This window comes from Rattus rattus, chromosome 3, assembly GCF_011064425.1.
Source record: "Rattus rattus isolate New Zealand chromosome 3, Rrattus_CSIRO_v1, whole genome shotgun sequence".
Classification (NCBI taxonomy): Eukaryota; Metazoa; Chordata; class Mammalia; order Rodentia; family Muridae; genus Rattus; species Rattus rattus.
Genome location: NC_046156.1, coordinates 214,597,985 through 214,742,163, shown reverse-complemented (window position 1 = coordinate 214,742,163; position 144,179 = coordinate 214,597,985). Strand labels below are relative to the sequence as shown.

The 144,179-nt window shown below is 42.0% G+C and overlaps 3 protein-coding genes and 1 pseudogene across 3 annotated transcripts; 2 read left to right on the top strand and 2 right to left on the bottom strand.

Moving 5' to 3' along the window:
• Positions 1-12,185: 12,185 nt before the first annotated feature.
• On the bottom strand, positions 12,186-12,752 carry LOC116895708 (annotated as a pseudogene).
• Positions 12,753-26,267: 13,515 nt separating this feature from the next.
• Lysmd3 (LysM domain containing 3) lies at positions 26,268-32,430 on the top strand. The gene is made up of 3 exons (XM_032899090.1): positions 26,268-26,460; positions 29,807-30,071; positions 31,730-32,430. The coding sequence occupies exons 2-3, from the start codon at positions 29,817-29,819 to the stop codon at positions 32,375-32,377; spliced, it is 903 nt and encodes a 300-aa protein (XP_032754981.1). The 5' UTR covers positions 26,268-26,460; positions 29,807-29,816; the 3' UTR covers positions 32,378-32,430.
• A 5,435-nt stretch (positions 32,431-37,865) lies between these two features.
• Polr3g (RNA polymerase III subunit G) lies at positions 37,866-77,231 on the bottom strand. Its single transcript, XM_032899088.1, has 8 exons — positions 77,016-77,231; positions 67,091-67,240; positions 61,980-62,109; positions 56,061-56,120; positions 54,243-54,293; positions 49,725-49,807; positions 45,686-45,829; positions 37,866-40,133 (listed from the first exon to the last, which is right to left on the bottom strand). Exons 2-8 carry the CDS (start codon positions 67,205-67,207, stop codon positions 40,047-40,049), a joined length of 672 nt encoding a protein of 223 aa, XP_032754979.1. The 5' UTR covers positions 67,208-67,240; positions 77,016-77,231; the 3' UTR covers positions 37,866-40,046.
• A 394-nt stretch (positions 77,232-77,625) lies between these two features.
• Mblac2 (metallo-beta-lactamase domain containing 2) lies at positions 77,626-127,180 on the top strand. The gene is made up of 2 exons (XM_032899087.1): positions 77,626-78,115; positions 125,582-127,180. The coding sequence occupies exons 1-2, from the start codon at positions 77,662-77,664 to the stop codon at positions 125,965-125,967; spliced, it is 840 nt and encodes a 279-aa protein (XP_032754978.1). The 5' UTR covers positions 77,626-77,661; the 3' UTR covers positions 125,968-127,180.
• Positions 127,181-144,179: the final 16,999 nt, after the last annotated feature.

Below are 144,179 nucleotides of genomic sequence, written 5' to 3'. Positions count from 1 at the left end.
TGTAAACCCAAGTACTCGGTTGCATGTAACCAAATGGGTAGTTGAAATGCTAATTGCCTTTCAAGAAAACTAAAGACAGACAGGGGACCTTGTACTTCAGAGAATGAAATGCATTTCTGCTCCACGTCTGTACCCTTGGCTTGCTGAGAATTGTTTGAAATCTATTCATAAAAGGTAGTTCTTTACATAACCTTTAAGATGTGGGAAATTCACTTAGCCGCTCTCAGCACTTCAAATACGCTGATGTACCAAGATGTGAACAGACCATTGGCTCAAAGCCACGCTAAGCCCCTAATAAAGAAAACATGAAAAGACTCTATTCTCGACTATGTTATATAAACTGAGAAAATTCACCTAGGGAAAAGTTTTCAGCAACAAACTCATGAAATTAATAAAAAGAAAAAAGACACTCTTTAAAACACCATTTCAATGTAATTACACTCGTGTGTACATGGAAAAGTGTTCTCACTACCTCTCCTTAAAAGAATCCAGCTCCTTTTTATAACTTAATAATTCTGTATTGTGTCAAAGCTCATTTATGGGCAATTACTCTAACAGCCGATATTTCCCTACTATAGGAAGGGTTCCCTCTTGGCTTTAAAAAGCATTAATAGTGAGTGAGAAATAGCCTACCAGCACTCTGCCCTCCTTTGAGGGACAGCCAGACTTATGCCTGACTGCACAAGAAAAGGCCTGTGACCACCTGCCCAGCGGCTGGGGGAGGGACTTGGTCTAGTACATTCTAAAGTGGATAGTGTGTCACAGTGGAATCAGAAAACACAGCCTTTGTGCTACCACGTTTCCAAGGCTCCAGCTCCACCCTCTTCTGCTACACCACAATCAGTCCAACAGACCTGGGGTGCAGGGACTTCCTGTGTGGCCTGACAACCCAGCTTATGGGGAGCCCTCCCTATATACAAAGATTTTGCCTGTGCAAGCCGCTGGAGAAACCAATTTCTCATATTGCTCCATTTCGCATGATCTGCTAGTGATACGCTTATCTTCCTTATCAACAAACATTTTTATTGATCTATCTAACCTGTCCGGGAGTGACAGAGCACTCAAACAAAGCAGAACTTTAAAGCATAAACCGTTTCAACAAAGCACTGAGCTCTCAGCCCGACGCAACAGGAGCTACGGGGTGCAAAGCATCTCTCTGGGTGGGTTTCTCCACAGTGTTTGAATGAGGAAGGCTACGGTGACTTTTATTCATTGTACTGTTTGAACTTTCTACCTCATTTTACGTTATCTTGACTATTTCATAAACTAACAAAATTTCGTATGGACCTCGGTACATCTACAGGATCTGTGAGCCACTGGATCGCCCCTCCAGAAAGTAGCAATGGTGATCACACCATAAACATCTCATATATGCAACATTAATGTAATTAGTGGATGCAGATAAACAACAGGGCATTGATTCAACTGGTCAACAACTTAGCTACATCTGTAGGGAAAGACAACAGGTTCTGTCCTTAAAGGCTTTGCTCTCTAATTGGCCCAACCTTGACATTTTTTAAATGAAAGGGCATCAATCCAGCAAGAGCCTACGTGGAGTGGCATCTGTAAGTGACAATAAATTTATGAAGGGATTGCTCAGCTGGCCAAAATGGAAATAGAACAGGGGTTTGAACTGCTTCTCAACTTTTCTAAGTTCCGTGTTGTCACATACAAGTGAAAAGAAGTCAGTCCAGTTTGGCTGCAAGGCCTCTCTTGGTGCTTCAGGAGTTCATTCGTGTCCTCCACGTCGATGAAGAAAGTGTTTTAGAAGGTGGGGAAATTCTCCCAGGATGTAGATCTTTCTGCCTTAGTTTCTTCATATGGAAATCAAAATTACAGTCTGCGGCTAATTATAAAGTAGATCTGTGTAAAGGATTAGTCGGATTCCTGGCGTACTGTGTACACGAGGCGAAAGCAGCGAGTCATTGACATTCATGAGGATGTAAACAAAACCTCTGGTCACAGCTAACTGCTGGGAAGCCCCTTCTCCCACAGCACAGCGTCCCTCCTGGTCTTTGAACAGGGAAGACACAGCTGACATTCTTTGGTGTAGCCTGACCTATTGATCCTTCACACTATTTCTAACAATTGTTTTTATTTCTATAAGAACATTTGTGCCCCCAATAGTATCTCATATTATTATTCCATGACATCAAATACAATAGGAATTCAACAGCGTAAACTAAATTATTTTCTTAAATACTGTGCATGTTAACTAATTCTTTATTCCGATATCTGATGGCATCAAGACTTGATCTTCACACATAGTTAGCCTTTGTCTCACTGTGGGCACGGTATAGTCAGATTTCTTCAGTCTATAGGCAGATTAAGGTGGCGTTCCTAACTTCAGCATAATGGACGTCTGAGGAGCACTCCAAAAAGACCATTGATCAGGTCTTCATAACTGGGGGCTTAAAGCAGGAATCTTGAAAGTTCCCAGTCTCAGTGTCACTGTCTGGGAATTGGGATACTAATCTTCAGTTTATGACGGTGATCTGTCAAATAAGGTCTTTTTATAAAGGACTTCGAGGAGCTCACTATTAATGTCTGAATAAGGAATGAGCTGGACATATTCACCATGGAAATAAGATCATTCAATTGTTCAGTTTTTCTTGGATGTATTTAATATATCCATCGTTCTTTTTTAAAATGATACAATCTTGAATGATGCAATTTTAGCTGGACTAAATCTTTGCGTTTGTAGCACAAACGGCTTGATTTTATAAGTGAAGAAACCAAATCCTGAAGAACATTTCTCACGTCCAAAGAGATGTAATTCTCCATCACATGCAATCGCAGGCATTTATTGTAACAATTCAGGATGGATTTGTAACGGATAAGAGTTTACTACTTAGCCTAGGGAATCACCTGAAACTAAAGTCTGGTACCTGCATCCTGATTAAACATCTGCTGCCATCTTTAATGTCCCTTTTCTTCATCTCTTTGGACAGGTGACTCACAAAGAGGGAAACTTCTGTTGAGCAGTGGAAGGTGGTTGTAACTGTTAGTGCCAAATCACTTAAGGTAAGAGCTTTTCCTGTCAGGAATTAAAATTTTAATTCCAATTTCTAAAGATGTGCAGCTTACTTATAAACACATTATGTACATTTTTAAAGGCTATGGATTTTGTAAGGTGTTAGTTTATCCACGTTATATGCAACTTACTGTTGCACCTTAAAGTTATTTCCTTAGTGAAAAAATCCAAAATAGTTCGGGAAATGTAAAATACAAAAGATATACCTGTATATACATAAGGAATTTTTATGCTCTATGCTAATTTCAAACTCGTTGACAACAGTGTGTTTTACTGAAAATCCCTGATGCATTAGGTATCTGGAACATTATCAAGACTCCTTTAAAGTTACCTCGATAGTCCCAGAAAGAAGTTTTATCTGCTGACCGCCTGCAGTTCTTGCCCAATTATTTACGGGACAACTTTGAAACTAGAGCTTGGGTTTCAACTGGGCAGAAAGAGAAAAATGGGAACTTTTCGCTCTGCTCATTCCACTCTCACCTTCTCTGAGATGGCAGCTTTGGAAGCAGCTATGTAAAGCAGCAGCCCTGTGCAGGCGGCAGGCACCGGGCCGCTGTCCCGTTAGCTGCAGCCCGCCACCAGCTTGTCCCCGCCGCCGCCACCCTCCTGCCTCCCGCCTTCCGCGCCGCTCTGGCTCCAACCTCCTGCAACAGGTGCAGCGGCTGCTGCCCGGGAACCGCCAAAGGGATGCTGTCGCACTCCCCGACCCACTGGATTCCCAGCCCCAAGTCACATCTTACCTGGCTCTGAGGTCACCGACATCTGCGTGCCCTCCGGTCTCCGCCGGTGCCGGGCCTTCCTTTCACACCCAGCGCTGCCGCTACTGCAATGTCCCTGTCCTCCACCGCCGCTAATCCTTTCCCGCACTGTCCCTTCTAGCCTAAGACTCCATCCTCGCCCCTCCCCCTAGCGCTCCTCTGCTCCAATAGGACTCTGGCCCGGGGCTGGGCTCACCTGATCGGCGGAGAGGGGGCGACTGTCTTGGCAGCAAGCCGTCCTCTGCGCAGCGGGCCGCCAGGTCCGCACTCGGGCGTGATGAACTCCCCGCCTTGGCCATGACTAATGGACTCTTCCAGCGCCCAAGCTGACCTGCCCGAACGCAGGGCCCACAGTCCAGGGTACCACACAGGCGCCTTGCAGGTTCTCTTAGGTGCTAAACTTTGGAGCTGTGCCTGGGGCACTCCACGCTGCGGCTCCTCTGTAAGCTGCTCCCAGAGAGAATCAGGTTTGCCCATCCCACCAGGGTTTTTATTTTACCATCGATTGAAGCCTGTCTTCGAGTGTTCACTCTGAGCGTTCACTGATGAATTACTAGAAATGCACACTTGCAAGGCAAGGGTTAAGGTCAAAATCTGTGTCATCTCAGACTGTATTAATACCTAATTTATTACCTACTGTCATAATACCTAATCGCTTCAAGGATTAAGGCAATCAAGTTCTGTCTGATAGCACTCTCCGGCATGTGTATGTGAGGCAGGGAGGGGGTCGTCATTTTACCCTAGACTCAGACAGTGAAGGCCCCAGAGCAGCCCTGGGAGTTATAAGAACAATTGCAGCATCTTTCATTGGAAGCTCCAAACAAGGAAAAGGACTGAGATTTTTGATCCAACCCTCTGCCTCCACTTTCTGTGTTAATAATTGATTTAATTTTATGATACGTTCATAGGTGTGAGATTGGCAGATTTCCTGGAACTGAAGTTACAGACAGTTGTGAGCTGACATGTGGGTGCTGAGAATTGAACCCAGGTCCTCTAAAAGAGCATCGTCTCTCCAGACCCCGGCCTCCACTTTATAATGAGAAAAGCAAGGTTAAATTAAGAACAGATCCAGCGACTAAGTGAAATCGAAAAGCCAGTGGAGGATCCTAGGCCGGTTCCAAACTAATCATAATAGAAAACGCTTTAATAACAAACCGTGATCCAGGGGCACTTAATTAATATGAACTGTTGGAGAATGCCTCACCTCAAAATTGTAAGACTCACCAAACAGCTGGGTGTCAAAGGTAGCATTAAGCCAAATGGTTCGTGTACACAATTTGCATAGGGCTGTAAATGCCCGGGGCACTCCCTTCCAAAGGGAAGAGAAAGCTGCTGTGTCTAGAAGCGGGAAATGAAGTGGACACAAACAGGCATGAGCTCTCCATTCGGTAGCACGGCAGCCGGATTAAAGACAACGGAGGCTCCAAACAATGAACCAGATAATCATAATGCAAAACAAAAGATGGAAAAAACGAAAGGACATTTTGTTCCAGTTTGTTTTGCTATTTACAATGTCTCGAACTCCGTTGCTATTGTCAAACCTTCTTAGTCCTTCTTTCACCGAGTCTTATCCTCAAACTCAATTTTTTTTACAGCCAAACACAACATGCATGTTTGCTCTGAGTGTGACATTTTTCCTAGGCATTGAAATGAAAATTTATTCCCCTAACCTCTTTTCTTCAGGAAGGAGAGTAAATCACTAACAGTTATCATTGGGTGTTTAGGATACAGAAGAATAGGAAGGCACTGTGGGAAAAACAGCACTTAAAGACACGGTGCTGAATTTATTAAGCTTGCATTCTTTCTGGGGTGAAAGGTCAATCAACTCAATGTCAGAATATGAAAAAGAAAAACTTTCTGGCCCAGAAAGTTATAGAGACGCTACGCTGGTCATTGTTCACCATGGAAACAAAACACCTGAGCCAAACAGCTGATGAAGAGAAATGTTTTACCTTGGCTCATGGTTCTTTCGGGTTTCGTTCTGAGGTTCCCACCTATGATCTGTTGGACCATGGTTTTGCTTCTGAGTTGAGGCAGTGCACAGCATAAAATAAAAAGAAAAATCTTCAGCCCACCAAGAGAACAAAAGAGAAGGAGGAAAGGTCAGCTGGCTTACCCATAGGATACACTTGCAATGGCCTAAGAGTCTTCTACCTCTTGAAGATGCCCCTTCGGCAACCAAGCTGTTAACACATGGGCCTTAGAGGATCTGTTCTGAATGAAAAGAAGTATATTGGTTCCTCAAGAAGTGCCAAGGACTTGGAGAGGGGTTCTGAGAGAAGGAGTGTCTGGGAAAGGATGACTCAAAGTCAAATTGTGGGCCCAAGCCCCCCCACCTCTCTCTCGTGTGTGTGTGTGTGTGTGTGTGTGTGTGTGTGTGTGTGTGTGTGTGTGTCTATGTGTCTGTGTGTCTGTGTGTGTGTTTTCTGCTAGAGACAGCTTTCTCTTGCTATTCTAAAACCTGTCTGGATAATTCGTCTCTTACAGATCAAAAGTCCAGTTTTTTTACTTACATATCAATTCAGTCATTACCCCAGGTTCCCTTTAGATTATCCTATGAGTCAGCATTCTAAGACCCAGCCTCTGGATTCTTAGGAAGAGACAGCAAACACACATACACACATTTTTTTTTTAACATTTGCAAAAAAATTCAGAGATCTGCCTGTCTGTGTAAACTGAGTTGGGTGGGATCTTGCCCTGTGATCACCACTCCCTAAATCTCTTTATCTCCTTACCTCACATCTCTCTGACAAGCTGGCTCATAGTGCAGCTGCCTCTGTTCGGTTAGATCTGTGAAGCTCCTTCTACAATTCACATTGCATCCTCATATTTTTTGCATTGTTGGGAACAATATATTTTCAAACTCGTGTGTTCAGCATTCTCTCCCACAGCCTTAAGGGCTGTCCTAAGGTCACATCATTTTACCGTTTGACTGAGACACAGACAGATCTCCAGACTTAGGCTGCCTCTGATTATCAAGAGGACGTTCCTCAAAGAACGAAAGAAGGAATGTGAAATTATGTACAAACAAGCCTTACGCCCACAGCAATCATTAACACTTGTGGAGGCCCTGCTGGCTCTGTTTCATGGGCAGGAAATGATGTCATACTCTCTGTCACGTGTTTAGCACCCAGGCCGCTGTACCTCACTCAGACCACACTCCTGATAGAGACCCAAAGTTCCCACGTGCTTCTGCGTTTCTTTCCTCCAGCGCCACCACCTCCACCTCTGCCCGTTTCACAGTATTTCCAATGCACAGCACAATCACTGTCGCCTCAGAGCCCTTGGCTGAGTTCTCCCTCTGACACACTGCTCCTGGAGGCCTTTTGTGGTCGGCTCCCACCATCTAAACCTTTTACTAAGCCTTAAACACTATTTACAACTTAGAAAGGTTTTGTTCTTCAAGTCATGTGTTAACAAGGAAGGGAAGGAGAGAGGGAGGGAAGGACGAAAGGGGAGGGAGGCGAGGGGAGCAGAGGAGGAAAGGAAAGAGGACCAGAACTGATCTGAGGAAGGAAAAGGCTGGAAGAAAAGGTGAGGCATCTGAAGACAAAGCCTCAATTCCCAGTTCTGCTTCAACAGCCCTGAGAGAATAAGCCTTTCCCCCATCTTCGTCTTCATCAAACCAGTTCTGTAACAACTGATCTTTACAGCAATTGGTCTTCTTAAATTCAATAAAAAAAAAAATATTGGTGGTACAATTTTTTCCCTATGGCAACTTAATCTTGCCTAATAAATGACCCCTCTAATTCTCCTCAGTCAATCTTTTTAATCCCCCTGAAAAGGACAATGCTGTGGGGAAGGAGCAGTTCACAAGTACAAGACTGCACGGGCAACTTTTAGCACAGCAACTCAAACAACTTGGGCAGCATTTTTTAAACCTTCTTCTACCTCCCAAAAGCAGAACTAGATTATGGCTTCGAGCATGTCCAACTGTGCTAAATGCTTCTCAGCCAGGAAAAGGACTACCAAGAGCCTGCCCCAGCTGAGTCTCTTCCTTCTATTCTACCTTGCAGGCTTAGAACCTTCCCCCCATCTGGAACCTCAAAATGCAGCAGCTCTACATGTGTCCTCTTGTATGCTATGCAGTGAGGGTCTCATTAGGTTTTACTATTTACTGTGTTTGGGCTCCGAAATAAAAAAGGAATAGAGCTTAAGCCTAATTCCTCTTGCAGCCAGAGCACGGGGATACAGATCGAACATTTGTCATATCAGTTATATGACTGGGGAATCAACGATCATAAGCCCATAACTTCAGAATATTTTGTGTATTGTATGGATGCATCGCCTATTGATTAAAAAGCCTATGGCCTATAGGAAAGGGTAGAATAGAAGGCGGGACATCGGGTAGACAGAAAGAATTCTGGGATTAGCCCTGGGAAGATGTATCTTACCTGAGCAAAGGTAACCAGCTACATGGCAGAATGTAGATTAGAATAAGTAGGTTATTTAAGTTATGATCTAGTCAGAGAAGAGCATAGCTATATGGCCAGGGTATTTGCAAATGTATTTTGAGTCTGAGTCTTATTTGTGGGAGTGTGGGTCTGGGAGGTGGAACTAGACCTAACTTCTACACAACAATCTGCTCCAGGGACAAACGATATATATTCTTGAGTCCTCGGGCATTGCAAGGCCTCAGAAAGAGTGTCGTTTCACACAGAGTCATAGCTTCCTACCACCATTCAGTCTCACACTGCTCCAAGCCAGTTTTCAGTTCACCACTGCGGTGCTGACAAGCAGAGTCCTTCTGACGGACAGGCCCTGCTTGTCTCCTTCCTCTGCTGCAACAATCCAGTTCACTGCAGTGTATATTGTATTGAATGGTCACTTGTTCAGAAGCAGTAGTAGATATTAACAGATGGTACAGTCTCTTACCTTATATCATCCACGTTGTGTTGGAGAAATGACATAAGTCCAAAGCACAAGAAGGTCTATGTTGTCAAAGAGATGTAAAATAAGACGGCTGAGTTACAGAGGAAATTGCATGTTAGCTGGGCTCTAAGGATGCTCACACACCTGCCCTGTTTTGGTAGCCTGGATGGTGCTGTCTTTTAGACTAGAAGGTTGAGAAACCTTCCTAAGGCTGTGGCCCTTTAGTGCAGTTCCTCATGTTGCCAACCATAAAATCATTTCATTGTCACTTTGTAACTATAACTTTGCTACTGTTTTGAATCAAATGTAAATATCTGTGTTTTCTGCTGGTATGAGATGACTCCTGTGAAAGGGTCATTTGACCCACAGAAACAGCTCGCTTGATCACAGAAACTTCTTTCTTTTATCTATTCCTATTACAAAAAAATACAATGCTTTTACCAATGCTGTTTTTAAAGGCATTAGATTCTGTTGCAGATGCTCGAGCTGGATACCACATGTACATTTCTTCTCTGCATCTTGATCTGTCCGTTACAAGGGATGTTTCTTTCATGATTACTTGTGGGTATAAGTATAAATGTTAAGGATGTAGATAAATCACACCCAGGCAGCAACCACATGTGCACACAGCTGCATAGCAAATGCCTTAGAATCTATCACCTACACCAGTAGACTGATTACAAATTTCCTTTTATTTTACTATTTGCTATGTGTAAGGCTTTATTATCTTATTCACCAAAGAAGAAGTTGAACATAGTACTATGTCCTATTCGAAATATTATGAATCTTTACTTTCCCAAACAAAACACGCTTGTCCTTGAGAAGTTATTTTAGAAAGCATTTCCAGAAAATGCTGTTGGAGACTTTGAACCTCCCACCCCCAGTGTTTATTTCTTAGCTAGAAGCAGATTCAGGAAAGTTTTTCTTATATTTAAAAAGAAAATTCCTGCCAAGGCTGGACCCCACAGTGTAGGCAAATGTCAGGGAGGGGAGGCAGGAAGGTGGGAGGGTGGTTGGGAGGGGGAACACCTTATAGAAGAAGGGGGATGGGGATGGGATAGGGAGCTTATGGATGGGAAACTGGGAAAGGGGATAACATTTGAAATGTAAATAAAAAATATCCAATTAAAAAAAGTGAAAAAAGAAAATGACAACGAAAATAAACAAACAAACAAACAAATAGGAAATTCCCTATGAACTAGACAGACATGGGTGTGGAATCTTCAATCCCTCGAGCACAGCTGGGTTTCATTCCTTCTCCTTGCCTCTGGTTTAGGCTTGCTGGGTGGCAGGTCCCGGGGCTCACCACTTTGCTTTAGTGGCAGGCATGGGTAGGAAACCATCAAGGCTCACTAACCACACCGCATATCAACACATCACCATGGCAGCCTTTGTCTCTCTGTCACAGTCACTCTGCAGTGACTCAGCCATTCATTCCCCTGAATCAATATTGGAGCTCTTGAGATCTGTTCCTTGAGGTGTGTGCGTTTCGGGGAGGGGGCAACATAGGAGTGGGTGGGTGGGGATTACCAAATCCTTTACTCCAAACATCAAGTTATAGTAAGGCCATGGTTATGATTTCTGCTTGTGCTTCTCTTTGAGGACAGACTATAATGTTTTCACTCTGCATAATTACCTTGAAATAAGTCTGCATTTCCATTCTTGGCAATATAGTAAAAAGCAATTGCAGTTTCCAAAAGCCTTCCTTGTGCTGCAGTAAATTTATGAAGTGCTGAATTTAAATAGTTAATTTCTTTGGCAGTAGCTTGTATAGGAATGTGCAGGTGGAGTGGAGATATTACTATTTTAATAAATAATAAAAATCTCTAAAGGTTGGGTGTATGAATCTTTAAATTCCACTTTATATACATATTCCACCTTGAAATATGATTAGCAAGAGGCAGAATAAGCATGTTACACAGTATTTCCATCAGTCATTACCATCCAACACTATCGTTCCATTCAACAAATATAAAATTATGACGTCTACCTTCCTGTTTTAAAATGGTGTTTTCTTAAAAAATTTTTCTAATCATGGGTTTCTGATATGGCAGGTCACAAAAGGAGTCTAATTTTCAATCAAGCGCTTACTGAATACTTTTCAGTTCTCTTTGGAATAAGTTCAGAGCAGAGCACTCCCTACAGTGTGAAGACACTGTGAGTTAGGAGTAAGTGCACACCTGCCTGGTCTTGTTTCTGTATGGGGAGAGCCACACTGAGGAAAGGAGGACTTGCCTCATTCCATTCTTTCTCCGTTGCATCTCCTTCCAGAAATGAGCCAGCTCACGTGTCAAGACCAAGCTCAGGCCCATCTGATCTGCACAGGGCGCCGCTGTAATTAAACTGCCCTCAGCATGCTAACCAGATAACCCAATAAAGTCGTCAGGGCTGGGTACGAAAAGCTCTCCCAGGACCCCTGCTCTCTACCAAGGATTTCTCCAATCTGAGGTAATGTTTATTTTACCAGCGACTCAAAGCAAACAAAGCCCTTGGAAACAAGGATCCCACTGTCTGTTCCCACACGGGTGGGAAAACCAAGCCCCAAAGAAAGATTTGGCTGACGGGGTGTGGGCATCGTGCAGCGCTTTGCAAAGTTTGTATCTTGTGGGTACCTAGTTCATGTAGCACGGAGATGAGTTTGGGGTGTTCCGCTGTTCTATTCATATTGAAACACAGGAAAAACTGCTCAGTAAGCTCTGCTGTGCTGTCTGCAGATGTTAGACGTCAGATAGTATGAGGAAAGACACACTAGATTTGCCCTATTGTTTTCTTCTTAAAAAGTGTAAAGTTCCGAGAAGTAAGAGGATGATTAATGTTGTGCTCAAAGACTGCTGTGCAGACAAGCACAGCCTGGGCTTGCCCACAGCAATCCCGCGGAGTGGTCCCAAACAAATTGGAGCTCGCTCGTGCTCACCAACTGTCTATTCTCTTTCTCCTTCCATTTTACACTTTGTTCTTCCAAAGTGAGATAGCGAATTGTGAGTATTTCCTACAAGAAGTGCTGAAATAGCTAACTTCTGATAATTATAAAATCACTGGTGGCCGCTAGTTCAAAAGAAAATCTTTCCCAAATAAAACCAATTATGAGCAGACTTTCACTGTGTCCCTTCATCCACTGCCAAACGCAGTATCAATAGGAAGGAATGTGAAGGCTGCCGCTTTGAGGAATCTGAAAGGCATGAGAGTATTCATCGTTCTGTGGTGGCTCCGCCCCTTGTAGAATAAAAGAAAAGAAGGGGGAATTATACAGCATCAAGTTGAATTGTGCAAGCGGAGAGCAGGAAGGGCAAATTATAACCAGATGCATGTGTGGATTTTTTTTTTTTTTTCTATTTTCCAGTGAGCTCAACAAGACAATCTCGGCCCTCTACTGGCAGTGTGAAGTAACGGAAAACCGTGAGAAAGAAAAACAAATATATTAAAATGGAAAAGTATTACAGTAAGGAAATACTACCATAATAGTGACATTAAAACAACATTAGGCGGAGTCTTGAAACACATTTTTTTACTTTATCTCCACTTATTTATGCTGAATTTATTCCCGTGCCATGAGTTTTTGTTTCTTCAGTTTCTTCTGGGATATCTTTTTCTTCTGTGCAACCTCCTCTTCTGGCTTTGGAACAATGTGTTCCTTCTCAGTGAGGATCATCTCAATGGGGCAGGGGGAGCTCATGGATGGGTTAATCCGGCCATGTGATCTGTAAAGTCATCTGCGCATCTTAGGTGCCGTGTTCACCTGGATGTGTTCAATGACTAGAGAATCTACATCCACACCCTTCAGTTCAGCATTACTCTCTGCATTTCTAAGCATGTGCAGCAAAAGTTCAGCACTCTCTTGGCCACCGCCCCTGTGTCCAGCCCCACTGTTTGGCCTGGGCGCACCTACCGACTCCACCATTACACCTCAGGAATGGCACACACTGCTTCTTTAAAGTGACATCCTTCAGATACTCGGTGGCTTTGCGGATATGCATACCCTCGATGGCCTGGGCAGTTTCCCGGGTGTTCTTAAAGTGAACAGGAAGGTTTGAACCTCTTGATTTGCATGACTTTGTGGGTTTTTCTGGGTCAAGGGAGTAGCGAACCATCTTCACAGGTCGCCTGCACTTATAGGAAGAGCTTGAAACATATTTTACCATGATAAATAATTACAAAAATGTCAGAAATTGCTATCAATTTATAATTGATATAAAGTGACAGTCTGTTCTGTTCCTTGTCATTGTCACGCAGTAGGAAAAAGTATGTTTGATAAATTATTTTACTTACCTTAGTTTATTTAAATGATTCCAAAAACCAAGTAAATTACTTAATGTCCCTGCATTCCACTAGTTAAGGAAAACTTTTAGAGTTACGCGTACCCATAGTTTCCTCTTCACACAGTAGGGATGTGCTCTGCTCTGAATGTATTCCAAAGAGAACTGAAAGGTACTCAGTAAGTGCTTGGTTGAAAACTAGACTCATTTTGTGACTGGTCATATCAGAAACCCATGATTGTGAACATTCTTTTTTAAGAAAACGACATTTTAAATGCCCAGCCCTTGCCTAGGACTAAGCAAGCGTGCTAATCTTTACACACTTTATCTTTACATCTATAATCTTCATATCACGTACACCTTTCTGTACTTAAACAATGAGAGAAAAATACTCCTGTGTGTGGGAAGAAGCTGAGAAGTGTGCTTGCATCTCAAAATGGTGATGCCATGGAGCCCAAGGCAGGTATTTGGGGCACAGTGGGAGGGTGTGGGATCAAAGAACGGGATTAGCGGCTGCTGGAGCTGAACTGGATGGAGTGAGTACTGGAGCCTCTGGTCTCCAAAGTCCGATCAGAAACATCTAGTGTCCTCTGAGGACCCAGGGGAAAGCCCAGTGCTGCAAATAAAATGTAAAATCAATTAGAAGGTGGCCGATCATAGAAACTGTGGAAGGGAGAGAAGGCTGGAATGGGAGGATGGTCTAAATGTACTGATCTGACAGAGAAAAATAAATGTGGCACTGTTTCCTGTACAACCGTTCAACTGCCTGAGCTCTGGCTGCAATGCCCCATCTACATCTTTTCTTTCCATTTTGTTCTTTTTTTCTTTCTTCCTTTCCTTTCGTTCTTATTCTTCTTTTCTCCTTTTTTTTTTCTTTTAGTTTTTTGAGACAGGGTCTCTGTATGTATCCCTGGCTGTCCTGGAACTCACTGTGTAGACCACACTGGTCTTGAACTCACAGAGATTCACTTGCCTCCTCTCCAGGGTTCTGGAATAAAGATGTGTGCCTTCCACTCCCAACCCTTTGTTTTCTTTCCCCACATTCATTTTTCAAACATTAACATGCTGTTCCATTTCTCAGACAGTGAAAAGCAAAGCTTAACCTCCTCTTTAAGCTCCAAGAATTAATTACTTGCCTAGTTGGACATTTTCCAGGTTGTAAGCCGAAAAGGGGGGCAGAGACGGCGTTATTCTTTCTCAAACTCCACTTCCTCCTCTCTTACCTTCTTTCTGCTCTCTTCTCCACAGCAGGCCCCAGGCTTTGGAGGGAGATGTCCCATCTATGGTCGCGCATTCAGCGGTCACTTATTTTCGGCACCGGACCATCTTTAAATCTCCGCGCTCATCACTGCACACCAGAAACCTCCCTGAGCAAATGTGAGCCGAGGCAAGTCTATGCTCTGTGAAAGCTCCTCCTCCACCAGCCATGTGCTTCTGCTTGCAAGGCCACGTGTCCACAACCTTCCCGAACAGCGCCCCCAACTGGAGCTAAGTATTAAGAGACCCCAGCCTGTGGAAGAGATGTTTATTCAAACCACCACCCTCTGGTTTTCTTTTGTTCAGCCCTTACATTGTTCAATGTGATAGCCCCTCAGCGTACGTAGTTATTAGTCACTAGTATGATTGGTAGGACTTTTTCCTAATTATGATTTATGCTGCAACATTTATACTCACAACTGACTAATATTAGCAGAGAGCCTTCTGAACCCGAAGACCTCGATAGTGCCTTGGCTTGAATAGCACTCAGGTGGCACTTCACAGCAGGGTCCTCTTTGAGATGCCATTGTGTTCCTAAAACCCAAAGATGTAAGTCATATCCATCCATCCATTTATCTATCTATCTATCTATCTAATCATAAAACTTACAGTTTAGAGCATTTTCAAATACATATTTATTAACTAAAACACTCAGTTCACCTAAGGAGAAATGACATATTTTTAGAAAAATGCACTACTGAGGTGAAGATTTTTAGTGAAATCAGTGGCATCATTTGTTATTTTGAAAATCTCTTGAATATCTGTGTTATAGAAAATAGCTATATTTATTTTCCATTGTACTAACATACCTACCACCGAAAAGGTACCATTTCAAAATGTGCAGATTTAGTGACATGGACTGCGTTCACAATACTGTCCAGCCATCATAGCTCCTTCAGTGAGATAGGCAATGATAAGACTCCTGTCACTGACCTGTAAGCCACTCCCCAGCCATGTTCCTGTAAGCAACACCGATCAAGCTCAGTATCACACACACGCGCGCGCGCGCACACACACACACACACACACACACACACACACACTGTAAAAGTAGGAGGAGGTCTGATTGTGAGAAGGAAGGGCATTAGCATGAATGACGGGCAAGAAAGAGTAGTGGAGAGTGAATATAATCAAAAGAGATTATGTACACATGTGGGAGCATCATAGTGAGATCCATCTTTATGCAAAATTAATCAATGCTGATTAAAAAATAATCGTTTAACCATTTGTTACTGACAGACTCTTACATGGACAGATCACTGCTCTCAGTTGTATACCCACCAATAACCCCAGTTCGTAGGTCTCACAGATGGCTGTGATACAATGAAATTGGTCATAAGACGAACCCAAAAGTCAGAATTCTCAGAACGTGACCAGTAGGGATCATGGGTGTGGGACGGTAAGGGGATACACAAAGGTGTGAGGAGAGATGAATCAGAATACATTCTCATGCTCAATATTGTCAAATAACAAAACCGTTTAATTTTTAAAAATTAGCAAAAAAAAATGGAATCGACATCTTAACAAGGATCATATCGAATCAGCGTCTTTCAAAAGTAATGCCCGCGTCGTGATACGAAATCCTTGTCACTGACTGTGTCTTTCCTTCAGCATTATTTGTACTGTTTTAGTGCGCATGTCTTGAACGGACCATGCTGCTTCCTTGTTGTGACGCTATTGAAAGTAGAGGTGCGTTCCTAGTGTCTCCTAGGAATTTCTAAGGAAATACAGTGGCTCCTCTGTGTTAGTCAGCTTTATGTGCGTTATTGATACGTCAAGTTCACTCTGCATTCCTCTGGCCTCCTCTAATCTTGACTCAAACATATAAATTGAATCTGATTTCCCAAGAACTTATAGTTGGAATAGAGAAAGAGATGTAATAGGTTTTTTCCTATAACTTTGGCTTTCCTTTTTTGATACCATGCCAAAACTCAATAAATGGTAATTTTATAGAGGCCAGTTGTGATGGAGCACCTGAAGCCATACCAGCAAGCTTGCTTTGCTTAGCCATATCTGTCGTCATTTCCTATCTGTTGCTGTGACAAATTACCATGACCAGGCCAACTTATAAAATAGGCATTTTATTTGGCTTATGGCTCCAGAGGCTTAGCGAAGGCAGAGCACATGAAGAGTGACAGGAACATCCAGATCTGGAAGCAACAGGCAGAGAGCACACTATGGATAACAACCTTTGAACCCTCAAACCCCACCCCCAGTGATGCACCGCCTTCAACAAGACCATAGCTCCTAATGCTTCCCAAGCAGTTCCACCAACAGGGACCACGCGTTCAATCATACATCCCTGGCGGCCATTCTCATTCAAACTGCAATAGCGAAATACCTTGACCTTCCGGTTGGATGGAATCTCTTATCTGTGGACGATTTTGTAGTATCAATGCATTACCTGTTTGCAAATTATTGGCTCACTGGGTTGTACATATTTCCCACATGTTGACAAATTTCACGTTTTTCTCAAATATCTCACTGCTGTTATGAATGTCAATTTCCTCACAAAATTATTTTAGTTTTGAGAGCCTAACAACTTCACAAACAGTAAAAAGTTTTCTAAAATATGTTCTGCTTGAAAATGTGAATTCTATTAATGCTAGCAGGTATTGTCATATTCCATTTGACAGTAAGTAAATGGTTTATTATGTAAGTGTTTAGAAAGATCCACCCTACAGATACAGACACTACCCTCAGTTGCTGCAAGCTTTAGGATACCCCACCTTAGCTCTGCAAACTGGCTGCACTTCCATCCCCATGCAGCTTCCATTGAATCCACTGATAAAAGATACACAGTTGTTACTTTTCAACTCATCTTCTTGGTACAATTGCTGACTGCTACTATCTCCCTCCTGGGAAAGCTTTCCCTTAACAATATTCTTGTCTCGGCTCCTCTTACATGCCCTAAACTTTAGTTGCCATGACATTTCTAGTCCCTGCTAAACATCCCTGTCCACCTGCCTGTAGGAGCAGCCTGTGTCTCTGCTCCTCCCAAGAACGCACATGGCTGCTTGTTTCTTCTCTCTCCTAAGCATGACAAACTCCGCCTCCTTCCTCGCATCTCTCTTTTTCCTCCAGGGACCCTGCAATTGGCCCTTGACTTTTTTACTGACAGATCAAGAACCAATTGGAGAACAGTTCCTTAGCATCAGCACCACCCCAACACTCAGTTTTCTATTTTAAATTTTGAGATTATAATATAATTATATTTCTCTCTTCCTTTCCTTTCTGATCTCCAAATATCCCTCATGCTCTTCTTCAAATTTATGGCCTTTTTTTTTCCAATTACTGTTATTACATACATACATACATACATACATACATACATTCATACATACATACTACCTATTCAGTCCATATAATGTTTATATGTTTTCAGGGCCTTTGGGCACTGGACAAACAATTGGTTGCTCTCTCAGTTCTATTAAAAATAATAGTGTGTGATGAAGACTTTTTCCTCACGCTTGGCATGAATTGGTACCAGAGCTTTTTTCTGGTAACCACTATATTTTGATGCAAAACTGAAGGCTTTTGTGGATATTTACAATTTCATCTCAAAGAACAAAATTCCATGCATTCAGAGGTTGAGATCTAATAGATATTTTGAAAAGATTTATTGTATTAAAATTTATGTGTATGTGTGTTATGTATATGCATGTGTGTGCAGATGGCCTTGGAGGACAGAAGAGGGTATTAGGTTCCCAAAAGGTCGTGTGCCTCAGGATATAGGCTGAGGACCAAACTGATCTTGTGCAGAGTGAAAGTGCTCTGAACTGCTGGGCCACCTCTCCAGATCCTTAGTAGATTTTTAAAAACTGCTTAATCAAGGAACTTCAGAAGTATACATCAATTTTTAGAAGTTTTTTTATTTATATTTATATATACTCTACTGGTGCTAGAGATTAAAGCCAGGCTCTCAAGCATGTGTGGTCAGCATTTTACCATTGAGATATATCCAGAGAGCCCTTACTTATGTTTTATTGAGAAAAAGAGGAATGGAGAAGGCAGTGACCACTAAGAGACTTCGTTTATCCACCTTACTTTGTGCTAAGGGTTAACTATGAGAGTGACTGATATCAAGGTAGGGAATCCTGACAAGTCTTGAAAATAACTATGACAGTACTTGAGATTTCCAATATTTCATTAACAAACAAACAAACAAGGAAGACTTTCTCTTGTAGTAGTTCAGACCAAGAGTGAGCCCCAATTTGGACTCTCCGGTTCTCTCCCTGTACATCTGTGTTTAGTTTGTGGTGACTGGCCTGTCTGGTATCTGTTGTGGTGTCTGACCCGTCCCTGTTTCCTGTCTTTGTTACTTGTCCTATCAAAGGGCTTTGGTCGATAGTTATTAAACATCACGTAAGGCATGGTGTAGGGATGGAGCGAGGGATGTGTTTTCACAGATCTTTAACAGAATGTTACAAGGGAGGAAGTGACCTCACTGACCTCCAGCTGCACCCAGACTTTATCACTCTATCCCACGTTGCGTCCCACCTTCATGGGATTTGTTTTTTAAGGTTGCTTTCCACATGTCAGCTACTTTCAGCACACAGTTGCCACCACACACAGGTATTATTTTGGGTCAAAGGCAAGGTAGAGTGCATGGTTTAAGATTAAATTGGTGCGGGGTTGGGGATTTAGCTCAGTGGTAGAGCGCTTGCCTAGCAAGCACAAGGCCCTGGGTTCGGTCCCCAGCTCCGAAAAAAAGAAAAAAAAAAGAAGATTAAATTGGTGCATTTATTGGAGGTTGTAAAAGTTGATTGAATGAGAAATCCAAGGCATAATGAAGGGTGATTACGTTGTCCTCTTAAGACAGGATAAACATAAGCAGCCTGAGTCACTAGAGTATAGCATGTTACATACACAGTTTTAAACGGTCTCAGGTCATATAAGACATAGATAGCAAACATACAGTCACTTCAAAGGTACGAAATATTTTCAGAAGGAGACTGCTACGACAGGGGGATTTAATAAGGGAATCTTGGGGACTGGTAGGAACACGTAAATCACACTTGGACAGCAGTTGCCATGGCTATCAGTGTTTCGCACAGACTGCTTTAATTCAGGAATATTACAAGAGTTTGATGTGGCATTCTGGCTTTGTTGGTTCGTTTTGCTTTTCTGAGACAGGGTTTCCCTGTGTTGCCCTGGCTCTTCTGACTGGTTCTGTAGATGGGGCTGGTCTCAAACTCACAGGTATCTACCTGCCTCTGCCTCTTGAGTGCTGGGACTAAAGCTGTGTGCCACCATGGCCTGCTGATGCTATCTTCCTTTCCTTGTTACTGTTCTCCCTGAGCTATGCATCTGCTGCTCTCACTACTCACGATGTGCAAGAGTTCAGACTGTGCCTTTTATGGCACCATGATTTTAATTGAGGTGGGTATTGGAAGAAAGTTGAACATGACTCATGGAAGTTATACAGGAATAACAGGGGTGGGGGGGATAATGTAAATTCTTTTGTGAATTCCCACCATATTCACCTCCAAACACTGTCCTATTCTCTTATAAAAACAAGAGAAGAAAGGACTAGTTTCATTGTTTTACAGATTGTGGGTTGATTTTTATGTCTTTGCCTGTCAAACAATAATATTTTCACACAAAGTGACTCTGTACTTGGGTTTTCTCTTTGACAATGATTGTAACTAAGACAGATTAGCAAGTGTTGGGTCTGAGTTAACTTTTCAGTCTGACTTCCCACCATGTTTTCTATTATTTACCTTATAGTTTGAGCTGAAATTCCCCTGGATTCCCAAGCTTTAATCCTATCTGGCTTCTAAATCCCCTCAGAGTTATTTGAAGCAAAGCATGCCCACTGACTTCAAAGCATGTTTCGCACTTAGATTTGCTCAGTTGGGTGTAACAAGAGTAGAGAAACTGGCCCTCTTTCCACTCAGAAAAGTGTGTTATAGCAAAATCCAAAAACAATGTGCTAAGAACAAGCACAGAAACTCATTTTTTTGTTGTTTTGAAAAGGACTTACTTTCTTTTAGAGTGTTTTTTATTTGCAGATCTGTTTTTTAAGGGGGGGATTCTATTTGTGTTAATGGGAATTTGAGTCACATCCCTGCTATTATTCTTCTTAAGATCATACAGCAGACTTCAGCGTACTACAAGTGTTTAGTTTACAAAGATGAAGAAAGCCTATCTTTTAAATCATGTCTTTGAAAGATAAACTTTTACTATACCAGCCCTCTTAAAAACAAATGCCCTTTGGCACTATTCTTGACTTTGCTGGAATCAGGAAATGATGGCCTTCCCTCAGAATAGTCCTTCCACTGTATTTCAGCATTTTTTTGGTAGCTTAAAAGTCCCTTCAATGCGACTCATCTCCTGCCTTTCTTATGGGCAAACCACTCCAGCAGACCTGGCATCTTTGTTGTTCCTCCAACAGCTCTCAGAATGATGATGCTCATGCTCGCTCTCTCTCTCTCTCTCTCTCTCTCTCTCTCTCTCTCTCTCTCTCTCTCTCTCCCCCCCCCCCCCCCCCCCCCTCCCTCTTCTTCTTCTTCTTCTCTCTCTCTCTCTCTCTCTCTCTCTCTCTCTCTCTCTCCCCTTCCTCCCTTTTCTCCCTCTGCCCCCTCTAATGGGCAGGGAACTTAGGGTCTCACCCATACTAACTTAAAGCTATCCACTACTGAAATGCATAGCCAGCCATATTCAGGTCATTTCAGGTCATTTTTAAAGTTTTTGGGTAGTGTCCTTCATTCATCCCAACCCCCACCCCACCCCCAGCCCAGTGTATCCTTGAACTTTTCATTCTCCTGCTTCAACCTTTTGTGTAGCTGGGATTATAGGCCAGTACTGCCAGTCAGCTGTGTAGTTTTTAACATGAGCATGGACACTTTAAGTTTTGCTTTGTAATTTCTGCCTTTGTTTCTCAGAGGTTCTTAGTAAGGCAGTGTCAACCTGGAAAGGCTTAGAGCAGAATAATGCCTTAGGGAACTGTGAGAAAGGCTCCAGGGGGAAAGGTAGCAAGCCCTTTAACTCAGATTCTTTCTGTTTCCTGGATTGTTCTTGGATGCGATTTTGTGCCTCCTGTGACAAACATTTACATTCAATTCATAAGACATGTTTATGCCTTCTTAAAAAAAGATTTATTTATTTAATGTATATGAGTGTGCTGTCACTCTCTTCAGACACACCAGAAGAGGGCATCAGATTCCATTATAGATCATTGTGACCACCGTGTGGTTGTTGGGGATTGAACTCAGGACCTCTGGAAGATCAGCCAGTGCTCTGAACAGCTGAGCCGTCTCTCCAGCCCAAGACGCAATTATTCTCGTTGGACATCATAGTTATAGAACCCGATCTGGTCAGTGGACCCTGAATCTGGACATGGCCTTCTGCCTTGTTTCAGAGCCTTTTCAGATCTAATCTACGGTGTGTACCAGACAGTTTCATTTAAATTGTTTATCCTGAGAAAGTTCTGGGAAAGGCCTTCCCTGTTAATATTTAGCATATGCTTACTAGGATTTATTTACATCTTTTTCTCAACACAAATGACCTTCATTGGATCATGGCTCGTTTTGTTATCCGTGTGTAAAAGTACACTGAAACTGAAGTAAGGCTGTTTACAACATTAGACTGTGTTCAGGTCCCAGGTCCAGCAGATGAGGTCTGCATAGACAGACACAAGTCGATGCCTCCTACCTTTAACTCTCTTGGCTGTGCCACTTCAGCCCTAGAACCTCTAGCTAGATGATCACTGTGGTGGTTTGAATATGCTTGGCCCAGAGATTAACACTATTAGGAGGTGTGGCCTTGTTGGGATAGGTATGGCCTATTGGAGGAAGTGTGTCACTGTGATGGTGGGTGGGCTTTGAGACAGCGTCCTCCTAACTGCCTGGAAGTCAGTTTTCTCCTGTTTGTCTTAGGAACCGGACGTAGAGTTCTCAGCTCTTCAGTGGCATGCCTGCCTGGAGGCTGCCATGCTCCTGCCTTGATGAAAATGGACTGAAACTCCTCTGAACCTGTAAGCCAGCACCAATTAACTGTTGTGCCTTATACGACTCGCCGTGGTCATGGTGTCTGTTCACAGCAGTGAAACCCTGAGACAGCCACCTTTGCATTCTCTTTTGAGCACCTCTGTCTGAGTGAACACTCTCTGCCTTCACCTTCTGTCCTGAACCAGTTTCAGAGGAAGGGATGGCTCATCCCCCCCAGTGGAGTAGACTTAACTGAATTCTCTCTAACATCTTGGCTAAGTGTTGGGAAGGTTAGGTGTTGGTATTCTGTCTAAGCTCCACGCCACAGCTACCTGGGAACAGCCAGGTATGCTCCGCCCCACAGTTGCCTGGCAACAGCCAGCTGTGCGCGACTGTAAAGGACTGCTTGCCCCCTCCCCTCCCTCTTACTCCTCCCTCGCTCTGGTTCTTCTGCTTCCCTGCTCTTCCCCTCTTCCCTGTCCCTTCTCTCTGCCTCCCCCCCTTTCCCTCCATGTGCTCATGGCCAGCCTTTCCTCTCCTCTCCTCTTCTTCTCTCATTAAACCTCTCCACGTGGAACCATGTTGGCTTGGTGTGTTATGTCTGGGCATGGGCTGATATTTAAACAGTAGGCATACACTTAAGTGTGCTGTAGAATCTAGGAGCATTAATTTATGATTTGCCTGTGTGACCATAGTTCTTATAAAGACCATTAGAAAAAAGGAATTTTAATAGGTGACCTACTTAGTTATAGGCATATAACTATTCCTATCTATCTCTACTGCCTACCTTAAGAATAGTGCTTGGGATACTAGTTTTTATCTAATAAAATCTGGATAGCTGGAGACATTGGAGATGGTTATTTTTGAGTCATACTTAATCTCCCTAAATGGCTTACAAGCTTTTAAAAGATTCTCTATAGTCCCACAGTATATTTCACTCTTCTTTCATCTATATGTAGCAAAACTATGATTATAATAATCACCATATTTAAAACTATAGGGTGAGAGGCAAGTAAGGATTCCATCTACCACAACAGCATAATAGATTTAAAGAAAGCAGTGACTTATTTTCTACCTTCAGGATGTCTGAAGAAGAGAGGCAGTAGTGTTTTCTCTATGTAAATTGTTTGAAAATTACAACTGAAGGCGTTTTAGATTTCACTCTATAATCCATTCAGAATTAACTTCACCGTTTCTTTAATGTGCAGCCGTGTTTTCCAGATTTGCTTCTAAAAAGGTATAGAAAGTAGCAGAGAGTGGCAATACAGGGCTGAAAGAAGTTAGCCCCAGGGGCCCAGGAAGCAATGTAAAACTAATTGAGACCTCGGCAATGGCATTAATTTCTGATAGAATTGAAATATTTTTCAAGTATGCATCCCTCAGATACAAAGTTCCAAACAACTTAAAAATAATTCAGACATGCACAGTTAGCTCTGGGGTACCATGTCTAGTTATTACAACATACACTGTATGTATTCTTAATATTTTATTGCTAATAAAGTTGGACATGTGCATTTAAGTTTTATCCCAAAGGAAAACACACCGTATCTCTCATGTAACTGTATTTTTTTAATCTTTAAAATATATTTTGGGAATCTTTCTACATGTGCATAGTCATAAATATCCCCCAACCTGCAGTTATCTGAGAGGAAGGAGCCTCAACTAAAAAAATGAGCCCATACCATGGGGTTATAGGCAGTCCTGTAAGGTGTTTGTTTACATTAGTGATTGATGAGGAAGGACCCAGCCCATTGTGGGTGGGGCCATCCCTGGGCTGGTGTCTTGGGTTCTATAAGAAAGCAGGCTGAGCCAGCCATGGAGAGCAAGCCAGTAAGTAACACCCCTCCATGGCCTCTGCATCAGCTCCTGTATCTGGGTTCCCGCCTTGTTTCAGTTCCTGTCCTGACTTCCTTCCATGACAACAGCAAACCATTTCCTCTCCAACTTGTTTTTTGGTCATGGTATTTTGTCAGAGCAATGGATACCTTAACTAAGACAGGTGTCCTGTTGTCCTTCTGTCTTTTCCCTCCCAGACAGAGGTTTCTACTGAACTTTGAAGCTAGACTGGTGGCCAGCAAGCCTCAGTGGTCCTCCTGAATTCACTCTCCTGGGCCCCCAACACTGAGTTACAGGCACACATGCAACCATGTCTGGAGTTTTATTTGGGTTCTCTGCTCCAAATACATGTCCTGATACACAGGATTTTGTGCTTTTTTAAAAATAAAACAACTAAATCTGCAATGACTGGAATACATTTCTTGTACATATTCCTTTTTGTAGACAAATTTATTAATAGATCTGTAAAGAAAGAGAAACCTAAATCTTTTGATCAAACATAACATTGTTTTAAGGAACCCAAAGGATCCAGTTAGCTCTTGATGAACACTCTGATTATTTTTCCTTTTGACCATTAATGTGATAAACATTCCTCAACTTATTTGTTAAATCTGATTCAGTTGTTATCTGTAAGTGAATTTAAGGTACATACTCAGCAAAATTGTGTTCTAGTTAACTTTATTTTTAATTTTAATGAATTTTAGCAAAGGGTGTCTCACAAGTTGTATCAATTAATTCTATACAACACTGCATTTACTTTGTCTCAACCTAAATGTTGGCTACAAAAACACCAATTCCTAGAGACATGTACTTTCAACTGCAACATTTTAATGGACAACATATCAGATGAGATCTGGAAAAGCTACTCCTTTTGCCCTTCAGATTGCTGAGAACACCCTCGTTTCCAAAGACAAATACTTGTTCTTATTGGCCAGCATTTTTGGAACGCAGCCAACATTTGTAGCTAACGGCTTCTTTTGTAATAGTTTAATAATAAAATATGCACATATCGTGGCCTCATTGTAAACAAATAAAATACACGATTTTAGTAAGATACAAATAATCATTCAAAAGCTTTGCAGATATCATGTAGAATGTTTCTTCAAAGCAAACAGGTAGCAGCCCTGAAGAAATGCTTGGAATTCATTCTATCCCCCAGACTCTCCCAAGGAGTCCATGGCCTATTGACATTAAAATAAGAAAAGTAACCCACTTGCAAGAAGAAAGTTGCATCCCATTAACATTCATGAGAACTGAAGAGGTGAAGCCCTACACGTCAAGGACGGAATATATCCTTTGTCTCCCGATGAGAAAATGTCTCCGTGATAAATGGTTACAGACAGCGGTGTCATAGGGGCAAGAGCGCACAGAACAGCTTGGCAAACTTTTTTCCCAGTTGTCTTTGCCTGGAGTTTACAGCATTGTCCAGCACAGTGCCTATCCTTTCACACAGGCACCTATTGCAATGTAAGTAAAAACCCCAGTCCTGGTAGACGTACTTTCCAGAAACGAACCGACCAAGGAACCAACAAAACAAACAAACAAACAAAACCCATTGGAAAAGGTTTGGAACAGCGTTCCAGTAAAGTGCGGAACATCCGGAGTTCAAGCAATGTTGACTTAAATGGGTAAGCATTTAGTCAACTGTAGTGTCCCTAGTCAACACAAATCACCAGGCGCACTGTTAAAATGCCATACATCATTTGCATAAATACCCTACCCCTTCAGCAAATTTCTAATATAAATTAAGTCGGAAGACATGAAGTATTTATTTCACTGACATCAGATAGTGCAAACACTAACTACCAAAGACGTCCTGTTGATTTTCAAATCCAACTAGGTTACAAGTCGTTGGTAACCTTGTTGCCTTTGGTGTGCAGCTCTCGGACAAACCCTTCCCTGGCTTGGCTCTAAGTGACTCACTCTGCTCACGTAGGGACCCAAGGTCTGCCTTCATGCTGCTCTAGGGCTCACAGTTTGATTTCCTAAAGCACGGACGTAAACCCAGTGCTTTTGCTTTCCTCTGCCCCACCAAGATGAAAATTACAGACACGGGGCATGAAGAAATGCACAGCGGCCCTCCATTGGCTCCTCCCCATGCATGTCCTCCCCTCCGTACGTTCCTTAGCCCCCTTGCACAATCAGCAAGGGTCCAACTCGTCGGCTGCCCCGGAGGGGGCGGGGCTAGAGGCAGGGCTGACTAAAGGTCCCGCCCCCGTCGCATCGGTGCGCCTGCGTGCTGGCGTGTGCCTGCGGTTGGCCGCCCGGTTCTGGGTTCCCCGCCCCCGCCCGCGCCCTCGCACCTCCGCCTACTCTACGCGATGACGCACCGCAGGTTTGCGGACGTGGCGGCGGCTGTCGGTGCGGAAGGCGGGGACGGCGGCGACAGCGGCGAAGGCGGCGACAGTGGCAGAAGCGGACCCAGACATCCGAGGACCGGGAGTCGGTCATGAACTTCCCCGGGGCCGCGGCTGTGGTGGCGTACATAACCGTGTCGCCGCGCCCCTGCTAGAAGACAGGTGACGGTGGCTGGGGGGCGGGGCGGGGCACGACGTCGAACGGGGGTCACCGTGGGGCGCCGTCCCTGGTTCAGGGAGGACTCTAACCTCCCGGTTCTGGGCAGCTCTTTCCGGGCCACTCTGTCCCCGTAGCATCTGCTCCGAAGCGTCCCCATCTGATGCTGCAACTTATAAAACAGAGATGTAATTTTTGCGGGGGACGTCCGGAGGAAAAGGAAAATGAAAATAAAAATAAAAGCGAGTGGAGTAGAACAAGGAGGAAGTTTCGTTGATGCTTTGGTTTAAAATTGACCCTGGTGAATTGGATCGGGGTAATTCTGTCCTAAGTGCTGAACTGGCTTGTGCCCTGTGAGTCTTCTGTTAACTCCCTGCCTAAGGTCAAGACCAAATACCCAGCAGCAATTACTATGTAGCACCTAAGGGTTTAGGGAGTTGCTTTCCGGTCTAGACCGGGTGGATGAAAACACACTCACTGTATCCATTGATGAGCACTTTCAGAACATTTGTCAGCGGTGCTGTATGCAACATGTTCTAGTTTTCTGAAGCCATAGAGTCCAGAGAGAATTCAGGGAGGAAAAGAGAATTGAGGCTGGTGACTGGTATATTGTGCACTCTAATCTGTGGTAGTTTGTACATGTCATTACCTGCCTGGGCCAAAGTGTAGCTTGGCACTTGGATTACAGATGAACACAGCCAATTCTTAGTGAGTCAAACATGAGTGTCCAGATTGTTTATTCTGCTTTTCTCTCGTTTTAGAGGAATAGAATGAGATGCAGGAAAATGTCTGGAGTCCTAGTTAAGAAAAGACTGGTATATAAATAGTGTTTCCAATAGCTTCTAGGTATTCTTGAGTAAATTTCAGATACCTGTACTAAGAATGCAAGGGAGAGCGCTTTAGAGGGACAGCATACGTAAGGCAACATAACCACCTATATGCGTTGCTTTCTATGGAATCCTTTCTGCTCACGGACGGCTTGTGAGGATCCGAAACGGATACTTGCAGAGGCTGTTCATGTATTTATGCAGCTTGGTACTGATTCCACAAGACTGACAGATACCCTCTCCATTGAAGATGTGGGGTTCTTTGTTTTGCTGTTTTGTTTTGTTTTTAGAAAAGACCTAGGTAACAAAGTGGAAACAGGTATGTAGAGACAGGTATGATCCTGACTAAACGGATACTGAGATGTGAAATGTGGGCTTTCTTTAGCTTGGGTCTGTTAAATTAGGAGTGGGTTTTGGCAGTAAGTAATGTAGCACCCATGGGAGCAGCTGAAACAAGCGACTAGTGCATAGCTACTAGTCAATCAGCTAAGTAGAGATTGTTAACTTTTAAAGCAGCATAGTGCTGCCGTAAAGCAAGGTCAGAAACTGGATTTTAAGGCTTGGAGTTAATGAAATGAAATAGTTTTGAAACTTAGGTATGTTTTCACATAGAGACTCTCATCTTTGTCGTCTGAGTTTTGGGGTTTTGATTGTTTCCTGCCAACCTCCCATTGTTTGTTTTCTTATTTTGTTTCTAGTTGTTTTCCGTTTATCCTTCTAGACGTCATTTTGCACTCAAGGGTCCATGGCATAACTTTTCAATAGTTTCTTCCTCCCCTGGGCACTGCTTTCTTTCCCTTGTTGCTGGAAGATTTTATCTTCAATGAGATAACACACTTGTGTGTTTAACATTTGTTTTTGCTGTCTTAGAGGGATCCATTGTAATTGCCCTAGTTTGCTTTCTGTTGCTGTGATGAAAACCACAACTAAAAGCAACTCTTTTAAGGACAACATTTAATTGGGGCTGGCTTACAGGTTCAAAGGTTCAGTCCATTATCATCAAGGAGAAGCTGAGAGTTCTACATCTTCATCTGAAGGCTGCTAGCAGAAGACTGGCTTCCAGGCAGCTAGGAAGAGGGTCTTAAAGCCCATACCACAGTCACACACCCACTCCAACAAGGCCACACCTTCTAATACTGCCACTCCCTGGGTGGAGCATATGCAAACCATCATACTGGGTTTCTTTGGCTTATACATCCCCATCCATCCTTGAGGGAAGCCAAGGCAGGCACTCAGAGAAGATGGCTGAAGGATGCTGCTTACTGGCTGGCTTTCTGTAGCTTGCTCAGCCTGCTTTTTTATACAACCCAGGACCATCAGCCTTCAGGTGACATCTCCACACACAGTGGTTTGGGCTCTTCCATATCTGTCATTGATCAAGAAAATGCCCCTACCACATCCCCAACCCTGCCCAGATTTGCCCACAGGCTAGTCTGATGGAGGCATCCTCAACCAACAGATTTCAGGGGACGCTCCCTGCTCTATAGAAACATAATGCTTCCCTTGCAAAACAAAGAGGTGGGGCATTTCTCTACTGTCATTTCTCAGCATTTAAATATCAAACCAGTGTATTTTTGATAGTATTGTATAACAATGTTTGATTTAAAAATGTTAGGGGGCTGGCAAATGAGTTAGCGTACAAAGGTTCTTGCTGCCAGCACTGGTGAACTGAAGTCCGTCTTCAGAACCCACATGGCTGAGGGGGAGAATAGAGCGTCTGGAGTTGTTCTCTGACATCTGTTCTACTGTAACAGCGGACACTGTAAGCAAAGGTTTAAAGATATCTGACGTGGGTTTCATAAGAAATGGTTAAATACATTTGGCTTGAGATTTTGGACAGTTTCTGAAATGGTCAAGCCCATAGGACATCGTGTGCTAGCACCGAAGTGAAACTGCTTGCTTAGCACTGGAGTCATTCGTGGTAACTCTGAAAGTGCGGCTGGTTCTCTGCATGCTGCGGACAACCAAATGCCCAGCCAAGGTTCTGTCTTCCTACAGCATTCTTACGTCATGAATTTGGAGGCCACAGGACAGCATGGAGATACAGGGATGAACTAAGGCTTGGCAGCAAGCACTATTAACCACTGAGCGGTTCCGTGTGCAAGGCTGATTGAGTCGGAGATAGAGAAAGAAACAAGCACACTGTCTCAGTGTTCAGATTTACTTTTGTCTTTAGTAAATGGTAAAATTATGTGCCAAGCAATGTGTTTAAAATGAAGTTCTTCCTGATTTATCCTCTGTAAACGTTGGCATTGTACACCTGCCGTATATACCAGTAACCTGGGGTTGTACAAGTGTCCAGATGAACAGGAGTCCCATTGGAGAGTGCCAGCCCTGCATTAGCTGACCTCTTCCCATGCTGCTGTCCCCACTGTCTGCTGCACTTCAACAACTGCAGAACCCGAACCTAAATTTGTATAGAACTAAAGCAATATCGGGAAAAGTAGTGTCTAGTATGCGAGATGCGTGTAAATCATGGAAATGGATCAGCCGCATTTCAACGTTCCCTCTTTTCTTCCCCCAGATATAACATCATGGCAGGAAGGAATCAGAACCGGACTGCTTCCCTCACAGGAATTCAAGCCAGTGGCCATGTGCACACCTTTGGGAATTGTACAGACAATGACATGTTGGAAGAAGATGCTGAAGTCTACGAACTTCGGTCCAGGGGAAAGGAGAAGGTTCGGAGAAGCACATCGAGAGACAGACTTGATGACATCGTTATATTAACGAAAGATATACAGGAAGGAGACACTCTAAACGCAGTAGCCCTTCAGTACTGTTGTACGGTAGGTTTTCATTTAATTTATTTTGATTAATACAATCCAGAATAACCGATTTGTTCATCAGACCAACCAGAATTGAAGTGAACTCTGTGTCCTCTTACCTCTCCCTTTCTGTGCTTTGCTAGTTTTTCATTTTGCACAGAGCTCTCCTATGCCTGTGGTGATCTTTGTCACATTTTAAGGGAGTGCTTGAATTACTCTCAGTTCAGCCTGTCACTTGGGTGTTTGTACGTTCTTTTTTTGCTTGTATATGTCTCAATCTATACAGAGACATATTTAGAGGTTGATAAAGAATTGATGTAGTTCTTAATATTGTTATATATTGTGTACTATTCTGAAATTGCGTTTTTCATATTGTGGATACCCCTAGATAGCCAAGGCTGGAAGAGGGCATCGGTTCCCCTGCAGCTAGACTTACAAGCTTTGTAAGCTGCCTAGTCAGGTGCTTGGGACCAAACCCCTGCCCTGTGAAAGAGCAGCACATGCTTTAACCCGAGCCCCTGCAACCCTCTTTTATTTTTACCATATAGTGTGAAATTCTGTATCATTCTTTTCCTGTTTAATATTTCCATCTATAGGAGTTTTCATAATTAAAATATTTTATACTTGAAACTGGTGACCTGTTTATACTACTGTTCAGTAAGAACACACATTTTCATACGTTTCCTATATAAATGTCTGTATGTATATATGTTTAAATAAGATTTAAAAAAAAAAACAACTTCCTATGGCCATGCTATTCTATGTAATATTTTTTCAGGTTAAACTATGGTAGTTATTTATAGTATGTTAAAGTAGACTATCACTTTAGCTTTAAGGGTTAATCGTGTCCTCTGTCGGCGTGTTTTTGATGAGGTAAAGCGATGAGTGCTAGGTTTTCATTCCTCAGCTTCCTTTTGTATGGCGGCGTCATCATCCCGGGCCCACTAAGAACTGAAACAGGAATGCTGACACTGATGAGCTTAGGAGGAGGAGGTGCGGGGGAGGGGTTGGTCGCTTGTAAATGTGTCTCCAATTCTCCTCTTATTGTCTGTGAGGCTCACTGCCTCTGTCTGTTAACCTCACCACTCCTGGAAGCCTCTAGCCTCCCTACAATCTAATCTAGGCCTAGAAAGTTCTCCGCCTCTGAGACTTGCTGCTGACTAGGCTCACCCTTCTCGTTCTCTCTGAACCCCGGCTGGCTGGCTCAACTCAGCTGTCCTGGCTCCGACTCCTCTGCAGCTGCCTTGCCTACCCAGTCTGGCTTCTCTCTGCCTCTGAATTGCTCGGCTCGGCCTGGAATTAACTAGCAGTCTTTCCTAATCTCTGGCTTTTCATCTCTCGCTCGTCCATCTTTCCCTGTGTCTAGCCTGTTCCCCTCAGTCTGTCTCTAACTCTCCCAGTAAACGTGTTTCTGTTTTTCTTTGTACATCATACAAACATGTGAGTATTAACTACTCTTACTACTATCTAGGCGATAATACAGACTTGTTGGTGATTGATTCCCAACACTAGATGAATTGAGTGTTTACAATTCTCATACAGGAAACTTACTTCTGTGTGTGGTAACTAACAGCACTGATGGTAAGAATATAATTGAACTGTTTTCTCTCCACAGTAAGGAAATGAATGAAGGTCTAGTTTTAGACTTCCCTTCAATGTTGCATTTTTCTTTTTTGCAGGTAGCAGATATCAAAAGAGTTAACAATCTCATCAGTGATCAAGACTTTTTTGCGCTTAGGTCTATCAAAATACCAGTTAAAAGGTTTAGTTCTTTGACTGAAACTCTTCATCCTCTGAAAGGAAGACAAGTTTTGCATCCTCCACCTGTTCCGTATTTCCAAGAGCAGGACACTGTGCCAGCTGACGATCCTCCTTCTTCCAGCGAGTCCGCCGGCAGTTTCCTGAAAGAGGTGGATCGCGACATAGAGCAAATAGTCAAGTGTACAGACACCAAGAAGGAGAACCTGAATGAAGTAGTGTCCGCCTTAGCAGCACAACAGGTCCGATTTGAGCCTGATAACAAAAGCGTTCACCGAAAGGATCCGTATTACGGCGCAGACTGGGGGATGGGTTGGTGGACAGCTGTCGTGATAATGTTGATAGTGGGCATAATAACACCAGTGTTTTATTTGCTGTATTATGAGGTTTTAGCTAAAGCGGATGTTAGCCACCATTCCACAGTGGACTCTTCGCACTTGCATCCAGGACCCACACCTCCATCACACCACAGAGAGACGGGAAATGCAATCGGTCCAACAAAAGGAATACCTGTTGGTCAACAGGATGACCACAGACTCTATAGGCAAGACCCTCAGGCACTCGACTGATGCTCCACACAAAATGTAGCGGTGAGGGGTTGGGGATTTAGCTCAGTGGTAGAGCGCTTGCCTAGCAAGCACAAGGCCCTGGGTTCGGTCCCCAGCTCCGAAAAAAAAGAAAAAAGAAAAAAAAAATGTAGCGGTGAGCTGCGATCAGTGTTATTGGTCATGTGTGCATATGGAATACGGTGACTCACATATTGACAACTGCTTCAAAACCAGAATCCAGGAACATCGAAGTGGTTTGTTTTTACCTTTCTAAAAACTCCTGAGCTTTTTACAAATGGATTGTCTATAACACCTGTATTTGCTATTGAGACCTCTCAGTCCATCTGCTGTATCAGTCCTTAAAGCAGAAGTTAATTTAATGTATGTCTGGGAATTCTGACTTACAAGATGCTGTCATTTTTCTTATTCAAGATTAGCTGTGTTTAAATTTTATCTTTTAAAAGATTATTTTTTAATTTAAGGTTGTTCATGTCAAGGATTCCAAATGCTTACAACTGAAGAAAAATTGATACCATAGCTACTACCAAAATACTAAGTGTAAAAGTTTTAATTCTAAAATTATTCCAATACCAAGTACGAAACACTCAAATTTGAAACTTTAAAAACATGTCCAGTATATGCACTATGAAAGCAAGTGTAGAAACAGATATGGAAACGTAGTTTGTAATTTGTGTAATAGAGGCTAAGAAATAGATGAAGTATTTTAAGACCCCAAAATAATTTCTTTGGGTTGGAAACTTCCCATATGATCACAAGGACACTGAAATAGGTCAAGACCTATTCCTTAAAAAAGGAATCCTTTATGACTAGCCCTTCAACCTCACTTCCACTTCTTATTTTTAAAAAGACTTATGTTTGATATTTGAAGACACTTTTGTAGTTCTTTGATGAAGTGTTATACAGAAAAACATTAAGCAAATTCCTCTTTACATACTATGACTGATTATTGCTGTTCTAAATAGTAAGTAACATGCCTTACTTAACACTTAATGCCTTACAATGCTACTTTATATAAGTTCATGTATACTTCACAATCAAAGTTAAAACACTGTGTCGGATTTTACTGAATAGGCCATCATTTCACAGGCTATGTAAATTTGTCTGTCTTCACTTTTAAGCATAAGTTAATGGAGTAAAAACAGATTTGTACAACCTGCCTCTGAAGTCTTGCAGAAGGAAATGATTCATTAAGCAAAAATGAGGAAGCAGTACTTTGATATTAGGAGGAGGCAGACTGCTTTGTTTGGTGATCTATTGACCTCTGTCCAGTTTAGATCACCCCACCTAATCTGCACCATCGAACTGAGAAACACACCAGAGGGGTGTGGCTCGGTCAGAAGGGCTTCACAGTGGCATTTTCTACATCTAATGTGGGACAGCCAACTCGGCTAACAAGTGTGTGTTAAAATTATACCTGTAGGGAGTGGAGCCTGGATTACATGGTTTTTGTATAATAAAGTGCATATCTTAAAATATCTTACATTACCTCATTTTTTGGACATTATTTCCTAAATCAATGTTTCAGCTTTTTAGACATCTTGTATAACAAATTCCAATCCTGATACAAGGAATTATTATTATATATTTGTTATATCTGGGATTTTATATACTTTGAGAAGAAAAAGCATTACAAAAAGACAGACACGGAAGTCAATCATTTTAAACCCCTTACATCAGAGCAGTTTTAGAAAAAAATTTTTATTTAATAATAGGAAAATTTTGATAAATTTGAGTAAATCTTAGTTAAAATAATTTTTTAACTTGCCATGTGCATTTTGAAATAAGAGTGATCTTTAATTATGTTCAGTGTTAACACAGCCAGTTTACATTATCTTTATTAAGCCTGCTGAAAAAAAAAATCAAGTTTTAGGGTAAAAAACATGCAGATTTCAGGGCAGAACAGGCTACATAACCTCTGTTTACATCAAACAGATGAAATTACAGAGTTGTGATTCTGTTTTAGCTGGTTTTACTTGGAATTGGAATTGAAGGGTCTGATCACTTATGTTTAAAGGAGGAGGTATATTTGCTGGTTAAAATCTTTTCTGTCTTGAGCATCTTTTTTGAAGGAAATACAACATAAGTCCTTAGGAAACAACCAAGCAATTTCCTTTTCCTATATATCTTATAATTATTAATAGAATATAATTCTATGTGTAGAATTATGCTTTCATCTTTAAAAGAAAAAATTTAAGCATTTAGAATTTTTGAAAATACATTAAATGTACATTTGCAGATTATGCAAATTCTGGCAACTGCAAACTACATTGTATTCTGGACAACATCAGCACGGTTGTCACTGTTTGATACTATGGATCACCTTCAAGCCCTGAATTGTCTTTGAGACTTGAATTTTCATGTGTTCATATATGCGCATGCAGTGGTAAACGTCACAGAACCGAGTCTCTGAGTTTATTACTTCACCTAAAAACTTGGAATTGAAAAGAAAGAAAAATCTGATATTGTATAGGGCAAATTCTTGACTGTGTGAAGGCTGTACACAGTAGAGTTTGCTTTGAACCAATGGATAATTATTTAAACACTATCCTGTCTGCAAAACCAGGTTATGATCTGCTGGCCATGTTATAGATTAGGAAGAAGTATGTAATCTCAAGTGTTCTTTTCTGATGGAGTTGATTGTTGACTTTTATTTTATTTTTATTTTTGGACTCTGCTTTTTGGTGGTGTGAAAAGTTCATTAAATGAACCACTCTTTAGTAATTGTTAGTCTTTAGTAAAAAACATTTTCTGACATTACCTCACTGCAATGCGAAGGCTATAGTTAGAAACAGAAGTGGAGATCTAGTCTTAGAGTATTAGAGAGTTAAGTTATTTAAACACTGCATTATCATGGAACTGTTTCTGATTTTGAATTACAGCATTGTTGCTCAGGAAATTGGTATTTTTTTCTAAGTATGTGCATATTGCACTTAGATCATAGAAATATATGAATGCTTTATTTAATTCACTTTATGTAAAAGCTAGGCATCTTTTGTATAATGTATTTTATATAATTGCAAATGTATTAAACCATTGTTATTAGCATGTACATCTGTAAAACTGGTTTTTAAACTTTTGGCTTTGTTTTTCATATTATAAGGATATGCAAAATATAATAAAATTTCTATTTTATTAATCAATTTGAAAATGGAAGTTGTTGAGTCTGATTGAGTAAAGCAAACATTTTATCTTTCAAGCTATTTGAAATACATTTCTTCACATTAGTTCTTTTAAAATCTCAAATTTTGTTATGTGTTTTGTTCATATTCACACAATACTCTCAGCTCTCCCCAGGTCCCCCTCTTCTACATGCACCCAGTGTTCACACACGTGCGTGCACACACACACACACACACACACACACGCACGCACACACACACACACGGAGAGAGAGAGACCAATTTGATGCCCCAAATATTTCTGGGTGTGTGGTGGTTGGCCGGCATTTGCCACTTGCTGCATGGCTAGGAGAGGACTATGTGCTTCGCTTCCCTCGCCATACTGGGATTGACTCTGGCTTGAGCTTGCACAGGTCTTGGACATGCTGTCACAACAGTTCATAGGTGTAGCTGCCTCACTGTATCCAGATGTTTCCAACTCATCCATTGTCTCTGTTAGATTCTTTCCACCTTTTCTCCTCAATGAACCTGAGCCTTGGGAAGAGGGGTGTGTAATACAGTCTCTGAGTCTTTGTTCCTTGGCCAGTTAGTCACCACTACTGTAAATAGCATCTTTTTTTAGATGAGCTTCCAGAGTCCTTTGGAGTCAGTTTATTATTTTATCTTTTTACAAGCAGAATAGTAGGTTCTCTCCTAGGGCCCAGGACCTGTCTGATGGTTCATTCTCGGATTAATAATGATGCCAAGTGGAGATGGCTTAAATCTACTCAGAAAATGGTTATTTACTTCTATGATGCTTGGGGCACTGCTTCACCAATGGACAGTCCCACCAGGGCAGTCACAGCCAGTTGAGTCCACAGCTGGGAGGACACAAACTGCCACATTTATGAATTCAAATTGCCTACTCTACACTGTATCTAACTTGTAGGACATAGAATAACAAATATTGGATAAATGATGGAGAGGGGTTGTTTTGGGTAAGGCTTGGTAAATCCAGGCCATGCCTATAGAGCTGAGTCGGTCTCATGAGATGGTCTTTAAGTAAATTGTAATTTTTTATACATCAAAAATGCTGTTCAAGAATACTAATCTTGGGGACACGGGAAGAGGCAATCGGTGAAGAGTCTGCTGAAGCATGAGACCCCGAGTTCAGATCCCCAGCACCCCAGGAAAAAGCTGCAATCCATCCCTGCGCAGGAGAGGCAAGAAGGTCCCTCCGGCTCACTGGCCACACAACCCTGTGGGATTGATGGTCCCTCAGAATGAAGAGTAGTAGAGCAAGGCTAGCTAGCGTTCGGCCTGCAAACAGACGTGTGCACGTGAACACTCAGATGTACACCACATATAGATACAGCACCCCCCCGACATGAATCATAAATGAGGAAGTTTTCAGGGGAGACTTAAGTTTCCCATATATCCTTTCCATTTTAAAGTAGTGCTTACAATTGCTCTGACACTTGTCACGGTGAAGGTGCTGAAGGAAAGAGGGACAGCAGACGTTCTCCAACACTGTTCAAGAGAACAGCGAGCACATTCTCCCTGCCAAGTAAAGGCAAGGGTTTTCTTTTGGTGTGTGTGTGTGTGTGTGTGTGTGTGTGTGTGTGTGTATGTGTGGTGTGTGTGTGTGGTGTCTGTGTATGTATGTGTGGTGTGTGTGTGTGTGTGTGTGTGTGTGTGGTGTGTGTGTGTGTGTGTGTGTGGTGTGTGTGGTGTGTGTGTGTGTGTGTGTGTGTGTGTGTGTGTGTGTGTGTGTGTGTGTGTGTGTGTGTGTGTGTGTGTGTGTGTGTGTGTGTGTGTGTGTGTGTGTGTGTGTGTGTGTGTGTGTGTGTGTGTGTGTGTGTGTGTGTGTGTGTGTGTGTGTGTGTGTGTGTTTGTGGTGTGTGTTGTGGGGGGTGTGTGTTGGTTTGTGGTGGTTTTGTTGTGTGGGGTTTGTGTGTTTGGGTGGTGTGTGTGTGGTGTGTGTGTGTGTGTGTGTGGGGTGTGTGTGTGTGTGTGTGTGTGTGTGTGGTGTGTGTGTGTGTGTGTGTGTATATGTGTGTGTGTGTGTGTGTGTGTGTGTGTGTGTGTGTGTGTGGTGGTCAGCCATCCCCATTGAATGAATAGCTACTTTAGCAGAAAAAGAAAAGCAGAATTGGGGGCTGGAGAGATGGCTCAGCAGTTAAGAGCACTGACTGCTCTTCTAGAGGTCCTGAGTTCAAATCTCAGCACCCACATGACTCACAACCATCTGTAATGGGGTCCATTGCCCTCTTCTGGTGTGTCTGAAGAGAGTGACAGTGTACTCACATATATAAAAAAAAATAGTTTTTTTTACAAAAATCAGAATTAACTTGTTTTCTCTACCAAATAAATGTTCACTGTAAACCATCTTGGTATTCAAAGCCAAAATTTTATTTTTTTTCACTTCATATGTGTAAACAAATACAGAAATTCAGCACGTAGCAACTAGTTTTATTTGTGATAATGTTAAAGATACTTTATCACCAGTCCCAGTAAGTACTCTTATCTAACTATTAGGAAGCTATCTACAAAGTAATTTCATAGACTTACAGCTAAAGAGAACAAGACTTATGGTAATCAAGCAGCCTGGAATGTCTCATCTTTTCCCAAAATTAGTATGTTCAAAATTGTAAACTGATCTTTCAAATGAGGATGGTTACCCTTAAAAGAGATGCGAGGGGTTCCAGAGTCGATCCCGTGCAAAAGCTTCCCTCTGGGTGGCAGGAACACACCGGGAAGACACACTGGAAACTAGGGAAGACGTCGCCGCCAATGCAGCTCCCCGATTTGACGAGTTATGTGCGGGGTTTGTAATAATGGAAGGAAACAGAACCAGAGAGTGTCTATGAATGGGATCTTGTTTGGCCCTGGTACCAAATGTTAGAGAATAAAGTACTTTTTATTCCCAAATAACAGCATTTGCCGTAACTAAAAACTTTACATAAGTTTCCCAACACATTGAAGCTTTCAAGACTTGTTTTCTACTCAGAATCTTACCACATTTTTATAAGCTCCTGGGAACTGCGGTAAGTCACCTGCATTACACTGTCAAGATGGGCCTCACACCCATCAGGAAGTACTGAGGAGGCATTGCCATTCAAAGTAGTCCTTTACCTGAGAGAGCAATTTTGGAATTTCTCCAGCTCACACAAATAAACTACGGTTTCTAACACAGATTCAAGATTAGAAAATTATAACTCAACAGGAAACTGTTCTCATAACTATTTCACTTTCTACAGTACAATTTCTTACAGAGCAAAAGTAAAACTTAAGACATGATTGTTTCTGTAACATAAAAGACAGCATATTTGGTCAATTCTGGTTAGTGTCTAAACACTACAAATTTTCCTATAAATTTTTATAGGAAATTGTTTACAAGTGGATAAACTAAGGCACACAAACTTAAGTTAATATCACTTGATCCTGAGAGAAAAAGCAGGGCTCCAGTTTCCAGGTCAGAGGTTAATGAGTAACAAGTCTCCCCAATGGGAAAAAATGATTTTTGTCCTGTAGGCAAGTACTTTTAATATTTTAAGTTTTGAGATGTACACTATGTAAATCTTTGGCATGTTAAAAAGCCCTCGAGGTGAAAGGTTCTGGAAATTTTCTCCTGCAAAATATGAAACTGCAGGGGAGTCACCCTGTAAGTTAAAATAAGAAGAATCAATCATAATTTCAAAATGACCTGAGTTCATTTTACATGATTACATATAATTTACTTGAAGTTTATGAATCTTGTGAAAGACAAGGGAGGGCATAGCCCTTTACCATATTCAAACACACACACACACACACACACACACACACACCATTATAGGACTTATTTCCAATTAAGTCCAGAATTAAGCAGTATGTCTCAGGGTTTTTCCCCCCATAGGCCCACCAAGTTGAAAATGTCAGACTTATTACAGTAGAATTATTAATTCACACACTGAATACTATATGGCTTGGAGTTATCCCCAAGGCCAAGCCCTGATAACCTTCCACCCATGTGACAGGCTTTGCTGTGGTTGAGATGTAAGTGAAATGGACTTCATCCAGGTCACTGGTGTTTGCCGAGAGCCTGTTTTCTATCAGTAAAACTCTCATCTCCTAAGTTTGTATTGTTAAAAACTCAGGTACGTTTACAAGGTCACAGCATGATGAAACAGAATGTCTCGGGTAAGAAACACCATTGTCAGTCTGTTTTTAAAGTGCCCCATGTGCAGTATTAATAGAAATACACGATTACCACCGGTCAGCAGGTGAGCCAGAATGACCTTTTTCAACCGAACACGCAGACCGAATAATGCTAAATCTCTGTAGAAACACTCAAATCCAGAGCAAACAAAAGCCAAAGAACCCCACGACTGCATCGCATAATCAGAGATGTGGCACAGGTAATGGAGTAAGGTCACACGGTGTAAACACAAAGTCATTCTGAAGAGTTGGATATGAATTTGTTAGACAGAACACTGAACAACAGAAAATACGGACTTAATCCTTATCCAAAATCAAGTCCATCCAAATGCTCAAAGCTGTATGTGCAAAATATCTGGAGACTTTCGTGGCTAGTAGGTGGCTTCGTCCATGTTGTCATCGCTGTCTACCACAAAATCATCCCCGTTGTCGAAGTAGGAATTAATGTAGTCATTCTCCTAAGTGAAGGAATGGATGTCTCAGTCAGTAAAGTGATTAGAATGCACCACTTAAGAATACAACACAATACAACACACACAAAAAAGAATATCCCTGTAGTTTACAAGTACCAAGTTGAGGTTAAAAGAAAACCCAGAAGACTTGTATAGAAAGTTTCTTGCTTGTGAGTGCTCTCCTTTTTCAAAAGCAGTTTTCACACATTTTGACCAGTCTTGCTTTCTTTTAAGGACCATTTTCTACTGTGCTCAGGTGCTGACCAGCTGAGAAAAGGCTGTGATTCCACCTCAGCAGCACTCCTTGGTGGAGCGATTCAGGGTTTAAGGAGCTCAAACACTAAGCATTCGTTGAGCCCATGCATTGACTACTAAGAAAGAAGTGTTTTCATCAATAGTTTTACCCTGCACTAGAACCCAGGCATGAAGTCACAAAGCTTAATGGCCCCAGCAGAGGGACTTTCCTTTCCTATCAAGAAACAGTCTCCTTCCAGCCCAAGCCTACGGGAAACCACATTCCATTCTTCTATGACTTCTTGGCTTCTGGCTGAGTCCTTAAGGCTACAAAAGTATGTACGCCTTCTATCCAAAAATCAAAAATCCATTTGAATATAAACAGATCAAGATTTCTCGGACAGTTAGTTGCAGTGCATGGGTTTGTAACAGAGATTTTTGAATCAATCAAAGTTTAACAGTGGTTATATATTTGCTCATACTGAGGGTAACGACCCTGTGGTGTCAAAGAGCCCTCACGTTTGTGTCCACACTGGGATAGAATAATGCTGAGGACTTTCTTGACTACGATCCAGGGTAGATTGAGGGATGGGAGGTCAAGGACCGACAGGCAGGGATCTGACGTATATATGAAAACCATGAGTGGAAAATTAGCTATGCAGGAGAAGCACAGTGGCCCACCTGTAATCCCAGCACTAAAAAGACAGAGCAGAGAGAATGGCAGAGGTCAAAGCCATCCTGGACTACAGAGATAGCAAGACCCTGTTGTACTCCCCAGACCCTCTCCCCCTAAATTTCCACATTTCTACAATTTACAGTGGAAACAGATGACCTTCTCAAAAGACAGCCTTTGAAAAACCAGCTTTATCTTAGAGTTTTTCTTTATAAACATCTAAGTATATATGCACATTTGTGTATTTTATATTACTCTCTCTTTCCAAAATCCTGCAAGTTTATGCATCCAACACAAACCCTTTGCAGTTCCATAAAATTGGTCTAGCTTCTCTGGCGCCAAGAAATCCATAAATGCCTGGACACCAAGTTGGAGCCTGGGGTCTTTGTTGCAGGGCGGGAGTGGCTGGCAGAGCGTTTGAAGGGAGCCACCTAGAAAATGGGGCCTTCACCCTGAGTGAAGAAAAACACGAGCAAATGCATTCCCGCCCAGAAGCAAGGAAGAGAAACCCTGGCACTCACAGCCAAGCAAGTGGCACTGTACGGTAGCCAGGGTACTTATCCCGAAGGCTTGGTGACTCAGGTGCTAACGGAGATACTAGCAATGCTGTTCAGGAATAACATTTCACAGCCTGCTGAGCCTGGTGGCCGGGGTGCCTCTTGTCTCTCCACTGAGTTCCAGAGTCATTCTTAAGCTGAATCCTCAAACCATTACCAGCAAAAGAAGTGTTGTCGTCATCTAACACAGATGTGTTAGCAGATGAAATACTCCACCGCCCTTGTTAAAATGAAGTATTTATCAACTCAGCTCAATAAGTAAGGTAATTACCATGAGATTTCAATGAATAAGACCAAAGAGTAGAACTCTCAAGTTACGAGGCCTCTAAGGGAGCCCCCTTCCTATTCCCAGCCACATTCTCTCCCACTTTGCTTTGTAATGAACTACAGATATATAAACGAATGGATTTAAACCTACTCTCTGGAGCGCTGCTTCACTGAGGCCTACTTGACAGTTCTTAAACTACCAAAGTCTGCTTGTTTGCTCCATTACAGTATGGCCACGTCACCCCAGCTGCCCGGAATCTTTCTGTAGATCAAGTGAGCTTTGCGTTCAGAGTGCTGGGATTAAAGGTGTGTCTGCCACCCTAGTCCATGAGCTTGTAGTTGTTATGAGTAAATCTTAACACACATGATCCAGACTCAAAGAAAGTGGGTGTCATCAAAACATAGTGGCTCAAACAACACACAGGAGTCCGACATGCAGAGAAGAGCTGCTGCAAATTTGAAGCCACTGTGCTCTGCTGTGCATTCCAAACAACCGCCTACAGTGAGGTCTTTACACACACACACACACACACACACGCACACACGCGACACACACACGCACACACGACACACGCACACATGCACACACACACGAACACACACACACACACACGCACCCTCACCCACACAACACGCACGCACGCACACACGCACACACGCGCACACACACACACACACACACACACACACACACACACACGCACACACACTCACACACACACTCACACACACACACACACACACACACACACACACGCGCGCGTGTACAAAGCGGAGAGCAGAAAAAGAGGAAACGCCAAGATAGAGAGCACTGCGTGCGACACAATCTCCTGTAACTTCAACTCCAAGACATATCGCTGTGCATTTTGTCGCCCACACACACCCACACACACACACACACACACACACACACACACTCACACACACACACACACCTCCCTACACACACGACACTGACGCACACACACGCATACGACCTGCATGCCTACCTGCATATACATGCCACGCTGCCGCTACACGCATCGCATAGCATGCTACACTTTTACACACACACACACATACACACACACTTACACTCATACACACACACTCACACACACACACACTACTGCACACACGCTACACACACACGCGCACGCACACACACACACACACACACACACGCACACACACACACTATACTGCACACACACGTACACACACACACACTGCACACACACACACACACACACACACACACACACACACACACACACACACACATGCATGCACATGCACACACACATGCCTACACACACCTGCGCACACACACACACACACACACACACACACACGCACACACACACACACACACACACACACACACACACACACACACACACTGCTTCCTCGCCTTGACCTCACTGACTCTCTAGATCTTACAAGTTATCTTTTTTTATTTTTGACTGACTCAGACTTTGTGGTTGGTCTGAAATTTGTTACGTAGCTGAAGATAACCTTGAACTTCTGATGATCCTGACTCCACCTCCCAAGTACTGAAATTAGGTGTGGGTGCCTGGTTTGTGTCCTCATAGCACCCTGCTCCACAGAATAGAATTATCCACTGTACTGTTGCCTTTCTTGTTTATCTCCATGAGGGGAGAGTGACTTCTTCTCTCTTGGCCAAGCATAAGTCAAGCACATACTTCAACGTGACACTCGACGTGAAGGGACTGTGGTAAGGACACCACAGCCAGAGTGACCGAATACAGAAAACACAGGTTCGATACAGAGCCGTGAAGAATGCCGAGACTCAAAAGAACAGAGAGAAGAGAACGACAGATGCCACAAAAAGGTGCTAGAAACAGATGCAAAACGAGAAGCATTCCATCTAAAAATGAAGGGCGGCAACCTGGGCAGCTGTGGTACGGCCTGTCACGCAATATGTGCTTGCGTTACATGAGGCAAGCCGTTTACGTAGGGGAAATAATACTTTAACAACAGAATTATCTTACGTTTTGCAGAAGCGTTAAATGCTACAGAAAAGCCAAGAGAGGTGGGAGCTGAAACGCGTCAGTGGTGACTTAGTAACGAGGTGCACGGCATGGAATTGGGAGCCAGCTTCTGAAGAGCAACATGAGCCAACGTCAGCTTCTGAGCTTTGCCACAGGCGGGTCGGGAGGGCACAAGACGGAGGCGAGAGCGTGCTCACAATCACGAACAGAGCAAACACACACAGGAACATGCTGAAACTGTGCAAAGGAAATAACTCGAGTACTGTTTCAAAAGGGTGGGGCAGCTCATCATATAGGATAAGGTAACCCTCTTCCACTGATTGTGTGTGTGTGTGTGTGTGTGTGTGTGTGTGTGTGCGTGCGCTCACGCACGTGAGTGGGCATCACTGAACCTGAAGGTAGAGGAGTATGTCCTACAAAGGTTTTATTTTCTTTGTGAAGCTGCCAGCACTGGCTACGAGTGAAGGACACGGAAGATTCAAGGATCCTGTAGAAAGGCAACGTTAAGTTAAAGGTGTTAAAGCTGTTAAAGGTGGCACGGGGAAGGTGTTAGCCTGCAAGACAGGGCCGGTGGCTTTAAGTGGGAGCCTAACCTGTGACCTCAGCAGGTCTGATGGGAAGAAGGGACACACATCAGAGAAGAGGAACGGTGTTTCAGTCCCCAGTCTATGCTGGAAAGACGGAGAGAGGGTGGAGGGTGTGGCAGGGCTAAGCAATGTAGAGAAAGAGATCAGGGAGAGAAGCAAGGAGGCAAAACCAAGCGTCAGAAGTATCATGGCAACAGTCACATCAGCACAGGAAATAAAAGAGGGACCAAAAACAAAGGTGGGGACAAAGGAGAGGTATTCAGGACCTGACCGGCAAGGTTGGAGAGAGAACTCGGTACCTCAAAGCATCTGCCGCTCCGACACAGGTCCCCGGTTCAGTTCCCAGCACCCACACTGCGGTAGCACACAACCTCCTCTAATCCAGTACCAGGGGCTCTAACACCCTCTGGACTCAGTGGGCACCAAGCACGCACATGGTACATATACATTCATGTAATCAAACCATCATACACATAAAATAAAAACGGTTCTTTAAAAAGCCCTCCACTGAAAATCATTTAACAGGTGGGTTTAGCAGTTGGCCAGCCATTTGTAAGCAGACAAGTATACATGCATACTAATTATATACATTGCAAAAGAACACAAAGCTACATATAACACGGTCAGAGAATATAACAAATACTCCACAGCTGGACGCTCCGGGTAGAGAGAGGAAAGTAAACGATCTTACGCTAGGTTTGCTTACCCTAGAAGTCTCTCCAGTCCTCAAGAGGTCAAGGTAACCATGTCGCCCTGCCCACACACCTTGACTGACTGCAGCTTTTCAAACATACCATGTTTCTAAAAACCAGGAACTCCAAGCCACGACGGCCCTGCAGGGATGTCCTGCTAGGTCTTTGTGCCTAAGCCCTTTGGTACCTCAATTTTATGTCGGTAAGTATGAATTGTACTACTCTCAGTGAGTTCCTGAAGTCCTTGCTTGCAGAAGATGTTGATCCGGTTACTTTGATCTCCTTGCTTTAATTTTGTGTTATTATCATTTTATACCAAGCAACTGATGCCAGTGATGGAAATATATTTCCTATTCTATAAATTTTTTTTTCTGTTTTGTTTTTAAGACAAAGTCTCACCATGTCATGGCCCCAGCTCGTCAAACTCCTCCCAGTCATCCTTGAGTGCTAGGACTGTGGCCGAGGTTTTATTTGCCGACCGACATCACATGCCCCATGCCACAGCTACTCTTTAAGGTTAGGTAACAGACTCTTATCCTCAGACAGACTTTTACCTCCTCTTGTTCCTCTTCATCATACTCCTCCTGTTCTGCATCTTCTTCGCCATCCTCCTCCTCATCTTTCTCTTTCTCTTTGCTCCCTTCTTTCTCGTCGTTTTCTTCATCCGACCTTTCACCCTCGCCTCTCCTTTCCAGTTCCTGATGAAATGAGATTCGTTAATCCACATCTTTGATTTATGCACCCAGCCTCCAAAGAAGAGCTAGATTAACATGCTGGCCCACTGGCTGACCTCCCACCTCTCAGGGAAGGGGCAGCCACCAGCCCTTAAAGCAACAGCCACTCTTCAGTTCTGTTTCTTTATCACTGGTCTCCCTCAGCTACACTGGGGTTAGAGTCCTAATCCACAGTGCCTTCTTTTCAAGGTTCCTATCCAACCTGCTCCTAAAATGCTTGACATAATTTAGAAGAACTGCCAAGAACTTCTGCTTCACGATACAAGGGGAAGGTTGTAAAAAGGAGATGAAGAGACATCACTGAACACGCTGGCAGGTATTAGCAACTCAAAAGGGGAAACAGAGTTGGAAAGGCTCTGGCCTCTGGGTGTCTCTCGCTGTCTACCTGGAAAACCACGTGCTGGACACCACACTACAGTTTCGATTTTACAAATGCCTCGTTACTACCAATCATTTTTTCAGTTGATAGAAATTACCTCATTTTATGACCGTCTCTGTTTGCTCAGTTTGGTGACCCTCACTTTGCACAAGGGACAGAATTTCACAGGTTTTCTGGGAGAGGGGCACAGCAATAATTTTGCATATTCATAATGAAAGCTTCCTATGAGCTAGTTTCTGATTATCACTAACGGTAATTAGAAGAGCAGTAAGCTAAGGTATAGGTAGGCTCTATTACTCCTTAAGGCTTTGCTGATTATTCACAAACATAAGTCATATTTTACATCCAACTTGGCTGTTCTCCCTAAATATTCACTTTAAAGATTATTTTAATTCTAATTTAAACTGAAGATCACATTAACCAAATCCAGTGTAAATGAATGAATTTAGAATGTTTATGTGTGTGTAGAATGCACGTGTGTATATTCATGTGTTCATGCATTTGAACACGCGTGTGGAGGCTGGAAAGTGGCACTGGATGCCTTCCTCAACCACGCTCCATTTCATTTATTGAGGCAGGTTCTGGCTAGTTTTGCCAGCCCATTGCTTGCCTTAGGGACCCCTCCTTCTCTCTGTCTCCCAAGTGCTGGGATTACAGGCTGCTGCCGTGTCCTTCTGGCTTCTGTGTGCATGCTGGGGCCTGGAACATCAGACACTATGCTAACCCAGTCAACGTCTTATCTACAGAGCCAGCTCTCAAGCTCGTAAGACTCAATTTTAAATTAAATTCAAGCAATATTGCTTGCCATTGACCTCACTCAGACAGAACAAATTAGAACCAAGAAGAGTACACACGCAGGCTATCTCACTCTAATAGCAACTGTTGCGCTTCCTTGGTGGTTACTCTGATAATACCATGCGTACATTTCCCAGCTGGCCATCTTCTTAGAAAATCCTAAGTAACCCAAATTTTCATAAACCTTTTGAAACATCTAAGACAGACAGACAGACACACACATACATACACACATACAAAATATGCTACATTAATATTAAGATATGTCTTTTCTGTTTTAACTTGATCATAGGTAAAAATGGCTACAATTAAATACGATTACAATGGAACTGAAATATTTATTTTCTGTTGTGAAAGTAGGCTCTATTATCTTTTTAAAAAGTCACTGATTATCTCAAAATTACAAACAATTGTTTTATTTAAAAAAAAAAAAGCCACAACTGTATTATTCAAAGTACAGCATTTGTTCACTGTGCTGTAAGGACCAAAGACTGTATTTCTACTGTTGCCGTATCACACGGCCGAAGCAAATAGCCTCATCTTTACCACAATGGCCAACCATGCACGTCAGTAGCGTGAGACAGAAGCTGTCCAAGACTTTTCTTATCCCAGGGACACACGCTGTGTAGTTACTTTGTTGCTTCCACAAGCTAACGATTCTGTCTTTCATATTTAGCAGTCTCCATTTCCTCTTCCATGGACTCTAACTACTCAGGCTGACTGTGCAGGTGTAAGGAGAGGAGAGGAGATAAAATGCAGACCGAGAGCAGTTCTAGCTTAGACACTGGACACGCGAGGAGCCCCCTCCCTCAGGTAACACGGAAGGAAGGTGCATCTTCACTGCTCTGAGACCTGACCTAATGCTGCTACCTCTACCCAGAGAAGCAGCCATGATGATACACGAAGCTGCTTTAGTTGGAGACAACCAGAAACAACCACTGCTATACAACTATAAACACATTAAGATTTCTGTGTTTGGAATGTTCTGGAAAAGGCGGCAAAGGTAAGCACCAAGGAGGCGCAGTTTGTCCCAAGGAAAACCACACCCAAGTGAAGGCCATTCCACAGGGTACTGTATGTGCCCCCGAGAGCTTGTCCCACCTTTCTGAGCAGGCACGACCAGACACATTCCATCTGTCGCTCTACCTACTTACTACTTACTATCCTTCACTGACTTCCAAACTTTAGATTTTGGCCACGCTATCATCCGGCTCAAGCACGGTCCAGAAAGGAAATCAGTAAAATTCGGAGCTTCCCGTCAAGCAGCTGTGTCAAAGATGCCAGTGAGCACGTGTGTTTTTTATTGGATAGTTTATGTATTTATATTTCGAATGTTATCCCCTTCCCCAGTTTCCCCTCCCCCACTTCCCCTCCCTTTCGTCTATGAGGATGCTTCCCCCTCCCACCCACGCCCTCCTGCCTCCCTCCCTGACATTCCCCTAACTGGAGTATCGAGGCTTCACAGGACCAAGGGCCTCTCCTCCCATTGATGCCCAACAAGGCCATCCTCTGCTACATACGTGGCTGGACCATGGGTCGCTCTATGTGCACTCTTTGGTTGGTGGTTTACTCCCTGGGACTCTGGGGGTGTCTGGTTGGTTGATATTGTAAGCACATATTTTAAACCTAAAAACTACTCTACTCATACTTATTGACATATTTATTATAAATCCTCAGCTTATTCGTAACAGCAAAACAGCAGAAGGAACAATGTTCTTCAGTAGCATATCAATGGCGTTCTTAAGTAACTACAGTTCATCCTCACAGTGCTGATGGCCGAGTGAGGGAGCTCTGGACAGTATGTGGAGCTATGCCTATGACATTCTGTTGAGCAATAAAATGAAAACGCAAAAGTGTGGCATTAGCATCTTCCTCACTGACTCAGGCTGGCTCAGCAGCTAAGAGCCCTCTTCTGGTCTCCATGGACACCAGGTACACATGTGATACCCATCCATCCATCCATCCATCCATCCATCCATCCATCCATCCATCCATACATACATACATACATACAGCAAACACTCATCCATATAAAACAAGAAAATAATGCTTAAAGATTTAAAAACACGACCGAAGGAAGTTCCTTACTTTTTGTGAATAAAGTATTTCTGAAAGAATATATGAAATAGGAAGTTGTGGAGTCTACAACAAGAAAATACATGCTACAGGCAGGGAAGAGTCTCAAGCTACTAACCAAAACTGTTCGTATTGATTAATGATAGACAAATTCCAGAGAATGTCAACATTGCCTCAATAAAGCCTTCTATTTATATTCCAAAATACTGGGTTGGGGGAGAGGTAAAAGAGCCATGCACCAACAAAGGGAAAGCCGGACTTTCCCTAAAATCACAGTAACTATGCTCACGTGTCTCCCCTCCCCCTTGCCACAATCCAACACCATGGGGAGGTAAGGGTACACGGAAAAGAAGGCCTGGGGCTGTGGGCGGAGCTTACAAGAGTGTGGGCGGAGCTTACCAGAGGGCAGGAGACCAGAGGGCAGGAGCCCTGGCTCAGATGGGGAGTTCTTTCTCTACACCTCCCTCACAGCAAAGCGCAAGCCTAACTTAAGCACTGGCCTCTCTTCTGCCAAACCCACATTATTAAAAGGAGACGGCAGAAAGGTGGGGGAAGAGGCAGTACAGCCTTTTCTATTTTTCCAGTTCACATTTATAACTATAAACTTACCTCGATCTTCTTCAACACATCTGCGGAGTTCATGAGGGAAGCAGCCTTGTTTGTGGCTTTGACTGGTTTGGATTTTGGATCCGCTATAAGGAAAGCACAATCTGTTAACAGATTTTCTTCTGGGGAAAGAGAGCAGGGGTGGTGGCTCCTAAGTTCTGCGGTGCAGTTCTATGGCATACCAGACAGCAACGTCACTTGCTCTGAGCCAATGATAGTGACTTCGTCACTGTGCGTGACGTTATTAAGACTATGACCAGGTATGTTTTAACTAAGCACCGAAACTTTAGTCTCACCATTGATATCATTAGAGGAAAAAATCTGCTATCATATCACTTGAGACAGAAACACTAGAATAACAAGAAAAGCCCTGCAAAGATTTCTTGGCCACTCGTCCATCACTGAAGTCCATTTTAACACAAGCAGTGTGACGGAAGGGCAGGGCAAACCTGCCCCGGCTAAGGACAAAGGGTTAGGAACGAGATTGCACCTGATGTTCACAAGAACTGTCTTCGGTGAAGACTGAAATGCTTAGCTGGTCACTTCACAGCAGTGTCAGGAAATGTTCCAACAAGCTTTAAGACCCACAATCTGTCTTACTCTAAGCAAAATATTTCATTTCCAGATTATTCTAAAACAGCAGGTAACGAAGAATCACTTCCCAGGAAGACTCTGCACTTACCAAGGAACTCTTATTGGCCATAAACGACTCTAATGACATGAAATGATTGTGTTAAAGATGAACACTCAACACACAAAGGATGTTCAGGCCATAGATGACCCATAACTGGTGGACCTAAATCCTTAAAACGAAGAGTCACTGACTGTGGTGGTTTGAATGGGTATGGCTCCCATAGACTCAAGTGTTTAAATGCTTGAGCCATAGGGAGTGGCGCTACTAGGAGGTGTGGCTTGTTGGAGTGGGCGTGGCTTGTTGGAGGAAGTGCGTCACTTGGAGGTGGGCTTTAAGTTTACACATATATGTATATATATGTATATATGACCTTAAAGTGTGTGTGTGTGTGTGTGTGTGTGTGTGAGAGAGAGAGAGAGAGAGAGAGAGAGAGAGAGAGGTGGGGGGGGGGGGGGGATGCTGTAAGTTCTGCCCAGTGTAGAATCCAGCCTCCTGGCTGCCTTCAGATTAAGATGTGGAACTCGCAGCTCCATCGGCACCATGTCTGCCTGCCAGCTGCCGTGCTTCCTGCCATGAAGATAAATGACCAAACCTCTGAAACTGTAAAGCAGCCCCAATTAAATGTTAGTCTTTATAAGAGTTGCCTTGGTCATGGTGTCCTCACAGCAATAGGAACCCTAACTAAGATAACGGTTGCCACCAGGGTAATGGGGTACCCTGACAGACCTGACCATGTGTTTTGGGGAGGATTATGAAATGACTCTGGAACTTGGGGCTTGAAAAGCCATTGAGTATTAAGAGCTCTGTCGGACATTCTGTGTTGAGAGCACTTTAGAAGAGGAAGAGGGAGACTGAAGGCTCTGTCAGGGCCATTCGCTATTTTGATTTAGAAACCTTAGCATTACTGGCACTAAGAAATCAGCAGTGATCATAACCAGCTATACTGAGAGTAGAGTCTCGCCGCAGCAAGAAACCCCAGCAGTTTCAGAGGCCAGCACCACGGGACAACCACTAGGAACAGCAGCAAGCAGTGGGGGAGCCAGCCGGAGCCCAGGAATGAGTTCTGTGTGCTACAGGGGACAGAGCTGGAGCAAGCCATGGCCTCTGTATCAGCTCCAGGTTCCAGCCCTGCTTGGGTTTCTGTCCTGGCTTCCCCCAGTGATGGACTGTAATCTGGAACTGTCAGCCAAATAAATCCTTTCCTTCCTAAGTTGCTTTTTAGTTATGGTGTTTTGTTGCAGCAATAGGAACCCTGACACGAAAGATGGTGACTTCAGAGCTGTTGAATGAGTGAAGTCTGGGGGAAAATTAAATGGTGGATAACTTAGAACTTCTGTTGTCTTCCTGGAAGGTAAGGGCTGTTATAGTTAAGTCCTCAAAGCATAGGATCATATATGACCAAGAGCTCAGTAACACTGCTAACAACTGTTAGCTAAGAATGTGATCTACTCACACTATAAAGTCTTTTTCTCTAAGCACGTTTTAGGAAGTTATTTAATTTCATAATATATACAACAACGAGGTGAATCCCACTGAAGTTGATCACATAGAAATATATACAAAAATTATTTCATTAAAAATATTTTACTTTTTATTTGGGTGTGTATGGATGTGGTGTGGGGGCCAGAAGGGGGTATTGGATCCTTGGGAGTTGGAGTTACAGACACAGTGCATCCCCTGAGTCCTCTGGGCTCTGAACTCTGGTCCTCTCATGAATCAGGATCACTCTTAACCTCGGACTTCCTTTCAGGCCCAGTTACTATTTTTTACTAAAAAGGTGAGTCCCAGATTCAGTACCACTCATCTTGCCTTCTTGGGTTTTAATACTGATTTTCTGTGCACACGCTCACATTCAGAGGCATCGAATCACCAATAAATCAGAAAGACTGTTTTTTATCCTAAAAGGTCGACATGAAAAATTTCCATAGTCAACTTTTTTTTTAAAGATTTGTTTGTTTAATGTATGTACTCACATACATCTATCATCAGACACACCAGAAGAGGGCATCGGACCCATAACAGATGGTTGTGAGCCACCATGGGGTTGCTGGGAATTGAACTCAGGACCTCTGGAAGAGCAGCCAGTGCTCTTGACTGATGAGCCAACTTTCCAGCCGGGTTAACATATCTGTTTTTCATGTGTGCACATACTTGAACTTGTTTCTTTCAGTATCTATCAGAAGCTGGTTCTTCCACAAACCTCTGCCCTGCTCGAGCCCTCTGTGACTTATCTACCTTCACGCAGATCTACAGAGGCCTTCACAACTGCGAGGAACAGACAAGGAACTAAGACGTGCACAATTGGACTGGAGAGATGGCTCTGTGGTTAAGAGCACTGACTGTTCTTCCAGAGGTCCTGAGTTCAAATCCCAGCAACCACATGGTGGCTCACAACCATCTGCAATAAAGTCTAAAAGAAAAAAAAAAGACGTGCACAATTAAAACTCCTAGCACACACGGGGAAAGAGAATGTCATCGTTGATTCGTCTTACAATAAATGGAAATCCTTGTCACCAGAGGCTGTGCTAAGAGTAATGTACGAAGCTCCAATGATAACGGAGATGTACGTTCTTAGACTTCCAGTCTGCTACAGAAGGTGGCCCACTAGCGCAGGCCCAGTAACATCTCTGCACTTACATGTTTTAATGTGTAATGGATGTGTACATGACAGTAATGGACTCATCCATTGTGCTTCCTTAGAACTGTTCCCAGACCTCCCAAAAGCACCTATGTTTTTGTTTCATATTGTGTGTGTACGCGTGCATGCTGACTGGCTGGCCAGTAAGCCCCAGGCTTTTAGAGACGGATTTAGCAGTGCCAAACTCTTTACATGGGCAACGGAGATCGGAACTAAGGTAACCCTTTACTGACCCTTCAGTGACCAAGCCGTCCCCCAGCCCCTCTTATGTCATTCCTCCTCCTAACTGTAAGCTCTAAGAAGCAAGAATAGTCCCAACTACATGGGCTCCCTGTGCTCCTTGTGGCAGTGTCTGGCAATAACATACGCTTATTTATCAAATGGAATCATTAAAGAACAAACAAAAATATATACTTTGTATCTTTTTCTCTAACATAAAACTCTTTTACCAACTCTTCAATTTTTCCTAGTACACGTCTTTTTTTATTATTATGGTGAGCTTTGGTCTGTTGCTAGAAGCCACCTAGGAGAAACAGCAGGTATCTGGGGACCACCACTGGGTAAGTAGCCAGGCCAACAGTTACAAAAGCAAATCAGGGGTTACCCTCCTGCCCCCCCCCAAGTAACTGTCAAAGACAAATAAAATAGCCATAGTCTAAGTCTCATTTACTTGTAAGTTGGATGGGGATACGTTGATGCTAGTTCAACTACAATATTAAATAGTTTACTAATTCTTTGTGAATTTCATAAATATATACAATGTATTTTGTTCTACCCATCCTCCCCCATCCCATTTGCTCCTCCTAAATCTCACATTCTCCTTCCCAACTTTATGTCCTCCTTTTAATAATCTACTGAGTCAAATTTGTCAACCCAACCAACGGTGGCCACATCCTTAAAGGCTGACTCTCCTTCCCCAACAGCCAACAACTGTCAGCAGTGCCCCTGATCTTAAAATGTGTCATGGAATAATGTAGAACAGAGCCAGTAAGATCATAAAAATCTTCATCTCTACAACTAAGACAGAGAATTTGCTAGCACAGCAAAACTTCACAATGAAAGAATGAGATTCATTCAAGAAAATAGAAGGTCTAAAAGTCAGCAGCCACTAAGGGCCAGCAAAATAATCAAAATGCCAGACACACTTAGAGCATTTGCAATACTGAGCACAACCTGAGCTTGGCTTGTGCATTCCCAGCCTCAGCAACACTTTTGTCAAGCTGGACTCCGGTCACATTAGTCAGCGTACCTTTTTTGCACTTTTTCCTTGGCATCATCTCTCTTGGAAGTCTTCTCCAATCTATGTGCACAAAAGAAAGAATAGAAAAGTCTCAGTGACCCTGGTGGCTGTGGACTTAGCGACTTACCACAGTGACAGCTGCTCATGCAAAGACAGCAACATTTGCTAACCAACCCAAACCAACAGACACAGAATGCACCACAAGACAGTTTCTCCTGTACAGAAGACCTCATTAAACAGCTTTGAAATGGTATAATAAAGTATCTTGGAAAAAAAAATCTTACAAGAATTCTTTGTGGCTGTTACTATCAAGATCATAACAATTTTTTTTAAATATTATAATTTGCATCTTGTAAGTTGTTTGTTGATATTTACATATTATGTAACTATTTTTTTGCAAAAGTTTAGGCAAGTAAACCCAATGTAGAAGACATAAAATAATTTTAATAATTATTTGAAAATTTCAAGTAAAATACTAGTAGTGTGAACATGTAAATTCTCCCCAAAGCATGGTTTTCAGTTGCATTAACTAAACAATTTATTTATTTACTTTTAATTTTCTGGAGGGTGTTAGGAATTTAACTCAGGGCCTCATATATGCTAGCCCAGTATTCTACAATCCTTATCCTCCTTTTTTAACACAGATTCAAATGGTCTGGACGGATGGCTCAGTAGTGAGAGCACTTCCTGGTCTTCAAGAGGACCCAAGTCCAGTTTTTGGCACCCATGCTGTGTGGCTTACGGCCATGTGTAACTCCAGCTCCAGGAAATCTGATGCTCTTCTTTGGCCCATCAGGCATCTACACACATCTGATGTATACATACACACATGCACATGCATATATGTGCACACAACACAAAGATATAAATTAAAATATTTGACATATTCAAAAAATGTTTAGAGATAGTGGCTACTGATAAAGCAATGTCAGTGTATTTTTACAAAATAGTTAACTATTATCATTTTACCTACAGTGATAAACCTTGATTTGAATGTATTTCAGTTTTAAACTTCTTAGATTATGAAAAAGAATGGTTTGGAATGGGGGTTCCCATCCTCGTCCCACACCTTAAGATCACCAAGGCAGAGAGAACACTCTACCCTGGGAAAATGACAAAGCTTGTCAGAGATATTCACACATTCACCTAAGGGCAGTTTATCAGAAGTATGAAAGGATGAATGTCTGAGGGACGGCAGTTTGGTAAGAGACCCTGACGGCTTGGTTACTTCATTTCCATGGAGACTGTTTTGTGTTTATAACATAAATTGGTTAAATGATGTTGCCTTCAAGGACCCCTCCAACCTGTTGCTATGCAGTGTAATACTTCTGAATGCTAGCAAGTCACTCAGGCACGTTTCTATCGAAACGGTATGCTACTAGTGAAAACTTGTTTATGTCTCATAGAATACGAGAAAGACTTAAAGTATCCTTAAAGTGATTTTCATTACTACTTATTATAGGAGGGGGGGGAAGACTAATTTCTGACAACTTTTCAGGTGTCAAAGAAAACACCTAAGAATCTAATAGACTTGTTGGGTATTTGACAGGGAAGGTGGTCTTTAAAAAGAGTACTCTGAGGGGCTGGAGTGACGGCTCAGTGCTTTAGAGTGCTTGCTTCCCATCCAAAGTTCAGTTTCAAGTACCATACCAGGGAGTTCACAACAGCCTCTCCTCCTGGGATGTGAGCCCCAGGGTACCTGATTCCTTCTTCTGGCCTTCAAGGGCATCCTCACAAACATGGCATAGACATACACAAACACATACGTAAATAAAATTAAAATGGATGTTTTTAAAAAGTACGTTAGCACGTCCTGTTTTGTAGTACCTGGTTCCCATTCTTCTTTATAGACCTTCATGTATCGCTTGCTATACCTTTCAATATCATCTAGGGTGAGAGGAGAAAAAGCACTCATTAGAAACACAAAAACCAGATAACATCTCTCATGTTCATGCATTTCCTACGTGTGTATATAACACAGGTAACTGGACCAACATTGACAAATTCAATTAGAGTAACATGGCTAAAATTAGGCGAGAGCAATGGCGGGCGAGCAGAGACAGCAACCTTAAACCTGGTTCTCAGCATGAGACAACCTGACTGGCCTGTGAAAAACATTCCCAAAAGTCAGGCTAGGAAGCCACTTACACATAAAGGTGGAGAGATCTATTTGGTGTTTTCTACAACCTCCAGGGTCCAGTCTTTTAGTCAGTCTAATTGTGGTTGGTGTAATGGAGGGCTAATGGCTGGCTCACCTTTAGCGTTTCGTGTACATGTAATTGGTGTGTGAGGTTCCCAGTACATACTTGTCACAACTCACTGGGAAGGACAGGAACAGGAGTGTGCTGACACCCCCTGTGTGAGCAATGAAGTGAGTCGGCCTGAAGTCGTCTCCAAACTATTACAAGCTCTATACAATCCATTGGAACTTCCTTGCCTTGCTTCCAATCTGTCAATCTTGCCAGATAACTCCACTAACACATGTGGGTAAAGAGAATCTTAACACAGACATTCGGAAGTATAGTTCACTGGCTCGGAATGACAAACTGTGCCTCAGCTGACCCACAGCATAGAAGGTTCTTCTTGAACTAAATGGGAATTAGCACAGAGATGCACAGCCAGACGATGTGCAGAGTGAGAGCTACAGCAAGAGACAGACAGACAGATCCACACAAACACACTATTTTATTCTATGTTCTATTTATTTTATGTTTATGAGCACTCTATCTGCATGTATACCTGCCAACAAGAAGAGGACATCAGACCGTATGACATGACGGTTGTGAGGTTGTGTGGCTGCTGGGAATTGTACTCAGAGCCCCTGGAAGAGCAGACAGTGCTCTTAACCACTGAGCTATCTCTCCACCCGTCCCCACCAACACACACATTCTTTGGAGCTCTCAGTCCTGAGTGAAAAGTCTTCATCAAACTCCTCCCCTCAGGGTTCGGAGGTGATGGATGACTCCAAGCAGTGCCTTCAGGCACATCAGGACTGATGTGCATGTGACCTTGAAGAGACTATGACAGTACACATGAGGCCTACACAGGTTCAAGACAGATGAGGTCCCAGTGCTGAGAAAGGAAAGTGTTCATGAGATCCCAGCCATAACCAAAAAAATATATGCAATCGCTACCCATTAGCAATGGGGGAAAAAAAATCAGTTTTCTCCAGTGGATTTTCACTAGGTCCATAACCATATTCCAGCCCAGCCTCCATGCTCAGGAGCAGTTGGCCAAAACAAAATGTTTTATGAACTTACTGTTCTGTTTTAATATTTGATTTTATTGTTACTGGTCTTTCAACCATTGGTTATGATTTTTCTTTGTGTCTTTGTTTCTTGTTTTTTTGTTTGTTTGGTTTTGTTTATTGTTTTTTGTTTTTAAGGAGAGAGAGAATACAAAGTTGGAAAAACAATCAAAATATACTGCATGAAAAAAATTTAATAACAAAAAAAAATTTTTTTAAGTGGCTTGGAAGTTTAGCTGTAAGAAAGGGAAGAACAGAGAAGTAGGTAGAAGCTTGTGAGCTGCTGACCAACCTGGGCTGCAAAATGATATAAAAAAGAACTAACCGAAGATCCAAGATTGAGGTAACAAACACTTAATGTGACTTAATGTGACTGTGATATAGAGGAGGCAAAAAAAATTCAAACAGCAGAACAAAGAGAAGAAAAGCTCACAAGTTTTACTAAGAAGTTAAGAAAAGCAATCTTTTTTTTTTTTTTTTTTTTTTTTTTTCCCGGAGCTGGGGACCCGAACCCAGGGCCTTGCGCTTCCTAGGCAAGCGCTCTACCACTGAGCTAAATCCCCAACCCGAAAAGCAATCTAAATGTACCTCTCAGGTTAGATTTGTTTTGGAGATAACACCTTCTGAATGGAGGTGACTCTGTGTGTGCAAGGGCTTCCACCCACAAACGAAAAGCAGAACGCATGTGTGGCATCGCATGACGTCAGCTTTCACATTTGAATGAGTTTTAATGTATTGCTTGTGGTTCTTTTCCTGTGTTCATGTCATCTAAATCAGTGGTTCTCAACAGTGGGTTGCTACCCCTTTGGCAAACTTCTATTTCCAAAACTATTTACATTTTAATTCATAACAGTAGCAAAATCGCAGTTATGAAGTAACCACAAAAGACTTTTATGGTTGTGGGTCACCACAGCATGAGGAACTATATTAAAAGTGGCAGCATTAGGAAAGTTGAGAACCACCGAGGAGTCCAGATGGATTTCTGATAGACTCTGTCTTAACATCATCTGTACTTCTAACTCTTCTGCTTCTATAATTAAAAGTCAGAATTAAAAAAACGAGAAACAAAACTTTGGAGAGGAGCGCTTGCCTAGGAAGCGCAAGGCCCTGGGTTCAGTCCCCAGCTCCGAAAAAAAGAACCAAAAAAAAAACAAAAAAAAACCAAAACAAAACAAAAAAAAAAAACAACAACTTTGGAGAGGCTGCTGACACAGCTTGAGGTATGGCATTTGTCTAGCATTCGTAAGACACCGAGTTCGTTCTTTACTCTGTAAAACCTCAAATAAGCAAATAAATAAATTTAAAAACCTTTGATGGCCTATAGTTTTCTTGAATAAGAGAAAGGGTTCTATTATCTTCTTGTTTTTCTTTACTAAAAATGGCAAACATGAGTGACCCAATAGTTTTTCAAAATTCTATACACCCTACTTCTGCTGATCACTGTCTGTCTTTGGTTTTGGTTTCAGTATTTCTCCATTTACAAACCATAGATTTTGGTGCATAAATAAATATCAAATAGAAAAAAGATATGGCCACATGCATTTTAGCAAACAAGATACCAAATGATTATAAATTCTTTGATGTCCTTCTCAAAGATTTGCAGCATAAGGACAGCACTTTTCTTTTTAATTCCTGAAGAATTAAATCTGTGTATTCGCTGATTCTCATGTCAGAGACAATCCACCTTAGGTCTTGTCACCTGGGGATTCAGTCTGCTGCACTTCACCTACCCTCCGTGTGCAGGGAGCTTCTACCCATCTGTGCATTTATTTTATGATTCATGTAATTATTGTAAGACATCTTCCTATGTAACATTTCTTCTCTTTGTATTACTAGTGTAGGAGTGAGTCAGCGTGTTGTGACTGGCCGGCCCGCAATGGCCCGCGCATGTGCAGCAGGCGCTTCCGCATTCACTAACCCTGGAGAGGTTACACCCGGAGACACCGAAGAGGTACAAAGATAGAGCTATGACTTGGGCAGCCAATCGGCTGGTGCTAGCTGTAAGGGATAAGCAGTTACGGACGAGGGGACGAGGACTGAGGGTATAAAGGCACTCTCCATTATAACAATAAATAAGTCTGCTTCTGCGTATCCTCTGGCTCCTGGAATCTGTGCCGTTCATTTTCCCTATTCTTTTTTTTTTTTTTTCCTTTTTTTTTTTTTTTTTTTTTTCGGAGCTGGGGACCGAACCCAGGGCCTTGCCCTTGCTAGGCAAGCGCTCTACCACTGACCTAAATCCCCAACCCCCATTTTCCCTATTCTTATCCCTACTCCCAAAGACTGTCTTGGGGCCGAGGGCTAGGGCAACATATTAGTAAAAAAATAAAAATAACTTGAATTCTCAGGTCAATGGAAGTTAAAAATAAGGAAATAACTATAAAGATGAAGGTTTCTAAAATCTTTCATACTTTGTTAAAACCTGGTTTGAGGCTAATGGTATGGGTTTTAATTCCAGCATTTGGAAGAAAAAGGTAGCTGGAGCTCTGTGAGTCTGAGGGCATCTTGGTCAACACAGAAAGTTCTAGGCCAGTCAGAGACTCATTGTGAGACCCTATTTCAAAAAACAAAACAAAACAAAACAAAAACCAACCAGACAAAATAATCCCGCTGTAGCGCTTTTTGCCTCTGTTTAACATCCCCATGTCACCCCCTGGTCCCCAGTTAGGTACTATCCGTGGGTTCAGGCATCCTCTGGTGTCTTCTTGGAGCACAGTGCCCATGAACAGAAAGGAGACTGCTGATTAGTGTGCACGCCTATACATACATAAGAATGCATGAATCTTATTTAAAACTATATTTTGAAAGACAGAGCTTTTAGAAACAAACATCAGGAAAGAGGAGCAGGTAGGGAGATTTGAAGAGATTTTACTTCTATCAATTTGGAAAATCCTATAGAATTTTCTTATGGGATTAAACAAGTATTCTATCTTTTTCTCTTTTATATGGCTCCATGTTTGAATTCGAGGTCCTCAGTTAGTGAAACACTATGAAAAGGATTAGGCGGGTTGGGGATTTGGCTCAGTGGAAGAGCGCTTGCCAAGGAAGCGCAAGGTCCTGGGTTCGGTCCCCAGCCCCGGAAAAAAAAAAAAAAAAAAAAAAAAGAAAAGGATTAGGCAGTGTGTGTTACCTGGGGCAGGCTTCGAGGCTTTAAAAGCTTCACGCCAGACCCGGTCTGTCTATCTCTCTCTCTGCCTGCAATTTGTGGATCACACGTGAGCTCTCAGCTGCTTTCCTGGTGCCTGCAACCACATTGACCATGACCTAACTCTCTGAAACTATAAGCAAGCTCCCATGCTATTTTGTAAAAGTTGTCTTCATCATGGTGTCTCCTCACAGCAATGGAACAGTAATAAAATAATGACTACCTAAAGGCCCCATATAACTGCTTGAATGATCTGATATTTAATTAGACCTGCACTTGAAATAAATACATTCTATTAGCTAAACATATCTTTTATCTGAAGGAAAGTCTAATTTTAATATGATCAAAGTATACCATACCTTGTTAACTTTTAAAATAAAAATGAGTATTTATTAGTTCATTTAAAATGCATAAAATTTAATTTTTAAATCTAAACAAAGGCATGCAACAAAATCAGAAAAGTAAAAATAAAAGTAAAAGCTCTCTATTGAGGTGAAATTTATCCAACCATTATACAAACAAACTCAAGCAGATAAGTCATGAAGATTGAGCTTGTCCAACAAGCTTCCTTTGAAGATACGTAACACCATAAGCTACACACTTCCTTTGACTCAGCCAATGCATCTTAGAGAGGGGAAAAAAAAAACACTTTTAATACTAATGGCATGAGCAGATACTACACGAGTTCCTCATGTTTTAATGATGTTGTTTTAAGAACTCAAAGGTGATATTGATCTCTGTAACAATCAATACGTTTTTACGGTGCTAAAGAACTGCTCCTCTGATAAGCAGGCTCACTTCCTCTAAACTCACTCCCCATTTCTAGTCCAGGATGGCTGAGCCTTCTCAAAGTATAATTTCTCCTTTTTCATTCTGCCTTTATATCATCAGAACACACACAAAAAAACAAGGTTTTAAATTTTTTTAGCCTAAACTGTCAGTAATCAGAGGCATCTTTCAAAACTTATGTACAATGGCAACAATCACACTATTGCATAGTTTTAAAAAAAAGAACCACTTCATTCTAACAAGAAACTAGTGATAAGTAATTCTAGCCACATAATGGAGTAACATAGTCTTTAAATTATGTTTTTCTAAGAATGCTAAGGAAATATTAAAAGACTAATGTTGCATTACAAAAGGAAGATACAACGTATTATGAATAAGTTGCAAAACAAAAAGAAAACAAACAGTAAAATAAAACGTTTTTCGTTTTTGACAACTCTGGTAAAGAATGTTTCTCAAGTTGGGCGACTGTCTGAGTAACGTGATCCAGCACTCAGTGATCACGGATCCCTGCAACACTCTTCTTCTGCAGATGCCACACTGCCGACCTCACGAGGAGCCTAACGCATACCTTGTTTTTCTTCGGGTGTTTCGATAAAGTAAGGCAATCGTTTCACTGTTTCCCTCAACTCCTGTTTCAAGGCCAGCATGTAGTCCTCGTCTTCTCCTGTTTTCAGGGGCACTGGCTTGTAATCTGTATCCTATGTAACATAAAGGACAACGTCTATTTAAATAAATTAAGAATTTTACTACTTCCTTTATCCACCTTCTAAGAAAGATGTTGCTTTTATAGAAAGATGCCATTTCATGAGCAGCAAAGGTTCAAATCCATTCAAAGCTACTGAGTCTCTAGGCGGGGGAGGCTGCTCACTCCGTAACCCCAGCATGCACAGGGCATGGCAAGAACACGCCTTCCAGTTCAAGGCCAGCCTGGGCTACGAGGTGAGTTCCAAGACAGTACGGGCTACATGTAAAACTCTGTCTCAAAATTTTAAAGAAAATAAAGACACTGAGCTTCTATAATCTAACTTTTAAGCATATTTCCTACTTTATTCTTATTTTATAGGTCAAAAAAATTTCACAATATCCATATTTATATGAATGTGCAGGTATGACCATATGTATATATTCATTAAAAAGTGGGTTTCCACAATACAGATAAAGATACAACAGGGTAAAGATACAGTGTATTTCCACAGGTAAATTCTAAATCTGTTCAGGCATTCAAAGCTACTTCCTTGAGCAACTCTACTGTGAACTAAATAACAGAACCCGCACCCCAGGGAAGAAACGCACAATTAAATAAGCAAGGGAGGTATAATAAATTTCAGATCATGAAGACAAGTATAAAGGAGCAGAGGATGTGACATGGGGGTCACCTAGTGGCTTATCTGCACAGGGTAAGCATACGTGGCCTCCTAGGGAAGTCGTATGTGGACAGAGATCCGTCGGCTGTTCATGCAAAGAGAACAGGTTGATGTAGATAGGAAACCCAGCAGGAACAAAGACTGGAGAGGGACCGGGTCCAGCACAGCTGGGGCCTGAGAACCCAGCAGTGAGAAACGCTGAGAAGACGAGGGAAGTCAGGGCAGGTAGAGCTTTCTAGCTAATAAGTTAGTTTTATTCCAAATAGAAAGCGATACTACGCGTTACTTTCCCAGTGCTTGGAGGGAATGTCTCACCTGGCGGCCTTATTTTGAGGGAAGCCACTATAATGAGATATGCATAGAGCTGAGATACTTGTTTCTGTTTTCAAGGTATATTGAGTATTAAAGGTAAACTATGAAGAGCAAAGACCATAATAGGACACAGGTGCTGAAGGACCCTGGTTCTTACTGAAGTTTAAGAGCTAATAAGAGGCTTGGCCTGGTAAAGTCGGTAGGTTATGGGGACCCTAGGGGCTTTCGCCAGTTTTACACCCACTGCCTCAGATTAGATTAGGCCAAGTACCAGCTTCCTGCCTTGGGTCAAGGCTAGGCCAAGTTCCATTCTCCACCACAATTCTCAGGAGGAGCAGGGGCAGGACATTCCTGAAAATCCACAGAATGTACTGACATAGTCCCCTGACCCTCTGGTCCCAGATAGAGCTTGAAGGCATGTCATACAAGTTTACACTGTAAACTTGCTGATGTAGCCTATACTTCTAAAAGTATAAAAACTGCTTGTTATAGCCATTCAGGGTCGCCTTCTAGTCACTCGCCACAAGGGGATGTTTGAAGGTCGACCCCAACATGCCGGAAAGTAAACCTCTTGTGTTTGTATCAAACTCCATTCTTGTGCCTCACTTTGTGGGGCGGGGGGGTTTCCTGGTTGCTACAAAGAGAAAAGGGGAGACTTCAACTGGGGAGAAGGGAGAGTAATACAGAAGGAGAAATGACACTAAGGATGTTTGAAAAACCCACAGGAAACATTATTTATAAGCATACATACATACACACACATATATCACACATACAATGTACGTATGTATATCTAGTTTAAATACACAGTACACAGGATAATAATGCTCTCCCCAAAGCCACAGACTAAAATGCCCCAGTGTCAGGCTGGGGAAAACTCTTTTGAGTCGTTGGTTGAAGATATCCAAAACAGTCCTAAAACAATATAGGCTATTGCCACTGCCCACAACACCGGGAATCTGGTCCCTGAGGGTTTGCTCTCGAGGTACTGACGGAAGGTGCTATGTGAACTGTCTAAGAAGAAAAGCAATCAGTAGTCCTAGCCAGTGGCAAAGCCTGTGAACAATGGCTGGCCCAAAGATGCAGGGTTGGCATTTTTAACTTGGGGACAACCAACAGCTGTCTAACTGAACCTGGGGCCCGTTCAATAGACAGAAATTCATCCCTCATCCTATAGACCTAGCCAGCTTGATCAATATAATTTCTATTGTATTCTAAATACAATTATCCTTATATCCACGGGTAAATGTAGCTTTCACCCCTCACCACGGAAGCTTCTTACTACCGGACTCAGAGGCACTTATAAAAATTACAAGTGGTCAAAATACAACATAAGAGACCATGAGTGTCCATTTGGTATATCTAAAACAAACCCTTCCGCCTGTCTGACTTGGTCATGGCAGGGACAGCATGACATAGTTCCCTCCCCATAGTTCCTCTTTCAGGAAATATTCTCCCTGCCAAGGTTAATGACCCCAAGATAACTAGAAGCAGCAGAAGTCTATGAGTTTAGGGTGTGCCTTTCTCAGCAAACTGGTAAGTGCTGAGACCTTCAGGACAGCCCCTATGGCTGTGGAAAAGATCTATGAAAACATGAGTTTAAAAATATATAATTTCTAAACTATGCAAAAAAATAAGGATGCAATATGAATTGTATAAGGAGCTTCACAGATCTAAAGAACAGAGGCAGCTGCACTATGAGCCAGCTTGTCAGAGAGATGTGAGGTAAGGAGATTTAGGGAGTGGTGATCACGGGGCAAGAGCCCACCCAACTAAGGTTTTGTTTGTTCTTACAAAGGAAGGCAGAGTTCTGAGTTCAAGGTCAGCCTGGGACAGAGGGTGTTTAGGTCCAGGCCTAGGCATGCGAGCAAAGGTAATTTCAGGGCAGGGTTCCACCCAGCTAGGTAGGTTACCGTCTGTGCTTAACAAAGGCAGGCAGTTCTCTGAATTCTTTTGCAAAGTTTAAAAAAAAGGTTTGTGCTGGCTGTCTCTTTCTATAAAAGAAGGGACAAGGCATGGAATGCTGATTCGTGGGAAAATCAAAATAGAAACCAGAGTAAATGACTGAATTAACATGTAAAAAAAAAAGACTGGGCTTTGGTTTCAACAGCTGAGCTGTCTGAATGAGCTTACTGGAGATACTCAGAAAGAAAGCTGTCTGAAGCTTTTTAAAAACTTTAAAAACTTAGCTTTTAGAATGCTTTCTAGCAGCTATCCAGAGACAAGTGCTTTGAGAGCTAACATGGCTTCTAGAATTTTTTCCTGGCTTTCTGATATTCATCAGAGAACCAATAATTACTTTTAGAATTTTTCTAACAGCATTTCTGACTCAATCAGAAAATCCAATAATTTTTTCTAGCAGCTTTTCTGACTTTGATTCGAAAACCCATGAGCTATATTAGAATTTTTTCTAGAATGAGAGAGCTGTCTGTAGCAGGGAGCTATCTCAAGCAGAAAGCTATTCTAGCAGTCAACAGAGCTAAAAGCTATCTACAGAGAGCTATCCAGGGAGCTTTCTCAAGCAGAACACAGGCTGTCAGCTTATACCCCACAGTTTGACTTCTAGCCATTTTTTCACTGCTCTCAAACACGCCTTCTCTCATAACCCCTTTCTACGTCGAGGATGGTCCTTGACATACACCTAAGCCTCAGGAGACATCAGAGAAGAGCAAGCAAAATGACAACAGCCAGGGGACTAGGAAGCACCTATGATGAGGACAGTGTCATCTAGAAATGACACAAGTCACATCCATGAAATCGCAACCGTATTGTTGTCACAAAAGAACTGAATAAGGATAACAGCAGCTGAAATGCCAACATGGATGAGGGAATTCAGAAGCCCAAAAGACACCTTCTCTGACTCTGGACAAAGAGCTATAGGCAACCAATCATTGCAGAGAGGGGGTGGAAATCAGCTTTCTCCAAGAACAAGGCCCCTGATAGGTTATTCAATTTCTAGTAGTCAGCCCTTAACACATTACATATGAGCAACACTAAACAGACCCAATAAACTGTGTGTGTATACATGCGTGTATATAAATGACTGCACATATAAAGTGCATACATGTAACAACAATAATTATAGAAGAGGTCATGAATCTGAGAGGGAGGAAGGAGGATATGGGATGAGTTGGACTGAGCATGATTGAATGATGTATAAGATTCTGTAAATGATACATAAAGTTCTCAAAAAAATCCAAATTATTTAAATGTTTTTTTTTTTTTTAAGAAGCATAATCTCTTTACGTGTGTATCTAGAACAGAGATCCATCTGTCCAGGATTCTCTACTGCCAGGAGTCCTTCAACAATGGGCTTCTCCATCTGAAACAGGAAAGGTTTATGCAGGGAAGAGGACCGGGTCACTCATGACTGTCAGTTGAGCAGCAGCACAAACCCATGTGGAAAGGGAAACTTTCACTTTCAATTGGATGTAGAGGAAACCTCAGTCATTATGCTGTTCAGTTTAGAAGTCATTGCACAAAGTAGGAGAAATGCTTTTGGCCTGAGAAGTTAACCAAATCTGAAGGGATGTAGAACAGGGACACAGCAAGGACAAACTTGATGAGACAAATGGGGCATAACGGGAAGGAGAAAAATCACGTTTACAAGTACAGAGTATGACGAAAACTCACTGGCTACACCGGGGGCATCACGAACCTAAGCTGGCTGCTCAAGATATTATTTTGGTAATTAGAATATATCAACAACATCAGACAACACAAGATTCCAAATAATTTTTCTCAGTTCACACAGTACACAACATGTTTGTAGAAAGGTATGTATAGTTTTGTTCTCTGTACTTTAAGAAAGCTGTCTTGGGGGGACGGGGGGGGGTGTGAGAATAACCAGATGTTTGAGTACAAGGTAAATGCAACATATTTTTTTTATTCTTAGACATGAGGATATCATGATAATAGCATGTATTCAAGCCTAAGCAGAATTGCAGTTTCCCATGAAACATGCAAGAATACACTGTGAAAACAGCTATCGTATTACACTCACAGGAAATAGCGGGGGTGGCTTCAACACAACATCAGGTAACTTCTCCCCTCTGCTGAATCCAACAGCTTCGATATTAAAGGTATAGGCAGCACGGCCTCTTCCTTTATTGCCAGCCATCAGGAGAAGCTATAGCAGCAGTATGGACCAAGGCTGAAAGACACAGTTAGTGGGTTAGATTGACTGGCTCATACGCAAAAGCAAACGAGCATTTTAAAGCAAAATGTAAGACTCTAGCGCTTACACAGCATGGTTGATTTAAAATCTATGCAGAAGAGGACCTATGCAGGGATCTACGCATATTTTGGCAGAAAGATTATAAGAGCCAGAAACGATGGATAACTCCAAGGAAAGCAGAAGAGGACTGATGCACGCATGAAGTCACGGAGAGTACAGCACACACAAGGTCTACACAGGTTCAAGGTAGACAAGGTCCCAGAACTGAGAGAAGAAAGTAGACACAGACTTCCTCCCCACCCCGCAACAAGGAAGGCAAGTCAATCCAGGCACTCACCCCTAACCAAGAAGCCACCGACGACACAATACAGCAGATACTTGCTTACAAAGTAAAAATTAGTTGTAGTTTTCTCCAGTGGAGTCTCACTAGGTATATTAACGCTATTTCTAGGTAGGCCCCATGCCCAGGAGTAGTTAGACAACACAAAATGAACTTAATGGTCCTAATAGTAATTTTTTAAAAAGAATTGTTTCAGATTGCTTTTTGGAGTTTTTGTTTTACTGGTCTTTTGCTCGTATATTTTGGCCATTTTGACTTCTGTTTTTGTGAAGGGTTTGTGTGTGTGTATGTGTATGTTTCTTGTTGTTTTTGTTTTTGTTTTTGTAAAAAGAGAGGAAGAAGGTATCAAGTTGGGTGGGTGGAAAAGATCTAGTAGGACCTAGACGCTGGTTAAAGTGTCATTAGAATAGATAGTCTGAAAAAAAAATTTATCCATTAAAAAGAAATGTGTTTAGGAACAAGTGTCACTTAAGGGTGAAGTGTTCACACGCCACCGCTATGTAGAGATGTAGCCTAAAGGCTACAACCCCTTCACTCAGATCCTCAGGAGAGGGCTGACCCTGGGTCTCCTCTGAGATGCAGCTGAACTATCCTTCCAACTGACAGAGTTCCTCCATCTCTGTGGTTTGATAACAAGATCTCAAGATATAGAGAAGAAGGAAGAAGAGGAGAAGCAGGGAGAAGGAGGTGAAAGAGAATAAGGGGAGGATAAATTCAGGCTGAGAAAAGGAAATCTTACTTCTTTATGTCAACTTGAGCACTGGTAACTGTACACTTTAACTCCACACAAGTTATTTATTCTAGAATCTGGGTGCTAAACAGGACTCTGAGATGTCCTTTTAGGGATATGAAAGGGACTGATAAGACCCTGATATGGTCTGCCTAAGTCAAATAATGGTAACTATAGTAATTGCTAAGGAAGCCTCCAGACTACTCAAGGGAAAGTAGACATGTTCTCTCAACTTTGAGGGATGTGATGGTATCACATATTCAGGACTTGTATTGAACTTACGACAAGCCTGGAAGATGACTCACTTGGCTTCTTCTTTCCTTCCTCTCCTTTCCTTCTCTCCAGCTTGCTGATTATAAACTAAGATTGGTGGTTTTCATTTGTGGCTACTAAAGGGGTCTGGAGGGAAAAAACTTAGCTGGAGAGGAGCGTGGAAATGTGTGCATGTGTGTTGGAGGAGTGTGGGAGTGTGTGCATGTGTGTTGGAGGAGTGTGGGAGTGTGTGTATGAGTATGGGCGGAGTGGAGGAATTTAAGAATGTGAGTGGGATGTATGCGTAGAGAGAGGCAGAGTCTGACATCAACTTGATTGCTTGATTGCTTCTCCACTATTTGAGACAAGGTCTCTCAAGGAACCTGGAGCTTGAAACTGGCTGGTCAGTATGCACCAGTGGTCTGCTTCTCTCTCTTCCCCAGCACTGAGGTACAAACATTCACACCACCAGGCAAACCCCTGCTTCTTAAACTGAACCTTTATAGAGCTGTCGAACTGTAAGTGTCCAAAAAAAGAACAAAGAAAACCCTAAAAACAGAAACGGCAATAAAAAAAGGTTTCTGAATGAGTAATCACCAAAAATAAACATAGTATGTCATGAACCCTCCCCTGGTATCTCTGCAGCCTTGTTACTGAGGGGCAGCCCCTTCCCCCTCCCCGGCAGGCGGTCACTACCTGAGACACATTCGCACCCTCGCCCACAAGCATTCAGTCAGTACTCGAGACAGCTGAGCTCAGATTCAGAACTTCTGCATGTTATAGACTGCAGTGATGCAGCCTTTTGCTTTTTATAAAACATAACGAAAGACAAAGGCTGCCAATGTTTTAAGAGGACTTCTATTTTTCCTCTTCAGCATATATTTCCCCCTCCAAAAATACCCACTCAAGTTTCATAAAAACTCGTTTAATAGGTCTAGGCTCAGGATTAAGACAGGATTTCCAGCAATTTCAGAAAAGGCTCTAAGACATTTCTGGCAGCTTGAACTCCATTTGTGAAACAGTGCTTTTAGCACTGATGATTATAAAATTAAACTATGGAACAACCCCCTAGAACTTGAAGATGCTGTCTGTCCTGCAATGCCAAATAGCCAAGATTTCGTTCTTCAAACAAATATCCACCTTCTTAGCATTCTCTTTTGTTTTTGTCTTAATTGAATGGTAAAAATAGATGTATGCCAACGAAGTGTTTTAAAATTAATCTGTGATTACCAGTGAATGCTTATATGTATACGTATGCACGTATCCCTGCATACCTGGGGTTGTATAAAATACTCAGGTAAGCAGGAGTTAATGGCTGGGAGATGTTTAAGAGGCCTTGCTCCAGAGAGTGAGAACTGGGGTGGCTCTTTCTGTGGAATTCCATGCTCAACCATGAATATGAAAATGCACACCCCTGCCTCTCCATCTTGCTGATGGAATAGTGAGTAGCATTTAAGCTGGAGCACCCAGGAGAGTGACTTGACCCCTTCAATCATAGAAGACTGCAGAAACTTTCCCTTCCACCTGGGTAATGCACTCTCCTTTCTCACAATCACATCAGCAAGGGGCAAGGTGCACAGTATCTCACAGAGGGGCTGTATTCAAACCAGGTCTCTTGTCGGGACAGAAAGACCGTCAATGGTCATCCTCTTGGTTTTGTGACGTTAAAGATAAGGGTAAGCCTCCAAAAATAAACAAGGAGCTAGCTACTTCTTTGTATTTTCTGATTATAATGACCTGGTCCAAAGGCCTAGAAATCTAAAATTCCTCCATCATGGGGCAACATAAAAATTTTTTTTAACCCTAGCAATCATGGAAACACTTGGGTAGCTTAGAAATCTGGAGTAGTAGTTTCTATGGCAGCAGCAGCATCCAGGGGAGTGTTGAAAATGGAAACCATAGGGCCTTACCACAAAGAAACAGGGAAGGGGGACAAGGGAGAGGAGAGGAGGCAGAGGGAGCACACATCTAGGGTAGGCTTCAGTTTGTATTTTGTGTTCTAAGACGGTTCCAAGGGAGTTGTGAATCTCTGAAACCATCACTCAAGACTACATGGTCTGAAATCTTTCTAAATGACTGTACCACACAGCATATGCTGAGAGTATTGGAGTAGATGCTCTGAGGGAAGTCTCCCTGTTCAGTAGTTCAGTTAAAACACAGCTAAATACATGTTCATAAGCCCCACCTCTGAGGCTTGAAGTTACATTAATTAGCCAGTGACTTTCGTCTTTAAACAGTAACCCTGTAATGATTGTGAACTGCCACACACCTAGACGCCGTGTGTCACAGATCAACCTGTTAGTGCATTTATAGGGGGGAAGCAGTATCAAGTCACTGCACTTTAAAAGGCTCGGTGGCTGCCAACGTTAATAACCTTCTATGTCTAGGGCTGTAGCTACACATAGAAAAATCCAGCTGTGGTGAAATATGGCTTCCTCTTCTGTGAAGCACTCAAGCCGCATAGCTTTTGACTTACATGAGGGCTGACATGGAGAACATTCTCAGAGATAGTTTTACATTATACATTTTGTAAATTTATCCCAATATGGCTACATACTTGACATTTTCCCACGCAATTAAGAAATGATTCTGGGGGGTTGGGGACTTAGCTCAGTGGTAGAGCGCTTGCCTAGCAAGCGCAAGGCCCTGGGTTTGGTCCCCAGCTCCGAAAAAAAAGAAAAGAAAAAAAAAAAATGATTCTGTAATCCCATTCCTGACACTGCAAAGGACAACTAGGGGGCTTTCGACTTCCACTGACTTCGATGATACTATGTACAAGCAGGACTGACCGCTAAATCAACTCCCACGGACCTGACTATTTAGCTCCAATATTTATCACTATGCGATCAGTCCCTCCTGTTTTCGGCTCTCCCAGTCCTGTGACTCAGGTTATTTAAAACACTTCATTATGTATATTCTCGAAGCGCTAACAGAAAAAAACTACCATGCAACCACTGTGGAAATTGGTGTTGAGTTTTCTTAAAAGAATTAAAAAGAATTCTGCTATGTACCAGTTACAGCCTCCTACGCACACACCTAAGGACTATATGTCCTCTCATGGAGACGCCTGCACGTCCACGTCTATTCCCTGTCGACTCACAGTACCAAGAACACGAAACGTCAGTGGCCTAGCTGCCATCCATCCAGAGAATGGATAATAAAAACGCAGTGCATACACACAGTGGAAATACATTCATCCATAATGAAAAATAAAATTATAAAATTTGAGGGAAACTTACAGAGCTAGAAAACACTTATTGAGGTAGCCCAGGATGGAAAGGGTAAATCCTGTATACACTCTCACGTGCAGATCGCGGCTTGTGGTTTTCCACGTATGTGTGGCAGTGAGCATAGTTCGTGGTCAGGAAACTAGAATGGGGCCCGCGGTGGAAGGAGAAAGGGAGCCTTAAAGGAGAGGAGAGGAATAAAAATAAAACAGACTTGGAGCAAGAGCGGAAGGGGGAAAGGGAGGGCTGAAGAGACTGGGGGTGGGGAGCAGGAGAGGGGTGTGAAGGACCAACCACGACTAAGTGTACAAGAAAACGCCATAGGGAAACCTGCTAATCTGTGAGCTAAGTAAACAACGCAAACCACGTAAGAAAGCGCACGTGAGTAATTTCTATACTCCTTTATTATTGGTTTTTATGTAAGCAGCACCCAAACTTCCTCCCTTACCACGTAAGTGAATTTCTAGTCTTTTTTATTCAAGACAAAAAATTCACATGGCAGTAGGAATGACGTATTTTAAATTTCCTTCCTTTCAATTGTAGAACTTGTCGTGTGTGTGTGTGTGTGTGTGTGTGTGTGTGTGTGTGTGTGTGTCTGTTAACTATTTACTTATGGAAAAGACAAGGTCACTGTCCTGTAATATGCGCATCATCAGAACATGAAGGTACATGTGAATGCTTATGTTCTGACACAGCTGGTCCTGGACGGGGCCCAAGGACTTTCTACCACACATTCTCAGAGACAGCAGCGCATCTGAGCACAGCTCAAAATTAGCAACAACCTCCCATATTCTGGGTTGGAAAAAAATCACACACCTAAGTACTTTAATGCATTCCTCTGAGCATGCCTTCAATGAACAGGTACATTCCCAGCTAACTCAGATTTCAGATTTGATTTTTTTGTTACTAGGATAGTTAAGAAATACTGTTTTCTCATTGTATCCTAACAAGATACACATCTAGTCTCTCCGTGACAATCGAGATGGTCTGTGCGTTAGTTACTACTTGTCTGTCTTGTTTGGTATAGGATGTTCATCAGTTTCACCTACTTGTCTATAGCCGCTATTCCACTGTAGATTGCAAAATGGTGATATAAAATCTTTATAAGCTGCAGACTTGAATGATACATATCATACGTTTTTATAATTTTTCTATTTTGCTGATTGGAATTCTACTAGGGATTAATTTTTCTCGTAGACCAGTTACCTTTGAAACAAAATCCATTTAGGGAATTCATTTTAATTTCAAAGCTCATTCCATCTGTCCATTAAAAAGAGGTAAAATACCACAATGGCTTCATTCCAATTGCTGAGTCACTCTACCATGCTGAGTCTACGGAAAGCTGGTCTTTCAAGTATGACATCTGCTGAGTAAGGGGGCTCACACCTTTGTCAACACCTGCTGAGTAAGGGGCTCACACCTTTGCTCAACACCTGCTGAGTAAAGGGGGCTCACACCTTTGCTCAACACCTGCTGAATAAGGGGCTCACACCTTTGTCAACACCTGCTCAGCACCTTTGTCAACACCTGCTCAGCACCTGCTGAGTAAGGGGGCTCACACCTTTGCTCAACACCTGCTGAATAAGGAGGCTCACACCTTTGTCAACATCTGCTGAGTAAGGGGGCTCACACCTTTGCTCAGCACCTGCTGAGTAAGGGGGCTCACACCTTTGCTCAGCACCTGCTGAGTAAGGGGGCTCACACCTTTGCTCAGCACCCACAGGCACCCAGCAAGGAAGGCTAAGACCACTGTGCTAAACTCTAATCTAGGCTCTGTTACTAATTAAAGATTAAAAACATATCTAGGAAGAGTTTACCAAACTTGCCTGATCAGAGGAATTAACTGGGCAATAAGTATAAAACATTGGGTCCTGGGGAACACCTGGTTCTCAAACCTAATCAACCATCATTATCTCTGAAGTTGGGCCCTGGAAATGGTTTGGAAAATTCCCTCCGAGAGTATCCCAGTAATGGAATATCACCCAGAAAAAGCTCTGCAGACTCCAGCTTCCTACTTTTATCATGCAGTCATTGGGCATAAGTTGATAACAACAGTAAATGTAACCTGCGGAAAATCCAATGTTAGCTCTTTAGACACCTTGGCTACTACACGCATTAGCCTACAAGCTGGTCTACAGTTTGAGGACCCAGACATGATGCTCCCGAACAAAGAATACTTGGGTTCTTGATTTATTTTCTTCCCCTGTAGCCAAGGACTAAGTCATGAAAGAAGATTCACAAGTGAGGCCAAGGCTCCGGTCACTTAAATCCTTTATTTGATTTTTTGATATTACATTTTTTTTCCAACCTCTCAAACTTTTTCAAGAGGAGTGTTGTTGGGAGAAGAGGGGTCGAGCCCAGAGCTTCACACATGCTGGCAAACGCCCACTACTAAACTTTACCCTCAGTCTTCTACTTTTATTTATTTATATATTTACTTCTTGAGGCAGGGCCTTGATAGTTTTCCAGACTGAACTTGAGCCCTTTCTACAGCCCAGGCAGGCCTTGAATTCATAATCTTTGTGCTTCAGCATCCTTAATAGATGGGACATCAGGCCCAAAGTTTGGAAAAACTAGCTTTGATCATTTTGGACAGGCACTGAGCAATTCTTAATTCTTCCTTCAAAACATCCATTCCTTTCAAATATTTTAGCCTCTCTACATACAGTGAGTGACCCACTCCAAAGCCTCACTATGCGGTCCCGACTAAACTAAGAGTCAGAGTAGATTAAATCTTATTTTGTAGAAGAGTAAAACGGTTCTAAAAGGTCAACTGATAGTCTCAATCAATTCCTTTCAAAGGTGGGAGTATATTAGGCCGCAGGAAGGTCTTTTCAATTTTCTACCTATATTTCACTTCTGGAAGCATTGTGTCTAAAGTCATTGACAACCTATTTTTTTTTTAAGCCCAGATCAATGAGGGAAATTGGCAACTGCAAAGAGTTGAAAATCTTAAACTGTGTATGGGTGTGTGCAGAGCAATGCAGGTGCCCGTGGAGGTCAGAAGAGGATGTCAGATCTCCTGGATCTAAGGTCAACGGTGCTTGTGAGCCACTTGGTGTGGTTGTTAGGAACTGAACTCTGATCCCCTACAAGAGTAACATGAGCTCTTTGCTGCTAAGCCATCTTTCCAGCCCCCAAATCTGAAATTTAAAATGCAACATGGACAAGGTCGCACTGCCCCTTCCAGCTCAGAACGCTGCCTCAAAATTCCCATTTGGAATCTGTTCCAAGAGATTTAAAAATGGGCGTTGTTCAAGAGACCAAAGTCTATCCTAACCATCTCCAAACACAACCTCCTGGAAGATGGTGAGTTCATCTCTACAATTCTTCCTAGATCTAAAATGTCAGGAGTTATGATTGTGACTTAAATGTATCATCCTCGTGTACACACAACCTTACACATTTAAGAAGATGAGTAAATGTTCAACTAGCTGGAGGCCAGGGGAGACAGCAAAGCCAGGTCACAGTATCTCTCTGAAGAATGACCATTAGCCGTGTGTTCCCTAGTCTTCTCCTTTCTTCTGCATTAGCTCAGGCCTTAGCATTGCTCATCTGACCCTTTGAAACATGCTAGACATTTTATGTCCAGATTCCTATCATTCTCAACCAAACTCTTGTCAATTTAATGAAGGCAAATCTTTACACTTCCGATATCCTGTTCTCTTCAGTTTAACAAAGCTCAGGACATTTAACTTCTGCTTCTCACCAGGTAACTGACTGTTGGTTTTCTGCCTCCCCAGGGAGAGTCTTTGACCATCCACTGGCGGCTTTATGAAGCCCTAACCCTAACCCTACCTCTGGGTCAAACCATCCTCTCTGCTGGAAATAGAGAGGTGAACAAAATAATGTCTCTGCGCTTATGGAGTTCACGGTCAGGAGAACCTGTCAGAGCCTGACAGATGGTGTGAAAGTGAAGCAGGAACCAGGCCAGATAAACTAGTCATTTGGGACTATCTGAGCATAAATTTAATTAAGATGAGAAACAGAGTCACATTGAAAAGAATAAAAGAGCCATCAGGAACTGTAGGTCCAAAGGCCTCTAGAGCCAGGCACAAGCTGGATAATCATCACTGAATTATTTCTGAGCTCATGACCACAGAACAACACTGTGCCATCTTACCGAGTGGCTCCCTTCTGCCGCAGAAGCATAAAGTACAGAGGGCACTGTGTTTCTCTGTGGAGAACACCTTCTTACGCAGAATCCAATTTTTGCATTCACGATGCATTAGTTAACAAGTATTTGTGTACAAGTGTCAGCTTCCTCAGATTCTTGAGAACTCAAATCAGACTTTTCTTTAAACAGTTTTCTGCTTGTCACACATCATTTAGTTCAGGCACTAGTGCTAAGAATGGTCCCAATTGCATAATTGAATAATAGATGAGATTAGCAAAATACTCAAAGGAGCAGCGACCTGCTCCCACACCCACTGGAGAGTTTGGGAGTGTAGGAAGAATGCACCTCTCCCTCCAGGAAAGACTTATTAGGAGGTGCCACAGGAAGGATTTTGCTAATTATCTTTGATAATGCTGTCCCCGTGGGTCTCTTTATAATTTCTGAAGGTTAGTCAAATTCTCAAGGGAATTTCTGAATCTGAAAGAGATGCATCAGTAGCTAGTGGTTGGGGTGCAAGCATAGGGACTTGATACTGACAGTGGGGGTGATTTCGGTTGTTTGCAAGGCCACACCCAGTAATCACTTTCCCTGTCCCCTCAAAGTGATCTCTGCCTTGCCTTAAGCTCTAATCTTTTCTGCTCTCTTCAAAGAGCAAGGAAACACCCAGAACTATGACGGGCATTTAGGATCTCCTTAAAGAAAAATTCTATCACCAGCCCCTCTCCCCACTATCAAAGGTGCCAAGAGTTAAGAAAAAAGAAGCGATGATAAGTATGCCCTTATTAGCCAAACTGCCGCCAAACTTTACATGAACAAAAACCACAGTCCCCAGATTTGCAAAGTCTTCTCTTGTAAAAGGATAAACTTCCAGCGTGAGGCTGGAAGATCTGGCTACCAAAACTTTTAAAGGTTTGGAAGCCGGCAGCAGCAGGATTTGGGGAGGTAGGGGTACAGCCCAAAGTCACTCCAGAGGGGCTTTGATGAATTTTGGCTCCAGATATCGGACCACCACGTTCTCCACGTGCCCCATCAACTCCCTTCTACCCTCTTCACCTCCAGCCCAGTCCGGGATAGTTTCCAGTTACCTTCTCACCAAGTCTCGAGGCTTGGGCACACTGTGCAGCGATGGTGGCAGGAAAGCTGGCAGTCGCGCCTGCAAAGAGCAGCAGATTCCACCTCCCGAACAGCGAGAACCTCACCGCACGCGGCTCCTGCCCTGGGTAGCGCACTGCAAGCCCCGCCCACTCTACGAGGCCACACCCCCGGAAAGGAGCTTTTTAGCCCTTGGCAGGCGCCGTAGTCAACCTCCAACTGGCTCGGCCTCACTCTGGCCTCCCGCTACGAGTGCGCAGCGCCCGCGGCCCGTGTGGGGGCGGTCCTGTCTCTTCCCACGCATCCCTCCAGGCCTCTGCAGTCGGAACCCCGAGCAGGGCAGCATTGCCCGGTGTCTCCGCCCCGCTTCAGCGGCCTGTGTCACCGCTTTGGTGCTGCAGCTGCGGAAGCTGCGGCAGCTGGGGTGCAGTCTGCGCTCTGCGGCTTGGACGGGAGGGCGAGGAACAGGCGATCTGGGCAGTGTCGCTGCGTCCTATCCGCGCTCCCTTCCACATCCCCGCCCCTCGATCGCGCCTCCTCCGGAGCTGAGAGTAGCTCTTCGCGCACTGCAGCAGCGGCGAGTCCTGGACTGCCTGTGGGAGGCACACCCACCTTGCCTGGCCGCACCCCTGCATCGGCATGTCGGCACTCGAGTGGTATGCCCACAAGTCTCTGGGCGATGGCATCTTCTGGATTCAAGAACGGTTCTACGAGTCAGGCAACCGGGCCAACATCTGGCTGGTGCGCGGCTCGGAGCAGGACGTGGTGATCGACACGGGCCTGGGGCTACGCAGCCTCCCGGAGTACCTCTACTCCTCCGGCCTCTTGCAGGATGGTGGTGCCAAAGAGGATGCAGGACGTCGGCCGCTGCTGGCCGTGGCCACCCACGTGCACTTTGATCACTCCGGCGGGCTCTATCAGTTCGACCAGGTGGCTGTGCACCGCGCCGAAGCCGAGGCCCTGGCTCGCGGGGACAACTTTGAGACCGTGACCTGGCTCTCTGACAGCGAGGTGGTGCGGGCGCCCAGCCCTGGCTGGAGGGCCAGGCAATTCCGAGTGCAGGCAGTGCAACCCACCCTCATTCTGCAGGATGGTAATAGGTCCCGGGGGCGCGCGCTGTCTCTGAGGGAGGGGCTTGGCGAGCGTGTACAGCTTGTTGCAGACCTCCGTGGCACTGTTGGGCTACTGTGCGGGAATACTCTGACTCACCCTTTGCTGCGTGAAAGCCAGCTTGGGCAGAGCCTAGGCCCACTCAGTCTTCTCTGCCAGGAGATGCGCGCTGCTACTGTGTGGCTGTTTCTTTGAAAGCTCACACCATCCCCAGTCAGTCGGCTACGGTAGTAACACTGCAGAGACTTGTGACTGGAGATTTTCCATTCTTTTCCCAAGAACCAGTTGAACATTTCCAGCTTTTGTAACGAGTAGGCTTTTAAGATATGGCACCTTGTGGAGAGTGTTAGGCTCTGTGCTCTGAAAACTGCTGACTTCAGCTGCCTGAGCACTGCTCACCGCAGAGTGCCTCAGTCTCACCTGTAGGCTTAGAGAGCTTTCGTCCATCCTTACCTTTCAGATGGATTTGTTTGCTTATTGCCTCTCAAAAAGAAAAAAGGCTTGATGGTGGACATGAACGTAGAATTATGACAGCTATCTGATCTGGATGAGAGCGAGGCCTAAGAACGATCAATAAGGGAGTTGTTTCCCATGGATAAAGTGTGTGCATTAATTAATGCAGACTTCATTCTCTTGGTCCTAAGAAATTGATAAAATGGAGCAAGATAGAGTAGGGTCCCAATCCCCTTCTCCCCATGCAGGACTGAACTAATTGAACTGGTTAGCGACAACAGCAATACTTGGTATATCAATTTTATATTTTTTGCCTTAGGATTTATTTATTTACATCCCAAAAGCTACTCCCCCCTCCTACTCCCTCCCTCACAGAGACTCCCTTATCCCCTCTCCCCTTCTGTGAGGGTGGAGGCCCCCTGGGTATCCCTTCCCCCACTCCCAGCACATCAAGTCTCTGCCAGATTAGGTGCATCCTCTCTCACTGAGGCCAGACAAGGCAGCGGTGGAGACTGAGCTGCAGGTCTGCCACATCTGTGCCTGGGGCCTCTTAAGGCTGTGTATGTTCTTTGCTTGGTGCTTCAGTCTCTCGGTGCTCCTAAGGGTCTAGGTTAGTTGACTCTGTTGGTCTTCCTGTGGAGTTCCCTTCCCCTTCAGGGCCTTCCATTCTTCCGTGAGCCCCCGACCACCATCCAATGTTTGGTCATGGGTGTCTGCATGTGTTTCAGTCTGCTGCTGGGTAGAGACTCTCAGAGGACAGTTGTGCTAGTCCTGTCTGCAAACATATCAGAGTATCATTAGTAACGTCAGGGACTGGTGCTTGCTCATGGGATGGGGTTTGAGTTGGGCCAGTTATTGGTTGGCCTTTCCTTCAGTCTCTGCTCCATCCCTGCATTGCTTTTACACAGGAAAAATTTGGGGTCAGAAGTTTTGTGGGTAGGTCAGTGTCCTTATTCTGTCTGGCCACAAGAGGTGGCCTTTTCTGGTTTCATGTGCCCACTATTAGGAATCTTGGCTAAGGTCGCCCTCATTGATTCCAGGGCGTCTCCTTTACCCTAGGTCTCTGAGATCCTAGAGATTCTCCCCTCCCCCAACCTGCACCCCCATCCCACAGCTGAAGAATGAATATTCTCCTGGTGTTGAGCCTCTCTCTTGTCTCTCCCTGCACCTGATCCTACCTTCCCCCATTCCTCTCCCCCTCCCCTCTCTCACCTAGCTCCCTCCCTCCCTCCCTCTATGATTATTTTGTTTTCCTTCTAAGTGCGATTCAAGCATCTTTGCTTGGGCATCCTTATTGGGTGAGTGGGGTGTATCATGGGTATTCTGTCCATTATGAATAATATACAGTTATTATCTCTGTTTAGTTCTTGACAAGTACATACTGTCCTTTTGGGTATGGGTTACCGCACTCAGGATGATATTTTCTAGTTCCATCCATTTGCCTGCAAAATTCATGATGTCCCTGTTTTTAATAGCTGAATAGTATTCCACTGTGTAAGTGAATCACATTTTCTGTATTCATTCTTCAGTTGAGGGATATCTGAATTGCTTCCAGTTTCTGTCTATTATGAATAAGGCCCATAGTGGAGAAGGAACATAGTGGAGTGAATAAGGAACATAGTGGAGCACATGTCCTTGTGGTATGGTGGAGTATGTTTTGGGTGTATGCCTAGGAGTGATATAGCTGGGTCTTCAGGTAGAACTATTTCCAATTTTTTAAGAAACCACCAGATTGACTTCTAGAGTGTTTGTACCAGTTTCCCACCAGCAGTGGAGGAGTGTTCCTCTTTCTTCTCCACATCCTCACCAACATGTACTGTTGCTTGAGTTTTTGATCTTAGCCATTCTGACTGATATAAGGTGGACTCTCAGGGTTGATTTGATGTGCATTTTCCAGATGACTAAGGATGTTGAACATTTCTTTTTTTTTTTTTTTTTTTGGTTTTTTTTTTCGGAGCTGGGGACCGAACCCAGGGCCTTGCGCTTCCTAGGTAAGCGCTCTACCACTGAGCTAAATCCCCAGCCCCTGAACATTTCTTTAAGTGCTCAGACATTTGAGATTCTTCTGTTGAGACTTTTCTGGTTAGCACTATACTCCATTTTTTAAATTGGGTTGTTTGGTTTGTTGGAGTTTAACTTTTTGAGATCTTTATATATTTTGGATATTAGCCCTCTGTAGGTTTAGTGAAGAGCTTTTTCCCAATCTTTAGATTGCTGTTTTGTCCTGTTGACAGTGTCCTTTGCCTTACAGAAGTTTTTCAGTTGCATTTATCCCATTTATCAATTATTGATCTTAGAGACTGAGCCATTGATATTCTGTTGATGAAATTATCTCCTGTACCAATGCAATCAAGGCAGTTCCCCACCTTCTCTTCTATTAGATTTAGTATATCCAGTTTTATGTTGAGGTTCTTGACCCACTTGGACTTTAGTTTTGTGCAGGGTGATGAATGTGGATCTATTTGCAGTCTTCTGCATGCAGACATCCAGTTAGAACAGCACCATTTGTTGAAGATGCTTTCTTTTTCTATCAGATGGTTTTAGCTTCTTTGTTGAAGATTAAGTGTCCATAGGTGTGTGGGTTTATTTTTAGGTCTTCTATACTATTTCATTGATCAATCTGTCTGTTTCTGTACCAATACCATACAGTTTTGTTTTGTTTTTTATCACTATTGCTCTATAGTAGAGTTTGAGGTCAGGAATGGTGATTCCTCAAAAAGTTCTTTTATACTTCAAGATTGTTTTGACTACCTTAGGTTTTTTGTTTATCCATATGAAGTTGAGAAATCTTTCATAATCTGTAAAAGAAAATGTGCTGGGATTTTGATGGGGATTGCATTGAAATTGTAAATTGCTTTTGGTAAGATGGCCATTTTTACTATGTTATTCCTACTGATCCATGAGCACGGGAGATCTTACCATCTTCTGATAGCTTCTTCAATTTCTTTCTGCAGGGACTTGAAATTCTTATCATATAGATCTTTCACTTGCTTGGTTAGAGTTATGAAATATTTTATATTATGTGTGGCTATTGTGAAGAGTGTTATTCCCCTAATCTCTTTCTCTGCCCATTTATCATTTGTAAAAAGGAGGGCTACTGATTTCTTTGAGTTAATTTTATATCCTGCCACTTTGCTGAAGTTGTTTATCAGCTATAGGAGGTCTCTGGTAGAATTTTGGGGATCACTTATATACACAGTCATATCATCTGAGAATACTGATATCTTGACTTCTTCCTTTCTAATTTGTATCCCCTTGATCTCCTTTTGTTGTCTAATTTCTCTAGCTACAACATCAAGTACTATATTGAATAGATAGGGAGAGAGTGGACAGCCTTGTCTTGTTAGTGATTGTAGTGGGATTGCTTCCAGTTTCTCTACTTAATTTGATGTTGGCTAATAGCTTGCCGTATATTGATTTTATTATGCTTGGGTATGTATCTTAAATCCCTGATTTCTCCAAGACTTTTAACATGAGTAGGTGTTATATTTTGTCAAAGACCTTTTCAGCAGCTATTGAGATGTTCAAGGGATTTTTTTCTTTGAGTTTGTTTATATAGTAGATGAATTTTTGTATATTGCATTCCTGGAGTGAAGCCTATTTGATCATGGTGAATGATGTTTTTGATGTCTTCTTGGATCCCGTTTCCTAGATTTTTAATGAGTATTTTTTCATCAATATTCATACGGGAAAATTGGTCTGAAGTTCTCTTTATTTGTTGAGTTGTTGTGTGGTTTGGGTATCAGGGTAACTGGAGCCTCATAGAGTGGATTAGGTAGTGTTCCTTCTGTTTCTATTTTGTAGAATAGTTTGAGGAGTATTGGTTTTAGCTCTTCTTTGAAAGTCTAGTCGAATTCTGCACTAAAACCATCTGGCCTTGGGCTTTTTTGGTTAAGAGGCTTTTATTTCCTTTGGGGTTATGGGACTGCCTAGGTAGTTTAACTGATCTTGATTTAACTTTGGTATGTGATATCTGTCCTGAAATTCATCCATTTTAGGTTTCCCCGTTTTGTGGAGTACAGGCTTTCTTTTTTTTCTTTTTTTTTTTTTTTTTTTTCTTTATTAACTTGGGTATTTCTTATTTACATTTCGATTGTTATTCCCTTTCCCGGTTTCCGGGCCAACATCCCCCTAGCTCCTCCCCCTCCCCTTCTATATGGTTGTTTCCCTCCCCATCCTCCCCCCATTACCAGCCTCCCCCCAACAATCACGTTCACTGGGGGTTCAGTCTTAGCAGGACCAAGGGCTTCCCCTTCCGTTGGTGATCTTACTAGGCTATTCATTGCTACCTATGAGGTTGGAGCCCAGGGTCAGTCCATGTATAGTCTTTGGGTAGTGGCTTAGTCCCTGGAAGCTCGAGTACAGGATTTCGAAATAAGACCTAATGATTTTTTTTTTAATTTCCTCAGTTTCTATTGTTATGTTTCCCTTTTCAGTTTTGATTTTGTTAATATTAGTACTGACTCTGTACCTTTTAGTTAGTTTAGCTAAGGCTTTGTTTATCTTGTTTATTTTCTCAAAGAACAAGCTGCTAGTTTTATTAATCCTTTATAATGCGCTCTTTGTTTCTAGTTGATTGATTTCAACCCTGAGTTGGACAATTTCCCGCTGTCCACTCCTGTTGGGTGTATTTTCTTCTTTTTGTTCTAGAGCTTTCAGGTGTGCTGTTAAGTTGCTAGTATGAGATCTCCCTAATTTCTTTCCTCTTAGCACTGCTTTCATTGTGTCCCAAGAGTTTGGGTACGTTATGCCTTTATTTTCATTGGATTCTAGAAAGTCTTTAATTTCTTTTTTTATGTTTTCCCTGACCAAGTTGTCATTGAGTAGAGAGTTGTTCAGCTTCCATGAGTATTTGGGCTTTCTGTTGCTTCAGTTGTTGTTGAAGTCCAGCCTTAATCCATGGTAATCTGATAGAATGCAATGGATTATTTCAATCTTCTTCTATCTGTTAAGGCTTGCTTTGTGTCTAATTATATGGTCAGTTTTGAAGAAGATTTCATGAAGTGCTGAGAAGGTATGTTCTTTTATTTGGGGGTGAAAGGTTCTGTAGATATCTGTGTTTCATTGTTTCTCTGTTTATTTTGTGTCTTGATGACCTGTCCATTGGTGAGAGTGAAGTATTAGATTCCCTCACTATTATTGTGTAGGGTTCCTTGTGTGATTTGATCTTTAGTAAAGGTTTTTTCTTTGATGAGTATGAAGTGTCTTTCTCCATCTCTTTTGATAGCTTTTGGGTGAAAGTCTATTTTATTAGGTATTAGAATGGCTATTCCAGCTTGTTTCTTGGGTCTGTTTGCTTGGAAAGTCTTTTTCCAGCCTTTACTCTGAGGCAGTGCCTGTCTTTCTTGCTGAGATGTTTCTTGTATGCAGCAGAATGATAGAGTCTGTTTGTGTATCCAATCTGTTAGCCTGTGTCTTTTTATTGGTGAATTGAGGCCATTGACGGTGAGCTATATTAATGACCAGTGATTGTTAGTTCCTATTATTTTGTTGTTGGAGGTGGTATTATGTGTGATTTTTTTTTCTTTTGGTTTTGATGTGAGATGATTAATTTCTCGTGTTTTCTTGGGTGTAGGTACCCTCCTTGTGTTGGAGTCTTCCTTCTAGTATCCTCTGTAGCTTTGCATTAGTAGAAAGATATTGCTTAAACTTGGTTTTGTCATGGAGTATCTTGTTTTCTCCATCTGTGGAGATTGAGAGTTTTGCTGGGTATAGTAGTCTGGACTGATATCTCTGTGGAGTTGAAGGGCAACTTGCAGATTAGAGAGTGCAGGTGAAGGTGCCAATAGGAAAGGAGTTGGAGCTCGGACAAAGCAGGGCAGAGGCTATGTCTGCTGGACTCTGTAGGGTTCCAGCAGGTAAAGATATTGGGTCAGGGGTCTCACCTGTGTTGCTGTTAGAGCAGACCTCCTGGGAGGCAGGCAGGGCTGTGAGGAGGCAGCATGGGGTTCCCCAAGTGCAGATGGACATGCGGACCAGAAGGGAAATCACTGTAATTTGAAAATTAGCATGTATTCAGTTGTGTGTGTGTGTGTGTGTGTGTGTGTGTGTGTGTGTGTGTACAAGTGATGTGTGTACACGTGATGTGTGTAAGAGCGCACGCACGCACGCACGGGAATGCAGAGCTTTGGGGTGGGGTGCAGTGTGCTGATCCCTGAGTGCTGCAGGCCAGAGGAAGATAGAGCTCTGACAGGGTGGGGCATGCTGTGCTGATCTGAAGCTTTCGATAGTATAGGTGCAGACCAAGTTGGAGCTCCGACAGGACAGGGCAGAGCCCACAACTGCTAGTAGGATTTATTTTTAAATTTTATCCACATAGTACTTGTAAAGCGAGGCCAGAGACCCCTGATTAAGTGCCTCACCTGAGTCCACTGAGCAGAATCATAATCAACCTGGTACTTAAAACAAGGCATGAAAGATGAAAGCACACAGAATACAGAACCATTCTACTCATGAGGTACATTATGAAAACCACTTTTCTATGTTAATCATCTGAAATTGCCTACAGACTCTATAATGTTAAGAACAATCCAGCTGCTGCATTATAGTGACATTAAACTAACACATGCCAGTAATAAAATGTTTTACAGAGAGACGTTCATCCACAGGATATAATATGTGATATTTAAAAGTATGACTTCTATTCCCTTACAACCATGTAACATCATCATTAAAGTTTTAAGTCTAAACATTTTTTTTTTAAAAAATTTGCTCTAGACGGGAGTCTCCTTTAAAAATTATAAGCTAGGTGTAGTGACACACATTTTAACTGCAGTCCTTGGGTGGTAGAGGCAGGTAGACTTATGTGAGTTCAAGGCCACCCTAATCTACAGATGGAATTCCAGAACAGCCAAAACTTCATAGTGAGACCATGCCTGGAAAGCAAAACAACAAGCAAAATGAAACAAATGAAATAAAAACAAAAACGGAAATTATACATTTATACAATTGTATAGATACAATTTTTCTTACTATATTTCTTTTTAAAGTTGATGGTTTCAGGGAGAAACCTAAAATTTATTTACATTAGTTGTGTATGGTTGCACATATCTTTAACACTAGCCCTTGAGAGACAGAGGCAGGCAGATCGTTGTGAGTTGGAGGCTAGCTTGTTCTACATGGTGAGTTCCAGGAAGAAAAAGAAAAAAGAAAATAATTTGAAAGGCGTGAGCCTGTAATCCCAGCTCTTAAGGGACTGAGCAGCAGTTCAAGGCCACCAAAAACAAAATACTTTCTTATGCATGACTGAAAACCCAAAAAGTAATTTGGATTAATATTAAAATATAGTAAAATGTTGGAAATAAAAATATTTTATTTGTTTACTCTTTACTATTACCAGCAATACGAAGTCAAGAGTCAAAGAGAAGTGAGGAACCAATGAGATGGCTTAGTAGGTAAAGGCATTTTCTGCCAGCCTGGCAGCCCGAGGTTGACCCCTGAAGGAGAGAACCGACTCCAGCAAGTTGATAGCCACATAGGCAGAGCTTGATACATGGCGCATGCACACGCACGCATGCACGCACGCACGCACGCACGCACACACACAAACACAAACACACAGGCATGCAATTTTCTTTCTGGGAATGGTAGGGACTATTGTCATATAGGAGAGGAGAGACTCGCTCACTATCATGGTTGTGATCACCTACTGGTATGGTCCTGGTATCCCAAGTCCGAGTTGATGGTGTTGGGGTTCAGGAATTTCTGCAGAAAGCATATGAGCACTGCTCTCAGATAAGGAGGGATAGTTTATTGAACACATACTGAAATACTTGCCAGATCAGGGACATCATTCAGAACTGGGTGTGAAACTATGACATCAAACATTTCTCAGAGCAGGCTTTTTATAGGAAAAACCAGGTTCTGAACTTTAACAGCAAGCAGTAAGGTGATATAACATTTTGGTTCACTGGACAGAGTATTATCGGCCAACCTTTAAGCTTATTGGTCTTGAATGAGGTAAGAGGTGGTGGACAGGTCGTGCACAAGGGAATATCAGTCTATTGAAATAACAACATAAGTGATTCAGCCATAACTTCTTAGCTTATTAGTTAACATTTTTCAGTGTTACCTCTGGGAAGTGGAGTGTGAGAACCTGAACTTAATTTCACCTTATGAGCAAATGGAGACGGAATACAAAATGCCTTCAGTTATGCTAAGAGGAGCAGCCCTCAACAATGGTAGATCCTGACATGTTTGAAGCTGGAAAAGTATCGTTAACTACCAGTATGTGGTGCTTTGAGCCTTGTTCTGAGAGTGCCAGGACCATCTTGTGTAAAGTTGCTTCTCGTTAAGAGATGGATGCCTCAAGCTCTCCAGCACCATCTGATCTCTCATTACAGGAATATTAATTTCCTGTCTTCTGAATGATGTGGGTTGCTAGTGAATATTAACACAGTCCAGATGTCTGGAAGAAGATGTAAGATATCTATATTAAAAATTCATTTACAGTTTGTGCACACATATTCATATGCAGCTGTAATAGAACAGCCTTAGTTAGAATTCAAGTAGGGGAAGTCACTACATTTCATTAAGTGAATAGATAATTTGCTGTCAAGGAAAAGCATAAATCTGCACTGGATCCCTAACCTAAAAGCTGCCTCTAATTGAAGGTCAAAGAGGACAGCAGTCTCATCTAGTGCATTAGCCTTGGTGGAGAACAGTTGCTGTACTAATGGCCACAGTATTCTGCTGATTCAGTTTCAAATGAGTTCCCTTTGTCCTCATTATTTATATCTAAACAGTTTGCCTAATGTCACCACGGCAAATTACCTCAGAGGAGAGAAGTAGTTTCAGGTAGACACGTTATTTATGCAAATTAAAAACAAAAACTGCATGTACCCGAAAGGGGTGAACAGATTTGTAATTTGTTTCCCTCCTGACACCTGTTGGAAGTTGGGAATCCTTGTGACCACCAAAGCTAGCAGAATGTCTGTCTGGGAGAAATAAGGCAGTTCTATTTAACCTAGTGTTCTCAACCTTGGTTTGTGATCCCTTGGTGCTCTAACAATCCTTTCACAGGAGTCACCTAAGACCAGGGAAAACACAGATATTCATATTATGGCTGACAACAATAGCAAAATTATAGTTATGAGTAACAAAAATAATGTTATGATTGGGGGTTACCACGACATGAGGAACTGTATTAAATGGTTGCAGCATTAGGAAGGCTGAGAAGCACCAGTTTAACACAACCCAGTAGTTTGTGTTTGTTCAAGTTTTAGGAGTCTGTCTCAGGTAGTTTAAATGCAACACAATTTGGAAAAAAAATTTCCTGGTGATAGTTAACTCAATCTTGGATGTACAACAAAGCTTAAGGCCTGAATGCATTGAAAATCTTATAAAGTACAATTGATATTTTATATAAACTCGTGCTCTATAGATGACCAAGGAAACATGCTCTGGACGTACAAGCTCAAGATAAGGTCTGTGGGGGCCAGTGTGGCCTGGCCACATACATAACAGGTTACATATCTGTCTCTTTGAAGGCACAGCTGTGCATTTAACAATCCTGGTTTACCTACAAGGACCTCATGTCTCCTACCTGAAATTTAATATTACCACGAAGAGACCATGACTTGAAGTTTTAAGTCTACATTGGTCGAGGGAACGATCTTGGATGGTGGAAATTGGGTGTGACCAAGTCAACAGTTCTGTCTCAAAAGCCAGTTCAGTACAGGGACCTCAGTGGGGATAAGGGGACACTAACACACATGGCATAAGTGTGAATATTTTTAAAAAAGGATTGGTTTCCCCCATTCGACTAGTTTGGTCTTGTGGGATAGAAATCAGGGGTTTTCTTCGTTGAGGAGTACTTGGTACAGTCAAGCTGAGGGGCTCAATGTGGAGACTGGGGAATGAGAGTGTTCAGTGTACATTCCTTACTAGATTCTCAGGAGAATGAGAGACAAGCCATCTAGGCACAGGGAATTAAATGTCTGACCCTCTGAATGAAGACAGAACGTACGAGGATAGAGGCTGTCTGCCATCCACGGCCTGACCACTCTACTGTCAAGCCTCCTTCCAAAGGCCCTCTGTGTATGCTTCAAGTGCCATTTTCCTTCCTGCTCCTTACACAGGCTGCCAAGTGCTCTGCCTGGGATCAACTAGACTGATTAGAAACTGGGATGTTTGACCCTGGTTTCCCAAACCCCAGCCGATGGTAAATCCTGAGAGTTTTGGAGATGGAAAAGTACTGTAAGCTCTTGGTGTGTGGTACTTGAAGCTTTTGACGGCATTAAAAGAAAGCTGCACCAAATGCTTAGATGGTTATAGGAAAGTTGGTTTTCATCAATAGATAGACACCGCAATCTGTGCACGTTTCTGTCCAGAACTGCCAACACGTGATCAAATATCCTATCATTTAGCATAAGTCAACTTGCAAGTCGATGTGGGGTTATCATTAGCATTGTCTACAAATGAGCAGAGCTACTGGCCAGGTATTCTGGAGGCAACAAGGAGGCTTTGAAACTGAGCAATAGAACACCGTCCAAAAGACGTTAGGAGATTTAAAGTATAACAATTCATCTTGTAGCAGATGAGTTTAGTAAAGGTACAAAAACAATGGGTAAAGTGGAACCTAAAGGGAAAAAGGAACTGGTAAGCAGGGGGCCATTTGAAAGGCCAGCACTGGAGTAGTGAGTGCGGCAGTCACTGGGGGAAGGCGGAAGTGTAGAAGCAATCCAAGGACATGTCCCACATGCAGAAGATGTGCACTCAGATGGAAAGACCCCATGGATTGACAGCACAGGGATGAACGTTCATGGAAATGAGAAGACTGAGGGCAAGGAAGACCCTACAGATTCCCACAAGCAAACAGGGATCAGATATTGGGATCAGAGTGGCTTTAGAGCAGCCATTTTGCTTTTGAGTAGTAATCCTCCACATCTCAAAAGGCATCCATCCCACCTTCAGATGCTCACAAAAGCACTTCCTTCATGTTGTTACTTAGAAAACCACAGGCAGTGTCCCACACAAGGAAGGAAGGAAGCCAGCAGAGGAAGGCACTAAGTACAGTAACATAACTAATGGAAAGGAAAACCAAGACAACGCATCAGGCTGATGGAATTGGTGCCCTAATGAAGACTGTACAGGCATAGACAGACCACAGCTCTTTGGATGGCTGTGGGGTGAGAAATACACGTGTGTACGGATGGAGAATGAGAAAAGCTAAATATGTGGAAAGCAATCAGTAGCATAAACATTTTAAGTCAATAGGAATACATGCATGAAATCACCGGGGTATATCTAATTATTAAGTCAGAAAACAGTACAACCATTACTTGGAGACAACTATGTTTTATAGAGGTAACTCAGAAGAAGAAGCTAAAGTTACTTAAAATGGTCACCTTTGACAGGTATATTGGAGGTAGAGAATAGGGAAAGAAATGTTGCTTCTATTTTAAAGCCCTAAACATCTTATTTCAAATATATGTATATCTTTGTATTAAAAACTGAAATTAGAAAAGACATGGAGGATGCTTAAATGGGAGCATTTGGAAGGTCAAGAGATGGTGGGGAGGGAGGGAGGGAGGGAAGATTTCATAGGTAAATGGTCCTCTTAAGCTTTCCTGAAAAGCTGTGCTTGAGCACTTCTCAGCGTGTGGGAAGCATTTTCAGACCTCGAGGTGGAGTAGAGCAGATGATACTTGGCACTGAGGACTTACCATGGTTAGTGTCTTTTGTCTGGTGTCTATCTGTCTTGTTGTTGTTGTTAAAACAGTTTGAGTAACACCTAGGTATTACTAAAGAATAGACTTCATTCTTGCATTGCTACTTCTTTTGAAGATAAAACTTCCCTCACACCCCTTGCTTCTGAACATTTGTTAAATAATTGCTTTTACTTGTACTGCCTAGTCAACTTGACACAAGCTAGAGTCATCAGAGGAAAGCAAGCCTCAGTTGAGAAAATGTCTCCATGAGCTCCAGCTGTAAGGCATTTTTTAAATTAGTGATCAATGGGATAGGGCCCAGCCATGGCGAGTGATGCCATCCCTGAGGTGGTGGTTCCGGGTTCTCTAAAAGAGCAGGCTGGACAGGCTATGAAGAGCAAGCCTCCGGGTTCCTGTGCTGCATGAGTTTCTGCCCTCGGTGCTTTCAATAATAAATTGAGCAAAGTAAACCCTTTCCTCCCCAAGTTGTGTTTCTTCACAGCAATAGTAACCCTAAATAACGCACATCTTTTTTGTATTAGATCAACTTAACAATGATTTCTTTCCCTAACTTGCCAGTCATTTAGTAAACAAACATTGAGATATTTAATTCCTAGAAGTACCTTAAATCTGGAATGATCATCTAGTACATTCTTATTTATTTATTTATTTAATGTATGTGAGTACACTGTAGCTGTCTTCAGACACACCAGAAGAGGGCATCAAATTCCCATTACAGATGGTCGTGAGCCACTGTGTGGTTCCTGGGATTTGAACTCAGGACCTCTGAAAGAGCAGTCAGTGCTCTTAACCGCGGAGCCATTTCTCCAGCCTCATCTAGTATATTCTAACCTCAAGAATAGAATATAGAAAAATCTGAGGATGTCTCACACTAACAATGTCATTGCCAAGATTTGTCTGGACCAGACAGGATGAAGCAGTAAAGAGTCTTTTCCTGTTTTCTTTTTCTTTTCTTTTCATACTTTTTTGGATTTTTTTTGTTTACATTTCAAATGTTATTCTCTTTCCCAGTTTCCCATCCATAAACCCTATCCCATCCCTGCTCCTCGTTCTTCTATGAGGTTGTTCCCCAACCCAACCAACCACCTCTTCCTGCCTCCCAGCCCTGACTTTCCACGAACTGAAGAATCCAGCCTTGGCAGGACCAAAAGCTTCTCCCATTGGTGCCCAACAAGGCCATCCTCTGCTACATATGCTGCTGGAGCCATGGGTCTGTCCATGGATGGTGGTTTGGTTCCTCTTTGTATGGTGGTTTAGTCCCTGGGAGCTCTGGTTGGTTGGTATTATTAGTCTTATGGGGTTGTAAACTCCTTTAGTTCCTTCAATCCTTTCTCTCTAACTCCTCCAATGGGGACCCCATTCTTGGCTCAATGATTGGCCGCTAGCATTTGCCCCTGTATTTGTTATGCTCTGGCAGAGCCTCTCAGGAGACAGCTATATCAGGCTCCTGTCAGCATGCACTTCTTGGCATCAGCAATATTATCTGGGTTTGGTGGCTGTATGTATATGGGCCAGATCGCCAGATGGGGCAGGCTCTGAATGGCCATTCCTTCAGGCTATGCTTCAAACTTTGTCTCTATATCTCCTCCTGTGAATATTTTTGTTCCCCCTTCTAAGAAGGACTGAAGCATCCACACTTTGGTCATCCTTCATGAGCTTCATGTGGTCTGTGAATTGTATCTTGGATACTCTGAGCTTTTGGACTAATATCCACTTAACAGTAAGTACATAAAGTGTATTGGGTTTTGTGATTAGGTTACCTCACTCAGGATGATATTTTCTAGTTCCATCCATTTGCCTATACATTTCCTGAAGTCATTGTTTTTTAATAGCTGAGTAATACTCCATTGTTTAAATGTACCACATTTTCTGTATCCATTCCTCTGTTGAAAGACATCTGTGTTCTTTCCAGCTTCTGGCTATTATAAATAAGGCTGCTATGAACATAGTGGAGCACGTGTCTTTGTTTTATGTTGGGGCATCTTTTGGGTATATGCCCAAGAGAGGTATAGCTGGGTCCTCAGGTAGTGCAATGTCCAATTTTCTGAGGAACCTCCAGACTGATTTACAGAGTGGCTGTACCAGCTTGCAGTTCTACCAACAGTGGAAGAGTATTCTATACTCTTTCCCCACATCCTTGCCAGCATCTGTTGTCACTTGAGTTTTTGATCTTAGCCATTCTGACTGGTAAGAGGTGGAATCTCAAGGTTGTTATTTCCCTGATGACTAAGGATGTTGAACATTTCTTTAGGTACCTCAGCCACTGGATATTCAACTGAGAATTCTTTGTTTAGCTCTGTACCCCATTTTTAATAGGGTTATTTGATTCTCTGGAGTCTAACTTCTTGAGTTCTTTGTATATATTAGATATTAGTCCTCCATTGGATATAGGATTGGTAAAGATCTTTTCCTAATCTGTTGGTTGCCATTTTGTCCTAATGATAGTGTCCTTTGCCTTGCAGAAACTTTGCCATTTTATGAGGTCCCCTTTGTCGATTCTTGATCCTAGAGCATAAGCCATTGGTGTTCTGTTCAGGAAATTTTCCCCAGTGCCCCTGTGTTCGAGGCTTTTCCCCACTTTTTCTTCTATTAGTCTGATTGTTTCTGGTTTTATATGGAGGTCCTTGATCCACTTGTACTTGAACATTGTACAGGGCGATAAGAATGAGTCCATTTGCATTCTTCATGCTGACCTCCAGTTGAACCAGCACCATTTGTTGAAAATGCTAGGTTTTCCCCTCATTGGGTGGTTTTAGCTCCTTTATCAAAGATCAAGAGACCATAGGTGTGTGGGTTCATTTCTGGGTCTTCAATTCTATTCCATTGGTCTATCTGTCTGTCTCTGTACCAATACCATGCAGTTTTTATCACTATTGCTCTGTAATACTGGTTGAACTCAGGGATGGTGATTCCCCCAGAAGTTCTTTTTTTGTTGAGGATAGTTTTCACTGTCCTGGGTTTATTGTTGTTCAAATGAAGTTGCAAATTGCTCTTTCTAACTATATAAAGAATTGAGTTGGAATTTTGATAGGGATTGCATTGAATCTGTAGATTTCTTTTGACAAGATGGCCATTTTTACTATATTAATTCTGCCAATTCATGAGCATGGAAGGTCTTTCCATCTTCTGAGATCTTCGATTTCTTTCTTCAGAGACTTGAAGTTCTTGTCATACAGATCTTTCACTTGCTTGGTTAGAGTCACATGGAGGTATTTTATGTTATTTGTGACAATAGTGAAGGATGTTGTTTTCCTAATTTTTTCTCAGCCAGTTTATCCTTTGAGTAGAGGAAGGCTACTGATTTGTTTGAGTTAATTTTATACCCAACCACTTTGCTGAAGTTGTTTATCAGGTTTAGGAGTTTGCTGGTGGAACTTTTGGGGTCACGTAAGTATACTATCATATCATCTGCACATAGGGATATTTTGACCTCTTCCTTTCCAATTTTATCCCTTTGATCTTCTTTTGTTGTTTGATTGCTCTGGCTAGGACTTTGAGTACTATACTGAATAAGTAGGAAGAGAGTGGGCAGACTTGTCTAGTTCCTTATTTTAGTGGGATTGCTTCAAGTTTCTGTCCATTTAGTTTGATGTTGGCTACTGGTTTGCTGTATATTGCTTTTACTATGTTTAGGTATGGGCCTTGAATTCCTGATCGTTCCAAGACTTTTAACATGAAGGGGTGTTGAATTTGATCAAATGCTTTCTCAGCATTTAATGAGACGATCATGTGTTTTTGGTTTTGTTTTGTTTTGTTTTTTCATATTTGAGTTTGTTTATATAGTGGATAACATTGATGGATTTTCGTATATTGAACTATCCCTGCATCCCTGGGATAAAGTCTACTTGATCATGATGGGTGATTTTTTTTTTTTTTTTTTTTGGTTCTTTTTTTTTTGGAGCTGGGACCCGAACCCAGGGCCTATGCGCTTCCCTAGGCAAGCGCTCTACCACTGAAACTAAATCCCCAACCCCATGATGGGTGATTTTTTTGATGTGTTCTTGGATTCAGTTTGTGAGAATTTTATTGAGTTGTTTTGTGTCAGTATTTAAAAGGGAAATTGGTCTGAAGTTCTCTTTCTTTTTTGGGTCTTTGTGTGTTTCACGTGTTTCTATTTTGTGCAAAATTTGGACAGTATTTGTATTAGGTCTTCTATGAAGTCAGACAGAAATTCTCCACTAGGGGCTGGGGATTTGGCTCAGTGGTTAGAGCACTTACCAAGGAAGTGCAAGGCCCTGGGTTCGGTCCCCAGCTCCAAAAAAAAGAACCAAAAAAAAAAAAAAAAAAGAAATTCTCCACTAAGAGTATCTTGTCCTGTGCTAATTTTTTTCTTTTGGTTGTTTGGGAGACGTTTAATAACTGCTTCTATTTCTTTAAGAGTTATGGGATTGTTTATATGGTTTATTTGATCCGGATTTAACTTTAGTACCTGCTATCTGTCTAGAAAATTGTCCATTTTTTTCTAGATTTTTCAGTTTTGTTGAATATAGGCTTTTGTAGTAGGATCTGATGATTTTCTGAATTTCCTCAGATTCTGTTGTTATGTCTCCCTTTTCATTTCTGATTTTGTTAATTTGGATACACTCTCTGTGCCCTCTGGTTAGTCTGGCTAAGGATTTATCTATCTTGTTGATTTTCTCAAAGAACCAGCTCCTGGTTCTGTTGATTCTTTCTATGGTCCTTTTTGTTTCTACTTGGCTGATTTCAGCTCTGAGTTGGATTATTTCCTGCCTTCTACTCTCCTCTGGGTGTATTTGCTTCTTTTTGTTCTAGAGCTTTTTAGGTGTGCTGTCAAGCTGTGGTGACATATCTCTTTTCCTGTTTCTTTCTGCAGCACTCAGAGCTATGAGTTTTCCTCTTTGCTTTAGCTTTCTTGTGTCCCATAAGTTTGGGTATGTTGTGCCTTCATTTTCATTAAATTCTAAGAAGTCTTTAATTTCTTTTTTTCCTCCTTGACCAAGTTATCACTGAATTAGAGTGTTGTTCAATTTCCATGTGTATGTGGACTTTCCGTTGTTTTTGTTGTTATGGAAGACCAGCCTTAGTCCTTAGAGATCTGATAGGATGCATGGGATTATTTCTATCTTCCTGTATCTGTTGAGTCCTGTTTTGTGCCAGATTATATGGTCAATTTTGGAGAAGGTACCATGAGGTGCTGAGAAGAAGGAATATTCTTTTGTTTTAGGATGAAATGTTCTATAGATATCTGTTAAATCCATTTGGTTCATAACTTATGTTAGTGTCTCTGTGTCTCTGTTTAGTTTCTGTTTCCATGATCTGTCCATTACTGAAAGTGTGGTGTTGAAATCTCTCAAAATTATTGTGTGAGGTGCAATGTGTGCTTTGAGCTTTAGTAAGGTTTCTTTTATGAATGCGGGTGCCCTTGTATTTGGATCATAGATATTCAGGATTGAGAGTTCATCTTGGTGGATTTTCCCTTTGGTGAATATGAAGTGTCCTTCCTTATCTTTTTTTGATAACTTTTGGTTGAAAGTCGATTTTATTCAATATTAGAATGACTACTCTAGCTTGTTTCTTGGGACCGTTTGCTTGGAAAATGATTTTCTAGCCTTTTACTCTGAGGTAGTGTCTGTCTTTGTCACTGAGGTGTCTTTCCTGTATGCGACAAAATGCTGGTCCTGTTTCTGTATCCAGTCTGTTAGTCTATGGCTTTTTATTGGGGCATTGAGTCCATTGATTTTAAGAGATATTAAGGAAAAATGATTGTTGTTTCCTGTTATTTTTGTTGTTAAAGTTGGAATTGTGTTTGTGTGGCTCTCTTAGGTTTGTTGCAAGAAGATTACCTTCTTGCTTTTTCTAGGTTGTAGTTTCTTTCCTTGTGTTGGGGTTTTCCATCTATTATCCTTTGTAGGGCTGGATTTGTAGAAAGATATTGTGTAAATTTGGTTTTGTCACAGAACATCTTGGTTTCTCCATCTATGTTAATTGAGAGTTTTGCTCAGTGTAGTAGCCTGGGCTGGCATTTGTGTTCTCTTAGGGTCTGTATGACATCTGCCCAGGATCTTCTTCTGCCTTTCATAGTCTCTGGTGAGAAGTCTGGTGTAATTCTGATAGATCTGTCTTTATATGTTACTTGACCTTTTTCCCTTGCTGCTTTTAATATTCTTTCTTTGTTTTGTGCATTTGGTGTTTTGACTATTATGTGACAGAAATTTCTTTTCTAGTCCAATCTATTTGGAGTTCTGTAGGCTTCTTGTATGTTTATGGGCATCTCTTTCTTTAGATTAGGGAAGTTTTTTTTCCCATAATTTTGTTGAAGATATTTACTGGCCCTTTAAGGTGGAAGTCTTCACTCTCTTCTAAACCTTTTATCCTTAGGTTTGATCTTCTCATTGTGTCCTGAATTTCCTGTATGTTTTGGGTTAGGAGCTTTTTGAGTTTTATATTATTTTTTATGGTTGTGTCAATGTTTTCTATGGTATCTTCTGCCCTGAGAGTCTCTCTTCTAGCTCTTATATTGTTTTGGTGATGATTGTGTCTATGACTCCTGATTTCTTTCCTATGTTTTCTACCTCCAGGGTCGTCTCCCTTTGTGATTTCTTTATTGTTTCTATTTTTATTTTTAAATCCTGAAAGGTTTTTGTTCAATTTCTTCACCTGTTTGGTTGTGTTTTCCTGTAATTCTTTAAGGGATTTTTGTGTTTCCTCTTTAAGGAATTCTACTTGTTTACCTGTGTTGTCCTGTATTTCTTTAAGGGAGTTATTTATGTCCTTCTTAAAGTCCTCTATCATCATCATGAGATAGGATTTTTAAATCCAAATCTTGCTTTTCTATTGTTTTGGAATATCCAATATTTCCTTTGTTGGGATTTCTGGACTGTGATGATGCCAAGTAGTCTTGGTTTCTGTTGATTGGATTCCTGTGCTTGCCTCTCAGGTGTTAGCCGGTTTTACTGTTTCTGATGGTGGCTTTCTTGTCCTGTAAGCCTGTGTGTCAGAGCTCCTGGAGATTGCCCTACTCCCAGTGGGATATGGGTACAGAGAACTGTGTCACAGGGTCAGCTCCTGGAGCAGGCAGAAACCGGAAGGATCCTGTCCCAGACTGCTCCTTGGTTCCTATGTCCAGAGGGCTGCTGGTGGGTTCTTTCTGGGCCAAGAATATGAGCAGAAGTGGTGGTCTCCCCTGTGCTCACCGGAATTTCCACACTTCTGAGAGTCCTGCTTTCTCCCCAGGGGATCTGGGTACAGAGAGCTGAGAACTGTGGGACCTGGTCTAGGTGCAGGTGGAAATCGGAAGGATCCTCTTTTTTCTTTTTTTTCTTTTTCTTTTCTTTTCTTTTATGTTCTATTCCTCCACCCCCATCTTTCTTTCTTCATTTTTTTCTTTTGCCCTAATATATATGATAGATGTTCTGTAACTACAATCATTGACCAAAGTTCTTTTCGAACCTCCAGCTCTGTGTTTATGTTTCATTTGGGATAATTTGTTAATTAGACATTGTTGCATGTAATTCTAAAAATCCACATTGCTCCTTGCCTGTTCCATGGCCTGAGCTATGCTCAGAGATCACCTTCCTGCAATGGCCATCTTACTCAGCCCTCATGGCTAGCTTCACCAATGTCCACCCTGGCTATTCCCTTTCTCCTGCCCACCTGAGTTGCTGAGTATGGAAAACACTAGACTGTTCTACCACTTTAAAACAAGCCAGATAAACAACTGCTGGGTGTACAATCTATTGTCCTAAACTCACCAGCTATCCTATATTAGAATTCCTATATTAGATTCTATATTGGAATCAGACTCCAGAAGTTTGAACCAACACTGGCTACTGAGGGGTGCTGGATCCAACTACTTCTCTATCTCTTGCAGGTCCTTACTGTGCTGGCCATGGTGGACAGATGGGCACACGCACGTGTGCGCATGTACACACACACACGCACGCACGCAAGCACGCACGAAGCATGAGATTGCTCTATATTAGGTCATAGTACCTGTTAACAAAGATACAATTTTTTCTTTTGTAATACATACGATTTTGCTTCTGTTCTCCTGCTTGTTGCATTTCCTAAGGTCTTGAGTGCCATGTTCCTGCCTAAGAAGGAAAACATTTAGTCGTTACTGTTGAGAGAAATTCTACCTGTAGGTTTTCCACAGGAGACTTTTATCAAGCTCAGGACCTTTTCTTCTTTATCTACTTTGCTGGCAGTATTTTAAGACAATTTCATGTTGCTCCTCCTCCTCCTCCTCTTCTTCTTCCTCCTCTTCCTCTTCCTCCTCCTCCTCCTCCTGCTTTTCCTCTACCACCACCTCCCGCCTCATTTGCCTCATCATCCTCATTCTTAGGAACAGCCTCAAGGTAGCCCAGATAATGTGAAATTTCTGCTTTTCCTCAACCTCTTGACTGGGATCATCAGTTTGAGCTACTATGCTCAGCTCTCCTTTATGCTGTTAATATAGTGTGTTATAGTAATTTACTATAATTTATTCATATATAAATAAAAATATATGATTTTACAAGTTAAAGTAATTATTAAATTTTACTTTTTCACATTTACTAGAGAGAGAGAGAGAGAGAGAGAGAGAGAGAGAACACCAAGGCACACAGGTGGAAATGTAGATCACCTTGTAGGAGTCGATCCTCCTTCACTATGTGGGTCCTGGGACTCACACTCAGATGAAAGCTGCATAGCAGTGCCTTTGCCCACTGAGCCTCCTCACTGGCCTACAAATTCACATCTTTCTACAGCAAACTTGGTTGTTGTCCTGTTTCTAAGCCTTTGAATTTGATTTGCTTGCTTGCATTCTAAGGTTTGGGGACTAATTTAGTCAGAAGTTTATGTAGTGTCCATTGCTTTGTTTCATGTTTCACGTTGCCTTTTGTAAGTGTAACTTTGACTTCTTAGAAGACTTTTTCCTTCTGTACTCTGAAGGTCTTAAATAGGATTGCTAGTATCCCATTCTCCAATGACTGATAGAGCTGGCCAGCTAAGCTCTAAGTCTTGACTGGACTTTGTAAGGATATTTTAAATTATTGATCATTTTCTTTCCTTCGCATAGATCAATTTAGACTTCTTTTTTCCTGTGCCACCTTTGAATACTTGCCCCTTTTAAAAGATACTCTAATTTCAACTAAGCAATAAAATTGGAAGGCTTAAATTGTAGGCAGTGCTAGCTTACTGTCCTTTTTATTGATTTATTTAAGTTACCATATGAAATAATACGTTTCATTATGACTGTTGTTGTGGGAGAGTTACTATGTTTATGTGTCTATATTCCTGTTATGAAAAGAAACATGTTTGGTTTGGTGTTTGGCTTCTATCACTTAGCCTGATTTCCCTTTTGTAGATTATTAGTCTTATTGATAAAAGAATTGAAAGTTTTATTTATTTAAGTTCAAGATATAAGCAGCACATCAGGCAGCCTATAAGTGCTGGCAGCTATGAGGACCAGGGAAGTAGATGAAGAAGCGAGAAGCTCCTCGTGCCTTTGAGTTAGTATCACAGACAGGCTCAGCCGCTGGTGTAAGGTAAGAGGGTTTGTCTGAGAGAGAATGAGAGTGTCCAGGGTTTCAGACTGAGATTTCTTCAGATAAACAGTTGATAAGATTTTCTCCCATACACCTGCCTGCTATCTCCTCCATTCAGTGATTGCCCCACCCCCACCCCACACCATTGTACGAATACTTTTGCATGTCATGCAGAATTATTTGTCAGTTTGTGCAGTTATTTCCTGAAGTAATGGAAGCCTTGTGAGAACGTTCTTGCCACTGTGGTTTCCTCTAGCAGTTGTCAGTGTTTTGGGTTATTTGGGATGATGGTGGGAAAGAGAAAGACTGCAGGATGTAGGAGGCTTTTCAGCAACCCTGAAATAGCTCTGATGACCTAACTGACCACCTGGGAGCTTTGTGTGTAAAGTCACGCAAAAGGCACTTTTACTGATTACTTGTGGTTTTGATACCATGCAGCCCAGACCTGCTCACTTCCCAGTCTCTACTACCCACCCTTTGAGAAAAGCATAGACAGCATCTCTCGAGTCCTGGAAGCTGTAGTGTGTCACAGTGTGTCCCGCATAGCTTCACTTGCTGCTGTTCATTGCAATGAGTCATTGGTCCATTTAAGTACGGTAAGCCGGAGTCATTGTCTCTGGCTTCTGTGACATGATCACTATTGGATCCTGGAACTGGAGACTCTGGTGATCCTGTTGTTGCCCTTGCCATGGAGCTCTTGCAGCTTTGGATCAGCAGGACTGATCCCAACCATTTGAAGGTGATATAGATTTGGGGGTGAGCCAACTCAGAGCCCTGGATCTGAGCCCTTTCCTTATCTGCACCACTAGGGTGAGCTCTCCAACACTATTCTGGCTAGGCTACCCAATGCCACCATCAATAGCAGGCAAGGTCAGCTCTCCTGTCCTGATGCCCTCAGGCAAGGTCACCCTGAGGCCTCCAGAACCGGTTCCACTGTACTGCCCAGTCAGGAAGCATTCTCCCAAAAGTCACTTTTAGTAAGTCATTTCCACATACTAAACCTGTCATCTGACTTAGGGGTTGTCTGAAGGAACTATTACCTCAGACTTCCTGGTTTGCTAGGACTCAAGTCTGTAATGCAGAAGCTCTGAGAATCCTTCAGAAGAGCAATTTTGTAAACCTCAGATAGCAATCACTGACTATTCACAAAAGGTTATTTCAAAGTCTGTGTGCCATCACTCATAGTTCATCCAGATACAGTGGCTCTGCCAAAATTCTGCTACAAGTTTTAGGGTTTCAGCAGCCCACTGGTGATCTATTTTGAATGATTTTTGTACAGAGTGAGACAGATGGGGATCTATTTTTCATCGTTGGGAATGTGGTGTTAAGGAAGGACTATTTTCTCAGAATGTAACATGACCATTAGCTACTATGGAGCAGACATTGTTGTGACCTACCCCGTACTCTTCTTATTTATGGTCATTGCAGTGAAATAAGCAAGATAATACAGTGATAGCTACTTCTGTGGCAGTGATGATGGGAGTGGGTATCTCCCTTCTAGAAAGAGAGCGACTGGGATTCTCCCCATCACACACCCTTCCACTGTTGCACATGTGGTCTGCATGTGGTCTTGGTTGCAGAGTGTATATGTAGGAAGTGGATGATTAACTGAGATTGGGACTCATCGATGAAGTGAGTGTGGTTAACTGAAGGTGGGACTTACTGATGCTGCACTTGTGAGTGTGATTAACTGAGGTTCGGACTCAGTGATGCAACCCTTGTGAGTGTATCACCCAGGCTGGACCAGACTTTTTAGTGATAGAATATCTTAGTTTTGAAAGACCCCCGGAGAGGGGAGACTCTCCCTCAAGTCTCGGGATGACGCAACCCCCCAAGAACTCACAAGAGTCCATCCTTGCTGTAATCACAGGAGGTTTATTGACAGGAACCAGCACGCTGCGGTCAAGACTCGTATCCCATGCGGGGGTAGAGGAGTCCGACCCTGAGTAGCTGGGAGAAGAGGTATTTAAAGGAAGAAACCACAACCCAAGAGGGTAGGGAGGGTGTCATTGGAAAATGTCGAGAATACCAGTGAAAATCACAAGGGGAAGCTCCCTGTTTATCAAGATTGTTCTCAAAATTTTAATCTAACTTTTGTGGTCAGCCAGTTCCTGGAACAGAGTTGCTGAACCGGCTGGTGTAATCATCAGTTCTGTGTTCAGTCAGGTTCCTGGAACAGAGTCACTGAACTGACTGACCTACATTTTTGGCTCTACTCTGTTTGCTAGGGGGTCTGAATTTTTCCTGGTCTTTCACTTTCCCATGGTCCTGAAAATAACTCTATCAGGCTTAGTGTCTCACCAAGTTCAATTTGGACAGAATCGTTTCAATGACCCATTGCCTCTATTTCAGGATTAATAGATGTTTGCTTATGTATCTCCAGGGAAAGTAACACAAACTGAATATCTTGTTTTCCCAGCATGAGTCACTGAAGGGCTTTTACCCCCAGTGTACATTTATGACAAACGTCTTGAGAATTGGGTGGCTGCAGCAGCTATGCACAATGATTTCTGGCTCTTCTGCTTTTTCCCACTGATCTGTTGTCAGGTTTTGTGTCATTAAACCTGACCCCTACAGTTCTGAAGTGAGACTTGAAACCAGGTGTAGTGATGCTACTCCTACTGATCATGTTGACTAGTCAAAGTGTTTTGTTCATCACTAAACATCCTAGAACTTTTTTTGAACAACCACTTGTTTTTTGATGGCGATTGCATTAAATCTGTAAGTCGTTCGTGGCAACATGGGCATTGTCCCAGCTCCTGAAGTCTTTAAGCTTGGGAGATGAGTGGGTGCTGTTGGCTTGACAGAATCTAGAGTCACCTTGGAGAAGGGCCTCTGGGTGTGCAGTGGGAGGGCCCACCTCAGTTGTGAGCAGGACCATTTCCTGGGCTGAGGAGTGCTGAGCTGCGTGTGAGATGGAGAAATAGCTGCTAAGCAGTAACTGCCATCATTTATTTCTCTGCCTTTTGAGTATAGATACGATGTGACCTAATGTTCCAAATGCCTGCTTCTTTTAGTTCCCCACTATGATAGGCTGTACTCTGACAGATCTAACCCTTTCCTGGAATTTCTTTTGGTAGCGTATCTTGATGATAGCAACAGAAAAAGAAATGACCAAGGAAGCAGGATTTTTATTTTTATGTCTTCATTTTTTTTTCTTCACTGTGTTAAAGATCTCATTATAAAAGTTTTTCAAATATTTTGTTAGGTTTATTTCTAGGTATTTTACTGTTTAAATTATTATATATGAATTTTTTCCTCATAAGTATGTTATTGGTATATTAAAATAGCTGGTGATTTTCATGTCAATTTATATCTTGCTTTGTTGAAAGTGTTTCTCATATTTAATATTTCTTTGATGGCTGAGTGTAATGGTGTATGCTTTTAATCCTAGCATTTGAGAGGCAGCGGGTAGATCTCTGTGAGTTTAAGGCCGGCCTGGTCTACATAGGGAGTTCTAGAATAGCGAGATTTATGTAATAAAACTCTGTATCTTAGTTACTATTCTGGTGCTGTGAAGAATACCATGGCCAAGGCCACTTATAAAGAAAGCATTTAGTTGGGGGCTGGCTCACAGTTTTGGAGGGTCAGTCCATGATCTTCATGATAGGAAGCAGGCAGGCATGACACTGGAGCAATAGCTGAGACCTTTACATCCTGATCTGCATGAAAGCAGAAAGAGACTAGGCCTGATGTGGACTTTTGAAACCCCAAAGCCCTCCTCAGCATGGCCACACCTGTTCCAACAAGGCCATACCTTCTAATCCTTACCAACCATGTCCACTAAGCGTTTAGGTATTGAGCCTACGGGGGCCATTCTCATCTAGACCACACATTCCACTCCTTTGTCCCCATAGGCTTGTAGCCATATCATCATGCAAAGTGTGTTCAGTTCAAATTCAGAATTCCACGTAACCTTTCTCAATAATGTTTAAATTTCCAAAGTCCAAAGTCTTTTCTGAATCTAATTCAGTCTGGTAATTGTGAGCCCCTGTAAAATCAAAATCAAATAGCAAAACAGATACTTCCAACATACAATGGCATGAGCTATGTATTACCATTCCAAAAGGGAGGAGAGGGGGCATAGTGAGGGAATGCTGGGCCACAGCAAGACTGAAAACCAGCAGGGCAACCTGCAAATCCTGGAGCTCTATGTTCCATACTCAGTGGCTTAGACGGATTTTCACACGGCCCACTCCTCCCATCCCTGTTGACTGTATCATATTCCTCTCTCTTGACCTGGTTCTATATCCTGTCTGTAATTCTTCTTGGCAACCATCCCACATGTCTGGCATCTCCACACCTACACAGGTGGCTTCACCTCCACAGCTACATGAAATAGCCTCTTGGCTCCATGTAGCGATTCCCCGTCACATGCCTGCCCTTGGTAGCCTTCATTAATTGTGGAGAAGAGTCCGTAACCCATTTCCTGTTAACTCTTGACTAAAGCCAGAACCGCAGGCAGAAGCTGCCAAGTTCTGCTTGCTGAGGCTGGAACCTGGCCTTAAATTTCATTTGTGTAAGCGTTCTGTTGTTGGGCCTAGGGAACCCCTCAGGCCTTTACTTTCAGAGATTGTAAGATTCGCTGTGGGCCATTTCGTTCCACTCAGCATCAGGCCTGCAAGTTTCCCATCTGCTTGAGCACAGTAGTTGGCTTCAGTATTACATTGACCTTTTGACTTTTTCCTCTCAAACTACATTTTTGTATTTCTTTTACCCCACCTAACCCTTTTTGTTGTAGATCTGCATACGAGTGATTACTTATAACCTCATGTTGCAGTCAATGCCATACTGTCTCAAAATCTCCACAATGAAATTAGTCCCCAAAACTCTGAATTAGCTTCACACAGATTCTTAGGAAAAGGGGGAAAAGTAGCCAATTTTTTCACCAAAATAACCTAAGAATGATCTAAGCCACTTGTTCATATTCTTCCTCTCTGAAACCTCTTGAGCTGGGCTTGCAGGGTCCACATTACTCTCAACACTACTGTCTTTCATGCACATACTACGGCCCTTCAGCACATTCAACTGCTCCTCTAGTCCAGAGTCCACACTGTGCAAACAAGGAACACAGTCAGGCTTGCCACAGTAACGACCCAGTCCTGATGATCCCAGCTTCTGGCTTAGTCACTGTTCTCTTGCTGTGAAGAGACACAATGGCCAAGGCCACGCTGCTAAAAGAAAGCGTTTAATTGGGGGCTTGCTTACAGTCTTAGAGGATTAGTCCATGATTAACATAGCAGGAAGCAGCCAGGCATCTTGCTTGAGGAGTAGCCAAGAGCTGAATGTCCTGATTATCAGGCAGAAGCAGAAGAGGTGGGAGGGGGAGGCAGAGGGAGGGAAGGAATGACAGACAGACAGACAGGCAGACACATCCATACAGAGAGAGGGAAGGAGGGAGGGAGGGAGAGAGAAAGAGATAGAGAGAGAGAGAGAGAGAGAGAGAGACTGAGAGAGAGAGAGAGAGAGAGAGAGAGAGACTGAGAGAGAGAGACCCCAGTAAGGGTCCATTATTCGGCTAATATCCCAGAATCAAACAGTATGTAAATGCAAAGAATGTTTTATTCTGTAGAAGTTGACCTCGCTGGCACCTCCCATTACCAAGGTAGAGAGACGCCCCAGTGAGCTCACAGTCCAGACTTAAAGCACATTAGGGGAATTCCGGGGAGGGGTAGGTGGCCTCTATCTTAATCTTGGCTTTATCTCAAAAGACATTCCATTCCTGGGGCTTGGGGGCCCAATTCCTTGCCTAAGGCTAGGTAACAGGCAGCACTGGTGAAAGACCCCGAGAGAGGACCTTTCCCTCAGGAGGAGTCCCAAGCGCCCAATGACCGAGCCGAGTCCACTCGGATGCAATCAGCAAGAGGGTTTATTGGAAAACACAGGTACCCTGCGGGCACACAGTCTCTTAGCAGGACTTGCCCAGCAGCTCCAGCATGGGGCTTTTATAGGGTTTGGGGAAGCAGAAGCGAGAGTACAGAAGCAGATGCATAGTTACGGGGATTGGTGGATTTAAATGAGGCATATAGACATGTTCACATATGATTGGTTATTTCACATGATGAAGTAATAAGGTATAGCTACACACATTGGCAGGTTTGAATCATATTCGAATGAGGTTGTAACATGGTAAAAAGAATGCGTGCGGGCTGGGGACGTCCTGAATGTCGGGGGCTAGGGACTTATCCCTTCCTGCCAGATCCGGTACTCCTAGTCTGTTCTGTATTCCTTTCCTTTTATGGTTTGTTAGTTTTAACGGTAACTTGGCCCTAGGTATCTGGGCGTGCCTGGGCTCGTTCAAGCCTGTTGCAGCTCTGAGTTAAGACTCATGGGTGGGTGTTTCACTGGATGGCTGGCAGCTTCAGCCTGGGGATTTTTTTTTTTTTTTTAATTTTATTTTTCTTGGATATTTTACCTATTTACATTTCAAATGTTATTGCCTTTCCCCCCTCTTCCATATCACCTCCCCCTGCTTCTCTGAGGATGCTCTCACTCCTGCCCATTTCAACCTCAACACGCTACATTGGGGAAACGAGTCTTCACAGGACAATGCCATCCTCTGCTACATATGTGGCTAGAGTCATGGGTTCCCACATGTGTACTCTTTGGTTGGCGCTCTGGTGGGGGTCTGGTTAGTTGATGTTGTTTTTCTTACCATGGTGTTACAAACCCCTTCAGCTCCTTCAGTCTTTTCTCTCACTCTTCCATTGGGGTCCGCTTGTTCAGTCCAATGATTAGCTGCAACCATCTTCATCTGTATCAGTAGAGCTCTGGCAGAGCCTCTCAAGAGACACTCATAACTGGTTCTTGTCAGCAGGCACTTCTTGGCATCAGCAATAGTGACTGGGTTTGGTGGCTGCATATGGGATGGATCCCTAGGTTGGGCAGTCTCTAGATGACCTTTTCTTCAGTCCCTGCTCCACTCTTTGTCCCTGTATTTCCTCCCGTGAGTATTTTGTTCTCCCTTCTAAGAAGGACTGAAGCATCTACATTTTGGTCTTCCTTCTTCTTGAGCTTCATATGAACTGTGAATTTTTTCTTAGGTATTCCAAGCTCTTGGGCTAATATCCACTTATCAGTGAGTAGATACCATGTGTGTTCTTTTGTGACTAGGTTACCTCATTCAGGATGATATTTTCTAGTTCCATCCACCTGCCTAAGAATTTCATGAAGTCATTGTTTTTGATAGCTGAGTAATATTCCATTGTGTAGATGTACCACATTTTCTGTATCCATTCCTTTGTTGAAGGACATCTGGGTTCTTTCCAGCTTCTGGCTATTATAAATAAGGCTGCTATGAACATAGAGGAACATGTATACTTGTTGTATGTTGGAGCATCATTTGGGTATATGCCCAGGAGAGGTATAGCTGGGTCCTCAGGTAGTACTATGTCCAATTTTCTGAGGAACCTCCAGACTGATTTCCACCAACAAGGGAGGAGTGTTCCTCTTTCTCCACATCCATGCCAGATCTACTGTCATGTGAGTTTTTGATCTTAGCCATTCTGACTGGAGTGATATGGTATCTCAGGGTTGTTTTGATTTGCATTTTCCTGATGACTAAGGAAGTTGAACATTTCTTTAGGTGCTTCTCAGCCATTTGGTAAATCCTCAGTTGAGTATTTTTTATAGTAACTAACTGGCCTGGGCTTACCTGGACTTGCCCAGTTCTTAGATCTAGTCTCCTAAACTGCAAATTGAAGCCTGTCATGGAATCAGCCTAGTTTTCCCAGTACTGATTGAGCATTAAAATATATGATCCTATAATCTATCATGTGAGTCCTGAGAACAGACCATGTGTCCTCTGCAAGAGCAATAAGTGTTCTTAATGGCAGAGCCATGTCTCAGCCCTTTAAATTTATATTATGTATGTGTATCAGAGAGGATATGTATATGTTAGTGCAGGTGTTCAGAGAGGCTAGCGGAATTGGATCCCACTGGAGCTGTAGCAGGAGTATGTGAGTTGCCCCATGAGTGCTGGGATCTGAACTTGGGTTGCGCAATATGAACTCTTAGCAGCTGAGCCATCTCTCTGGCCCTTGATGTGCATATATTGATTGAATTATCCTTGATCCTTGAAGTGAAACCAGCTTGATCATGATTTTCATCATATTTTCTTATTTGTTGCTGAATTTGATTTGCAAGTATTTTGTTTAGGACTTTTGCATACGTGTTCCTCAGGAAAACTGGTCTACAATTTTAATAGTGCCCTTATCTGATTTCAGTACTGACTCATTGAATGAGTTTGAAAGTGTTTTTCCCATTTCTATCTTCCAGAAAACTTCAGGAGTTGATTTTAACTTTCCTTTAGAGGCCTGTTATGTCTGAGCATTGAATCTATCCAGTTCTGAGGGTTTCGTGTTGGGAGTCTTTTATGACCCTTACTTCATTGCTCATTAGACTCCTGTTTGAGTTGTTTGTATTTTCCTGATTCAACTTTGTTGGGTTACTTGCAGTTTTTTTGTTTTTGAAATATGTTTTCAAATTATTCCCTAGTTATCTTGGGGATTTTATTGTATCTGCTCAATGCCCCCCTTTTTGTCTGTAATTTTAGGGATTAGGTCTTGTCTTTCTCCTGACTAATTTGCCAAAGGGTTAGTTGATCTTGTTTTATTTTGTTTTTCAAAGAGTCGTTAATGAATTTTTTTCCTAGTCTTTTGTTTCTGTTTCAAAAAATTTCTGCCCCCATATTTTCTGTTTCTTTCCATTTCTGGCCTTGGGCTTGAGATATGCCTGTTTTTGCACCTTGATACACATTCCTAACTGCTTGAGAGTGCTCTAGATTTCCACTGTCATCTCTAGCAGTCACTTAGTCTTTCCTCCTGGGACAGCCTTTACTGTTGTGCTGTCGTTTTCATTTGATTCTGCACTTTAAAATTTTATTTTTTTTATTTTGTACATATGGGAGTTTTATGTACATGTGTATCTATACACCCAAAAAGGCCAGAAAATGGCCCTGGATCTCCACTGGAACTCAAGTTACAGAAGCTTAGGAGCCTCCAATTGGAGCTGAGAAGAAAACATAGGTCTCCTGGAAGAGCAATAGTGTTCTTAAATGATGCGCCATTTCTCTAGACCCAGTTTTTATTTGTTTGTTTGTTTATATTGGATATTTTATTTATTTACATTTCAAATGTTATTCCCTTTCCTGATTTCCCCTCCACAAATTCCCATCCCCTCTCCCTGTTTCCCATCCACTCTTGCCTCACCACCCTAGCATTTCCTTACACTGGGGTATCGAGCCTTCACAGGGCCAACGACCTCTCCTACCACTGAGCCAGACAAAGCCATCGTCTGCTACATATGCAGCTGAGGCTGGGGTCCCCCATGTGTACTCATTGGTTTATGGCTTAGTCCCTGGGAGCTCTCAGGGATTTGGTTGGTTGATATTGTTCTTCCTATGAGGTTACAAACCCCTTCAGCTCCTTCAGTCCTTCCCCTAACTCCTTTATTGGGGTCCCCTTGCTCAGTCTGATGGTTAGCGGCAAGCATCTACATCTGTATTGATGAGGTTCAAGCATCTACATCTGTATTAATGAGGTTCAAGCATCTACATCTGTATTGATGAGGTCCTGGCAGAGCCTCTTAGGAGGCAGCTATAACAGTCACCTGTAAGCAAGTATTTCTTGGCATTAGCAATATTGTCTGGTTTTGGTGGATGCAGATGGGATGGATCCCCAGATGGGGCAGTCTCTGGATGGCTTTTCCTTTAGTCTCTGCTCCACATTTCCTGCAGTTCCTGCATTTCCTTTAGACAGGAGCAATTTCTGGGTTAAAATTTAGGAGATGGGTGGCCAGGGGCCATGCCTAACCTCTGGATATGGTCTCTACCGGTTCTCTCCCCTTTGTTGGGTATTTCAGCTAATGCCATCCCCACTGTGTCCTGCAGCCTCTTGCTTTCCTGGCATCTGGGACATTCTAGTGGCTACCCCCAGTTCCCCATCCCCCATTGCTACACAACCTCTGTTCATTTTCTTGACTTTCCATATATCTCCCCTGTCTCCTCCCATACCTGATCTTGCTTCCCCTTTTTCTCCTCCCCCAAGGTCAACAATAGCAAGATGACAATAGGGATCCTAACCAGGTGGATGTGAGGGTGGTTAGTCAGGGGGAGGAGTTAAACCGAGACTTGAACCAACCCTGTTTGCTCTCTCTCCTGTTTGGCTGGCCCCTCTCTCACCTTGGTCATCATCATGCCCCAATGTGTACAACCCAAGTCCCCAGGTTTTTCCCTTTAGCCATCCTGTTGCTTCTTTGCCTTTCTGAGTAAATCTGACTATTACTGGGTTACAGGTGGCATTTGCTCAGGGAGTGTCCCAATACCTCAGTCCCCCTAGTAGGGCACCCCAGCCATATTTCTTTTTACTGTGATCAAGTCCCAAAAGGAGGAGGTGTTCCAGTGGGTGACTCCTGCAGTCTCACACTCCCCATGGCACAATGAAACTGGTCTGGACCCCGCAGCAGTGAACTCCTGTCAGGCTTCCATCTCCAGGGCAGACATAGATGAGGGTCTCTGGCAGGTGATACTCTGTGCAGGGAATGCACATCTTTTCATCCTCCCCACCCAGCCCAGAGCCCTCTTTCTCCCACATGGACAGTTTGCCTCTGCCAGCACTCCCATCATGGTTGGGGATGTCCCATGAGTTAAGTCTTGCCACAACAGGCCAAAAGTGAGATCGGCCACCAGATATTGAAGGGTTTAGAAGCCATTAGGGAGGCGACCTCATCTCCAGTTCCAGTGGAAACCACAGTCCAGGTTTGACAAACCTGCACATGGGGGCAGTGGGGGTCCCCGGGGAGCAGGGTACATGCAGGTTTCACATGGGACATGTGTACTCAGGCTGCAATACCACCTTGAGAGCTGTGGGAGTGGTTAACAGCACCAGGAAGGGTCCCTTCCACTGGGGTTCCAGCAACTGTGCCCGATGCCCCTGGACATAGACCCAGTCTGGAAATGGTGAGGGGTCTCTGGCATTCCTGGAGCATATAAGGCAGACAGTTTGGGCCAAATCTCATTTTGTATTGACTGAAGGGCTTGGAGCCTCAAGAAGAGGTTCCTATCAGTGAGTTGGGATACCTCCAGGGAGGGCCTAGTAGACACCAAGGGAGTTGGGGTACCAAACAGGATCTCAAAAGGGGTCAGGTTAAAATGGTAGGGGATGTTCTGGGCTCAGAACAGGGCCAGGGGAAGGAGCACCATGTAGTCAGCACCAGTCTCCAAGGACAGTTTAGTTAAGATCTCTTTTAGGGCATTGTTCATTCTCTCTACCTGTCCTGAGCTCTGGAGATGGTATGCACAATGGAGCTTCCAATTAGTCCCCAATATCTCTGCCAATCCCTGACTTGACTTAGAAGCAAAGCAGAACCATTATCCCATCCAATTACCTTGAACACTCCAAATCTCTGGAAGGTTCCTTCTACTTTCTTCTTGACTGTTTCACAGTACCTGTTTCCAGGCTTAGTGGGAAAAGCCTCAACCATCCAGAGAAAGTATCTACAAACACTAGGAGATATTTGTAACCATATTTTCTTGACTTAACTTCTGTGAAATTGACCTCCCGATAGACCACAAGTCATTCTTCCCTAGGTCTCTGGCCCTGTTTGCTCTTGGCTGAATGAGAGTTCACTTACTGTTATACCTTACACTGTTCTACTGTCTCTCTGGCTAAAAGCCTAGGGTCCATTACATATTCCTTAGATCCCTTGACTGCTTGGATGAGCTTCCTGTGCCCTAAATGAATCCATCTGTGCATTTGGCCAAGTGAGTCTTTTGCTTGTTCTCTAGGGAGTATAGTGGTCCCCCCTGAGTGTGCCATTTTCCTTCCTCTTCTAAGTAATAGTTGGTGGCTGCCTTTTCTTCTGCTGTATATTCTAAGTGAGGCCATCCCTTATTCTAATCCCAGTTCTCAGTGGGTGTCTCTTGCAGGCCCATAACTGGGATAGGCTCCTGCACAGCCACTTCTCAGCCACGTGATCTGCCTGGTTATTGCCCCGGGCCACCGAGTCTCTTCCCTTCTGATGTCCTGGGCAATGAATAATACAGTTCCATCTGTGCATCTTCATCAGGGCACCCAAGATTTCCTGCTTGGTTTTTTATTTCTTTTCCCTCTGATGTGAGCAGTCCTCTCTTGGTTATATAGCCATGTGGACCTGGGCTGAGGTAAAGGCATACCTTCTATCTCTGCAGATGCTAATTTTCTTGCCCACCCCAAGTTCTAAGGCCTTGGTGAGGGCAATTAGCTCTGCTTTCTGCACCATGGGGGTTTTGGGGGTAGAGGTTCAGCCCAGATGACATTTGTGTCATCCACCACACCATCCCGCTCATTTCTGACCTTCATGGAGAAAACTTCTCCCATTTGTAAACCAGGTAGACTTGGCTCCTGGCAGGCAGCAGTTGGAGAGGTCTTTCCTTCACCCATGGGCTTCTGCCAGTATTTCTTGACACTTGTGCTATGGTAGCTCAAGGTCGGAATCAGGCCAGGATTGAGCCTAAACGGTGGAGAATCTAGTCCGTGTCAGCTGACCAGTGGTCCCATCTCTGGGTCTTCCCATTCAAAGGCAAAGTATTCTTGACTTTGGAGTGCCAAGGGCAGGCAGAAGAAAGCACCTTTCAAGTCTAGGACCATGGACCAAATTCTAGAAGGTGGCAAAGAACTCATCAGAGTGTAGGGGTTGTTAGGCATAGTAGGGTGGATGTCAGCCACTCTACCATGGTTTACCTCTCCTAAATCTTGGACTGGGCGATAATCATTAGTGCCTGGCTTCTTAGCTGGCAGGAGCAGTGTGTTCCAGGCCAAACGGCACTTACACAACACCCCAGGCTTGAGGAGCCTGTAGATGTGTGGCCTAATTCCTTCTTGTGCCTCCTGAGACACAGGGTATTGACTGAGAGACACTGGGGTAGCCTGTGCCTTGAGTTCTACTACCACAGGGGTTGGGGTGGGAGGCAGGACATTTTGCTTTGCCCATCTCTGCCATTTCCACCCAGGCTGATGGGAATGTTTCCAACCACCAAGTCAAGTCCTGGTTCTGAGTAAAGGTGGTTTCAAATAATGTATTCTCAGTATCTAGTCTGGTAGTCAGTACGTATGTGGGCTCTCCTTTTAGACCAGTAAGTTGTGGCCTGTCGGGCAGGAAGTGTATCAAGGCCTCCATCTTGGAGAGTAAGTCTTGCTCTAAGAGAGGGTAGGGACAGTCTGGGATGATCATAAATAAATGGAATACCAGCCCACCCACAGGTCCACTGTTCTTCAGGTAGTCCATGAATGCATTTGGTGCCAGTGACTCCTTGGACCCAGGATTTTTTTATTGGAAATGGGACCATCAGCTTGGAGGAGGACCGAGTGTTGAGCCCCTGTGCCCACCAACAATTGAGTGGGTTTCCCCTCCATTCTTCCCCTCCATCGCTACCCTCCATGGATTTGGGAAGGGGGTTCAAACCCCATCCTCCCTAATTGCTGTCTTCCCCCAGGGCTAACACCTTTGCTGTTTGGGGAGCTTTCCTGAAGACCTGGGATTTCCTGCCCCTGGCTTCCATTTGCTGGGGCACTCTTGGGCCCCGTGGTCCCTCTCCTTGTAATACGTTCACTGGTCCTTTTCAGGGGGTTTTCTGTCTCTCTTTGGTTGGAGTCTCTTCTCTGCTTTCCCTAACTACTATAGCTAAGATTCTCTGTAAATTCCTATTGCTTTTCCTTTTTCATCTCCCTTTCTCCTTCCTTTCTCTTTCTCTGCTCCTCCTCCTCCCCAGGCAGACACCAGGTTCTAAAGACAATTCTCCCTGCCTGGAGCGTAGAAATCGCGTAATCAGGCAACTCGGCTGGCTCCCGCAGGTATCGAGTCTAGCAGGTTCCAAAAGGAGCAGAGTCCTCCTGACTCCCTACAGTCTCAGCTTTAAGGCACGTCTGCCTGACGCAACTGACTGCGCAAGACCGGAGGCTTTCCAGCCAACACCATGCTTGAGAGCCAAAAGTGAAAGCAAAAGACAGAGACAAGCACAGACCATTGCTGAGCTCAGTCTTTTCCCTCCCATCAGTCTAGTCTGTGGTCCCTCGGGGATTTCCTCGAATTCCAGATGAGCCCCCAATGTAAAATCCAGACACATGGTCAGTGGTACTTACTTCAGGACACCCCAAGTGAGGCACCCAGACAGATCGATGCAAAAGCAAGAGGTTTATTTTCCAGTCCTCAATCAGTCCCTAGAGGCAAGTGACTAGAAGGTTACCCCAAATGGCTATTAGAAGTAGTTCTTATACTTTTTTTTTTTTTGGTCCTTTTAAGCAGATATGACTCTTTTTTTTTTTTTTAATTAACTTGAGTATTTCTTATATACATTTCGAGTGTTTTTCCCTTTCCCGGTTTCCAGGCAAACATTCCCTTCCCCCTCCCCTCCTTTATGGGTGTTCCCCTCCCCACCCTACCCCCATTGCCGCCCTCCCCCCAACAGTCTAGTTCACTGTGGGTTCAGTCTTGGCAGGACCCAGGGCTTCCCCTTCCACTGGTGATCTTACTAGGATATTCATTGCTACCTATGAGGTCAGAGTCCAGGGTCAGTCCATGTATAGTCTTTAGGTAGTGGCTTAGTCCCTGGAAGCTCTGGTTGCTTGGCATTGTTGTACATATGGGGTCTCGAGCCCCTTCAAACTCTTCCAGTTCTTTCTCTGATTCCTTCAACGGGGGTCCTATTCTCAATTCAGTGGTTTGCTGCTGGCATATGCCTCTGTGTTTGCTGTATTCTGGCGTGTCTCTCGGGAGAGATCTACATCCGGCTCCTGTCAGCCTGCACTTCTTTGCTTCATCCATCTTGTCTAATTGGATGGCTGTATATGCATGGGCCACATGTGGGGCAGGCTCTGAATGGGTGTTCCTTCTGTGTCTGTTTTAATCTTTGCCTCTCTATTCCCTGCCAAGGGTATTCTTGTTCCCCTTTTAAAGAAGGAGTGAAGCATTCACATTTTGATCATCCGTCTTGAGTTTCATTTGTTCTAGGCATCTAGGGTAATTCAAGCATTTGGGCTAATAGCCACTTATCAATGAGTGCATACCATGTGTATTTTTCTGTGATTGGGTTACCTCACTCAGGATGATATTTTCCAGTTCCGACCATTTGCCTACGAATTTCATAAAGTCGATGTTTTTGATAGCTGAGTAATATTCCATTGTGTAGATGTAACACATTTTCTGTATCCATTCCTCTGTTGAAGGGCATCTGGGTTCTTTCCAGCTTCTGGCCATTATAAATAAGGCTGCGATGAACATAGTGGAGCACGTGTCTTTTTTATATGTTGGGGCATCTTTTGGGTATATGCCCAAGAGAGGTATAGCTGGATCCTCAGGCAGTTCAATGTCCAATTTTCTGAGGAACCTCCAGACTGATTTCCAGAATGGTTGTACCAGTCTGCAATCCCACCAACAATGGAGGAGTGTTCCTCTTTCTCCGATCCTCGACAGCATCTGCTGTCACCTGAGTTTTTGATCTTAGCCATTCTCACTGGTGTGAGGTGAAATCTCAGGGTTGTTTTGATTTGCATTTCCCTTATGACTAAAGATGTTGAACATTTCTTTAGGTGTTTCTCAGCCATTTGGCATTCCTCAGCTGTGAATTCTTTGTTTAGCTCTGAACCCCATTTTTTAATAGGGTTATTTGTCTCCCCATGGTCTAACTTCTTGAGTTCTTTGTATATTTTGGATATAAGGCCTCTATCTGTTGTAGGATTGGTAAAGATCTTTTCCCAATCTGTTGGTTGCCGTTTTGTCCTAACCACAGTGTCCTTTGCCTTACAGAAGCTTTGCAGTTTTATGAGATCCCATTTGTCGATTCTTGATCTTAGAGCATAAGCCATTGGTGTTTTGTTCAGGAAATTTTTTCCAGTGCCCATGTGTTCCAGATGCTTCCCTCGTTTTTCTTCTATTAGTTTGAGTGTATCTGGTTTGATGTGGAGGTCCTTGATCGACTTGGACTTAGGCTTTGCCATATACAGCAAACCAGTTGCTAACATTAAACTAAATGGAGAGAAACTTGAAGCAATCCCACTAAAATCAGGGACTAGACAAGGCTGCCCACTCTCTCCCTACTTATTCAATATAGTTCTTGAAGTTCTAGCCAGAGCAATCAGACAACAAAAGGAGGTCAAGGGGATTCAGATCGGAAAAGAAGAAGTCAAAAATATCACTATTTGCAGATGATATGATAGTATATTTAAGTGATCCCAAAAGTTCCACCAGAGAACTACTAAAGCTGATAAACAACTTCAGCAAAGTGGCTGGGTATAAAATTAACTCAAATAAATCAGTAGCCTTCCTCTACACAAAAGAGAAACAAGCCGAGAAAGAAATTAGGGAAACGACAACCTTCATAATAGACCCAAATAATATAAAGTACCTCGGTGTGACTTTAACCAAGCAAGTAAAAGATTTGTACAATAAGAACTTCAAGACTCTGAAGAAAGAAATTGAAGAAGACCTCAGAAGATGGAAAGATCTCCCATGCTCATGGATTGGCAGGATTAATATAGTAAAAATGGCCATTTTACCAAAAGCGATCTACAGATTCAATGCAATCCCCATCAAAATACCAATCCAATTCTTCAAAGAGTTAGACAGAACAATTTGCAAATTCATCTGGAATAACAAAAAACCCAGGATAGCTAAAACTATCCTCAACAATAAAAAGGACTTCAGGGGAATCACTATCCCTGAACTCAAGCAGTATTACAGAGCAATAGTGATAAAAACTGCATGGTATTGGTACAGAGACAGACAGATAGACCAATGGAATAGAATTGAAGATCCAGAAATGAACCCACACACCTATGGTCACTTGATTTTTTGACAAAGGAGCCAAAACCATCCAATGGAAAAAAGATAGCATTTTTAGCAAATGGTGCTGGTTCAACTGGAGGTCAACATGTAGAAGAATGCAGATCGATCCATGCTTATCACCCTGTTCTTATACTTTTTAAGGGCACAGGTTACCTCAGAAAGGTTACATTTCTAACTTATAGGCTAAGCATATTAACCTTTAAATCTACTGGCTAGCAAGCATCAGTCAGAACATTCTGGGAAAGTTCTACTCAAGAATGTTCCTGTGGGTTGAGAATGCCTAGCCATGGCGGGAGGCAGGAAACTGGAATCTAACCTATCCTTGCCCAAGGTGGGTGGATGCAAGCTGGTGAAAGGCCCTAGGGTCCTTCCTGCACACTTTGGTCTTCCTTCTCCTTGAGCTTCATGTGATCTGTGAATTTTTTCTTAGGTATTCCAAGCTTTTGGGCTAATAGCCACTTATCAATGAGTGCATACCATGTGTGTTTTTCTGTGATTGGGTTACCTCACTCAGGATGATATTTTCCAGTTCCGACCATTTGCCTACGAATTTCATAAAGTCATTGTTTTTGATAGCTGAGTAATACTCCATTGTGTAGATGTACCACATTTTCTGTATCCATTCCTCTGTTGAAGGGCATCTGGGTTCTTTCCAACTTCTGGCTATTATAAATAAGGCTGCTATGAACATAGTGTAGCACGTGTCTTTGTTATATGTTGGAGCATCTTTTGGGTATATGCCCAAGAGAGGTATAGCTGGGTCCTCAGGTATTATGATGTCCAATTTTCTGAGGAGCTGCCAGACTGATTTATAGAGTGGTTGTACCAGATTGCAATCCCACCAGCAATGGAGAAGTATTTCCTCGTTCTCCACATCCTCACCAGCATCTGCTGTCACCTGAGTTTTTGATCTTAGCCATTCTAACTGTTGTGAGGTAGAATCTCAGGGTCATTTTGATTTGTATTTCCCTGATGACTAAGGATGTTGAACATTTTTTAAAGGTGTTTCTCATCCATTTGAGATTCTTCAGTTGAGAATTCTTTGTTTAGCTCTGTATCCCATGTTTCATAAGATTATTTGCTTTTCTGGTGTCTAACTTCTTGAGTTCTTTGTATATATATTGGATATTAGCCCTCTTTCCAATGTAGGAGTGATAAAGACCTTTTCCTAATCTGTTACTTGCCACTTTGTCCTAATGACAGTGTCCTTTGTTTTACAGAATGTTTTCAATTTTGTGAGGTCCCATTTTTCAATTGTTGATCTTATAAGCATAAGCCATTGGTGTTTTGTTCTGAAAAATTTCCTCTGTGCCTATGTGTTCAAGGCTCTTCCCCACTTTTTCTTCTGTTAGTTTCAGTGTATCTGGTTTTATGTGGAGGTCCTTGAACCACTTGGACTTGAACTTGGAAAAAGAACATAAGAATGGATCAATTTGCATTCGTCTACATACTGACCCCAGTTGAACCATCAGCATTTGTTGAAAATGCTATCCTTTTCCATTGGATGGTTTTAACTTTTTTGTCAAAGATCAAGTTACCATAGGTGTGTGGGTTCATTTCTGGGTCTCCAATTCTATTCCACTGACCTAACCCCCTGTCTCTGTACTAATACTATGAAGTTTTTAATCACAATTGCTCTGTAATATAGCTTGAGGTCAGGGATGAGGTCATTCCTCCTGAAGATTTTTTATTGTTGAGGATAGTTTTTGCTGTCCTGGTTTTTTTGTTATTCCCAAGGAGTTTGAGAATTGCTCTTTCTAACTCTGTGAAGAATTGAGTTGGGATTTTGATAGGATTGCTTGGAATCTGTAGATTGCTTTTGGCAAGATGGCCAGTTTTACTATATTAATCCTGCCAACCCATGAGCATGGGAGGTCTTTCCATCCTCACAGACCTGTTAGAGTCACACCAAGATATTTTATATTATCGGTGACTATTGTGAAGGGTGTTGTTTCCCTAATTTCTTACTTGGCCCCTTTATCCTTTGAGTAGAGGAAGGCTACTGATTTCTTTTGCGTTAATTTATATCCAGCCACTTTTCAGAAGTTGTTTTTAAAGCCGTAGGAGTTCTCTGGTGGAAATTTTGGGGTCATTTAAGTATACTATCATATCATCTCCAAATAGTGATATTTTAACTTTTTCTTTCCAATTTGTATTCCTTTGACCTCCTTTTGTTATCTAATTGCTCTGGCTAGAACTTCAAGTACTATATTGATAGGGAGAGAGCCTTGTCTAGTCCCTGATTTTAGTGGGATTGCTTCAAGTTTCTCTCCATTTAGTTTGAGGATGGCTGCTGGTTTGCTATATATTGCTTTTACTATTTTAGGTATGGGCCTTGAGTTCCTTATCTTTCCAAGAGTTAACATGAAGGGATTTTGAATTTTTTCAAATGCTTTTTCTGCATCTAATGAGTAGACCATGTGGGTTTTTTTTCTTTGAGTTTTGTTCATATAGTGGATTACACTGATGGATTTCAATATATTGAATCAACCCTGCGTCCCTGGGATGAAGCCTACTTGATCCTGGTGAATGATCATTTTGATGTGTTCTTGAATTCAGTTTTCAAGAATTTTATTATTTTTGCATTGATTTTCATAAGAGAAATTCTTCTCAAATTCTCTTTGTCAGGTTTTAGGTGGATGGTGTAGTTTTGGTATCTGTGTAACTGTGGCTTCATAGAACAAACTAGGTACTATTTTTTCTGTTTCTATTTTGTGGAATAGTTTGAAGAGTATTGGTTTTAGGTCTTCTTTGAAGGTCTGATAGAACTATTCACTAAATCCATCTGGTCCTGGACTTTTTTTGGTTGGAAGACTTCTAATGACTGCTTCTATTTCTTTAGGAGTTATGAGACTATTTAGATGGTTTATCTGATTCTGATTTATTGTTTATACCTGGTATCTGTCTAGAAAAGTATCCATTTCATTCAGATTTTCCAGTTTTGTTGAATATAGGCATTTGTAGTAGGATCGTATGATTCTTTTTTAATTTCCCCAGTTTCTGTTGTTATGTCTCCATTTTCATTCCTGATTCTGTTAATTTGGACACTTTGTGCTCTCTGGTTACTCTGGTTAAGGGTATTTCTGTCTTGTTGATTTTCTCAAAGAACCAGCTCCTGATTTTGTTGATTCATTTTACAGTTCTCTTTGTTTCTACTCAGTTGATTTCAGCCCTGAGTTTGATTATTTTCTACTTTCTACTCCTCTTGGGTATATTTGCTTACTTTTGTTCTAGAGCTTTCAATGTGCTGTTAAACTGCTAGTATATGCTTTCTCCAATTTCTTTTTGGAGGCACTCAGAGCTATAAACTTTCCTTTTAGCACCGCTGTCATTGTATCCCATATTTTGGGGATATGTTGTACCTTCATTTTCATTAAATTCTAAAACGTCTTTAATTTCTTTCTTCCTTACTTCTCCTTTGACCAGGTTATCATTGAGTAGAATGTTGTTCAGCTTCCATGTGTATGTGGGATTTCTGTTGTTCTTGTTGTTATTGAAGACCAGCCTTAGTCCATGGTGATCTGAGAGGATGCATGGGATCATTTCAATCTTCCTGTATCTGTTGATGCTTATTTTGTGACTGATTAAATGGTCATTTTTGATGAAGGTATTATCAGGTGCTGAGAAGAAGTATATTCTTTTGTTTTAGGATAAAATGTTCTATAGATATCTGTTAAATCCATTTGGTTCATAACTTCCGTTAGTTTCACTGTGTCTCTGTATATTTTCTGTTTCCTTGATTTGTCCACTGGTGAGAGTGGGGTGTTGAAGTCCCTGACTAATAAAATTTCTTTTATGAATGTGAGTGCCCTTTAATTTGGAGCATGGATGTTCAGAATTGAGAGATCAATATTGGTAGATTTTTCCTTCGATGAGTATGAAGTGTCCTTCCTCATCTTTTTTGATAACTTTTGGTTGAAAGTCGATTTTATTCGATATTAGAATGGCTACTCCATCTTGTTTCTTGGGACTATTGGCTTGAAAAAAAAAATTGTTTTCCAGCCCTTTACTCTGAGGTAGTATCTGTCTGTCATTGAAGTGTGTTTCCTGTATGCCGCAAAGTGCTGGGTCCTCTTTATGTATCCAGTCTGTTAGCCTATGTCTTTTTATTGAGGAATTGAGTCCATTATGTTGAGAGATATTAAGGACCAGTTGTTGTTGCTTCCTGTTATTTTTGTTGTTAGAAGTGGTGTTATGTTTATGTGGCTGTCTTCTTTGGGGTTTATTGAAAGAAGATTAATTTCTTTCATTCTCTTGGATGAAGTTTTTTCCATCTATTATCCTTTGTAGGGCTGGGTTAGTGGAAAGATATTGTTCAAATTTGGTTTTGTCATGAAATATCTTGGTTTCTCCATATATGGTAATTGAGAGTATACCTGTATGTAGTAGCCTGGGTTGACATTTGTGTTCCCTTAGGGTCTGTCTGACACCTGCCCAGGATTTTCTATCTTTTAGAATCTCTGTTGAGACATCTGGTATAATTCTGATAAGTCTGCTTTTATATGTTACTTGACCTTTTCCCCTTACTGCTTTTAATATTCCTTCTTTGTTTTGCGAATTTGGTGTTTTGATTATTATGTGAAGTTAGGAGTTTCTTTTCTCACCTAGTCTATTTGGATTTCTGGAGGCTTCTTGTATGTTCATGGACATCTCTTTAGGTTAGGGAAATTTTCTTCTATAATTTTGTTGAAGATATTTACTGGCCCTTTAAGTTGGGAATTTCCACTCTCTCCTATACCTATGTTCCTTAGGTTTGATCTTCTCATTGTGTCCTGGATTTCCTGGATGTTTTGTGTAAGGAGCTTTTTGCATTTTTCATTTTGCTTGACCGTTGTGTCAATGTTTTCTATGGTATCTTCTACACCTGAAATTCTCTCCTTTATTTCTTATATTCGGTTGCTGATGCTTGAGTCTATTTCTCCTGATCTCTTTCCTAGTTTTTCTATCCCCAGAGTTGTCTCCTCTTGTGATTTGTATGTTTCTACTTTCATTTTTAGATCCTGGATGGCTTTGTTCAGTTCCTTACCTGTTTGGTTGTATTTTCCTGTAATTCTTTAAGGGACTTTTGTGTTTCCTTTTTAAGGGTTTCTATCTATTTACACGTGTTTTCCTGTATTTTTTTAAGGGAGATATTTATGTTCTTCCTTAAGTCCTCTATCAACACCTTGAAATTTGATTTTAAATCAAAATCTTGCTTTTCCAATGTGTTGGGGTATCCAGGACTTGCTGTGGTGAGAGAACTGGGTTCTGATGATGCCAAGTGGCCTTGCTTCCTGTTGCTTATGTTCTTATGCTTGCCTCTTGCCATCTGCTTATCCCTGGTTTAGCTAGTCTTGCTGTCTCTGACTGTAGCTCATCCCTTCCGTGAGCCTATGAGCCTGCCTATGAGCCTGGATCCTAGGTGTATCAACACTCCTGGGAGACTAGCTCTCTCTAGGCATGTTTGTTTTGTGGAGAGCTGAGGCACAAGTTTAGCTCTGGGGTGCAGATCAAAAGTGGGAGGATCCTCAATTTATAATTAAAAAAAATTTCCCTTATATTGCCTATTACCTACTGGTCATTCATAAGCATGGTATCCAGTTCCCCATTTGTTTGTATAGTTCTGTCATTTTGTCTTGTTATTGATTTCTAGTTTTATTCAATTATGATTTGATAAGTTGTAATTTTTTTTATTTGTAGACTCTTTCATTATTGGCTAAAATATGATTTATGTCAGAGAAGGTTTCATGACCTGCTCATAAGAATGTGTGCAAAAAATAGATTAATATTCTATCATCATTTATTTGGCATATAGTATAGACTGACATTTCTTTATAGACTTTTAGTATGAATGACCTCTCTAAGGGTAAGTGATATATAATGCTGTCCACTCTTCCCTTATGAGGATCCGCTTCTCCTTTTATGTCTGTTAATATTTGTTGGATAAGTTGAGAGCCCCAATATTTGATGCATACAAATAATTCTGTCTTCTCTGCTATGGTAATGACCTGCTTTATCACTTCTGGTTAATTTTGGCTTGTACCAGCATCTTCGGTGTTTCCATTTGAGGGGGAGTTGATTCTAGCCCTTTCACTCTTGTCTGTGTGTTTGCCAAGTGAGGTGTGTTTCTTTTAGGCAACATATAGTTCAGTCTCATTTTTTTTTTAATTCAATCAGCTAGTACAGATTCTTAAAATATAGTTAATGCCATTTACATTTAGAGTTAGTATGTAGGGTTTGGTGATTTCTGTCATTTCATTAGTTGCTTTCTGGTTTGATTATGTTGTTCTTTGTTATTTTCTTTATCCCATGTATTAATTAAGGTAGGAATTGACTAATTTGGGTAGTATTCATTATTGCTTGTTTTTGCTTTCATTCATCCATCTTTCTCATAAATGTAATCTCTCCTGTGTTATGATTGATACTGCATTTCTTCTCTCTGATTTTAATTTATCTATATTCTGCAATGCTGGTTTGGTGGTAATGAATTTCTTTAACTTTTTTAGGATACCCTTTTAAGGTATTTTTCAGAATATCCTTATCCACTGATTTTAAAAGAGAACCTTGCAATATATCTTTGTTAGACATTGTTTACCTTCAGGGCTTGGACTACATCATTCAAGCTCTCATGACATTTATTTCTGTTGAGTGGTCTAATGTTACTCCTGTGTTTGCTTTTCTGTGTCAGTCGGCACCTTTCTCCTACAGCTCTAATATTGTTCTGTGTTTTTGTCATCTTGACCATAATAGGTCTCTAGTCATGTCTGTGTAAGACTCTAAATGTGCGACATTCTTGGATGTCACTGTATTTAGACTTGGGGAGTCTAGGCTCTAAATCACTGACTAGATTATTTTTCCCTTTTTTCATATTTCAGTTCCTTCTTTTATCTAATGGATTCCTAGGTTTAGGATGTGTCTCAATCACATCCTATGAGACAGCAAAATTGCAAAAACGCAAATAGCAAGATAACACTACCAACACAGCAGAAAATAATGTATAGGAGAAGCAGTTTGATGAGGTTTTGAGTACTGGCGCCATCCTGGTGCAAGGGTCAGCGAGGAGAGGTCTGAGGCTTCTCTGTTGTGTCACATGTGAGTGGGCGCCAGGCTCCTTCTCACTCACTCAGTGCTGCCTTCCCTCCTTTCATTCTTCATTCTGAGAATTTGGCCTTTCTTCAATTTTTGTTTTTATTTGCTTAGCAAAGGGTATATTAATTTTGTTACATTATTCAAAAACCAATTTGGCTTTACTGATTTTTCTCTAATGACATTTGTTTTCTATTTTTTTATGCTCTTTTTAAAAATGACTTATTTGTTTGTATTCTGTCTATTTGAATGTTTGTCAGCATGTACACTACATACCTGGTGCCGAGGACAGGGAGGGTGCTCCCTTGGAACTGAAGTTACAGCTGCTTCGTAAGAGCTGAAAAACTAAGCCATGTCCTCTGCAAGAGCAGCAGGTTCTCTTAGTGGCTCAGCCATTTCCCTGGCCCCACTCCCTATATTCCTCATTAGCATTCTTTTAAGACGTCTTTACGCGTGTGTGTTAAATGTGCATGTGCTCACATATAGAAATGGGCCAGTGGTCAGCACGAAGTGTCCTCTGTTGTTCTCGACCCTATCTTCTGAGACAGGGCCTTTTACTGAACCCGATGCTCACGAGTTGACTAGTGTGGCTAGAAACTCCAGGGGCTTCCCTGTCTCTCCTCGTCATATGCCCTGTTGCCAGTGCATGCAACCACACCCAGCCTTCTTAATGTGTGCTGAAGATCAACCCTCAGGTCCTCTTGCTTTTGTGGCAGGCACTGTGACAGAGTCAACTCCCCAGCCAGCTCTTGTGTCTTCCTAAATACATATGTATGTTTGTTTGCTCTTACCGTCTTAAGGCAGCATCTTTGGAATTGATGAAATACTTAATGCTTTATAAAACAAGCATTTAAAGTAATTTTAAATACTGCTTTACCAGTTTCCACAAATTTTGATGTGTTTTGATTTCATTCAAATTACTTCAACCCAGGATCCTTCCTACTTCCTTTCGCTGTCCTAAGCTGGGGAGAAGTATGGCGCTGGCCTCTGTGGTTATTTCCCATATGCATATGTGCTGTCTCTTTAATTTTCTAATGTTTTTGCTATTTAAGATGCACTCTAAATTATCTGCTTATTTATTTCTTTTTTTTTTTTTCTTTCGGATCTGGGGACCGAACCCAGGGCCTTGCGCTTCCTAGGCAAGCGCTCTACCACTGAGCTAAATCCCCAACCCCTTGAAATGTGTCTTATGTCTTAACATTATAGGCAAATATAATTAAAAACAGCTATCTCTGTGTATAAAGTGTTTCTTATGTGGCAGTTATATTAAATTATCAATGTGTTGTTTTGGTCTTCTGTCCTTTGGTTACTTTTCTCTTGTTTTTGTTATTTATTGATCTATTTTGGTCTTTTTTGAGGTAGACTCTCACTCTGTAGCTCAGGGTAACTTGAAAGTCACTGTTGCCCAAGCTGACTTTGAGTTGCGGCAGTTCCCAGTTTCACATGCAGCACGTCTTGCCACACACACACACACACACACACACACACACACACACACACCACAAACACACACCACACACACACACACCACACACACACACACACACACACACACACACACACACACACACCAAACACATACACACACACCACACACACACACCACACACCACACACACACACACACCACACACACACACCACACACATCCCACACATACAGACATACCACATATGCACACACATGCACACCACACACACATGTATACATACATACACAGCACATGGCACACATATACACCACATACATACACAAAGAGAGAGAGAGAGAGAGAGAGAGAGAGAGAGAGAGAGAGAGAGAAAGAGGGAGAGAGAGAGAGAAACATAACATGAAAATAAAGCTAATGTTGTCTTCAAGTTTCCTTGAAACCCTTTAATGCTCCTCTGCTTTTGTCAATGATTAACATCAAGTAGACTGTCAGGTATTTATTGGTAACTTCTGTTTCTATTTTAGGGGATGTGATCAACCTTGGCGACAGACAGCTCACTGTTATGCACATGCCAGGTCACTCCAGAGGCAGTATTTGCCTACATGATAAAGACCGCAAGGTACTCTTCAGTGGTGACGTCGTGTATGATGGATCACTGATTGACTGGCTCCCGTACAGCAGGATCAGTGACTATGTTGGAACTTGTGAACGTCTCATAGAGTTGGTGGACAGAGGTCTTGTGGAGAAGGTGCTTCCTGGGCACTTCAATACCTTTGGTGCTGAAAGGCTGTTTCGTTTAGCTTCTAACTATATTTCAAAAGCTGGGATATGCCACAAAGTGTCTACTTTTGCCATGAGATCTCTTGCAAGTTTAGCTCTCCGTGTAACAAATTCTAGGACCTCACCCTAGTATCTACACTGGTCATTTGTTTATATTAACTGTATAAATTAACCCAGTTCCCCTGTGTTGTTGGAAAGTTACTAGTGAGCATTTCAAAAAGTGCTTTAATATCACCATTGTATGTTAGAGAAAAAGAGGATTAAGGAGGAAGAAAAAATAAACAGAGTCTGAGCTTAGTATGTTTTTCTTTTCTCCAAGGAATAAGCCACTTAAGTAAGTTGTTATTGGCCAGTGCTGTCTTTCAGAGTGTGTTCTGACCGTGCTGTGGGTGCTCCAGGCAGCAAGGATGCACTCATGCAGCACCAGCAGCTGCCCTTGCCCCATAGTTTATTTCCCTAGATACTGAGGGGGAAATGGTATGGGAAAGGATAGGGGGGGTCTATGCCTACACTTTGAACTTCATTTTATCTCCGGGTTTTATTTAAAGATGAAGTTTCTTGCGTTCAAAAATAAAGTAGAACTCAGTATAAACTAGCATTTAGAATGACAGCTACAGCAGCCCGAGTTTGTGATTGTATGTCTCCTTTTTTATTGTTAATTCTTTGTGTAAGTATAAGGCACATAACATGCTATATCATTTAAGGAATGAACAGTACAATGGATTTGTGTCTTACTGCAAAGCTTTAATGTAAATTGCAGAGCACTTCAGTGAAAAGCTACTGGTGTTGTTATTGTGCAAGTAATATTTTCAGTCATGAACATGAAATTCAAATGTATGTTACCTAAATATAAATTGTCAGATTTCTTAAAAGGACACTGTCAGGCAATTTGAAAATAAACATATTGATAATAATTTTTTATTATATCCTATTTTAGTATTTATAGATACTATAAACAAATTTTTTTCTGCTTAAATAGCAATTTCACTATTGTGTCATGTTTTACAGTACCAAAAGAACTCCTGATATCTCTGACATCTTGGTGTAAACAGTTCTTTTAATTAATATAACATGTATATGTACCACAGAAGAATATTTAAATTTATTGCAATATATGTCTTATGTATTAACTAGAGCAAATGGCCTTCTTATCCTGATTCACAACACCTGTTCCTCTTCAGTATTCTTTGTCTTAAACAAAAAGAAGTTTATGTTCATATGTCATAAAAACTTATTAAGCCACTATTTAGTGATACTACACAAGATGTTTGGGTTTGGTGCTTTTAATAATAATAATTTATCAAAAAAGCCTTTTGGAATATTTCATAAAAGTTTTTAAAACAGTTTCCCACTACCTTTTTATTATTAACATTTTATTATTGACATTGTAGACCAAAGAGGTCTACTTTTGGAAATCAGATCCATCCATACCAGCAGTTCTTGTTTCTGTCAAGTTTTGTAATTTTTTACTCTGCAGACACCCAGGTTCTTTAGGTTTTTATTCCTTCAGTAGACACATGCAGGTGTGCATGTGTGCACACACACAGACACAGGCATGCCACGTTTACACAGACGTACACAGGTCTGTGCTAAACAAGGCAGGATATTTGGAAGTGAAAGAACTCTGTATAGCTAGAAGTTAAGGCCACAAAACCCAAAACTTAATTATGCAAGTTGGCGTTCATAAATGTAATGCTTCAATGTAAAGGCTGAGGACGGTGTGAGGCTGGGTAAGGACAAAGGCCCTGTAAGAGGGGACTTTTAGTCACATTTGGAGGGAGGCTGGGAAATAAAAAAGATAGGAGTCTACGCTTTCGGGAACTGCTAGATGGACTATCGTGTTCCTTGTGACCATATAAATTTAAATTTCTGGAGTCCCATTTCTTCTAAGCACCATGTACTTAGCATGAAAAAGACGGGTTTGTGATTGTATACATGGCTCATCTTAAAGTCAAAGGAACAGAGCTGTCACACGGCACCATGTAAAGCTTTGCTTACACTCAGATAGGAGGTCGTGATTGGTTCTCTGTGAGGTGTCCTGAGTGCTCTGTTGTGGTCCTTGAGGACAGTGGGTCTGTCATCTGCTGTCATGGTACTAGAGGTTGGTTCAGGGCAACTACAATCACATGATAAGCCTTAAATATAGCCATTATTTTTGTATCAGCAGCACAAAATAAAGCCAAAAGTCCTTAATCACTATTTTATCATATTTTAGTATTTACTTTAAAATCAGGATAGAGTAGGCATTAAGCTTTATTAGGAAATTTTATTCCTGATGTTTATTTATTAAAAGTGCAGTTTTTCAGAATAAGTTGTTTTTTGTCTATTTCACCAAATTTTTTTTGGTTTTTTAAATTGCAATGTAAGATTGCGATATTTCATTATTCCCACCCTGTGAAAAATACAGAAGTAAATTCATACTCATTTAGTATTCACGATACATTTTTAATTTGCATCCTAGTTCCAGCACCAAGAGGTAATTGACCAGCATCATACAGCATGGACTAGGAACAATGCTAGTAATTGAACACAGGTTTGTCGGCTCCCAAACCATGCCCTCTCTTAAACCTGCACAATACACAGAATTGCCCACATATATTTTTACTTTAGAACATGCCATATATGTGAAAAATAAATAATATCAAATCCTAATAGCATTTTTAGAGAATTAAAAAGATATGTATTTTCACCCTGACAGTGACCCTTGTAAATTTATGATTTCTTGGAAATAGAATACTATAAGTGTAACTCAAGGTTGTCAAAATGTTAATCATGTCAAAACAATTTTCCTTATTTATTATTGCTAATGATGAACTTGTGGACTTTCACTTTATTTATTTAATGTCTCCTTTTAACTGAGAAGCTTGAAGCAAACAGAGACCTTGTGTGTTATACTGATGTAACTGAATATATGGTTATGTGTCCTTGTTCTAAAATGGGTAGTGATATGACTGTGACATGCACAAATTGTCCTGTAATTTTCAGATAAGTGTATGTAAACCGTGGTGGGTAACTATTAAACATGCATTTCAGTGTTCAAGCTGTGTTTTTACACAACAGATTTTCTTTTCTATCTTAGAAGAATATATGCTTTATAAAACGCTTTGTTTTACTGAGCGAAGCCTTGAAAAGTTCATAACAATAAGGTATAGAGTCTGGGGGAAGCTCTACAGAACCGAGAGGCAGCAGAACGCCTGCGAGACTGTCAGACTTCGTCCATCAGGAATCCAAAGTCAGCTCATTCAGGAGCATTACGGTCTCTCCGTGGGAGATAAAGGTTTATGCCATCATAAAAGCATGCCTGAGGTTGATTGAAGGTGTAGACATGTAAATCAGAGCTATACATGCATGCAGTGGAAGTGGGAGGGGCCACAATACATTAAAAACAGTCAATTACAACAACATTTAAGTCGTCACTGGTTTAAGATTATATGTCATTAAAAATGGAGAGAGAAGGAAGAAGGGGGAAAGTTGGCGAGGAGGAAGAAATACCTCAAAACCTGTATATTTCTTTAACAGCACAAAAGAGTCCAAAAACCAAGCACATATAAAGAGTGCTTGCAATTCAATATGAAACAGGTAAAGTATCATAGGGAAGAAAAACTTTTCTTCTACAAGTTTAGGTGTTATAGCTGAGTTCAAGATTTACGCTAACCAAATTCTGATTAGAGAAAAATCATACAGTTGTATTTAATGTGCATAGTTTTGCATCTATACAAAATCCTTCATATGTAAGGATTCATGTATATATTATATGTATGCATAGATTCATATATAATATTCACATCCTTCATATATGAATCCTTCATATATAAAGTGCATATATAATATGAATCTTTCATATATAATGTACATAGTTTTATATCTATACAAAATCTTTCATATACAAATCCTTCTTATTAAAACAGTGCTGGAAAGATGGCTCAGTGATTTAAGAATTCTAGCTGTTCTTCCAAGAAACCTGTGTTCAGTTCCCAGCACCCATGCTGGGCAGTTCATAACCAGCTGTAACTAGAGTTTCAGCGAGGACCCTTAAGACACCAGCAACCCACCCACAGAGTCACATACATTTATACATAATTGAAAATAAAAGGTTTAAATTCTTTATTTATGTATATGCATATGCTGCATAAAGGTTTAAATTCCTTATTTATGTATATGCACATGCTGCATAAAGGTTTAAATTCCTTATTTATGTGTATGCATATGCTGTATGCGTTCCAGTCCTCATAAAGGCCAGAAGAGCATATCAGATAATCTGGAGCTGGAGTTAGAAGTGGTTGTACACTGCCCCACATGGGTGCTGGGAACCAACTTAAGACCGCTAGAAAAGCTGATGAATTGTCAAAATGTAGTAAAGACAACAAGAAAGGGAGTTGGGGCAGAGATGTCAGGTGGTAGGGAGATGACTTGGCGACTCCCTATACCAAGTATATAATTATGTATAAAATCATATATCTGCAAATGGACTATTTTTCTTCCTATTTTGACACCTTTGATTTCATTTTATTACATAAACTTCTCTGGATAAATCTACTAGTCCCATCTTTCTAATTTGGGGAAATAAATTTTGAGTTTGAGTTTAAATCTCTTTTAAGTCTTTGGTAGAAATCTCTAGTAAAAAAATTTGGGGGGCTTGAGAGATGGCTCAGCGGTTAAGAGCACTGACTGCTCTTCCAGAGGTCCTGAGTTCAAATCCTAGCAACCACATGGTGGCTCACAACCATCTGTAATGAGATCTGATGTGTGTCTAAGACAGCTACAGTGTACTCATATACACTAAATAAATAAATAAATCTTTAAAAAAAAATTTTTGGCTTCAAAGTCCGCAGTCAAGATGCCAACAACTTGGGGGAAGGTGCATCTTGTAGTTCCTAGACTGCTACCTGCCTGCTGTGACTTCAGAGTCAGAAGTCATAGGGAACCCCTTATACACAAGCATAAATTTATGCTTAATTAAAAGTAAAAAATTTAAATTTCTCACGTATGTGTACATACATCAGAGCTGGAGGTACAGTGGTTGTGTGCTGCCCTACATGGGTGTCTCTTTAAGAGGGATTCAGTCTCATTCACAGAATCAGAACTTCATGAACTAATCAGCTTCAAAAGGCTTCCACTGTCACCATATTGCGGAATATGTTTCAAAATGAACTTAGGAACACACATACATCCCATCTACATCCTAACTCTTGAGTCTCCCCTTTCTCTCAGGTATGCAGGATCAAATATGCAAAACATTCCTTTAAAAAAATGCTAGCATACTCATGCTGAGATTTCTGACTTTGTATCTCTCTTTCAACTTCTGAAATGTGCCCTCCTCTTACCAATCAGCACTATTATTAGAATAATTTCTCTAACACAATAGTTGTGTTCTGAATGAGAATGTCCCTCAAAGGCTCATGTATTTGAACTCTTGATCTCCAGTTGTTGGAACTGTTAGGGAACAGTTGAGTTGTGGTCATGTTGAAGGAAGTGTGTCACTGAGGAAGGGCTTTGTGGTTTCTGAAGCTCTTTCCATTCCCAGTTAGCTCCCTCCTCCTCCTGTTTGTGGATGAAGAAGTAATTCAGTGGTGAGTGCTGCAGCACTCTGCCTGCCTGCCTGCTGCCTGCTGCCCTGCTGCCTGCCTGCCTGCCTGCCTGCTGCCTGCTTGCTTTCCTGCCTGCCTGCTGCCTGCCTGCCTGCCTGCCTGCTGCCCTGCCTGCCTGCCTGCTGTCTGCCTGCCTGCTGCCTGCCTGCCTGCCTGCCTGCTGCCTGCCTGCCTGCCGCCTGCCCGCCAGCGCACCTGCCTGCCCGCCTGCCTGCTGCCCGCCTGCCCGCACCTGCTGCTTTTGCCTGCCTGCCTGCTTTCCTGCTTTTCCTGCCCGCCTGCTTCCTGCTTTGCTGCCTGCTTCCTGCTTTGCTGCCTGCTCCTGCCTGCCTGCCTGCCTGCTGCTGCCTGCCTGCCTTCCTGCTTTGCTGCCTGCTGCCTGCTTTCCTGCGTGCCCGCCGCCAGCCTGCTGCCATGCTTCCCACCATATGACCATGGACTCCAACCCCCTAGAATTATGAGCCTGAAATTGAATGCTTTTTTTTATAAGTTGTCTTGGTCATGGTGTGTTACATGTAATGTTAAAAATCCGTGCTAGCTCCTTGCCCAGTGCCAGCAACAGCTGTCTCACCCAACTCCCACAGCTAGCTCTGCCAAGCCTCTAACATCCACTGGCTGTCCTTTTTCCTCCCCACCTGAGTCTCCACAAATGGCGCCACACTAGGCAGTTTTACTATTTTAAAGCCAGCAAGATAACACAAGTGCTGGGCAAAGAATCTATCTATTGCTCTAAACTCATCAGCTGTCCTATATTAGATTTCTGGCAGAGGCTGCCAACGGTTCTAGTAGCCCTGACCTAGACAATTCTAGAGCTCCTCTCTCCAAAGACTGTCCCCCTCAGAAAAAAACCCTTTATCTCTTTCCCTCCTCTTCCTCCTGGGAACCCAAAATCCTGCCTCTTTACCTCCACCCAGCGATTAGCTTCTACTGTCTTTATTAATCAAGAAGCAATTGGGAACCAGATTTTAGCTCAGCACAGCAATAGAAAAAAATAAGACAAGTTCATACCAGGAATTGGGCTATTGCTATGATTGGTCTGACCATGTTTTTTTGTGTTGTGTTGTGTTTTGGTTTGAAGAATGTGGGAGACTTTGGAACTTTGGACTAAGAAAATGGTTGTATATTGTAAGTAAGCTTAATGGGCCGCCTTTTTTTTTTTTTTTTTAAGACTTTTTTCTAATGTGTGGTTTTTTTTAATTTATTTTTTAAGATTTTATTTTATTGTATATGAGTACACTGTAGCTGCCTTCAGACGCACCAGAAGAGGGCATCAGATCTCATTACAGATGGTTGTGAGCCACCATGTGGTTGCTGGGATTTGAACTCAGGACCTCAGGAAGAGCAGTCGGTGCTCTTAACCACTGAGCCATCTCTCCAGCCCCTTAATGGGCCTTCTTAATAGGAGCTTGGAAGACAAGAATGCTAGAGGAATGTAGACTATGGAGGCCCAGCTTAGAAGTTTCCCTATTAGCAACTGGGCTAGAGACCATTCTTCTGGTGTTTTTGACAAAGAATGTATCCAATTTCTTCTCTTGTCTTAAGAATCTGTCTGAGCCTAAATTGAGAAGTTTTAGACTAATTTCATTAGCAGAGGAGATTTCAAGACAACCTAGCATTGGTTCTGTTGCATGGTTGTTAATCATTCTTATGCAGGTCTACAGTGAAAAATGGCAAGCAAGGCAAAAAATACACAGTTTGAAGGGGGGAAAAAAGCACTGTAGAATTTAATATTGGAACCAGAGCTTGGGTTAAAATCTATAAGGAGAGGTCAGATGCAAAATGGAGTGAAGGCAGTGGTTCTCTCTTGCAAGACCCACCCAGTTAAGCCTGCAATTTACAGGCTCCATCCCACTGGCAGCACTGGCCAAACCGCTCTGAGTTAGCGTTCTAAAGGATGTACCAGGAAACAGGATGTGGAGTATTCCTTCAGGTAAGGAGAGCCACTGAGGCCAGGTGAGTTGGAAAGGAGTCCCTGCATGGAGGCTCTGAGAGGCTGTTTGTGGGCTGTGAGTTACCACACAAACCATGTGATCACTGATCTCAGAACAAAACAGGGTATGTGGTCAGCATGTCCTTGAGCCAAGTCACTTCTCTGTGTCAATGACTGGACAGCATGTTACAACAATATGAAATAGCTGGCAGGCATAGAACAAAATGGCTATAGCTATTCTTGTGGGGGGGGGGATCAAATCATAACAGAGCGAGTGAATCCTGGATTGCCTTGGAGAGCCCCAGGATGTTGGTGGTATGAAAGCTATGCGATGTCTGCCAAGGAGAGCTGCAGACAGAACGGAACCAGAGAAAAGTGAAGCCAGAAGGGCAAAGCCATTTAAGCTGTTTGACATCAGTCATAGAACTATACGATTTGGAGTTTTTTTGAGCCAACATTTCCTCACTCTGCCTCTTGGAATAGTAATCTGGGTTCTGTGCCATCATATGCTAGACATATGTAATTTGCTTTTTGATTTTAGGGGAGATTGGAATTAAGAGGTTGTCCTGGGTCTCAGAAGGCATGTACTTTTAAACAGTATTGGGCGTGTGAATGACTATGGGAACTCTTGAAGTAGAAATAAATGCATTTTTGCATTATGACATAGCCACATGCCTATGAGGAACCAGGGAGTGGAATATCGTGGTTTGGATAAGAATGACGCCATAGGCTAACATGTCCCAATACTTGGTCCCCAGATGGTGGAAGTATTTGAGAAGGATTAGGAGGTGTGGCCTTGCAGGAGGAGACGTGTCACTCGGGGAGGGCTCTGAGGTTTCAAAAGCCCACACCATTTCCCACGTTCTTCATCCTGCCTCACGCTTGTGGATGAAGGTGTATGCTCTTAGCTACTGCCCCAGCACCAGCCTGCTCCTCTGCTGCCGTGCTTTCTGTCACGATGACCATGGACTCACCCTCTAGAACTGCAAATTCCAAATTAAACGTTTTCTTTCATAAATTGTCTTGACCATGAATCTTTATCACACCAGTAGAAAAGTAACTGGGCAATAGATTTATAGATACTAGGCAGCTTAGTGTCTTTCAGTGCTTGTGTATTTGCTGATGTATAGTAAAGACCAATATGCAAAGAACATTTTTTTTTAACTAAGTATTTGTTCTGATGGCTTTACTCTTAATAGAAAAAAAAAAAACCCTAAGATTTAAAAATCTATAATGTACTTGTTCACAATTGTCAAAATTAGCTATAATTATAAAACTCCTTGTCAGTGTAAGATTTAGAAAAAACACTTAAAAATTGTTTTACACTTATACATATATTTTCTATAATTTCAGTTCTTATTGATTTAAAATTCACAAGTGCCTAGTACTGAGTAAAACAGTAAGACAATATAGCATTTTTATAAAGAACATTTGGTAATGTACTCTGCATTTTGAAGTCATAATGAGATCCCAGGAAGCTATTTTGGACAAAGACACAATGAAGAAGAGGAAAAGGCAAGGAAGTCACTGACCAAAGAATTAAAGAGACCGCACGAGTTGTGTGTGTGCCCCCTGCCCTGTCCACTACAACCAGCTCCTTTCCCAGCTCCTGGCTCTGACTGTGTGAGCATTCATTATAGAGTAAGTATATCTTCTGTGGAGCAGCAGCTAAGGAGACAGCACTACGCTCTGTGATGAGAGAAAAACCAAAGGGAGGAGTAGAGACTGAAAGCAAAAATGATATTTATTTGAAAGTATCGGGGCAGGATGTTTATGTGGAGCAGTTTAAGGCTGAGAGGCAGACACCACCCAGTAAACTAAAGTCAATATGGATGATTCAGCTAGTCAATGAAGCAGTCTATGATTTGAAGGCAGCCAATCTATAAAACAGACACATACCTCTGCACAGTTGGTAACAAAGGTCTACGATGCAATATATCTGGCCCAGAAGCAGATAGGAAGGAAATGTCTTCTAAAAAGAGAACCTATCGATTTATTCTAGGATGTTCTGAAAGACACACAATACAATCTCAACAAGAATGCTGCAGTTTGGGACTCATTCTTAGCCCTGATGCTTCCTCCTTGCGGGAGCTGTCCTTCCACCACACTTCCGTTCCTTGGGAACTCTACCTCTTGGCCGAGACTAATGGCCCTCTTTTCTGCTGTCCTTCTGCGCCTTTATTGTGCCCCAATTGCAAAAACCCCAAAGAGACCACCAGAAACCACAACTCCAATGGAACCCCATTAGAATCTTTATTCAAGCGTTCAAGCTTGGATCACAAAACCTTCCTCATGGACCAATTGTCCTGCCAAACATAAACAATATAATGAAATAATAAAAAGGGGCTGGACAGACAGCTCAGAGGATAAGAGCACTGGCTTCTCCTTCCGAGGCCACAGGTTGATTTACCAGCATCTACATGGCAGCTCACAACTATGTATAACTCCAGGTCTAGGGGACCAGGCATTCATGTGGAACACGTACTGAGAGATAGAGTTTTAAATTAGCCCAAAACTCAACCACAGGACCTGACTCAGGAAGACAGATTGTTAAAAATACAAGAGAACTACTTTGCTTATCACCTGGTGTGAGTAACTGTTCTTTGTTCTGACCCTATGATGTTTATTTAAGCCCCTACTGTGCCTACCAGCCATTGAGTCCTACAGCGAGCATTCCGGGAAACCAGCGGCCCAAGCCTAACAAGAGGTGTTTCAAATACAGAGGCTTCATCAATTCTGACAAGCTTTTACCTGAAGACCAGACCCTTCTCCTGATTTAGTAGCTCTGTTCCAGGAACCAGGGGGCCATAAAACCTTTTGGCGTCCCCTTATCTCTTAGAGCCATAAAACAATCCTGTAACTTGTGGTACATTCCGCTTTGACCTCCTCCCATCCCCTGGGGGTCACAGCCTCTGCCTTTAAATACTCTTTCTCCCAGCCTCTTGGGTCGACACCTCTGTCTCCAGCCTGGGATGCGTGTTGGCCCAGAGATCTCCGTAATAGATCTCTGTAATAAACCTCGCCTTTGTGTATTACATCCAAAATGGTCTCTCTGTGTCTGGGGTCCACAATTTCCCGAGACTTGAGTAAGGGTCTCTCTGTGTTGGATCTTTCAATACCTGTGCATACAGGCAAAATACCCATACACATAAAACAAAATCTTAAAAAAAAGAAAACAAAAACATAAGACATGAAAGCAGAATTTAAAAAGAAATCGACTCACTAAAGAAAATCCAAACAGAAATAAAATTGAAAATAAAAATCTTAAAATGCAAACAAAAACTTGAGAGCTTACCCACAGATTAAAAACATGGAAGAGAGAATTTCAGGCCTTGAAGACGTAGTCAAAGAAAATGTTAAATCCAAAAACTTCAGGAATAAAATATGTAAGAAATCTGAGACACCATGAAAAGGCCAAACTTAAGAATTATAGGTATAAAGGCATGAAAATATTTTTAACAAAATCATTGAGGACAATTTTCTCATTCTAAAAAAAAGATGTTTCTTAAGCAGAACAGTAAATAAGCCCAGAAAAAAAAAATTCCCATGATACCCAGTAACCAAAACATCAAATATATAGAACAAGGACTGTTGTTGTAAAAATATGAAAAATAAAAAAAGTACGGTTGTCTTTTATCCCCACTAGGACTACACCATGGTGCCCCAAGATATCTGCTGGATATCTTGCCAGAAGCACACATTATAGTTCCGTGGTGGCCCTGTCCAGCCACCCCACACTCCATTACACTTAAATCTACCCATAAAAGAACACACAACACAGTAATCTTTGACCCAATTGATAAAATATAATTGTCCACCTAAACATACAAAGCCCAATACACATCCTTCCCTTAAAAACATTTGTAGCAACCTGTAAAGGTACAGTGTGGAATCTTAATGTCACCTGCCATATTCTCCTGCCATGGCTTCTCTCCCGCTCCCTCCTGTCTCTTCCTCCTTTCCGTTCCAGTCTCCTCCTCTTCAAAATTCTCTCCCACCCATCCTTCCTTCTCATCCAATGACAGGCCTCCTTCTATCCTGTACCTGCCCCTCACCTGTATTTTACAAATTCAATAGGGAGAAGATTCTGGTGAAGTCACCTGTGTCCTGAGTATGTGACTAGGCAGTTGTCCTTGGGGCATTGGAATTAGCATCAAAATACAGATCACTCCAGGGCAAACCACAACAAAGGACAGGAACTGAAAACATTACAAGGAAAACAAAGACCCGGCCTTACACAAAGGCTGACCAATTAGTATAACAGCTGGCTGACTGATCTATGAAGACTCTGGAAGCCAGAGGGGCTTGTCAGATGTCTTACAGGATCTGAGAGACCAGGTGCCATCCCAGACTACCATACCCAACAAAACCATCAAACACAACCAACTGGAGAAAGAAAAGCATTCCACTATAAAACCAAATTCAAGCAATTTCTATTTGATAATCCAGTTCTAGAAGAAAAATTTCAGTCTGAGGAGTTTAATGACACCCAAAAGGACACAGGAATAAATAATCCAAGAACAGTACATCAAAAGTGACAGAGAAATACCCACAGAACAACCACAAAATAATAGGAATCAATTAAAAAAAACAAACAAACAACAACAACAACAAAAAAAACCCTGCTACATTGTCTCAATTCCCAAATAAGAAGACACAGACTGACATCTTGCATGGACTAGTTTTTTGCTTTATTTAAGAAGAATGCCTCATCAGCAAGGATACCTTCACTTCAGGGTAAACGGATAGAAAAGAGATTTCCAAGCAAGTGGGCCCAAGGAGTAAGCAGGCATAGCTATGTTTGTGTTTATTGAAAATAGATTTCTTCTCTCATATAATACATCTCAACCATAGTTTACCAATCCCCCCCCCCCACTCCCACCAGCTCTCCCCCACCTTCTCTCTCCCTGAAATCCACTCTCCTTCTGTTTCCTTTTCAGGAAAACAGTAGTTCTCCAAGAGACAACAGCCAAACAGGAATAAACAAGATAAAATAAGACATGAAAAAACCCTCATATCAAGGCTGGACAAGGTAACCCAGTAAGAGTAAAAGTGTCCCAAGAGCAGGCAAAAGAGTCAGAAATGCACCTGTTGCCACCGTTAAGAGTCCTACAAAAGCACCATGTAACAGCCATCACATATACACAGAGGACGTGGTACAGATCCATGCAGGTCCCACACTACCTTTTCAGTCTCTGTGAGCCCATGTGAGCCCTGCTTAGCATTCTTCATGTCCTCCTTCCATTCTCACTCCTTGTCTTTGCTCCCCTTGAGCTGGGTTCCCTGAGCTCTCAAGGGAGGGATCCAATAAAGACCCCACACACACACCCAATTCAGACACTGTGGCTGTGCATCTCCACACAAGCGTTTATTTGCTACCATAGGAAGCCTCTCCATGACCACTGGACAAGGCACTGGTTTATGAGTAGAGCAGAATATTGTTAGACATCTCTTCTCTTCTCTTCTCTTCTCTTCTCTTCTCTTCTCTTCTCTTCTCTTCTCTTCTCTTCTCTTCTCTTCTCTTCCCCTCCCTTCTCTTCTCTTCTCTTCCCTTCCCTTCCCTTCCCTTCCCTTCCCTTCCCTTCTCCTCTCCTCCCTCCTTCCCTCCCTCTCTCTCTCCTGTCTTCCTTCCTTCCTTCCTTCCTTCCTTCCTTCCTTCCTTCCTTCCTTCCTTTATTTATTTATTTATCTCTTTTATTTTTATTTTATTTCTTTTTTTTCTTTTTTTTTTTTTGCCAGCAGCCTACCTTAGGCTTTGTAGGATGCCTGTTTTTACTACATTAATCCTACCGATCCATGAGTGTGGGAGATCTGTCCATCTTCTGATATCTTCTTCAATTTCACTCTCCAAAGACTTGAAGTTTTAATCACAGTCTTAAAACATAACAAGTCTTTCACTTGTTTGGTTAGAGTTACCCCAAGATATTTTATATTATTGGAAGTGATCGTGAAATGTGTTATTTCTGATTTCTTTTCTCAGTTTGTGTCATCGCATATAAGAGGGCTATTGATTTGTGTGTGTGTGTGTGTGTGTGTGTGTGTGTGTGTGTGTGTGTGTGTATGTATCTGTATTATTCTTGTATCTGGCAACTTTGCTGAAAATGTTTACCAGATGCAGGCATTCCCTGGTGAAATTTTTAGGGCCACTTATATATCCTATCATATTGTTTGCAAATAATACTTTTATTTCTTCTTTTTCAATTTATATGCCTCTAATTGTCATCAGTTGTCTTATCATTCTAGTTAAAAATGTTGCAGTAAAAAGTAAATCGGTGGGACTGGTTCTTATACGTACCTGAGAGGTCGTTCTTCACTAGTTCTGGTTCTATCGGGCCATTGGAGCTAGTGCTAATTTATCTCAGCAGCTATACGCTGCCCCCAGGGTACTCTGTAACCCAGGTGGTCTGCTGGCTGTTCACTCACAGTTCCCTTGGCAGGTTGTTACCACGCCAGGCATACACATCCCAATTCCGTGGTGGGCTTGGTGCATCCCATCACCATACCTTCTCTTGAACTCAATTAAGTTGCCACATGAAAGAACAAACCACACAATAACATCTGATCCAACTGATAAGAAATAATTTTCCCACCCAGACAACACAAAATTCTGTACACACTCATCCCTTAGAAATATTCATTATAATGTGTATCTATGTCCAAGAAGAATCTTAACATCTGCCACCATGTTCTCCCAGCTCCTTGTCCTCCTTCTAACACTCTCCCACCCATCCTTCCTTCTTGTCCAATGACAGGCCTTGTTCTGTACCTGCCTTTCTGCATAAATACATCAACCTACAAAACAAGTTCTAGATTGAATAGATATGGAAAGAGTGGATAGCCTCATCTTGTTTCTTCTGGTTTTAGTAGAATTGCTTTGAATTTTTCTCCATTTAATTTGATGTTGGCTATAAGGATGCCGTAAATTGTCTTTATTATGTTTACATGTGTCTTGTGTATCCCTAATCTCTCCAGAGTTTTTATCATGAAGGGGTGTTAGATTTTGTCAAAGGTCTTTCCTGCATCTAATGAGATGATCATGTGTGGTTTTTTTTTCTCTTTCAGTTTGTTTATATGGCGGGTTACATTGACAGATTTTCATATGATAAATCATCCCTGCATGTAAGAGATGAAGCCTACTTGATCATGGTGAATGATCTTTTTGATGTGTTCTTGTATTTGGTCTGCAAGTATTTTATACGGTACATTGTATGTATGTATGTTCATCAGAAAAATTGGTTTGTAATTCTCTTTCTTCATTGAGTCTTTATGTGGTTTAGGTATCAGGGTGACTGTGGCCTCAGAAAATGAACTGAATGATGTTGTTTTTGTTTCTATTTTGTGGAATAATTTGAGGGGTATCAGTGTAAAATCTTCTTTGAATGCCTAATAGAATTCAGTGCTAAAACTAGCTGGCTCTTATTTGCTTGAGAGATTTTTAATGACTGCTTCTATTTCACTAGGGGTTAAAGATCTGCTTGTTTATTTGGTCTTGATTTAACTTTGAGATGTGGTGCCTATTGAGAAAATTATCCACTTCTTTTACATTTTACAATTTTGTGACATACAGGTTTTTAAAATATGTCCTTGTGATTCTCTAGATTTCCTCAGTGTCTGATATTATGGCCCCCTTTTCACATTTGATTTTATTAATTTGGATATTCTCTCTTTTGTTAGTTTGGATAAGTGTTTGTATATCTTTTTGATTTTCTCAATGAACCAACTCTTTGTTTCACAGATGCTTCGTATTGTTCTCTTTGTTTCTCTTTTATTGATTTCAGCCATGACTTTGATAATTTATTTCTATCTACTGCTCTTGGGTTGCTTACTTCTTTTTTCTTCTAGAGTTTTCAGGTGTGCTGTTAAATTCCTAGTATGAGATCTCCAACTGTGGTTTTCTTTGTCACTGTAGGCACTTAGTGCTATGAGCTTTCCTGTTAGCACTGCCTTCATTGTGTCCCATAACTTTGAGTATGTTGCGTATTCATTTTCATTGAATTCTAGAAAGTCTTTGATTTTTCTTTATTTCTACCTTGACACATTTTTTCACTGAGTAGAGAGTGTTCAGTTTCTGTGAGTTTTCTAAGCTTTCAGTTGTTTTGGAAATCTAGCTTTAATCTTCGGTAGTCTGATAGGATGCAGGGAGGCATTTCAATTATCTTGTATATATTTAGACTTACTTTATGACTCAGAATACGGCAAATTTTTGAGAAAGTTTCACAAGGGGCCCCAAAGAAGGTATATTATTTTGTGTTTGGATGGAATGTTCTGTAAACATTTGTTAGGTATATTTGGTTTATAATGTCATTTATCTCCAGCATTTCTCTGTTTAGTTTTTGTTTGGATGACTTGTCCATTGATGACTGCACTATCCCACTATCAGTGTGTGGGGATCAGTATGTGACTTAAGCTGTGGCAGTGTTTCTTTTATGAAGGAATATGCCCAAGCTAGTATTTAGGGCATAGATGCTAAGAATTGAAATGTCCTCTTTGTGGATTTTTTCTTTGATGAGCATGAGGTGTCCTTCCCCATCTCTTTTGATTAGCTTTTATTTGAAGTTTATTTTGTTAGATATCAAAATAGCAACACCAGCTTGCTTCTCAGATCCATTTTCTCAGAATATCTTTTCCAACCTTTTACGCTGAGGTTGTGTCTATCCTTGATGTTAAAATGTTTTTCTCATATGCAGCAAATGGATGGGTCCTTTTTGCTGTTGTTGTTGTTTTGGTTTTTTTTTTTTTTATCCATTTTGTTAATTTGTGTCTTTTTATTGAGGAATTGAGGCAATTTATATTGAGAGATATCAATGGGCAATAAGTGTTAATTCCTGTTTTGTTGTTGTTGTTGTTGGTGGTGGTGGTGGTGGTGGCAGCAGTGATGGGGTGGGCGGGGCATCTCTGGGTGTGTTTCTCCTCTTTGGTTTTGCTGATGTGAGATTATCTGTGTTTACGTGTATGTAGTTAGCCTCCTTGGTTTGGATATTTTCCTCTATGTTCTGTATGTTCTGTAGGGCTGGCTTTGTAGATAGATTTTTGTTTAAATTTGACTTTTTTAAGGAATAGCGTATTTTCTTGATTTATGGTGATTGAAAGTTTTGCTGAGTATTGTACTGTAGACTGGCATTTGTGATCTCTTAGATCACACACACATCTGCTGCAGCACATCTGTATACCTCTGGCCTTTAGAATCTTCATTGAGAATCCAGTTATACTTCTTATTTGTCTGCCTTTATATATTACTTGGTCTTTCCCCCACCCCCAGCTTTTAATAATCTTTTGTTTGTGTATTTAGTGTCTTGATTATTATCAAGGATACTTCTTTTCATATTCTAATATATTTGGTGATTTGTATGCTCTTGTGCTTTTATAGGCATCTCCTTTAGGTAAGGAAAAATTTCTTCTAGTGTTTTGCAGAAAATACTGTCTGGGCCTTTGAGCTGGTATTGTTCTCCTTCCTCTATTTTTTTCCTTTTTTTCTTAAGTAGATAGATTTTGAATTGAATATTTTTATTTACATTTCAAATGCTATCCCCTTTCCTGATTTCCCATCCATAAACCTTCTACCCCATCCCCCTCCCTCCTGCCTCTATTTCTATTATTCATAGGTTTGCTCATTTTATAGTGCACTAGATTCCCTGGGTGTTTTATGTTAGGTTTTTTTTTGTTTGTTTTGTTTTGTTTTTTAATTTAATTCAAAAATTTCCCCCAAAACAGGGTTTTTCTTTTGGCTGTTCTCAAACTTACTCTATAGACCATAGTGACCTCAAACTCACAGACTCATGACTTCCTAGTGTTGGGATTAAAGGTATATACAACCTCTGCCTGGCTAGGTTTAACTTTTTTGATGGATACATCAATTGTTTGTTTTTCTTGGCTTTCTTTAATGGATTTATTAATTTCCTCCAATTATTCATTTGTGCTTTACTGAATATTTTTAAGGGATTAATTCATTTCTCCTTTAATGACCTCTATCATCTTCATATACTTAAAAGTCTTTTTCTTGTACGACAGCTGTGTTGGATTATTTAGGACCTGCTATTGTAGGATAGCTGGACTCTGGTAGTGACATATTGTCCTGACTGTTACTGATTGTGTTCTGATGCTATTGTCTAGGCATCTGGGATTGGGATGACTGTAGGCCTAGGTACTGATATCTGGGTTTGTCTTGGTTGGGCAGGAGTTTTGTTCCTTGGTTTCTGTTTCCTCTCTGGATTTCAGAGTGTGATGTCTGTCTTTTACCCATTTTACTTTTTTGCTTGGCAGGTGTGCATTCATGGGGCATGTTTGCTGGTGTTGGAGGCCAGGTGAAGGGGAGGCTAGAGGCAGGTGACTGAGAGATCCATAGAAGGTCTGGACAATGGGAGAGAAAGCTGCCCCTGGTGTTCTGTTGCAGCCTTAGGACTGATCCTGATAGTTGGGTGTAGGGTAGAAATAGAGTGGGAAGGTCAGTGGGAAGCCCACTTGGTCTTCTCAGGTGTGGCTGTTTTAATATCTGAAAAAATAGACTTTAGTTCAAAACTAATGAAAAGAGATAGGAAAGGACACCATATACTCACCAATGGAAAAAAATCCACCAAGACGATATTAAGATTCTAAAGATTTTTGCAACAATTACAAGAGTACCCAAGTTCATAATAGAAACAATACAACAGCTGTAATCACATATTTACCTCACACAGCGGTAGTGGGTGATATCAATATCCAACTCTCACCAATAGACAGGTCATCTAGACAAAAACTAAACAGAAAAACTGAAATTAAATAATATTATGAATCAAATAGACCTACTACAATCTACAGAGCATTCTACCTAAACACTAAAGAATA

Excerpts from the sequence above, each read along its gene's own strand:
- Lysmd3 (XM_032899090.1), top strand. The coding sequence starts at position 29,817 with ATGGCAGGAAGGAATCAGAACCGGACTGCTTCCCTCACAGGAATTCAA. Across the intron at positions 30,072-31,729 it reads CCCTTCAGTACTGTTGTACG|GTAGCAGATATCAAAAGAGT; the intron begins GTAGGTTTTCAT and ends TCTTTTTTGCAG.
- Polr3g (XM_032899088.1), bottom strand. The coding sequence starts at position 67,207 with ATGGCTGGCAATAAAGGAAGAGGCCGTGCTGCCTATACCTTTAATATC. Across the intron at positions 49,808-54,242 it reads AAGGAAAAAGTGCAAAAAAG|CGGATCCAAAATCCAAACCA; the intron begins GTACGCTGACTA and ends CTTTCCTTATAG. Across the intron at positions 40,134-45,685 it reads ATGAAGAGGAACAAGAGGAG|GAGAATGACTACATTAATTC; the intron begins GTAAAAGTCTGT and ends TCCTTCACTTAG.
- Mblac2 (XM_032899087.1), top strand. The coding sequence starts at position 77,662 with ATGTCGGCACTCGAGTGGTATGCCCACAAGTCTCTGGGCGATGGCATC. Across the intron at positions 78,116-125,581 it reads CACCCTCATTCTGCAGGATG|GGGATGTGATCAACCTTGGC; the intron begins GTAATAGGTCCC and ends TTTCTATTTTAG.